Consider the following 138074-nt stretch of genomic DNA (forward strand, 5'->3'; position numbering starts at 1 on the left):
ATTTCTCTTACCACTACAACAAACTATCATATTCATGTTCTTCAAAGTATGTTTTTTCATGCATGAAGCCCGACTCGTTTTCTAAGCACCCGAGAGTTTGCCCCGTTTTGCTTGCAGGGGCCCACCTCGTCTTGTGTGCCTTGGTTCGCTTCGTTATGCATGTGAGGTGTTTGCATCATTTTGCGTGCCAGAAGCCCACCATTTTTTGTGTCCACGGAGTCCTCGTCGTTTTGCTAGCCTTGAATTCTAGGATGTATCCCTCCTCGTTTTTGTGGCGGAGTTCGCCTCGCTTTGCGTGCCATAAGTCCGTCCCATTTTCTATGAGTGGAGCCAGCCTTGTTTTGTGTGTCATGATTCGCCCCATTTTGCACGTGGTGATTCCGCCTCATTTTGCATTCGAGCCCGCCTAACACCACGTTTTTTTTTATAAAAATGCAAATTTTTTATTTTTGCAAAATATTTTTTTCTAAGCATTAAGTTAAACTTTTTAAGGAATTTGGAAGCAAATTTACGGTTTATTGAGCAACAAATATATATTAAGTAGAATATTCAAGCGAAAACTAAAAAAATAAGTGAAAAATATTGTAGTGAGGCCCAAAATAGCGTTCCACCCTGAAAAACAGCAATGAAAAATCTTACATGAATTCTTAAATCCCACAGTGTGGGGTAGGTAAAAGAAAATAAGTGTTATGATGAACTTTGAACAAAATTATTAACCCGACTAGAAAAAGTGAGTGAAAATTTCCCCCAAAAGCTGCCGTCGTGTTTTCTGAGTTTGTGTGATTGGAACTCGGCCTTTTGTTGCTTTCCAAATCAGCATCTCTTTACTTCGTCTTTAGCTCTGGACTCGTATGTTCTATCAAAATATCAGCTAGATTCGAATCATATTACTTGACTTGGAGAGTAAGTAAGAAGTTTCACGTTGGCACGAGTGGAGCCGAATGCTGAGCAATTTGAGAGAGATTGGGCCAATAAAAAGGCTCACTTTCCTTACCAAATTCTTTCCCTACCGACTTGAATATTAATTTAATCTGTAAACATGAATTTGATATTGTTATAATTACGTTTGACCTTAGTAATGTAATAGTTACACCGAAAAACTTTTTTAGATACTCAAGTGAAAAAGTAAAAAGACACAAAAGAATTATGTACCTTATATCTAAGCGGAGGAGAAATGAATATGTAATTTCTATGTGTACACAAGTGTATATATATTATATTAGTAATTGTACACATGCTATGTATGTATTTATTAAAATTTTGAAAAATTCACAAAGATAGGAAATATAAAATGGTCTTAACCATTTGGTGACGACTTTCAAACAACTTTTATTGTTGAATTTCATATCTTTAATGACTGTTTAAGGATAACTAGTTCATACTAAAAAATTATTTTATTAGGGAGAAAGATATGAAAAAGAAAATAAGGCAATTGATATGATTACTTGGTTGTGAGGCTTAAAAAAATATTATTTTGTGTTTACTTACTATATTGCCCATAAATTTTATTTGATCATTTTCTTTAATTTATTGACATAATTATTTTAATCTTTTCATTCTTTTTTAGTTGACAATAAAATTGTATTAATAAATAATCAAATTACTATTAATAATTGTCCCATATCTCTATCTCCCTCCATCCCTCCTTTTATAGTGAAGATTAAAATGGCGCAAGTATATAACTATTATTTTATAGTTGAAGTACTAAAATATGTTTGAGGATGACGACTATTAAATTACTAACAAAAGATGATGTTTTCCTTGGAGACAAGACATCACGTGTTGACTTTCGACTATTGAATGGAATCAACTTCTTGTAATATTCTTTTACAAATCCAATATAATAATATAATTGTCCTAAATATGGCAACGTCCTTGTGATGTTTGTTGCATATTTTTGCTGCTGCAGGCTGCGCCGGTTTTCTAGTATGAACCGAGTAGTATGTATCGAGATGTTTCACTTGATGTATGCTATGTGCCAGTTCATTTCAAAATCTTGGTCGTTGCTATCGAAGAAGGAATCTCGAAAGGCCGACTTTGTGTCCAAGTGTCTGAACATCTTGCTGGACTTGATTTCTGTAATCTCGAAAAGTGAAGTTTCTGTAGATGGAAGATTGTGATCTGCAACTCCCGATTAAAGAATCGTAGGAAGGGCACATGAAGTATGCTACTGAGTAACGTTCCCTCTTCTCGTTTGCCATCACCTTGTGCTCCACACTTTTGTACGCATCATTGCTCCACGCCTATATTATACAGTTGGGGTTTATTAACCACAGCTTAAGTAGTATAAACTAATCAAATTAATGGGAGCTGAGTGATTACGTTTTTGAAGAGCTAATTTCTCACCTGAAAAAGATCTCCGATGTTAACGATAAGTGCATCTTGGTTAGGCTTTACAGCAACCCATTTGGAGTCTTTCAAGAGCTGAAGTCCTCCCACTTCGTCTTGGCTTAGAATTGTGAGGAAATCGCTGTCAGTGTGAGGCACTAAGCCGAACATCTCCGGTGATATCGGACAAGCCGGGTAGCGGTTCAATCGGAGAAAGCAAGTGCTCGAGTCACAAATGTCTTGCAGCGCTTCCTTCCGGTGGCCCAGGTTGTTCACTAGAATCCCGGCTAGCAACTCCGCCAGGTTTGCCATTGCTCCTGCAAATACTTCCATCACTTTCCTGTACAAGATTACCAAAAAAGAAAGCTAGATGAGTTATTATTGACAAAAAGATTACCAAAAAAGAAAGCTTGATGAGTTATTATTGACAAAAAGGTACTGCCAATGCCATACTGCATTGGCCACTGTGATGTGTTCGGCCAGAAGCAACTTGAAAGTTCCAAGTTGCATTTAGAAGGACCACTTTGTCAGATTCCACACATTTTCTTCCAGAACATTACATCGCACAAGTTCTTTTATTCTCGTTTATTTTATTTGATGTAAATTTAAAAAGTAAATAAATACATGTGTGCAAGGTAAAAAATGAGCTCGTGGGAATCACTTTTCTGCGTTAATTAGATTATTGAAGTACCTGAGAGAGCTAAAACCGTCCCCATAACAAGCTTGGTCCGAGATTTTTGTGACAGGAATGTGAAAAGCTTCGGACCAGGAGTACTGAGTTGGACGAGTCGCGCTCGGCGTCCCCCACCTGTACGAATTATTGAGCAGCCCGCAAGTAGCCTTCTGCTCGAAGGGCGCTCCAAACAGGTTGAGCTGCTCCGTCTTCATGTTCTTTAGTAGCTCGGGCCTTATCCCGTGGTTCACCACTTGAAAAAACCCCCACTCCGACGACGCGCTGCAGATGGCTGCTGCGCATTCTAGCCTCTCCCTCTCATCGAGGCTGTTCAGCCCGTTGAGGTCTATCAACGGTAGCTGGCATTCTTCCGTGACCGGTCCTTGTCCGTGGTCGGTGCCGTGGCAGTGAAGGTTGCGCACGAGGGTTTTGTAATGTTGTTGGAGAGGAGGGATTGATTCTATCATATCTGTGTGTGTTTGGTAATGGGGTTTTGAAGTTTTAACTAAGAATTGATGAGAAGGAGGTTATGAAGTGTGGCAAGGTGAAAAATAAGGAGCACCAAATGTATATATATATGGAAATATAAGGTTAGAGAGAGAAAGAGGAGAGAGAAAGAGGAGAGAGAGAGGAGGAGGAGGAGGAGGGCAAAAGCGAACAAGAAGAAAAGTACAAAAGTGGGAAAGGAGAGAAGGGTAAAGAGGGGAGCTCTCAAGGGGTGACAATTGTCACAAGGAGACCATTTCTTCTCTGATATTGTTCTTGAGAGAGGGTGAGTGAGGACCTGAGGGGAGACTAAGTCCATCACTCGACACACACAGAGACACAGATACTGATTATATGTTGAAAATAATTGCAAAAAAAAATGGGGAAATGATGAAGAGGATGAATCCAACCTAACTCATCTTTTTGACTTTGTGGACATTATGAAAAGCTTAACTCAATGGAATAGGACCCATTCCTCTCGATATGGCAATGGCAAGCTAGCTAAGCTTGTCCCCAGTTGCTAATTTGACTTTTCTTTTTGGTCCTTAAGAGATAATTAATTCCTTCAAGATACTACTTGCCTCTTTTTCAAAGGTGTTAATTTTCATTTGACCAAATCACAGTAAAATACATATGTACAAAAAAGTCAAAGTTTTACAATTATATTGTAAGTGAATATTTATTTCTACGAGGATGATCCTTATATCAGTTCTACCCTCTCGGCCTATATGTATATCACTACTCCTCTCAATATGATAATCATCATATATGTTCATCTCCTTTCTTTATTAGACCTTCTGCAGTGGTTGGAAATTTTGAATTTGACTCTTATACTTTGAATTTAAACTCACAGTAGGTCGAAAAACTTGAATCAAACACGAATGAATTCAATTATTGAGTTTAATATATAGGTCTCATGAGCTTGGTTCGTATAGATAGTGGTGGAGTTGTTCATAGAATGGAGGATGCGCCCCCTTCCTTTTCCTCAACTACGTACAATAGAACATAAAAAGTATAGTCATAGGCCGAGAGCAAAATCCTACACTTTTGATAAAATCCTAATTCCACCATTGCATATACAATAAGTCTAGCATCTATTAAGCACTACTACAGAAACAATATTATAGGGATCCTAAGTTTCTTAGCACTTCTTAATTTCCACTGTTAAAGAACTTCCTATAATTTGTCCACCAGTACTCAACTTGTAACCTTCATTTATTAATTATTTGTAAAGAAACTTAGGAACCGACTAACATGAGGAATAATCATGCTTTTAACTACCTAGGTTTAAATATTTTCTCCTTTGAAATTTGAATAGTTATAAATATATTATATATTAATTAGGCAGGCAGGTATAAATTGAGAGTTGAAATTTCACAATTAGAATCAATGATAGGCTCCATATGGGCAAAAGACAAATGCATGTGGTGAGAGTTAGAAGAACTCCAACTACTCTGGTTTCGGTTTTAGATAATTATAATTATAATCCTTTTAATTAAACTTATAATGATCAAGATTATGGATCCATAATCCATGACAATAATTAGATACCTCCTCTCCTTAAATCTAGCCACAGAAAGCAACTAATTAATCAAGATTATAGATCCATAATCCATGAGGGACTTTAACTTTCACTTTCTTCTGGGTCGCAGGAGACTCACGAGATTTATTTACTGCTGCAATATGTTGCATGTGCATGTGCATCAGCCGCCTCCCAACTTTTCAAACTTTGAATAACCACATGTTAGGGTGGGGCCCAAAAACGTAAGCAAATTAAGAAAGTTTGGTCAACGGAGGGCGCGTTGCCGCCCAGATGACTCTATCCCTCCCTGAAAGTTCGACACTATGATGTAACAATGTATCTGTGGTGCTGGTGCTGGTGCTGGTACACCAGCATGTCTTTGTCACAATTCAGTCCACAAATCTCTCGTCACAACAAATACAACCAACTTTGTTCGTTTGACAGGCGGGCATCTCTCAAAGCAATTTAAGTTGTTCGTGAAAGAAACAAGTCAATCTTAATTGGGTTTGATTAAGATACGAATTAAAATTTGGACATTGGTATCCTTGGTTCACAAAGCTCGTGGAAAGAAGCTTCTACTTTTTCACAAGACAACTCAAACTAGGTTTGAAATCAGCTCGAAACAGTTACTTGTTTTGGATTTAGCTCGTGAAAGTAACAAGCCAAAGTCTAATTTGTCTCGATTAAAACAAATCAAACTAAAATATTGATATGTTTGGTTTACAAAACTCATGAGAAGTTTGTATTAGCTCGCTTTGGTTTTAACGGGTGAAAATAACAAACCAAGTCTAATTTAGCTCGATTAAAAGACAAACCAAACTAAAATATTTATATGTTTGATTTACAAAACTTGTGAGAAACTTGTATTTTATCATGCATACTGTCACACAGCTTATTCATAAACTAAATTATAATAACAAAGGGGATCAATTAGGCGGCTAAGTTTCTTGGTACTACTTAATTATCAGATGCACATACAAAGATTTATGGATTTATTAAACAATTAATTAAATAAATCTTTGACTAAAACCCAAAGAACATCGTGGGAAATGAGTAAACTATAACAATGTGCATGCGTGCAGGCTTTGGTCGCATTCATATGTTGTCTACGATAACCTCATAAAACGGCTTCGCCTTGGAAGAACATGTTTTTGACATTTTTCTTCCAAGGGAATTTGGTTGTTACTTGTTAGTGAAGGCAAAAGAGACATAAGAAGCATTCATCCCATATATCATTCATTTTTAATATATATATATATATGTATGTATGTACACCTGAGAAAAATAAGCCATTCAAACTTAAAAGTTGATCTTCTATCTATTAGGACAAAAATAAATAAAAGTTCGTACTTTGTCCAAGAGTTGAGCACTTGATTCCAAAAGCAACAATGCAATTTGAAAGTACAAAAAAATGTATTTGTGGGATTTGATGGATATGCAAATAGCTTTATTTGTCACTTTGATTTGGAAATTAATGATCAGCAAATCTTCATTTTCTTTGTTTGGATGTGTTTTTGCAACCTCCCCGATAATTTTTATTGATCTCTATTTTTTAGTCTAAATATTGAGTAAAATTTTTGAGCTATAACTCATAATTTTTATCACTTTTGTAAAAATCATCACAAAACATATAACTCACAATTTTATCACTTTTGTATAAATCATCATAAAATATTTTTCTCAATATTTTCTTTGATCTTATAATTTATTTTGTTATAGTATAAATTGTGTCTTGCTAGTAATTATTATTTATTTTATGTTTTACATCATAAAAATTAAATCTCAATTTCTCTTATTAAATTTGCCTTACAACGCAAATTATTTAGCAAAAAAAATTTGTATTTAAATTTTTGCAAAAACTTGTGATGACTAACTACAATAGTTACATGTATTTAATACATTCACTATTTGATGATCATAAATAATTTATGTAAATATAAGTACTTGATACAATCATCACTGATCATCGAGATGATCATTGTTTTAAATAGATGTAAGTATTGTTGTCAAATCTGAAACTGTGAGTCATAAAACACATTTAGTGAAAATTTTCAAATGGGCACATTATAATGGAGTGGTTCGGGCCTCAAGTTTAGGCGCCCAATAACAACCGGGCCTATTGGGTTCGCTTAATGCAAAGTTCCAGCTTCTTTTTACCATGTTGCCCCGAATTATAAAAACTCAAGTACATGTGACTGGTTTCAAATACTGTAAATTTAAGGTCTAGCTTTGACAAGGAATTTGAGCTAAGCCACTCTTTGAGTTCTAACTTTAATTTAAGGTCTAATCATTCATTTGTAAGTGAGAAGTTTTGGATTCGATTTTTGCCAAAAACGAATTTGAACTACATTATTGCTAGTCAATCGTAATGCTTATCTCATCCCCTCCTCCATTAATGTAGATAATATTGTTTGTTCAAAAAAAATAAATAAATTTAATTGAAGGTCCAAACCTAATTAGATAATTAAGTCTTTTATTATTTCAAAGAAGAAAGGCAAGAGAAATGCATTCGACCTTACGCTATTTTTTATTCTCTAACAACAATTTGTTCTTGCTAGCCCAAAATTTATCGGATTATGTTGATCATCGAAGGCAAGTTCAAATTTTTAAAGATTGATAAAAGTATCGCTAAATTGTAGTGCTAGCTTGTACAATATTTGAAGATGGTTGCCGACGAATGCCTTCAGATCACATTGGACAACTTCATAACTTTCCTTGGAAAATTTCGAAATTGCTTGATGGAATTGTGTGAGAGCAAGAGAAGTTGACGGTTGCCATTGATTTAATTTTTCAATAAATATTTTTGTCAATTTTTAATTTTAATATTTAATGCGAAACTCTATTTTTAGAAGAAAAAGATATTTACCACAAAACCCACAACCACCAGTCCCCACCCTTTATTTCTTAAAATATATATTTTATATAACATTTTTGCACGACCAAAACAAACTTTTTAGTTTTAATTTCTTGCTCAAAAAGTAGTTTTATTAAATTAATATTATTTATGCGTCTGTCTCTGTTGAAGCAGTACAGACTACAGGAGGCAAACAATATATGAAATATCCTCGTTTTCACGAACACCGTTCAGGTAACTCTCTCCTCTCCTTCTTCTTCCTCTTTTTTTCCCTAATTTAATTTGTTTCTTTTTTATTTTAATTTTCATTTATTATTAATTCTCTGTTGCTTTGAATTTTGTATGTTTAATTCGTTATTTTTCTGGGTTTTGTGCTTCGAATTATGTATGATTTATGATACTCTGGGATGAGGGGTTGATTTATTTCACATATGTATGTTATTATTTTCCAACATTCTTTTTTCCTTTGAAAATTTCGAAATTGCATGATGCAATTCTATGAGAGCTTCCGAGTTCAAACTTATGAATTTCCAGCTGCTGGTTTAGCTCAAAAGTGCTTTCAACAAAACGAATTTGAACCTTTTTTATTCGATTAATAATAATAATTTTAGTATCTGATGATGTTGAATGTAGTTTTACCATTGTAGTAAAAGAATCTCTTTTTTTTTCCCAGAAAGTTTTTGTGCTGTGATCAAAAGTGCTTTTTAAGACAAGTCATCGTTTTGTCACAGTCGCACCGTTTGGTTTGGGGAGTAAAAAATTTTCACACTCTTGTTTCCCCGTCTGCACTCCCGACCGTTATTTATGTATTTTGATTCTCTTTTGATTTATTCAATCTAAAGTTCGGCAAAAAAAAAAAATTGTGGGATCACTTCCCCTTTTGCTTTTCTTAAGCACAAAGGCTTCAACTTTCAATTGAGGCGTATGCTTTTCTTGTGACATGAGGAGAACCTTGCTCTTATTTATTCTACTTGATGCCATAATTTGTATTGTGTAGGGCATGCTAAAATGGTGGACATGCAATTAAAGGGAAGTGCTTGCAGGATTAAGAAGTGTGCTTTCGATTTACTGTCAATCGGGAACGATCTGACGAACGACGATCACTCGTGGGAATTGATGGGAAGGGATCTCCGCCTCAAATCAACGTTCTTGTACTGTGATCTTAATCAGATGATCTCTCGTTCACCAAGGGACCAGAAGAGAGCTCTCACTGAACTTGCCAACAAACTGTTTTGCTCCATTGAAGAGGTAATTAACTTAACCACCCGTACGCAACTGCGTTTAGACCTCCCTAAACACATGCGGGGATGTTATTGTGCGGTATCTCAAACCAATTACGCACTTCTGTACAATTTAGCTTTTTTCACGTGACAGTATGCTAGTTGTTTATGTATTTGTTTTCCAGTTGGATCATGCAGTGAAAATTCGAAGCCTGGCGTTGACCCAAGATCGATACAATGAGGCTGCTGTCATTTTACAGGAGGTGATGGCTCTTGCGCCATAAAAATAATACGGTCGATGGTTACAAACACTGATCTGTATATTATCTGTACACAAAGTTCATGTCATCTCTAAAGAAATAGCTTTATCCTCGAGTCAGGTCTCCTTTTTTTGGTTTCAAACAACGCAACCACGTTGCTATTCAGATATATATTCACAGTAACATTCCGGCATAGAAAATCAGTAGGGTTCCTCACAGAACCGAACTTAAAAAGCATATCATCAAAGGAAAAATGAGCAAACCAACAAATCAAAAGAAGTTTTAACGAAAAGCCCACAGTACTGTTCACTTTAACGAAAAACCACATATTTACACTAAAAAGTCAATCCTGATACTATTCACTTTACCCTTTATTTTGTCCTTATCATTAAAACTCAAAGTTTTCAAGTCTTTTTCATTAGTTTTCCTCAAATCAAACCAGGGTACCAAACAAAAGCGATGTGGTACAATTAGCAATTATAAATTGAAATTTACAAGAGTGAAACAATAAGTACTGGGAGCTCAAACTACATCTATATCGCTTATTTCCTGCACAAATGGAAGTAATGGTACATAATCTGTACTTTTAGACACAACAGATGAAGCCAGCCAGGGATGGAGAACTTAGATCAAATGCCAAATTCAGGCGGGTCTGAGCATGGCTCGTCGGAGATATCCAACACTGCTTCCCAACTCGTTCGCTTTGCGCCTCAGACAACGAGGCAGTCCATCAGGATTCATGAACTTGAATTGTCTGCTTGAATTGGTCATTACAAATAAAAAATCAACTCCGTAGGTAAAAAAGTTTCATATTGGGCTCATTGGCATCAAGCGATGAGCCTAGAGAAAGCGTGCACACAAAATTAAACTCGGAGTAGGCGTTTGGGAGGGGGAAACTTGGCGATTGCTCCTCAGAGTACTTTTATTATTTATATGCAAGTAATCAAATGCTGTTGAAAAATAAATAGAGGACAATTCCAAGTGAAGAAATGCAGATGACAGCTAGTACTTTCATCGAATGCGTATTAGATTACAGGCTGAAATAGTCTAGAATTAACAGTTACGAAAGGCGTAAATAAAGAGTACACATTCATCCAGCTATACAACAATTTCGAGAACACTTTCCAACCCCTCCCGCCTTCACAAGTGCCCGTGTCTTGCACACCAACTTACCAAGAATATATGAGTCATTTCACATGAACTTACCTAAGTCACATTACGCAAGATACTATTAGCAAGATCCTCGTCAATGGGTGGCAGTGGCGGCATTTGGCTCATTATGCCAGGCATAGCTCTCATGCTGCGAAAAATGAAAAAGCATTCGTCAAAGTTCACCAAATCGGCATTATTTGTAATATACATTGAAACTATGCACGTACTCGTTAAGGATGGCAGTTATATTGTTCCTCGTGCGGTAGAAGAGGTCAATGTTTTCCTGTAACTGTTTATGAAAGAAACAAACTTTTAAGCAAGCGATAATAAAACACATGATTCATATGTTAATGATATTATATGGTCATCAGAAATGCAGATAAAATTTCTGCCGGCAAATTAAAACTCAGAAAAGAGAGATGCTAGGGGTAGGCAGTGTCATCGTTTAGCGATAACACGTGTATGTAGCGTATTGGATTATACCATGTCAACAGCAAACAAGGTCAGCTTAACATAACTGAGTAGATCAATGTAGTGAATTATTTCATTCATCAATATATGCTCATCAATTGGAAAAGTAAAATTCCAGAAGAAGACTATCAAGCAGTAATGCTGCCACATAATGCATCAGTTGCATAAAGTAACATAACAAGAAAAGGCATATTCCCTTTCGCTTTTGACATATGACTTCAACCGTAGCGTGTGGAACAATATGGCATGCAAATTAGATGTGCAATAATCAACATGAACTATGATGGCAGGAGGCACTGACCTTGTATGAAGAAAGATTAGATGTAATTTGACTGAAAGCTTGAGCATTTTGCTCCAATAGATGCTTGGCTGTGCCACTTAATCCTGATATTAACCAAAGAACAATTACGTCAACGAAACTATCAAATGAAATATAATAATTAAGTGTATGTGCACAACTTCAAGACGGGAACAAGGAACAATATAGCAAGAAAGAAAACAGAATGAAATGTGTATGATGGATTCTTTAAAGGCAATGGGAGGAAATAACGATATACAGACATATATTGACCGAGAGAGAGATGTGCGCAAATAGGAACTATACGATTAGATGAAAACAATAATGAGAGAAGAAACAAGGTAGTTTCTCGAACCTTCATACTGCAAACGTTCATTCTGGTCCATATGGTGTCCCATAAGAGAATATGCAGCCATGTCCAGTGGTGGAGCTGAATGTATGTTTGTCTTTGAAGACGACTCCACCAGTTTATCCTGAAGAAGCATGATCTTTAGAATACTGGTTCTTCAATCAATATAAGATCCTAAAGACATTCATTGGTTCAATTAACTAAAACAAAAATCCCATTCACTGTGTTACAGCTTAGGACACCAAAAGTCACCAATACATCAAGGGATCTCAAGTTTTCATGTCTAACAATAACTGCAGTTAGAACTGAATGAATCTTCATGATACAAAAATGAAAAGTTCAAGCCAAAACCAATGTCAGACAATTCGTATAAACTTCAGAAATATACCTTCCTAATGTTCCCCTTCTTTCCCATACCATGTTCTTCAGATTTCCTACGCTTTCTCTGCAAAACATTTCAAAAGTAGTTCTAACTCAACTAAAAATTCTAAGGAACAAATCTAAAGTAATGAACAAAACTAAAAATACATCATTAGGTGAAGAGCTTACAGTCATCCACCTACACCTCAAAGCAACATCACGCACAGTTTTATCAGGTAACATTGCCGCGATCTTTATGTACCTCATAATACTTGGTTCATTGGCATATCTACATTTGGGAAATAAATGGCTCAAAAATGTTAAACTCAAAACACAGTAAATGAAACCACCATAGTAGGACAACAACTAGGCAACAGACAGTAAAGTGAAAGAAATTCAATTCACATCATAGCAAGCGGATATGTGAAACAACAAGGCTACTTAGATCATAACCACACCAATTCAAGTTTTGGAGCACGATGGGAGGGAGGCCATAGACATAAAGTAATGGTTTAAGAAGCTGACGATTTAAGTCCAAGGAAATATATGTTATGCCTGCATTAGAATGAAGATTTGCAGTTTGCTACAGTTAGACAGTGCAAACATTACGAGACTCCATCAACAACAAAACTTAATCACATCAGAAGCTTCGTCACAACATCCAATGAATCGTAACTAAAAGTAGTTTAGCAACACGAATATCAAACTAATAGGCAATTATACATAGCTGTGGCACTTAAACACACACATATATGAACGAACGAATTTAACAAGAGATAAGATTCCGAATGACCTACTTGCCAAGGCCCTCCTCCAATTTGTACTGTTCCTCCACAGACCACTCAACAGCCAAACCTGTGTCATGCTTGAGCCCGGGGACCGAATCGAGAAGCAGAGAACCAGATGAACTCCCAGCCTGACTAATTACAGGATTGTTGTTAACGATGCCCGAATGAGACGAAAACATCATGCCCCCGTCCGTACCAAAGTAATTCCCCATCGGAATCATCTCCGAGCTGCTGTTTATGGCCCCGGACTGAAAGGATATCGCGTGTCGGTTCAAACCGTAGCCAAAAGCTTCGTTACGGTGAAACCCTGTGTTCGACTGCATCGCCATTACCTTGCAATTTCTGCTACTAATTCCCAGTCGAGGGAGCACACAAATCAACTACACAATCCAAATCAACGCACGATACTTTTGAAGGAATTGAAATTCCATGTCGCGTAAAGCCAACGCTTTCCTTCTCGTTACCAGAAACCACTGATTTGGGGCTGCTCAATTATCAAAACTCTAGGCTCATCAAGTTCAAAACCTTAGATTCCACGGCTCAACGACGATTGCAGCTACTCCAATTAAGCTGCAACAACCCGCCATAACTGGTGACAAAAGTCTTCAAATTTCAGCAAAAAATAGCAACTTTAATCTCCAACGGCAATACCCAAATCCCCAAAACTCGAACAAAATCCCCAAATAGAAAAATCCCTCAAATTTTCAGACCCTCGAAAGCTCCTGAAGCAACAGAAATTCCCAAAAGATGGGGAAGGAGGAGGAGAAGAAGAAGAAGAAGAAAAAGCCGAGCACTCAATAGTAACAAAAACCCAGAAAAAATGTTGAAAGCATTTGCTTCGTGTAGCTCCGAAATGGCAGATAATGGAAAGCACTGAGAGGAGAGCACCAAGTGGGTACTACGTGTGGTGCTTAGAGAGAGAAAAGCTTGAGAGGGCGTTACCTTTTTGGGGTTCAACTTTCCGACGGACCCCTAATTGGTCCTCTCTTCCTTTCTTTTTTCTTTTTTTTTTTTTTTTTTTTTTTTTCTGGGCAGTAGTAGCAGTGCTGGCTCCCTCCCTCTCTCCTGCTCTCTGCTACTTTCTCTTTTTATTTTGATTTATTTTCCTTTTTTCGAAAAGCTTTTTTGGAATATTTAATTTAATTTTCTGGTTGGTTTGTTTGTTCTCTGCTTTTTGTACAGAGAAAGACAAAGAAGATAGCTCAGAGGCCTGGCGCTCGGCCAATGGGGAACCGAAGAATGGGGGCAACAAAAAGTTGAAGCCTTTAATTTTAATGTTTTTAATTTAATTATTTTTATTTATTCAATTCGTAAAGTTGAATAAATTAATTTACGGTTGTAGATCTCGGAATTCAGCAACAGTGCGAATCCCCATAAGCATTTGATGCCAATTATTGTGGACTCTCCACCTTTCCTTTCGCACCACTTTTTTTCATCAACTTTTTTTCTTTTAATTGGTTTTTAATTCTCTTGTAACAACAGAGTTCCACTCTTGTTTTTCCTTTTTAAGTATACGGTAATAGACATCCAACTCGAAATATGCATACGTGGATGCGGTTATGTTGATATGTGGCGGTGTTAGATATTTTTTCGATACAGTAGATATTTTTGTGAAAATTTAAAAAAATAAATTTCATTTTATATGTAAAAATTCTTAACTTTTGATTAAAATTAATAGACTTCGTTGATATTTTTGATATACTAATTAAATGTCGACAAACTACCACATGACATTACCTAAACTTTCATTTTAAATTTCCACATTTTTAGTAAATTATCATCATTTTCATCGAATGCAACCGATGACAATATGTCCATTCATATTCCACAAATTTCCATATTAATATTCTCACTGATACTGATATTTTAATTTTAAATACTGATTAGCAACTCCATTATACATTTTTTATATCTTCTTCACCATTTTAGATTAGTTTAAACTAAAGCAGCATTTGTATAAACATAGTAAACCATTTTCTTACACCTTCTAACTTTAGATACAAAAAGAAAAATATAATAATGTTGGACTTTTATTTCCACTTAGATGAAAACCTTTTGCACAAAATCTGGGCAACACAAAACTAAATTGATTTTGGAATTGTTTATTTGATTGGTGGAATGTAAACCTCAGAAATCCAACGCGCTTAATCATCACAACTTTATCCACAACCTTAAATTTAATTATTTTGTAGTTGTTAATTCATCAATCTATTTTTTAAATTCCATAATGATTCAAAGTATAGAAAACCAATAATAACTAGAATGTTTTCATTTACCTTTCTAAAATAACTTACATGAAACTAATTCATTGCAACAATAATGTTTATGTAAAATAATATCATGAAACACAACTCATAAACAACAATATCGGAACACCACGTAACATTGAATGGCTAACGTCATTTTCCACAAATCCAACCAAAACACCCACAAAGTCGGTATGGTTGCACAAATATCCACCCGGATAAAGTGCGTCGGAACGGGCCTAGCAACATAGCCGATGGACCGTCAACGAATGGTTTGTGGGAACATGAAGTTAGAATCGAACACAAAAGTTGAGCAAGTCCTCAGCGAAAATTAACATCGATACAAAAATGAACGTCGATTAATAATTATTTGAATTTTAAACACCCTAATTAATTTACATGCATGTTAACCTTGAATACAAAAAACCTCTGGTAAATTCCAAGTAGATTTTATTATGTACAAAACAGGGTTGCTTGGGAAGCAAGAATCAGAACAAGGTACGTAACACAATCAGGTAGCTGCGCTGACACCAACTGAAAGAGTTGGTGAGCCGAAAACGTTGGATCAACAGCAACAATGAGATACATATTTGGTCTCAACTGGCAGAGAGAGAGAAGAGACGAGACGAGAGATCAACCCTTAGACGAAGATTGAGACTGCAGCATGGAGGATCATGATTCATGAATGTAGTTATCCCCAGCACCACAGCTACCAAGAAAGTTAATAGCGGAGATTGACAGGATAGAGAGAAAGAGAGAGAGTGCCTCGATTCGATCATATGCCCGTTCTACGCGACGCTATGCTCCATTCCGTCCACGGTTTGTCAAGCTGTTCTATTAATGGCCAGTGTGAAGTATATGAGGATTAATGTACCCATACTGGACCTGATCAAGAATAAGAAGCAAACACACACAAAAGCATGTATCAACGAATAATAACATTCACACTAGTATATTATATAAACACGAAATAAGATCCTTTTCATATTTACTCGTATTTGTTTCAGAGGAGTATATATGGAATGAACAAGGTAGAGGGCTTACACTGTTGCAAATATGAAAAGGATCTTTCGAGGGTTGATGGCCATAAAGCGATTCGTGCCTGTAAGTACAGTTGAGGTTGACCCAAACGATTTTATGGTGATCAGTGACTTCTTCAACGGTTCCAGCTGAGAGTTCGCTATCAAGGCGAACACATAAATACAGTTCAAACTGCAGTCTATGCCAAGGTGATCGATATTTTAAATGTTGACGCCTATCAATAAGATTGCAAATTGTCTTCTGAGACTTCATAGCAAGCTAGCTAGATGACTGTAAATTATACCTTTCACCAGAAGTTTCTTTGGTGGCTCATCCGTGTCTTCCTCGTCAGTATTCATCAATCGCTCTGCTCGATAAAACCATTTTCTTGAGAGTGCTCCCTACAGAAAATATAGCGTAAAATAAAAGCATGGCCAAGGTTTGCGAGATCGACATGAGGAGTACTTTCAAGATTGATAACATGGAGACAGCTACTTACTGTCATTTTGGGGCTTCCGGAGCTTCTATCAGAGGGTTGTGTAAGGCTCTCAATATCCAACACAACGGTGTGAGTTATATCTGAAGCAGTTGTATCAGTCTATACATTAAAATCAATAAACAACATCAGTACATTGATGGATGCATAAACAATGCGACCATGAGATAGCATCAGCGACCTACTTACAAGTTACAACGCAATCGATCCAATTTTTTTTTCAATAACAATGTTTAACGGCAGACATTCACAATCCTATAATATGGTATCAGAATCACCTACGTGAGAGTGTTTTGGGCCGTTAATTATTTGAGTTTAATAATTTGGAGCTCGGAAACTTATTCTGGATTGATAGAGCGTTTTAAAAGATTTCATCTGTCTAAACTGCCATCAGTAAACAGGATTAAAAACCCAAATCTAATAAAATCCAACAGCTCAGTAAAACATTGTTTATCAATTATTTATCTAGACTGTAATTTCATATTTTCTTTTGTTGTTGACTGACAGTTTGGAAAGATGTAGCATTTGGCCTCCAAGGACTACAAGTACCTGAAAAACAAACCCTAAAGTAGTGGTAGTGGGCTAGCTACTGTCAGAAGAGTGACATTCATTATTTATATTCTTCCCATACCAGATACGCTATAGCCAGTACCAGATAAACCTGCCCTAATTAAGTCAAACAAATTAAACAAGTTGACAGAAAACTAACTGTTAGGACTAAATCCAAAGCCAAATGAAATTAGATGGGTAAAAATTTCCTACTCTTGATTGTTATCTAATTCTTGGACCACTCCCATGTGATGTGACGAAACCGAGGCAAGAAAAACTATACAAAAATTACTCACGCTAATTAAGCTTAGTTATTATTCTTTTGAAATTAATACTATAAATAGGCAATCGTGGAACCACATGCAGCTAAAATATCCCAAGAAGATTGCTACGATGACTCTCTTATAGTGGGCTGCCCCTTCATGTTGTTGGCATGAGAATTAACGTTAAAAGGTGTCAGAGAGTTCACGGCGGTAAAATTACAATGATTTGACGAGTTAAGCACAGTGGTAAAATTAACAACCACTATTGAATCTGTGAGATGAATGAAGGTTTGTCTGTTAGCATGGTGGAAGTGGAGCCTTATGGCTTCAATAATTGCTATCTACCTCTATATAAATATATGTATATTTACAATTTGTTTCTTTATTTGGACTTTGACATCAACCAGGCATTTGTTCTATAGCTGTAGTTACCTGTATGCTGCAGATTCCTTCATTGCTGTAAGCAGGAAGGTGGGGATTGTAAATAAACCTAGTTAATTACAGATTAGATGCTAATAACGAATTTTAATTACAAACATTGAGATACTGTTTGCTAGTTAGCATAGTTTTGTCTTTTAAGTTTTATTCGAAATTCAAATTTTCAAATAACATACAGACATCCAAGAGCTATAGGGAGTATGATGTACAGCAGCAAATGCACAAAGTGACAATATATAATGTGTCACTTCAATATGGATGCTTAAACGGTCAATTTGTTCAGACTCACACGGAGGCTTAAACCATCTCTAAATCAAATTAGTAATTAGTATTTCTAGGAATATCGTTAGATGATATGAAGAGAATGAACAATTTCGAATTTCAATTATGACACGCCACATTAGAAGAAAGGAGGACTTAAATTAACTACAAATTATTATTCTTCATGCAAAATATTGGAGTACAACAACTTAATTATGAAATAAGCAGAGAGAACATGAAAACTAACAAATTATAAAAAAAAAATTAAAACATGGAGATTATCAGTTCATCTTAATTGTATATGTAATTTAAAGAAAACTGGTAATAAATGAAAACAATTTGAAAATTAAAGCAGAGGAAAAATCCAACGATATATATGTAAACTGAGATTTAAGTCCCAGAACAATAAGCTCCACGTACTAACGTAAACACTGAGTCATTACGAATTACCAGTTTTATATGACAAAATTTAAGCAAATGAAAGTGTATAATCTAGAAGAAGAGTACCTGTCCGGTCTGTTCCTCCCTCTCAAAATCTCTCTCCATTGATTTCTCAGAGAAATTAATCATAGCATCCCAGAGAGAAAGTCGTCGTCGTCCTCCTCCTCCTCCTTGATCAATATTCCTCAATGTTTGCCGCCTCTAACTTAGAACAAGTTATCAACAGAGCAGCTTCCCGCTGATCGCCGTCGGAAACCTCTCTCTCTATCTGCCTCTCTTCTGAGGTTGAAATTTGAAGATGTTAGCGTCAGAAGGGAGAGAAGAGAGGAGAAGACTGCCTCCTACAGCTCCTTACTGGCTGACTGCGCATAGCAATTAGCAAGTGTATCGCCAGATCGCTCTTGCTTTCTCTCTCTCCGATGAGTCTCTCTCCAAACATACACATATGTTGGTAAGTTATCAAATACGTCATGTGAGTTGATAATTGAATTATTAGTTAAATATTAATTAATGTGTTTATTTAGTATTGATAACATATCGTTTGATTTGTAAATTTAATTTAGAAATTTGATTCCCATAATATTATCTATACTCTATTGGTCTTTGTTTAATTTTTTTAAAAGTCAAACTTAAAATTTTCCACATAAAAAGGTACTCCAATAAAAAACAAAACCATAAATATTTCGCAATTTAAGAAAATTCTTATTATATCGGAAATACAACTATATATATATATATCAAGTGTCATAATAAAATTGGATAGAAATTTTATTTTTTTTAAGTTTTCACCCAATTGTATTAAGGTAATGCTAGGGAGAACGAACTTCTAAACTAAATTATGTGGATGTTGATTGTTAAATTACTAACGTGTTTATTTTTTTTATTAGTAATACATCATTTGGTTTAAAATTTTATTCTTCTTAACAATATCTATTGTATTATGACTTTATTACAGTTTGTTTACCTAACTGTATTGTTGGCACATTAAAAAATCTCTTGTAACACATAACAAGCATATCAATCCAAGTTCTAATTTAGTGAATTAATCAAGGGGTGTGATATCTACACATCTCATTTTACTTCTCACATATCTTTTGAATTTTCGGCCATCAAATCGGATGAATTAAAGAATATTAACGAACATAAATTATCAAATGGTGTGTGTGAAGTAAAATAGAATGTGAGGATAACACGCCCCTTAATCAAATGTATAATGTTTTCGGTAATTGTGTGTAATTGTGATTTGTGTGTACTTCCCATTCCATCACGTATTCATTATTTTATGTGAAATCGGGTACCCCTTCATCCATATTTCTAGCAAGTGGACTACCACATAACGTAATTTGGTACAAGTACTTTGAATTACATATTTTAGCACACATACAGTGGAACATGAATGTACGCACGCCGTTCCTATTTAAATTTGAATTCTCACCAACTTTTGCTCGCTTTGTTTAATATTATGTAACAAATCATGTACTTGTAGAATTGACATAATTGAAAATGAAGAGATTTTGGACAAGTCATTTAGTATTATGGTGTAGTGATATTCCTTTTTAGCTGTAAGTAAGAGGTCTTAGGTTCGGCTCTCGCCAAAGGTGAATTTGAACCACATTACTGCTAATCTATTGTGAGGATAAACACACCCTCTCCTCTTAGTGTAAATTATATCGTTTGTTAAAAGTAAAAAAATTAAAATAAAATAAAATTGTACAAGACTGTTTGAACGGGTTAGATTAAAACTTTCAATTAATATATGTAAATTAAGTTATTTATAGCAATTATTTTTAGAAAGAAAACTGAATTTTTTTAATTTTTAACAGATTATGATTATTAAATAGTTCAAAAAATAAAATGGCGGAAGATTAAACTTAAAAAAAAACCGTTGAAATTTTTTAAAGAATCGAACTACTTAGATAGCTATAAGTGGCATTTTACCATAGTAATGGAAATATATTAAGCCTTGTATGACGACTTGTATTCAAACCCTTTTAGAAGCTAATCTGACAAAATATATCGTTTGATTAAAAAAAAAAAAAAAAAAAAACTACTTTACTAGCTAAACTACTGAAAACAAATTCCGGGAAGAAAGCATTGGTAAGCACAACGACGGGCTATTGGGTTTAAATGTTTACAGCAGTAAATGAAGTGGCTTTGCCATGCACACGTGGCATACAATGCAAAGGAATTGGATTTCATTTGGATTCACTTTGTAAGGATCTTCACATTTTAGCCATTTATCGTATATCGTGCGATCAAAAATTATTTAACTTTTTTTATTTAAAATTAAACACAAATAATATCTAATAAAAACAAACCGTACGATATATGATAAACAGTTAAAATATAAAGATCTTTGAAATCTTCATAAAATTGATCCGAAGAGGATCCCCTTCCCAATGCAAAACATCCTCTATCTAACTTATATGCTCTTTTTTATTCCTTTTTTGCCCTTTCTACTTTCTTTTGTTGGTCCAATTAATTTGCCTCCTTTTTAATTTTGTGCTACCACATGTGAATCTATGTTTATTTATCCATTAATTAATGTGGGTATCTAAGGGGCCAAGCCCAAGGCCCAATCAAAAGGCCCATTTCAGAAGCCTATCCAATTTAGCCCACCTACTTTATAGACTGTCAATCCTCGTGCAATCCCCACTATTTTTGGATTCTGTTAAGATAGATTAGTAATAATGTGGTTCAAATTGTCTGTAGCGAGAGTCAAACTTAATACTTCTCACTTACAAAGAAAGATGAATACTACTAGACCGTTACTAAGTGGCTGGATTCTATTAAGATTGAATTGGAATTTTAAGTGAAGTTTTATTAAACAATTTAGAATCGAATATGTCATACAAGTTGTTTATTAGATTATCTTAATTAAAATTGGATTACTGAAATTCCCTATAAGCTACTGGTTAAGGGAAAATCTTCATTTTTTTACTAAATAAATGTTTTCTCTGATCACCTGACACTGGTAATAAACGTGTTACATGTAAATGTTTCTTCAATACGTAAAACAAGAAACAAGAATTAAATCACAAAACCTTTACACAAAGTACTGCACTCTACAATGCGTAGTACAAGAATCACGGTTCAATCCCTAAAGAATCAGAATACATGATTAATTTAATCCGCCGCGTTAATTACTTTACTAATCACTCACGATCAAATGCTTTACTAATCACTCACAATCAAATGCTCAAGTGTTCTTCCCTTGGCAGACTCTGAACGGTATCCGACCATCTCCCCGGCGAGTGATCACTGCTGTTGGAAGACACTTGGCCCTCCGCCCTAGCATCCCTTATCATCCTTAGAACATCTCTCATCGCCGGTCGGTTCTCCGGTGAAAGCGAAACACAAGCCATTGCAATGTTAAGAAGTGCCTGCAGCTTCTCCTCTGATGCCTCATTGCCCGAGACAGGGTCATCCCCTGACTCAGTCTCTTCTTCGCGCACTGAGCGGACCCAGCTAGGGATGTCCGAACCATGTTCCTGGACAAGGTCTTGGAAGGGAGTCTTTCCGGTTAGGAGCTCCAAGAGGAGGACGCCGAAGCTATACACATCAGCTGGTTGGGTTGATGGTTTTCTGATGTCGCGACATTCTGGTGCTCTATAAAAGAGAGTGGTTGCGCTAGGTTCTTCGAGTGAATTAGGATCTCCGAATAATGTGAGACCATAATCCGTCAAGCAGGATTCAAAATCGGAACCTAACAAGACGTTTGAGGATTTCAAGTTTCCATGAGTTAAGCCGGGGTTCTGGTGGATATAAACAACTCCACTCGCCAAGTCCTCAGCTATTTTAAGACATGACGTCCAGTGAAGCGGCTTACCGCCTCCTGAAGTTCTTGAACCTGTAAAAATCAATTGGAATATATCACAACTAGAATTCGACTAATGACACTTTCAAGAAAACTGCAACAAGTTTAATCAATCTCAATTTCACTAGTTCAGTAACTTCTGGATGAAAAAAAAACTCCGGTGAGTTCTGGAAAATATTCAATGAAATTATACGCAAATTTGACTTGAAATCAATAATGTTAATGTGCAGGATCCTACCCTTCATAAGAATAAGAGTTTGGTGCTTTATGAAAATCCAGAAACTGGTAAAAAAGTGTTCTGTTCATACAAAATTACTGGCTATTGACGAAAAGACATGAGCTTTGAACAAGCTACCAAAACCAGCTAAAAGCCAAGTATATAATGATATGATTAGAATAGTGAACGCACAACGCACACAGTTATATGACAAGAGAGAGACATAGACAGATGGAATATATCTCTGGCTACACGGTTGATGTCTCCAAAAAATAGTCAAATGTGCAACGTGCAAACACGAAAAACGAAGGATTTGAGCCAGTGAGACATCACTAACAAGCTGAGGTCACACTCAAAATTTGAATTGTTGATTAGCAAGCCAACTCCTTTCCAAAGATTGCGATTAATTACTGTAAAATTACCCTGTAAAAGCCTAAATGCAGGGAACACATTTGATCTAATCTTGTCTTTATTTACCTGAACTTCTTGGAGAATGTACTGATAAAGAGAGATTGACAGTAACTCATGCCACACGAGCCTCATGAACAAAAGAAAAAAAAACTTTTCAGACAATTTGCATGCCAAAGAACAGCACTTTCGGAATATTTTGCTTACCCAATAAAAAACTACCCCTATGCTTACTGATACGTTACTTTCCTTTCAAATCACAATCCCACAAGTCCGTTGAGAATTCTTTTTGGTATATGTGTAAATACCACCATCCCAAGCCAACAAGGTCTCTATTTTATTCTTACTTTGCAGAAAGACCGTTTCCACAACTCGAACCCATAACATTTTGATCACAAAAGAGCAACCTACCTAATGGTTGCGCCAAGGCTCTCTCTTATATGTGTAAAAACCATGAGTAATACCACAATACTCATTTTTTATTCAAGCATTATTCTCATCCAACCTAAATTACAAAGTAAAATATTCAAATTTAAATGCAGGAAAGCACTTGATCTCGAAGTCGACGAGCAAGAACGTGCATTATAAAATATACAGAATGTACATGGAATTCAGTCACTGAATCATTGATCACATGAGTGATGAAATCCTATGAGATCTAAGAGGACATTTCCAAAATTTGAACCCTTTGAATGGAAAGGGTTCAAATTTCCTCCATCAGAGAACAACCCAAGCACCAAATTTATTAGGCTCATGAATATGTCCTGTATAAAGATGGGCAACATGGTTTCCAGCCCAGGAACCTGCATGGGGTGGACCCTACAGGCGCCTACATATGCACGTGACCCCACGACACTGATTAGATCATAGTGTCACCGTCATATTTTCACTACATCAATATGGCAAATCCAACATGACCCCACCATTAAATCAATAATCAATGACCTCTAAGATTAATTAGTTAGAAAGTTTACATCACTAAATATGTCTGGTCAGAAAGCTTCGTACTTGGATTCAAAAGATAAAAGATAGATTAATAAGTGATAATATAATGATATAATAGGCTTCCCCACTAAGTTCTCTCAAGATAAACATGAGAATTCTTGAATCAATGAGATAAGTTTAGGTAGGGTTTTCCAACTTCACATTGGATAGGCCCGTCGTGGTTGGACAATCCTATGATTTTATGAAAAGTGTTTTATAAAAAACATGATCAGACAATTTTACTTAAATTTTTCTTGTAATTTGGTCACACCAGATTCCACGCTAAATACAATCTAAGTAGAAATTTTATGTTGTTAACCAGAAGTTAATTTTAAACTTGTGTACGTACAACTGTACAAGCTAAACACAACCATAGTGATTATTAAACGAAAAAAATAAATAAATAAGCAGATAAATAAGGGGAGTAGATGAGATGAGAGGACCGACAAGTCATACCATGAACAAGTGAAAAGAGGCTGCCGTTGGGGAAATAATCGTATACGAGCAGGCGTTCCTCCTTAGCCTGGAAGTACGCCCTCAGTGGGACCAAGTGTGGGTGCCTCAGCTGCCCTAGCAAGTCCACGTGTCTCCTAAACTCCTCCATCCTCGGGTACCTCGCGTCCTTCAGCCGCTTCACCGTCACGATAAACCCGGATTCCATCACCGCCTTGTACGTACTTCCCAACGTGCCCCTCCCCAGCGTCTCCGCCGACGCCTTCAGCAGATCCTCCAGGCTGTAACTCATCTGCTGATCCCCTGCTCCGCAGAACACCAAACTCCCCAGCCCCTCACCTTCCCACGAAAAACCCCCTTGTTTCCCACCATTATTACCATCACTGCCACTGGGCGGACCTGCGGGCCCCTCCCCTGATCCTCCTCCTCTCTCTGTTGTCGGCTCAGCACCCCCAACAACCCCGCCTTTGCTCCTGCTTACCTCCCCACCACCGCCGCCACTCCTCCGGCAAACCATCCACAGCACAACTAAGCAGATTACGACCACCATGAACCCGCCCACGCTCCCTGCGATTATCTTTATCAGTTTCCCGCGCTTGGACTTTGACTTTGGACCCGGTTGACTGGTGGGACTGATCGACGGTGGAAACCCGATAATGCCCCCGCACGGTTTGTCAATTTGCACCCCGCAGACACCGACGTTCCCTAAAAACGACGACGCATTAAACAGAATCAAGGGTGGGGTTACCGGAATTTCCCCGGATAGCTGGTTATTCGACACGTTGAAGAACCGGAGGGAGGTCTGGTTGAGGGGCGGAATGGGACCGGTGAACCTGTTGTCCTGCAAGTACAGGACGTAGAGGCGGCGGAGCCTGAGCAGCGACATTGGGATTTCGCCGGAGATTTTGTTTCCGGCGAGGACGACGACTTTGAGGCGGTGGAGGTCGGAAATGGAAGAGGGGAAAACGCCGGAGAAGTTGTTGTCGTTTAGGAAGAGGGATTTGAGGTTGAGGAGGCCTGAGAGGTCGGGGATTTGGCCGGAGAGGGAGTTGCCTTTGAAGCTGAGGACTCGGAGCTGGTCCAGCCGGTTCAAGATCTTGGGATCCAGAACTCCGGTGAGGTTCGAATACTCCAGCACAAGCTTCGTAACTCTCCCTCTCAGGCATTCCTTCACGCCTTCCCACTCGCACACGTTGCTTCCCTCTCGCCAAGGCAGCGCGTTTTGAGGGTCGATTGTAGATTTCAGAGTCAACAGAGCATCCGCATCCCCTGCTTTTGCCGAACCCAGAAAAACCCAGAACAGCAATGGCAGCAATAAGAAAAAGATTTCACCTTTTTGAGAAACCATTTTTGAAAATCTGCGGATTGGATCGATTTTTCAGACCCCCAACATCTTGAAAATGCAATATTTGAACTTGGATTTTGCTGACTGAGAAAATACAACTCGGAAATCAGAATCTGATATGTGTGTATGTATATGGAAATTTTTTGAATCTCAAAAGCGATAAGATTTTGAACTATTTGAGTTCACTTTCCTTTCTCAGTCTCTGCCCAATCGCTTTCCAAATCTTCAAGATCTAACACCATATCGTCAAATTTGAGTGAGCTATGTTACTATGTATGTAGCAATAGCATTATTAGCAGAAGCTGCCTCTCTGACTCAATCGATCACTGTGCTGCGGCTGCTGCAACTGCACCATTGATTGATTCGACAGCTTGAACCCAAAGAAATGGTTTTCTACTTTTGCTCTGAGAAAAGCACTTCTAAACTACTCTACTCCGAGCTGCGGAAGAGGAGCATTTAAGGTGCAAAAAGCCCCATTGGCGAGCTCTGCGTACTGATCAATGGGGAGACACCAAAACAGTCGGGCTTGGCAATTCGACATCGTTTCCCGAACATTTTCTCTGTAATTGCTTTTTTTTTTGCAGCGTAAGCTTCACGTGAAGGAAGCTCAGAACTCTTCTCTCCTCTCCATGATTTGTATATTGTTAATCTGCAGGCATTATTGAACCCGATAGAATTAAATAAAATTAAATAAATAACATTGGGCGGCTCAAAGGCTCAAACTTTTTTACCAGAGAGCGGTGAAACCTCAAGGGGAATGGGATCCAAATTTTACTCACCCCCCGAGTCGTCGAATTCATCAACTTTCAACAGGTAGCTACACCCTCTCTGAAATTAACAAGCGTCCGAAAAATGCAGATGAAAAAATATTGAAATTGTGAAGGGCTTTGTTTGTCTTGGGCAGAACGAGTTGATTGAGTCGACCCAGATAAATGCTGAAAATTGAAAAGGAAAATTATACATCAAAATCTGGAAAAAGAATGACACATGTCTTCTGCACAGATCTATCAACAAAAAAGGGTCGACAAAAAGTTTAAAAAATAATTACAAAAATAGGATAAACGAGAAGAAAATTAATTAAGCAGGAAATTAAAAGTACCTGATCGAGTCGGGTAGCAGCAGCAGCTACAAGTAGGGGTAATCGGTTAAGTGAAGGAACAAAGACTGGATGTTAAATAATAATGCAGCATCCATGTCCATGTGTATCCCTCTGTACTCTGCATGCATAGTCTGATGGGATAGTAATGCCAAGGCCCTCCCAAAAGACAGTAAGAGGAGAGAGAGAGAGAGAGAGAGAGAGAGAGAGAGAGAGAGAGAGAGAGAGAGAGTATTGACCAAGGACAACAGATGGTCAGTGTGTTTTAACTCGGGAAATAGGTGAAAGAATTGAAAGCAAAAGATAACGCATTTAATTATTTAACACCAGGGAATAAGTATTTACTTATTATATAGTTTCACAGCCACTCGAGATACTGTTTTAATGCCAATTAATCATATAATAAGTAATTACCAGACGAGAGATTTATTTTTTTAACAGGTAAAAAGTATTTATTAGACCGGTGACGTCATTAAAATTATATTTAAGTTGTCTTCTCATAGTCCATGCTAGGCCACGAGGGGTTGAACTTAGTGAACTACCGGCCACCTTTCTCCATCATTGCGAATTTGCGAAGAACTTACCCATGCTAAAGGTTACATGATATTCCGTATGACATTGGTTATTTGTTCAAGAGAAAAGTCCAGAAGACTTTTAAAAGTGGAACTTTTTATACATTTTATATATTTTTTTATAATATTTTATAATGTTGGTATGAAAAAAGACGTTAAATTATGAGCTCATAAAAAGTTTATAAAGAATCACAGTTTGAGAAAATCTTCTCAGCATTTCAGTTTGTACAATAGGTCATGGTAACATCCCTAGGCAAGTCTGTTTCCTCACTACTCGTACAAAGATTAGTATTGTACACGTGGCAAGAAGCTGGAACAAGTAATTGAGCTCACGTTATTTTCCCGGCCCAGCAAAAAATGAAAAGCGAGGGGTGAGTTGATCACGTTATTTCAATGCTAATTGGTTTTGAGAAATCTCGTCTCCTGATATTTTCCATCAAGATCATAGATTAAGTGATCATGATTTTTGAAATTTTATACAACGATATACCTATTTTGACCTTTTAAAAACTATAATAATTTTCTACTATTGAATAAAATTTCAAAAACCTAAATTACTTGATCCGGTGACCTTGATGGAAAAAATCAGAAAGAATCTTCTCATTGGTTTTGGGCTCCAACAAGTCATGCCAGTTGGCGTGGACTGGATCAATGCGGTGGTTGCCGGTGGTCTTAGTGACGACACACCCGACTATGTTGCCGGAGATCTAGGAGGACCCGAAAGAGATCGAATCTCCTTCAAACAAGCAATCAGTGACTAGCATCCAGCTTTTATTAGGGACAATTATAATAATACCTTGGTTTGAAAAGACTAATAAAAACAAATGGTTAGAAAATCAAAATCAAAAGTCATATCACTAAAAAGATTTATAAAAAATGAGTTTCCCATAATTGTGACGACTTAATTCAATGTCACGCGGCATCCAGTGAATCCGACTTTACCATTACTATTTTCATTTTTGAGGCATAACTAGAAATAATCTCATAACTGCTATAAACTTCATCGTACAAAGAACATGATGCCTATAACCACATCCATAACCAGAAATTAGAGAAAGATAGAACAGAAACGGAAACTCAATCTGCCTGCAATTGGCGGCGGGCTGCGGCTTTCTCAAGTGCCTTCAATCTATTAGCTTCCATTCGCGCTTTCTGTTCATCTGTCATATGATTTTCACTGGATTCCTTTGGTTCATTGTTTTGAACTTGATTAGTTATTTCTTTCTGGAAACTTTCTGATGCAGGTATACCAGCACTAGGAGCAACCATCTCACCATGGAACGTCTGAGACGGTTCCGACAATTAGCAAAACAAAGCACATCAAGCTCTCTACTTATCAACAAATGGAGCTTTAATCTGAACACCAAGAAAACTTCGAGTATACTAAATTGAACAAAATAGCACATACCTGAGTGGCTTTCTCGTAGATTTCGTGAAGCATCTCTTCCTGCGTATCATCCACATCATCGTTCCCTGAAGACGAACCTCCCTGGTGATCACTTGGTCCCTCAGGGTTCAAGGTTTCTGCAGGAAAATAACAAGATCAGAATTCAAAATGGAAACATAGAGAGCAATGGTTGTTCGGAATCAAATATTACCATGATGAATAGAAAGGTACTTCAAATATCAAACAAAATCCAAAAACTTCTCATAAGAATATTTTATAGAGAACATAAGAACTCCCTACTTAATTATTAAAAAAGAGACAAAGTAACATAAAATCAACACAAGTAGATTTCCACTTATCCGTACTATTCTTGCCCATTAGTCTCGGGTAGTCCGGTGCAGTGACGTTCTCCCTCAACAATACTCATATTCCACTCAGCAGCCAATCCATTATCCTAACATCATATTCCTAATCGTGTTATAAACTCAACCTCTAGGCTCAATGGATCCCGTTTCCAAATCTTCCTGACAGGTCTTCTGTTAAATAGTTAGAGCAATTGCACCATTCAATCCTTCCAATTAATACCTCAACCTTTAATGATATTTCACTTCTTGAAACATCTCATTACGTGCTAAATTAGAGCAATTATGCTAAAATGGCAGAGCATAATACCCTCTTGATCATTTGGAACGCCTTCCTCGACCGCTGTTTCACGCAACTTTGTCGGGTCTCCTCCACTTGCAACTCTTTCTCTCAAATCCCTAAGAGTCATCTGCTCAACATTTGGGCAGAAAAAGAATTAGAATTTGAGGCAGACTCCAAAGACATTGAAAATAAAGAGTAACATATCATCAGTACCTTCACTCGTCTGGTGGCGGCAACTTGTTCGACCTTATGAACAAACTGATCAAATGAGTAATATGGTAGCAATCGCGAATGCCATTGTGTGTACAAACCAATTAGATTCCCCAAATCTCTAACCTGCAAAAATTGACAAAAACAATGGCATTTTACGTACAATCCTTCAGTAACCTCACACTTCAGAGAAAAACGCTTCAAAAACAATGGCATTTTACATATAATTTAGAAAAGAAACCCATGCCGACCTTGTAATGGAAGAAGCACACCAACAAAATTTCACAAGAATCAATTAAAGCAACACGTCTGGATAACTGAGGGATTTTCGTCTGAAATTGAGCTAAAACTTGCAATTATAGAGGTTACTTTTTACTAATTTACTAACAAAAAATTAACATAATGTTATGAATTTTCTTGCACACAGAAATGAAACAAGAGCAGAAGTGAGATATCAGACCTCGTGTCCGCGGCCGCGATACTTGAAGGCGCGAGGGAAGTGGCGGAGGACGTAGCCGAGCCCATCGTCTGAGAGAAGCAGCTCCAGCGTCAGCTTCGGCCGAGTCTTCGGAACCGACACCTTCTTCGCCTTCCCTTCGATCCCAGTACCGGTACCGCTTTTGAAAGGATAAGAAGAGGAATTGAGATTTGTGGGGTTAGGGTTAGGGTTGGAATTAGGATCGGGGATAGAATTGGGGGTAGGGGCGGAGGAAGGGCAGTCACGTGACCAGTGGCCTGGTCGGCCGCACTTGTAACAGCCGGTTGCTGCTGGTGCCTTGTCCATTTTCTTCTGATTTTTGCTTTCTGCAACCGACGATCGCTGTTTTCATTTTTTTAATTTAATTTTCTGGATTTATTTTCCATTTTCAAGGTTTATTGGCGGGAAAAATTGGAGGGAATTATGGTAGGCCATTTAAGAAAATCTGATTCTGGGCCCCTTTTAGTCAAGCCCATTTTAAATATCTCAAAATCTAGGCGTTTTTTTATAGAATGACACTAACACGCGCTTAAAATTTGTCACGTGATAGGTTTCAAGGTGTTATTTCATAATCATTCACCGTTGGCATAAGCTTTGCTTGAATTATGTATAAAAACATGAACACCTTTTGAATCGATTTGAAAGAGCTTCAGAACAAATGAATATTTCTATTGGATCTGGTTGAAAAGTATGATTATGAGACAGATGATTAAGATAAAAAGGGTCAATGAAGATCTCGGAAGACTTGAAAAAAAGACTTTAAGAAAATATAGAGTACTTAGAGCTAACAGAAAACTTGACGTATAACCGAGCACAATGACGTTCTTGGATTCATACATTCGAACCCACTTAATAGGATAACGCTTTGTTGTTGTTTTATCTAAAACTAGCTTTTCATTGCATCCAAAAAACTGAACTCATAAGAGAAGAAGTTTACAAGGGAAATCTCGTTACATACTCCCATTCCTTCCCCCCTCTCCTCCCTCTCTCTCTTGCCATTTCTTCACAACCAATTCAAATCAACAAATCCTCTAATTCTCTTTATCAAAAATTGAGGTAAGCAAGTATCTATATCTATATATGTATCACCTGTGATAAGTTTCAGTTCTTAAACAACGGCAGCAAACAGGTTTCGCAGGCTCAAGAGTTCATGGACCAATCGTAGTTCTGGTACACAATACTTATATGCCCTCCGTCACCCAAAAGATGTGTCAAAAGACCTGCTCTGGTTGCATCCAAGTAATTCAGGATCCACTTTAGAATTTCCTTCTCTTGTCCAAAGTCGCCATCGAACCTGCACAAATGAACACACACGCACAATATTTGTTCATCCTCGGCATTGTCTAACCATCACAGTTGCTTTTGGAAATGAACAACGAAAAAGGTAGACTTGATCAATGATAACACACCATTTAATAATTTGGGTGAGGTACACGGTCCTCTTCTCCAAGTTCACTTCCATGCCGCCGCTCTTGAAGAAGTCTCTAGCTGCACATCTCAATTCAGCTTCAACTCCTTGGGGTGAGAAGAATCTTACCGTTGGGCTTGACCTTGTCCCGTTACAAAGTCCGAAGTGAATTAATGGATTCACTCTAGCACAGGCAAGCTGGATTGAAGGATGAAATGAAACTTAGTACTCTCATCAGAGGTTGAGAATTTGCATGCGAACAAAATAAAATGTATGAAGTTAGAATTTAGAGGGGGATAAGACAGAAGAATCGAAGATTGTTGTTCACCTCTGTACGGTTGTCTCCTGCCCCAAAGGGCTTGCCCAAGGAATAAGGAGGTCTACGGTTGTTTCTGAGGATCCCATTCTCGATACTACTGAGTGAATAAGGATGGCCTCCAACTAAATACTGGAAGTCGGAAAAGAATGATCTCCTTTCGATTACACCTTGTGGACGTCCTACCCTGATAACTGCATGGATGACCATTGCATTGTAGAGGTTCAAAAAGAAAGCTAGCCTCTCATCTTTTGAGAGCTCAAAAAGGTTTACTCGGTGAAGTTCTTGAACCAAGTTTATGTACCTGCATTTAAAGAAGGGAGGAAATTGGTGAAGCAAATTTAACATAAACAAGTAGAATATACCCAAATTACTTTAGTTTAACAAAATAAATCCAGGAAAACGATCGACTGATCCTACCTTCGGAACTCCTCACTGTTGCTAATGCCAATGTAATCGAGATGGCGCCTGTCATCTGAGGCATAGGACTCGAGTATGGCAGACATGATCTTGGTGAGGCTTTGGCCAACTTTCGCTGCAGGCTTGGGTTCACTGTCACTTACGGATCCCCGGAAATTAAAGCATTTGGGAATAAAGGGTTCGTGCTCAAGGAAACGATAAAAATGGTTTCCATCCTCGAAATCATTTTCCCTGCACAAATACAAAAGGGTTCTTATCGAGAAAACTAAATCAGTGTCTTTGGTTTTCAGTTGGTTGAACAGATTTTTTCTTACCCAAAGACATGATGAATGAAATGCTTCCTGGCAAGCTGCCTTCCAATCTCAACTGCCTGCAGTTGTCATATGTTGTAAACACAAATCATTAAACTCCACACTCAACGGACAAACTTTTTGCTTTTTAAGATAAAAGAAACATCTGTGTAATGTCTCACATGTAATCTAAAATACAGACTGAAAACACTCAAGGATCGAGCAATATAAAAACTAATAAATTTCAACAAAAGACGATTTAAGAGGGACTAAATAATAATTATACGTCATAATTAAAACAAGAGGTTGAAAACTGGGTCAAGTTCCTATTAATTATGAAACAAGGTTGCCAGATTCAACTTTTGAAATTCCTACATACGCAAAATAGGAAAAAGGACAACATATTGGGGGCCATGTCAAAAACGTTACGTCTACGCTTTCATGAATCATGGCATGAGTCATGGCCTAGGGTGGGAAGGAGCCAAATTATATATGATTGAGTGCGTTATGCATGATATGATATGATATGCAATGGGATCCCGTCAAAGTTCAAACATATATTGATGGATGCACCACCACAACCTTTCTTGTTTCATAAGTGATCATTTCAAGGAGGACTTATATGACACGTGTTCACCGCCGCGATGATATTTTCTAATAATAATACAAAGACATGTCTTAATTTCTCTTTGCATATTCTTATATTATTGACACGAAACGCTACTTTAACTGTATACCCTATCACACAAATTGTTCTCCGTTTCAAGCCGTTGGTTACACAACCAGTCATTCAAAAGGTATATAAAACTTCCATCAAAAACATGGTCCACCAAAAATTTATGACCTAATTTTCCACTACTTTCTCACTAGGAAAAATTCTAAGCTGCAACCTAAATTTACCCTCACATTAGTATGTCTTTCGGTTACCTGAACAATAAAATTCCTTCTTACAGGGGTCGAATTGAATGCCAAGGAGGAGCGCCAGATAATTAACCCAAGAGAGTGGACCTAGTGAAAAGCTCCTTATAATAATAGCACTCACCCAATAATACTGTGGATGGTGGACGCCATCATTGTTTTCGGGAAATCTTACATGTGATGCAAGCTTTTCACACAAATTAGGCTAAAACTTATTGAATTGGAAATTTTAGCTGGTTTAGGTTTGGTAATTTTTTGCACGACTCGTTAATTCGACACAAAACAATACAAAAAAAAAAAAAAAAAAAAAAACGGTTTCTAGCCAATCATTAACAATTCGAATCGTTTAATAACTCGTTAAAGAGTTAAGTAGTTATCCGGTTACTTTTAAAATATCATTTTTCATATTATGACTTTAGACATGATAATTTGTTTCATGACTTATTAACCCGAGATGAAATGATACAACCTGTTAACGAATTGAATCGTTATTGAGTTGTCTAATAATAACCCGCTAACATAACATAATTGACATGATATGTTTACGAAAACTAAGCTAGGTACAACTAAACACTAAAATATATCAACTAGGTTTGGATCGGTAACCCATACTATTCCTAAGCAAATAGAATAACAATTAACTTAAATCAATTATTTTTATTGTAATTTTGTATTTTAATAATCATACACCAACATGGTCGTCATGATTATGTTGGCTATGGTTGAGTGAGAAAGACGCCAAGCGAAGCCCACGGGTTTATCCGAAAGGACAACGGCCAGAACTCGCTGAATCTTTTAACGGTTACTAATTTTTTATTAGCGCGTAATCAGTAAACCGCGGCTAGTCAGCGGTTCGATACGCAGCAGGCCAGCAATTAGATTTTACTGCTGCGCGGCACATTGTAACCAACTGGTCCCGCGGGATTTAATTTAATGACAGGATAAGAACCTGCGAGTCCAGTGGTTACGGTGGTCCGCGACACAGAGAATAACAGTGGAAAAAAAACAGATTTGGAAATTGGTGGGAGGGTCCGTACCTTTCGACGTCCGCAGTCCAAGTGCTGAATGAGGACCTCCACCATCTCGCTCCCGGCGAAGCAGTTCTTTACGATCTTCATCTTCATCAGACGGTCCTGAATCGGCAACTTCAGCCGCAACACCCTAACTATCCCCATCACCTGGTCCGTCAACTCCTCCTCATCCAGATCGTCGAATCCGTAAACCGGCGGCGGAGGCGCATCGTCGGGACATTTCGAGCTGAGCATCTCCTTCAACCGCTGTTCAAATCCGCCGCTGTTCCTCAGCGAGTTGAGTGCCACCAGTCCTCCGAACTGCTTCTCGTTGAAGAAAATCTGAGGTACAGACGAGCTACCCGTCCTCTCCACCAGCTCCTTCTCGCGATTCGGATACACGTCGATGTTGATCTCCACGAATTTCAGCCCCTTCTCTCTCAGAAACCTCCGCACCGCCGTGCTGTCCCTGCAGTTCGACCGGGAGAAGAAGCTGATTCGACCTTTCAGCGCCGCTTGTCCCTGTGGCTGCTGGTGGTCGTCAGACTCGCTCTTGAGCTTGACCGTCACCTTGAGGCCGGAGAGATGAAACTCCGTCACGTCTTTCGATTTCAGATTTTCTTCTCCGTTGCTACTGAGGTGCTGGTCCTTCAGCGACGACAGCCTCCTCACGAACGCCGCCGAGAAATTGCTGCTTCGCTCCCGGATGAGCTTCCCAATCGCCGGCACGTCGACGCCGAATTTCTGGTTATTCGAAGCCTCGTCGGTTGGAGAATCGGGAGGCGATGAGCACAACCCGGGCGGCGCCTCTGGCTTCGGCAGGTGCGCGTGAGGACGGAGGATCCCTTCCCCTGCTGTATCGGGCGTCTCAACGGCTAATTTCACGTGCTTGGCTTTTTCGGGAGAAACCGTTTGAAACTCGTCCGACTTTTCGATCATCGAGGTGGGCGAAACGTTGTCGTCCCGTTCTTTCAGGTAACCATTTCCATTTGCATGTGCAACTTCAATTTCCGAAAAGCCATCTCCCTCTTCCTCCTCGTAATCTTTCTGTTTCGGTATGCCGTTGGGGATAGAATTTGAACGCTTTATTGTTTTCTCGGGCTTTCTCGCCGGCACGCCATTTAACTTTCCGGTGGGTCTACAAAATCTGACCTCTACGACATTGTTCCCGATTCCATTGGTGGAAACATCCATTGATTTCCTTTTTCGCAAGGAAATGCAAGATTTTTCTGTTTTAGGAAAAGGAAAACTGGAAACCCTAAGAGGAGGAGGAGGGGAGAGAGAGAGATAGAAACGAGGAGGAGGGAGAAGGAGAGTGGACGAAAAGGGAAGCGAAGAAAGCAAAGGAAAAATGGGTTAGAGGGAGTTTTGTTTGTTGGAGAGGGAACGATGAAATCGGAGAGGTTTTATGGAGGAAATGCCCTGAGGTTTATCATTTATGGAATCCCCATTTTATTTTATTTATTTGTTTTATAAAAACAAGAAGAGGTCAAACACGTTGAGACAATTGGACTCTTTTAGGCCATATCCAATTGGGTCGCCGGCCCAACCTAAAATATATCACCGACCCCACTTGAACCGTACTATATGGTTTTCAATTGGTTTGCATTTACTATAATAACCCTAGAACCCAGGGATGGCAGAAATCTCCTGGATAATGAGACATTTTTCGGTATGTTCGGAACACATTATATACGTCATATGTAGTTTTACAAATAGAGAGATGCTTGAAGGAGAATTCTCTCTACTTGTATGATAACATATGATGTATTGCTCCACGTTCTGAACACATTAAAGTATATGTCCACTTATAACTTTAGGGATCAGGACGGATGTGGTATTAGGAACTTTCGACGCAAAACGATATCGTATTGTACGGAGGGAGCCATATACACGATGCGGGGCGGCTACGCATTGGCACCCCCAATTCAAAACCAAACAGTTGATATCCCTACTTAAACCATGATCGAGTAGGGGTTTTTGGTAAATAAAAGGATTCGTTAGGAATGCCGTTAGTTTAGGTACGGGCGACTAGTCTAAAAAGAAAGCAATTAGAATTTAGGAAGGTAGTTCCATTGACACGGCAAGAGTCTAAGTGGCAGCATAAGACCCGGCCAAATTTAGTTGATTACCTTAACAATAACGGAGATACTTAACAAGTGCAGTAGTCCTTGGATTTTTGACTTTGATTTTTTTCAAAACGTGGTCTACATAGAAATAGTCTCAAGTAGTAAGTAACAGGATATTCTTTTTTTGTTAGAAGGGTGAATACATTTATTCTGGATGTGCTCTCTACGTATTCATTTTTACTTCTCGTACATTTATTAGAATAATATTTTACACATATTTTATACCTCTTTTACTCATTGTTTAGTCATAATTTTGTATTTAGCTTTACTACGCTTTGTATGGGTTGGGTTGGAATTACGGTTTGAGAACAAAACATGGAATTGAACGCCTAAATACATAAAAACCCGAAGATTGTCAAATTGGACCGTGTTTAATGTTTTGGGCTGGATAAATGAGATACAAATGATGAATACGACCGGTCAAAGCTTCAAATGGTTGGCCCATTGGAATGGACTTATGCATGATAGTCCTCTCGGTGCAAGTTCCGTATTAGCAGAAAGAAGAAAGGAGACCTACAAAATCACACTGCGCGCATACGGAAGCCGAGAGAGAAGAAAGAATTGGAGAATTCTAACTTTGCTGCGGAGTGGAGAATGGAATTTCAGTTGTTTCTTTCTTTGTTTTGAATTTCAACGTTGCGTATTCTAATTCCATCATGAACTAAGTCTTTTTATTAGTTTAGGGTGTATTCTTATTATCAACTAATTCTCGTTATTTTATACCAATCTCGATTATTTTTCATGTTGAGTAATTGTTATTGTACGTTGTTGTTATCAGATAACTGTCCATTATTTGTGTGAACGATTAAATTGTGACTGATAGATTGAGTTTAATAGATTGCTTCTCATAATTGACAATTACCATGAATAATTTGATGTTAATACGAAGAACGTAGTTAGATGGGATTGAGAATGAGGAACCTCATGTCCTTGTGTTTCCATTAATCTTTCTTAATTCATTCACTCTTGCTCTATGTTTGATCAATTGTTATTTTTATTTGCATTTCATCTCTTTGCATATTTAAATTTGTCACTTTAAGTCTTGTTTTATTTCATCTTAGTTTGAAGGTTATCACAATAGTAAATTTAGGTTAATTTGATTTTTGTTAGAACAACACTCTACTTATTACTATATTACTTTGATGATATTGTGCACTTGGAAATTTTCACAGCAACAACCCTTTCTATTTCCAGCCATCAGATCAAATGAATAGAAAAAAAAAAATCAATCGGCGATAACTATGTAGTGTGATCTTTCATGTCCGTTTGAAAATCACTAGGAGAGGACCATCCAAGTCTTCTCCGATTTTCATGGCGCAAGATTTGAACACGGCAAATAAATAGACAATAACTTTTAAGATATCTTTAGTGGTTGTTTGGTAATGATCATGAAAGGAACAAACAAATTCCTTTGGTTTGGTGAGAATCCATAATCTCTCTTTTATAAAATAGTAAAGTCCACAAACTAATTCCAAATGTGAGGTTAGTCAAAAAAGCGCGTTTGACATCAAAGTCAAGCGTTCAGGAACCTCTCCTGATCTTTGTATGGAGATTCTTATGACTAATAAGTGTGGATCGTTGGATGAAAATCTAACGGTTATAAACAAAGGATTCCTTTAAAATTATAATAATTATAGCCGTTGAATTTTCTTCCAAACGGTCCACACTTGTTGATCATGAGGTTCCCATACAAAGATCAGGAGGGGATCCTGATCCTTTTTACTCCCCTATCACTCTCTTTTATTACTATTGTTGTCTTCGTCCTGCTAATTGGTTCTCTCTCTCTCTCTCTCTAGACTCTCGTGGGTTTGTTGAGAACTTGACCGTGTATTGCTGTGATATGGGTGCTCAGGATTTCTGGGTGGTGATTGTTATTGGCTTTTGCTTCCATGCTCAAATCTTGAGCTCCCAGAACTTGACATGCAATCCCAACGATTTGAAAGCATTGGAGGATTTCATGAACGGTATAGATTCTGTGATTGAAGAGTGGGGCAGCAATTTTTCACCTGATTGCTGTAAATGGGCAGGCATCACTTGCAATTCTTCGTCCTCTCTCGGATTGAACCATTCCATTGATACTTATAGAATGGTTAAACTGGAGCTTCCAAAGAGAAGGCTACTGGGAAATCTCTCTGCATCTTTGGGGACCATGGACCAGCTCAGAACCCTCAATCTCTCTCACAATTTCCTCAAGCACTCGCTTCGAGTTTCGCTCTTCCATTTGCCAAATTTAGAGGTCTTAGACATGAGTTTTAATGACTTTTCCAGCCCCATTTCTGTCGATATCGATTTACCTTCAATCCAGTACCTTGACATTTCTCAGAACTTTTTGAATGGGTCCCTTCCTGGCAGCATCTGTGACAACCATTCTACTAAACTTCGGGTACTCAACGTGGCCGCTAACTGCTTCTCTGGCAATCTTCCACCAGGTTTTGGCAATTGTACTTCCTTGGAGGACCTTGACCTGAGCGCTAATGACCTTACAGGCACAGGTGATGGTATATTTCGTCTGCGAAAGCTAACCCAGTTGAACATTCAAGATAACAAGCTGTCAGGGGCCCTCAGCGAAGAATTCGGTAACCTCATTAACCTTGTTCGTTTGGATATCTCAACTAATGGATTTTCAGGAACTATCCCAGATGTTTTCCACAGCCTTGGAAGATTACAGAATTTTGTAGCTCATTCAAATCTTTTTGGTGGTCGGATACCCCCTTCTTTGTCGAGTTCATCGACTATCACTTTGCTTAATTTGAAAAACAATTCGTTGCAAGGCACAATTGATCTTAATTGTTCAGCAATGACTAGTTTGACCTCTCTTGATCTCGGTTCCAATCGGTTTGATGGGCCTATTCCCTCCAATCTTCCCTCCTGTCAACATTTGAATACTGTCAATCTTGCCCGTAACAACTTCACTGGCGAAATCCCAGAAAGCTTCAAGAGTTTCCATAGCCTCTCTTACATCTCGCTGTCAAATTGCAGCCTTTCCAATATCTCTTCTGCCCTTCAAATTTTACAGCAGTGTCAGAACCTGACTACTTTGGTTCTCACCTTGAACTTCTGTGGCGAACAATTTCCTGCTGATCCAACCCTTCAGTTTGAAAAGCTGAAGGTTCTTATTATTGCAAACTGTAGGCTCACAGGTGTAATACCCCAATGGTTGAGTACTAGCAGCAGATTGCAGTTGTTGGATATATCGTGGAACCATTTGGAAGGAACAATTCCAGCCTGGTTTGGCAATTTTAGCAGTCTTTTCTACTTGGACGTGTCTAATAATTCCTTTACGGGGGAAATCCCGAGAAGCTTAACCGGACTCCCGAGCCTCATTAGTGGGAGGATCTCCATTGAGGAACCTTCCTATGATTTCCCTCTTTTCATGAAGTCGAATGTAAGTGCACGTGGGTTGCAGTACAATCAAGTTTGGAGCTTTCGGCCTACATTGGACTTTAGCAACAACAATCTCAGTGGACCAATCTGGCCGGACTTCAGAAAGCTGAGGTTGCTTCATGTTTTGGATTTGAAGTACAACAGATTATCAGGACCAATTCCGAGTAGTTTATCTGAGATGGTGAGCTTGGAAACCCTGGATTTGTCTCATAACGAGCTTTCGGGGATAATCCCGCCTTCGTTGGTTAAGCTTAGCTTCCTGTCCAAGTTTAGTGTTGCTGACAATCAATTGTATGGGGTGATCCCTACAGGAGGTCAATTTTTGACCTTCTCAAGTTCAAGTTTTGAAGGGAACAATCTTTGCCGCTACGATGTTGCGCCTTGTCCATCCGGACAGGATGATCCTTTGGGAACATGGTTCGGCAAATCAAACAAGGATTATACCGGAGTTATTGCTGGAGTGTGTTTCGGATTCGTATTTGGAATAGCATGTTTCATTGGAATAGATAGGTACGTCTGGACATTTTAAGGAGAGTACATCCTTCTGTTTTATGTTTTCTTTTGTATGCTCGTGACCTAATGTATAAAGAGTAGTATTTCAAAAAAAAAAAAAAATAGAAGTATAAAGATTTGTAACTAGTAAGCTTTTGGTTAATTCTAGCATCAGATTATCTGTATGTAGCAACACTCACACACAAATGATGAGTACCACACTTGTACATAAACGGTGAGAGGTGCCGCATACGGGCATTTGTATGCAAGAACTTAAGTAATGGGAAGTGGATTCCTTTGAATGTAACAAAACAAGGTTAATTGTAAGGGATACGGTCCATACGAATTGGAAATTACTTGGGTGGAAGCATGTCCTGTGGAGCTCCTCAATTCCCCCTCTCTTACATATGCTTGACGGGTTAGATGAATTATTTAATAACTTTGAGAAGTTAAAAAAATGAACACATTTCTTTTTTGTGATGTTGTATTATTAATACGTGACATTGTTGACAATGTTTCAATATAACTTAAAAGTATTGATGAGGTTCGACTGTCAAACCAATTGATGGAAACATGCACACACAAAAAAACCACCTAGCTCCACCCCTACATTCAGGCCCCATCCACCCACAATTTTTGCGGCTTGGGCCGCCGTAAGACTAACCACTGAGCCTAATGGAGGCTCTTGTGCTTTCTAAGTTATGATTATTCTCTGGTGCTCATAGGCAACACCAAAAAACCACCTAAAAGCTCCACTTCTGCATTCAGGTCCCACCCACCTAAAATTTGAGTGTCTTGGGCAGGCTTAAGACTACCTCCCCTGAGTCTAATGGAGGTCCTTACTTGTGCCTTCAAAGTTATGATTTCACTTGTGCTCATGCCTATTTACACATTTAACCTTCTTTGCAGACTTTTACATGTGGTGAGAGGTCTTTTTTTAATCACGGATGCTACACATCCTTAAAGATGTCATGTGTTAATTGTTTTTTATTGTAGTTGTTAAGATATATTTTAATATATTGTGCGTGCAAGAAGCATTTTTGTAATCACGGATGTTACGCGCTCTTAAAGATTAATTGCTTTAGTCGTTTAACATTGTTATTTAGTAAGAAATTGTTTTATAAATTATGCATGTGAAAGATTATTTCTTTATCATATACGCGTGTGAAAGTTTTTTTCTTTAGTTGCTAATCATCATTTTATTCGTGCAAAATGTCTATCACATATATCTTTCATACTTTTTGCAGCATTAAACGGGATCCCCACGCATTGAAAGGAGAGACAAAACATAACCATATGAGCTTCTTCGATCAACATTTAATTTACTTGATAAAGACAAATAATTAGACGACATTCAAAGTTGATCCCTTTTATCACTAAAAAAGAAGTAATAAAAGCATGGTTTCTTCTTCTCGAGCATTACAGTTCGACGAAATGAATCAAATTCTTTGTAATCTCAACGGCCAATGAACCTGTAAAGATCATGTGAAAGAAAGCATTAACATGTTGAGTTCATCAATTGGATGCAGACATACAAAGATAAAACATGACCCAAATAAATTGATATGCATTTCTGTTACCACATATCACCAAATGGCTTTCTCTCACTAACTCGAATTGCAAACTGGAAAAGCTGAAGACCCAGAGAATGTCGAAAATGCAATTTAGGGTGGGTGGGGGTTTAATTTTTCGATTAGGTGAGGTATGGAGATGGGAAGATCATCGACATGACAACAGATTCGAAGGCATAGCCCCGGAGACGGCCAAGAAGGCGGAGAACCTCCATGGAAGCGACGACTGAAGAAGCCTTTGAGCCTGCCAAAAGCATAAAGTGGTCCAAACCCAAATCAACAATGGCAGACCTAGAAGCCCATTCTCTTGAACATGGGCTACACAGAAACCTTCAGAACCTAAAACCAAAGATACAAATTTTCCATTTAATATGATTTTTTTTTCAGCATTTTAAAACCAACTTGGGAACTTAGAACCCGGAATTTAATTTTTTCTTAATTTTATTCGATTAATTTTTTATTTTCTAACACCCAGAACCCAGAAAATTGCAGAGAGGGATGGAGATAAGCATTGTCTTTGCACTACTAACATCATGGCTAAACCCTAGTCATTTTCATAAGTGATTTTCCTAAAAACTGTTTGAAAAAAAAAAAAAAACCAAAAATTGGGGCCAAGTCTTCTCTAATTTCTATGGAGCAGGTTTATGCAGTTGATCTTTCGTATCCTTTTGAAAGTCATTAACAGAATCACTCATAGATTGGGTTTAGGATTTTAATTGACTTTTCGAAAAGAACGTGAAAGGAGTTTTTCCACAAATTTGCGTTTGGTGTGCTTCTCCCTGTAAGTGAATCTGATCCTTCCAAACAAAATTCCTTTGGTTTGGTAAAGAATCCGTAAATTTCGGTGATTGGTGATTTTAGTAGTCCATGATTTATAAGATTAAAGTCCACAAGATCTAGTCCACAGACTAATTCAAATTTGAGGTTAGTGAAAGAAAGCGTGTATTTTTTTTGTCAAAAAAAGAGAGCGTGTTTGAACTATCACTCTCTTTTATTAATATTGCTGTTCTTCTTCCTGCTAATTGGTTCTCTCTCTCTCTCTCTCTCTCTCTCTCTCTCTCTCTCTCTCTAGACTCTTGTGGGTGTGTTGAGAACTTGCCTGCGTGTTGCTGCGATATGGATGCTCAGGATTTCTGGGTGGTGATTGTTATTGGCTTTTGCTTCCAAGCTCAAATCTTGAGCTCTCAGAACTTGACATGCAATCCAAATGATGTGAAAGCATTGGAGGATTTCACGTCAAGTTTAAAAACTGTGATCCACGGGTGGGGAAGCAGTTTCTCATCTGATTGCTGTAAATGGGAAGGCATCACTTGCAACTCTTCATCCTCTCTCGGAATTGGATTGAACAATTCAATCGATACCTTTCGAGTGGTTAAGTTGGAGCTTCCAAGTAAAAGACTAGCAGGCAATCTCTCTGCATCTTTAGGCACCTTGGACCAGCTTAGAACCCTCAATCTCTCTCAAAATTACCTCATAGGCACGCTTCCAACTGCCCTTTTCCGTTTGCGAAATTTAGAACTCTTAGACTTGAGCTTTAATGATTTTTCCGGCCCCATTCCTTTTGGTATTGATTTACCTTCAATCAAGTTCCTTGACATTTCTCAAAACCTTTTGAATGGTTCCCTTCCTGGCAGCATTTGTGACAACAATTCTACTCAACTTCGGGTACTCAACGTGGCCGCTAACTACTTCTCTGGCAATCTTCCACCAGGTTTTGGCAATTGTACTTCCTTGGAGGACCTTGACCTGAGTACAAATTATCTTACAGGCACAGATGATGGTATATCCAAAGCTTTATTTCGGCTGCCAAAGCTAACCCAATTGAGCATTCAAGACAACAATCTAGCCGAGCCACTCAGCGAAGAAATCGGGAACCTCGTTAACCTTGTTCGTTTGGATATCTCAAGGAATGGGTTTTCAGGAACAATCCCGGATGTTTTCTACAGCCTTGGAAGATTACAGAATTTTGTAGCTCATTCGAATAGGTTTGGTGGTCAGATACCTCCTTCCTTGTCGAGTTCATCGACTCTTTCTTTGCTTAATTTGAGAAACAATTCATTGCAGGGCTCAATCGCTCTAAATTGTTCAGCAATGATTAGTTTGACCTCTCTTGATCTCGGTTCCAATAAGTTTGATGGGCCTATTCCCTCCAATCTTCCTTCTTGTCGACATTTGAGTGATGTCAATCTTGCCCGTAACAACTTCACTGGCGAAATACCAGAAAGCTTCAAGAATTTCCATAGCCTCTCTTACCTCTCCCTGTCAAATTCTAGCCTTTCCAATATCTCTTATGTACTTCAAATTTTACAGCAGTGTCAGAACCTGACTGCTTTGGTTCTCACCTTGAACTTCCGCGGTGAACAATTTCCTGCTGATCCAACCCTTCATTTTGAAAAGTTGAAGGTTCTTGTTATTGCAAACTGTAGGCTCACAGGTGTAATACCCCAATGGTTGAGTACTAGCAGCAGATTGCAGTTGTTGGATATATCATGGAACCAATTGGAAGGAATAATTCCAGTCTGGTTTGGCAATTTTAGCAATCTCTTCTACTTGGACATATCTAACAATTCTCTCAGCGGCGAAATCCCAAGAAGCATAACAGGGCTTCAGTGCCTCATTGCGGGTAGGATCTCAATTGAAGAACCTTCCCCTGTTTTCCCTCTTTTCATGTGGATGAATGTGAGTGGGCGAGGCTTGCACTTGCAGTACAATAAAGTTTGGAGCCTTCGGCCTACATTGGACTTTAGCAACAACAATCTCAGTGGAGCAATCTGGCCAGACTTCAGGAAGTTGAGGTTGCTTCATGTTTTGGATTTGAACAACAACAGATTATCAGGACCAATTCCGAGTAGTTTATCTAAGATGGTGAACTTGGAGATTCTGGATTTGTCACATAACGAGCTTTCGGGGATAATCCCGCCTTCGTTGGTTGACCTTAGCTTCTTGTCCAAGTTTAGTGTTGCTGACAACGAATTGTATGGGGTGATCCTGATAGGAGCATATTCATGCGACTTAAATGGCTTGTTCTCGTGCATTTACGTTATGTTTCTTTAGTTATTTTAGTACTTTAAGCTATTTTCGTGTGTTTGTAGGTCCAAAGGGCTAAAGGAGCAAAAAGATGCATTTTGGAGACTTTTGGAGCACTTTTGGGCTAAGGACGGATAGCTTATGCTTGAAGCCAAAGTGTTGGACGAAATTGAAGACCTAATTGGAGCCAAAGTGTTGGAACCTTGTTCTCTTTAGTTTTAGGACATTTAAACCTTTCCTAATCCCAATCATGCCATGCATAACACACATCCATTCTAACACATTGTCATTGCACATGCATTTCCTTCATTAGTTAACCCACATGCACTTATCACTTATCATCACCACATATCATATCACATTAATCACTTATCACTTATCATCACCACTTAACCACTTATCATATCATAACCACATATCATATCACTTATCACTTATCACTTAACATATCATCCACCTACTTCACCTACAACATCCACCTACTTCACCTACAACATCCACCTACTTCACCTACAACATCCACTTCACCTACAACATCCACCTACTTCACCTACAACATCCACCTACTTCACCTACAACATCCACCTACTTCACCTACAACATCCACCTACTTCACCTACAAATGACATAGCCATATGTTCCCTCCACTACTCCTATAAATACCCTTGCATTCATTCATTCAGAAACATCTCATTTTCATACAATTCCACACACAACACATCCATTCCATTGTACATACCACAAACACATCCAAACCCCCCCTTGTTGCCGTGAGTTCCCTTGTAATCCAAAAACCATCTTTCCATTTCCATCACTCCTCACTCCATTCCACACTTCCATTCCCCCAAACCAACTATCCTTAGAACCATATGCTACAACAACGAGGAAGAGAAGAGGACCTAAACGTTCATACAATTCAAGTTTGAGTTGTTGGAATGTTTAGGCGATTCTTTGATTTCAATGTTTCATTTTAATTCTCTTTGTTTTGTACGTATAAGGAATGGAAGAGAAGAGTGCCTAAACGTTCATACAATTCAAGTTTGAGTTGTTGGAATGTTTAGGTGTTTCTTTAATTTCAAAGTTATGAGGAAATAAACCCCCCTTTAGCTAGGGGGTGATTCGAAATAAATGTTTATACTTGCATTTTGATTTGATTACCTTTCGTTGGAATTTCATAAGTTTTGAATTCAATTTGTTTAACCGTTTGATTGATAATTTATTTATGAATGTTTATTAAGAATGCGCGCTTAATTTTCATGCATAAATATGACGCTAGAATATAAGTGAATTTCACCTAATCGTTATGAACTTATATTCACAAGTAGTGGAGGTTGCTTATAAACAATCGCGTTAAACGAATTCTTGGCACGAGTTTCATGCTCATCATAGTAACGAATGCCTCGTCAACACTTATAGTTTTCATAATGCTTAATGATCTTTGATCGTATCTTTATTGTGCTGTTCACGTAAAGGACTTTTGGAGAATGTGGTGAATTGCGTTGCGCTAACCCATCCAATTCATTAACTTAAGGAAAACTTGACGGTTAATTTAAGCGGACCTAATTAACCCGGGGCGTTGAGTTTCATAATTTATCGAAAGACCAACTGAGAATCAATCTTGTATGCAAGTGTAACATGTATGGAGATGAACCCCTTAGCTAGCATTCATCCATAAATTTCATATTTACATTCTGTCTAGTTTATTAACTTGTTTCGTTATTTCAATTTTCGTAAAAACCTCAATCCCCCTTTTGCTTTAATGTTCATTTTAGTTAGAATTCAATTTAGTTTGTGTTTTTAAAGCATTTTGAGTTTTTGGTTTGTCTTAGTGTTTTAAACTTTATTTTACGTTTTTGAGTCAGTTTCCAAGAGATTTGCAATCCCTCCTAATCCCCGGTCCAGAACGATCCCTACTTATACTTATACTACAAATCGACAAAAAGAGGGTTTAAACTGAGAATCAATCTTGTATGCAAGTGTAACATGTATGGAGATGAACCCCTTAGCTAGCATTCATCCATAAATTTCATATTTACATTCTGTCTAGTTTATTAACTTGTTTCGTTATTTCAATTTTCGTAAAAACCTCAATCCCCCTTTTGCTTTAATGTTCATTTTAGTTAGAATTCAATTTAGTTTGTGTTTTTAAAGCATTTTGAGTTTTTGGTTTGTCTTAGTGTTTTAAACTTTATTTTACGTTTTTGAGTCAGTTTCCAAGAGATTTGCAATCCCTCCTAATCCCCGGTCCAGAACGATCCCTACTTATACTTATACTACAAATCGACAAAAAGAGGGTTTAATTTGTGTGCGTATAAATCTCGCATCAAATTTTGGCGCCGTTGCCGGGGATTAGAAAATTTGCTAATCCCTTGGATTGTTTGTTTCTGTATTGTCTTTTAGATTTAGTTTTTTTTATTTGTGTTTTGTTTGTTAAGAACAAGATGGCACTTGATAATGCTTCTCTTTTGTCACAACTCATGGAAAGGTCCCAAATGCAAAGAGTTGATATATTTAATCTTCAATCAAGGAATAACGTGTTTTCCAATACTTACAATTCGGATTGGAGTGATCATTCAAACTCTATGTGGTGGGAACCTCAAAATGCTCAACAAGGAGGATATTGGCAGCCACCACAACCTCATATTCAATATGCCCAACCAAATTTATGTTCGTCAATAAATTATAATCAAAAGCTTGATGAATTAATTTGTTTGGTGCAGGGCTTACAAAATCAAGACAATGAGGCTCAACAAGAAGGATATTGGCAGCCGTATGAGGAGCTCTATTCAACGCCTATGCAGCCACCACAACCTGCCCAAAGTAATGTAGGTAATTCAAATGATAATGATACGATTTTTCAAATACTTACTACTCTGGAAAAGCAAATTGGGCAGATAGCGGAGTTCGAAGGACAATTTTGCGACCAAGGCGAACTCCCTAGTTCAACCATTGCAAATCAGAAGGGAGAATTTGAAACTGCCAAGGAAATCATGTTGAGCAGTGACAAGGAGGTTGGAACGGACCCTCAACCATCAAAATCAAATCACAAGGAAGAGGAATACACCCAACCCACGGAAAGGGTGGAAACACCTTTACCGGAGGCTCCTATTGCTCCTATGCCATCTAATACAGGTATGGTTGTTCCAAATTTCATTATTTTTAACCCTATTCCTTGCAGATTCATGACTTCCAAGGAAGAAGAAGGTGAAAAAGACATCTTGGAAGCCCTTCCAAAGGTGACAAGTAGGGAATGTCATGAATCCATCAAAGAGGACGTTCTTGAAACCACAAAATCCAAAAAAGTTAAATTTGATGACATTGGACAAGTAATAACCATCACTTGCAATCTGGCCAAGTCCAATATCCCTGAAACTTTCAAAGGAGTGGTATTTGTCATTGAGTTCTTGTCAGACAAAACAAGTAAGTATTTTTTTCCAAATTCCATTAGATTTTATACTAACTTGCTATTTTTTTTGAATCAGGCACCTACACTAGAATTCAAACCAATGCCGGTTCACTTCAAGTATCACCTTCCATTCAAGGACCAATTCCATGCCGTTTGATTTTATTTATGTTAATAAAAAATAAATAAAAAAAATAAAAAAAATAAAAAAAAAAGAGAAAAAGAAAAAAAGAAAGATACTAAACATGGAGAAAGGTGGAGCTTCACAAAGGTTGTTTGCGTGAAGTCCCACTACGAGGCGCAGAAGCGGAAGGCGCAGAAGCGGGAGGCATAGAAGCGGGAGGCATCGAAGCGGAAGGCATCGGAGCGGGAGGCATCGGAGCTAGAGCATTCCAGGCCTCAATACTTGGCCAAGCGCTGGATGACCCAGGAAAAAGGTGCCTCTGGAGATAAGACGCAAGCCTTTGACGGTCACTGTGAATTCGACCCTCAGATTCTTGCAGCTCATCAAGCTTCCTTTTCATCCCCGACGAATAGTTATTTGCAAGCACATGCAAACTTCTATTCTCGTACTTAAGCTGCTGGATCTCTTGCTTAAGTCTTTCCACCTCTGCCATCAACGATTCCACCTGACGGGAGCGGGCAAGCAGGCGTAGGCCCATGTTGGACACAGAGCTCGCACACTGAACACTAAGTGCGAGGGACTCTTGAACGGCCAACTCATCGGACCGTCCTGACAGCAGCCTACTATCTTTTGGAGTGAGGAGGTTTTTAGCTACTATTGTAGCTGTTGTGGCGTCCTGCATCACAGAGTCTTCACCTGAAAGAGGACCGTTAGAAGATAAAAAAGAAGGGCGCCATACATTACCTTGACGGGGCGCAACCGGATCGCTGCTGAGACTCAAATCTAAGCTAAGGTTCGATGAGTTTGCCATTTTTTTCAAAAGTGTTCAAAGAGAAGGGGTGGATGGAGTTAAAAATTTCACAAAGGGCCGGAGTCGAGTTTCAGGAATGGGAAATCTTCAGAGTGTGTATGTTGGCGGTGATCGATAGCTCTATAAAATGCCAAGGCGACGCGTCCATCAATTCAAAAAGCCGGAATTTCCGGCGTAATTTAGGCGACGCGTTCTCTGCTTTTCAGAAGACGCGTGCAGCTTTGTCAAAAGGAGCCGCATCTGCACTACCACGTGTCGTTCAGAAAGCGAAGGGGCGTCGTTCAGAAATCGAAGGGGCGCCTGCTCAGAAATCGAAGAGGCGCAAAGTTCGGCGACGCTTTCTCTGCTTTTCAGAAAACGCGTGCAGCTTTGTCAAAAGGAGCCGCATCTGCACTACCACGTGTCGTTCAGAAAGCGAAGGGGCGTCGTTCAGAAATCGAAGGGGCGCCTGCTCAGAAATCGAAGAGGCGAATTCAAAGATCGAAGAGGCGCCACTATTTCAAAAAGCCGAATTTGCGGGATCAAAATGTTTGTCGACAAGGGTAAAAAGTACCACCACTTGATATTATCTCTATATATGTCGACCTTCGTCTTTTATGGCAGGGCAAACCTGAAGAAAATGCCCAACTCTCCCTCACCTCTGAGGGCGCACTCCCAGCAAAGCCTTTCGAAAGACTCAATTCTTTCTTCTTCCCCAAAGATGATACCAAATGCCTGGAGTACATATGACCCAGGAGGAAACGGCGGATAGAAGCATGTGCTGATTCATTCACCGCTTCTTCAAAGCAAAGGTATCTCATATCATCAAGGTCAAAAGCAAAAGTATCTCATATCATGCTCTTTCCCTGTCTTTTTCTTTGTCCTTGTTCTTACTCGCATGGCAAAGTAAAAGAAGCAATCAGCCGGCACTTGGAGTCAATCTTCCGATCTGGAGCCAACTGCCTGGAATCTATTCCTGATTGCTTACCTAGCGTTGCTCTCGAGTAGTCATCTTCAACGGTTGATACACTTCCGGAGAAGGGACCACTTCTGCAAAGGAGAGCGAGTAAGGCAAGTGAAAATGATACATTGAAGCATGTGGAGACAAACATAGGCTGAGTTATCCTCCAACCCTTTTCAATACGAATTGGAAAGATTGAACAAAGAAACAGACCAAAAGGGTAAGCTCAGACCTTCGGGGGAGACCAAAAGAACCATCCTGCTGCCCAGTTCAAGAAGTAGCACAAAGGAAAATCAATGATGGGCGGAAACCAGTTCGAGAGTAAGCCTGTGGAATCATCAAGATCAAGCCTCAATGCAATCAACAAAGAGAAGAGGGAATTTACACTCCATAACCAGATTTGCGTCCCTAAACTCTTCTCTTTGTTAATTACATTCTGCCATGTTTAGTATGTTTAGTTGTTGTTTGTGTGTTTACTTATGTTTTGTGTGAATCTATGCTTAAAACATTGAGGACAATGTTTGATTTAAGTGTGGGGGGGGGTAACTAATGTTGTTAATGCAAATTCGTGGGATTTTATCACCCATAACTTCAAATGTTGTTCCTTGCTGTTTTAAGGTGTTTTTAAGTTGTTTTAGAGTGTTTTAGTATGTTTTGTTTTTATAACTCCGAAAAGCACATAAAAATTTGAAAAATTGTTTTGAAAAGCCTAAAAAGAGTGTTTTGAGTCGTTTTTGTGAGTTTGTGTCTTAGGGTACCTTCCAACACAATGATAAGGATTTGGTTTGTAATTGCATGACTGTTAAAAAGAGTTATAAACATAGAGAAAAGTTTGATTTACTCTTGGTTTATGCTTAGTTATGGTTATAATGTATGACTTCACATGCAATCATAAAAGAAAAATTCGTTTTTGTAACATGCTTGAAGGAAGGAACTCAAACAAACGCTACAACCCTGTGAGACTCGAGCCATTACCTTCTTTGGAGAGTTATTTTCTGTGATTCTTTGTTTTCTAAAGTTGTTGAATGATCTCATTATTCCTTGCTTGGTTGCTACTTAGAATGCAATTGTATCATGATAGAACTAAATGCTAGAACTTATATCCGTTTCATTCAAAGCATGATATTGAGTTGCATAACATATATCAAGATGAAGTTGTGTAGTTGCCACCATAGCCAAATAGCCTTACTTCCCATATTTCGTATATATTGTAAGTCTTAACACCGTTGAGCCTCGTTTAACCTATTTTCTTTGCTAACCATATCACCCCTTACCTAGCCTAGATTAGGACCATCCGTACCCTTGTTCTTAAAAGATAGTGAGCATGACTTAAATGAATTCCTTTTGAGTACATTTTGCAAGAAAATGAGTGTGGGGGAGTAAAAGTTTGTTCTTAAGTTTGTATGTTTTGAGAGTCAAAAGAAAAGAAAAAAAAAAAAAAAATTGTGAAAAACATATGAAAAAGAAAAACAGAAAAGAAGAGAAAAGAAAGAAAAAAAAAGAAAAAAAAGAGCTTGTTCCCCCTTGTTGTTCAAAAGTTGAGTTTTCATTCAAAAGTGAATTCTACGTTAATTCAAATGCTTTGCTCGCTATTTCTTTAAGAACCTTTGTTTTCCATATACCTTCTTTGTTAGCCAAATACCTTTAGCCCCGTTACACCCCTTTGACTTCTATCTTGATCGTTATGTGTTCAATAATGTGGAGTTTGAAATTGATATGAGCTTATGGAATCACTGGTTCTCATTCTAAGTAGTAGCATTCCATTCATGAGATCATATTCATGTCATTATCGTAAATCCAGAAAATGCTTTCCTTGTTATAACATATGTGAGTGTTCGTCTACATGTTTACATCAATCTTCTCACATATAACTAGTGTAGGGTGTGTAGTCAGAAAATCTGTGTGAAAAACGAGTGCATATCTTGTAAGGATTTGAGCAATTTCTCTAAGGCATGTTACTACATTCGAAATGTGTTTTAAATGCTTAATTGTGAACTAGTATGTGGTGACTATGATTAAGAATGTACTTAAGTGTAATGATGGCAAAAATCTGTGGGAATGATGATTTTTAACTTGTCATGTGCTTTGGAAATCCCTAAGACGGTTGTTGGAAGGTTTAGGTTGTGTTTTACTTGTTTTGTTTCGTTTGGTTTTGTTTTGTTTTTCTTTCTGTTTTGCTCGAGGACTAGCAAAAGATAAGTGTGGGGGTATTTGATAGGAGCATATTCATGCGACTTAAATGGCTTGTTCTCGTGCATTTACGTTATGTTTCTTTAGTTATTTTAGTACTTTAAGCTATTTTCGTGTGTTTGTAGGTCCAAAGGGCTAAAGGAGCAAAAAGATGCATTTTGGAGACTTTTGGAGCACTTTTGGGCTAAGGACGGATAGCTTATGCTTGAAGCCAAAGTGTTGGACGAAATTGAAGACCTAATTGGAGCCAAAGTGTTGGAACCTTGTTCTCTTTAGTTTTAGGACATTTAAACCTTTCCTAATCCCAATCATGCCATGCATAACACACATCCATTCTAACACATTGTCATTGCACATGCATTTCCTTCATTAGTTAACCCACATGCACTTATCACTTATCATCACCACATATCATATCACATTAATCACTTATCACTTATCATCACCACTTAACCACTTATCATATCATAACCACATATCATATCACTTATCACTTATCACTTAACATATCATCCACCTACTTCACCTACAACATCCACCTACTTCACCTACAACATCCACTTCACCTACAACATCCACCTACTTCACCTACAACATCCACCTACTTCACCTACAACATCCACCTACTTCACCTACAACATCCACCTACTTCACCTACAAATGACATAGCCATATGTTCCCTCCACTACTCCTATAAATACCCTTGCATTCATTCATTCAGAAACATCTCATTTTCATACAATTCCACACACAACACATCCATTCCATTGTACATACCACAAACACATCCAAACCCCCCCTTGTTGCCGTGAGTTCCCTTGTAATCCAAAAACCATCTTTCCATTTCCATCACTCCTCACTCCATTCCACACTTCCATTCCCCCAAACCAACTATCCTTAGAACCATATGCTACAACAACGAGGAAGAGAAGAGGACCTAAACGTTCATACAATTCAAGTTTGAGTTGTTGGAATGTTTAGGCGATTCTTTGATTTCAATGTTTCATTTTAATTCTCTTTGTTTTGTACGTATAAGGAATGGAAGAGAAGAGTGCCTAAACGTTCATACAATTCAAGTTTGAGTTGTTGGAATGTTTAGGTGTTTCTTTAATTTCAAAGTTATGAGGAAATAAACCCCCCTTTAGCTAGGGGGTGATTCGAAATAAATGTTTATACTTGCATTTTGATTTGATTACCTTTCGTTGGAATTTCATAAGTTTTGAATTCAATTTGTTTAACCGTTTGATTGATAATTTATTTATGAATGTTTATTAAGAATGCGCGCTTAATTTTCATGCATAAATATGACGCTAGAATATAAGTGAATTTCACCTAATCGTTATGAACTTATATTCACAAGTAGTGGAGGTTGCTTATAAACAATCGCGTTAAACGAATTCTTGGCACGAGTTTCATGCTCATCATAGTAACGAATGCCTCGTCAACACTTATAGTTTTCATAATGCTTAATGATCTTTGATCGTATCTTTATTGTGCTGTTCACGTAAAGGACTTTTGGAGAATGTGGTGAATTGCGTTGCGCTAACCCATCCAATTCATTAACTTAAGGAAAACTTGACGGTTAATTTAAGCGGACCTAATTAACCCGGGGCGTTGAGTTTCATAATTTATCGAAAGACCAACTGAGAATCAATCTTGTATGCAAGTGTAACATGTATGGAGATGAACCCCTTAGCTAGCATTCATCCATAAATTTCATATTTACATTCTGTCTAGTTTATTAACTTGTTTCGTTATTTCAATTTTCGTAAAAACCTCAATCCCCCTTTTGCTTTAATGTTCATTTTAGTTAGAATTCAATTTAGTTTGTGTTTTTAAAGCATTTTGAGTTTTTGGTTTGTCTTAGTGTTTTAAACTTTATTTTACGTTTTTGAGTCAGTTTCCAAGAGATTTGCAATCCCTCCTAATCCCCGGTCCAGAACGATCCCTACTTATACTTATACTACAAATCGACAAAAAGAGGGTTTAATTTGTGTGCGTATAAATCTCGCATCAGATCCCTACAGCAGGTCAATTTTTGACCTTCTCAAGTTCAAGTTTTGAAGGGAACAATCTTTGCCGCTACGATGTTGCGCCTTGTCCATCCGGACAGGATGATCCTTTGGGAACATGGTACGGCAAATCAAGCAAGGATTATACCGGAGTTATTGCAGGAGTGTGTTTCGGATTCGTATTTGGAATAGCATGTTTTATTGGAATAGATAGGTACATCTGGACTTTTTAAGGAGAGTACATCCTTCTTTTTTATTATTATTTTGCATGTTCGTGACGGAATGAATAAACAGTAGTATTACCCAAAAAAATAAGTATTTTTGTTGTAAAGTGAGGAATTTCAGCACCAGGCACCACACTCACACTTAAATGGTGAGAGGTGGGAGTTTGTGTGCAAGAAGTTATTTTAAATGATGGAGGTGGATGCTTTTGAATGTAACAAAAAAAAAAAAAAAAAAAAGAGTTAATCTTAGTTTACTATCTTGAAATTTCTTGGTTTTCAACATTTGATACATGAAATTTTTTTCATCCTAAAGTGGGACCTAAAGTCGTAATTTTGAGGCATCTTATACATCCATTAAAGTTGCTGTTAAATCAACCGTTAACTAGTGACGTGACGTCCACATGGACAATGACTGGGCGTCACGTGTCAATATGGGCCCACATGAATATTAAAAAACTATAAAAAAATAAAAATTATTTAAAAAAATAACTTGGGTTATTTCCTACCTCCCCCGACCCTCCTTCTCTTCTCCCTCTCTTCTCTCCTCTACACCCTCACTCCCTCACTCCTTTGATCCCTCCCTCCACCTCCACGTTGGAATTTCAGGGTCATCCAGGAGAAAGATCGTCAGAACCCGTGGACGACACTAATGTCAAAGGTTTAAAGTAGCAGGAACTGGAAAAGCAGCCATGGCTGCAGATTTGCGTTTCTAGCGGCGCACGACATCCTCGTGGTTGCCCAACAGCTCATCAATTTCTCTGGCGATCAAGCCCAGCAACCCTTCCGCCTTCCAAGCCTTCAAAGTGATAATTTGGGTGTCGGGTTGGGGTTTTTTCTTTTAGGTTTTTAAATTTTAAATTTTAAGTTGGATTGATCTGAGGAGAGAGAAAGGAGGGGGAGGTGAAGAGGGTGGAGGATAAGGAGAATGTGGGTCGGGGAGGTGGAGGGAGGGATCAGGGGAGCGAGGGATTGACAATGCGGAGGAGAGAAGGGAGGGAGGGTCGGGGAAGGTAGGAGATGACCCAAGGTTTATTTATTATTATTTATTATTATTATTATTATTTATATATAAATAAATTTTATTATTTTATAATTTTTTTAATATTCATGTGGGCCCATATTGACACATGGCGCCCAGTCATTGTCCACGTGGACGCCACGTCACCAGTTAACAACTAATTTAACAGCAACCTTAACGGATGTATGAAAATATGCCAAAATTATGACTTCAAGTACCATTCTGGGATAAAAAAAAAACTTCATGTATCAAATGTTAAAAACTAAGAAACTTCAAAGTAGTAAACTGAGATTAACCAAAAAAAAAAACAATAAAACAATACTGTAAGGGATACGGATTGGCAAAATACTTGTCTGGGAGCATGTCCTAAGGAGCTCCTCAATTTCCCCTCGTTTACATATGCTTCTCTTTGGCAGTACACCGGTGCCATAAGTTCTCCAAATTCTAGCTTATGAGGACCAACTGACCAATACGTATACACACAAAAGAAATAAACATCTAAAAGCTCGGGCCCCTGAATTCAGCCTCCCACCCACCCAAAATTTTAGTGTCTAGGGCCGTATACAAAATGAATGTGGTCTCTCAGTGGTTTCAAGTAATGACTGACATGTATTATTGTCATAAATTTAATATGTGTAAAGCAATGATCGAGGCATAGAGAAACCACACCCATTTTAAGTGCAGAAGATTGAGTCTAGTGGTTATTAAAGCATGTAGTGTAAGCCACTAATTCTTAAAAGTTAAAAACCTAATCATTCTTTTCTATAAATGCGATTAATTTAGCCACTAATTCTTAAAAGTTAAAAACTTAATCATTATTTCTATCTTTTTTAATAAACGATATTATCTACACTAAAGGGGAAGGCATGTGTTTAGACTCACAATAGATTAGCAATAATGTGGTTCAACTTCGTTTTTGACGAGAATCAAACCTAAGATCTCTCACTTATAAGTGAATAGACTACTAGACCACTAACTACTAAGTGACTAATCCTTATTTCTATAAATACAATTAAATAACAGATCATCTAGGAAAACTAAATTTTAAACCAAATCTTAAGACTTAATGAAACATAAGATTAATTTTCTCCTTTATTATTTCTATAGTACGTAATTATGTGGATGATGAGTGACAGACGACATGGATCACATTTTCTACATATAAGCATCGTTTGGTACATTGATTGGCAATCTTGACTCAAAACCGCACTGTTGAGGCCATATTTGATGGAGTGGCTAATGGTCCAAAAGCTAAACAATGGTTTGATTTATCAAAAAATTCATCTTCAACTGAAGATTGGGCCATGACATTATTTGGCCAAAGAGATATCATACTGGCCAAATGTAGCCAGCCTCTTAGCCTATTTTTTGAGAGCCAATTCCTCAGTTGCAATAATTGATTTAAATTCAACAGCTAGATTTGAAACCATCCAAAAGTTGTTTAATTAAATTAACTAATAAAATTTAAAATACAAACTTAAAACTAATAAATTATTGAGGCGATTATGTTTAGCATCTTCGGTTAGAGATGATATATGAATATGGTCTAATACTATTGTTGACCCTAAAAATTACAAAGCCTACATGGCGTGCAGGCTGAATAATTAATAAGCTAACTACGTCCTTCGGTTGAATGCGGGGCGTGCCAACTCGTCGGCCAAGCTCAGCCGAGGAGTAAAATCTGTTGATGTTGCGTTGAGCGCGTTGCTGACTTCTTTATCTTGCGACTGCAGCCGAGGAAGGAACAAATCTCGGCCTTTGGATTCTCGAGCCTAAAGACAAAGCTGCTAATTCTGTGAAGTTCACAAATCGTCGGCGCCCGATTCGGTCACAGTGATTATATTCGTAAGAGTGTAAGCACGTCGAATCGACACCAGACTGTACGGACACAAGTATTCAAAGGTGATGTATGTCTTGATGGTGAATGTGGTTCAGCCGTCGGAATGCCGAACTCTGAAACTCACTTGTGAGTATCCAATCGTAAAATCATTCGGCGTCCAGTACGCCGAATGCCGTAACTCGTAACACTTTACTTCACCGAGAAGGCTAATAAGATGACCTCTGCCAATAAGGATTCGAAAACCTTTCTCGACCGAGACTTAGATAGGTAACCAATCAGCCTCGACGCAGTGCTGTTTATCCAAACTGAAGGTGCTCCTCGGTCGGCTGATTCTATGGCAACAGTGTTGTTTATCCAAACTGAAGGTGTTCGTCGGTTGCCTTCACAGTGCTGTTTATCCAAACTGAAGATGTGTTGGCGAGAAAAAGAAAATAAAAAATCTCAAGATGTTTGAGAGGTTTTGCGCAGGGTAGTTGTGGGTTGAATTGGAGGTCTCGAATTGTTGCATGATGTCTAACTCCTTCTTGAGATCAAATTAAACTCATATCTGGATTGGAAGTTCTTGTTTCGTTCCAACTTTGCTTCGAACAACCCTATTCCCATTAGGACTTTGAACTCACCCCTTTTTGGAGCTTTATTCATTGTTGGTCGAGAATCTTAATTGCACTAGGACTTCCTCGACCCCTTTACTTATCTGAATTACTCTTTCTTGTAATAGGACTCGACCATCCTTGTTGAATGGCCTAAAATCACCAGACAGCCTATAGTATTTTTGACACGACTTTGGGCCGAGCACAAACCAACACTCGGCCCACCAATATTATTTTGGGCCCAAACAACTATTCGTTTAGAAAATAATATTTTGCAAAGCTATAATTATGAACGAGGCTATATTTAGCATTTTTGATTGAAGATGCCCTGACAATCCTTACTTGAACCTTGATCGAGTAGGGGTTTTTGGTAAGTGAAAGGATTCATTAGGAATGCCGTTAGTTTAGATTCCCGTGACTAGTATGGAAAGAAAGCAATTAGTATTTGGAAGGTAGCTCCATTGACACGGCAAGAGTCCAGGTGGCAGTATAAGACCAGGCCAAATTTTGTTTGATTACCTTAACAGTAACAGAGGTGCAGTAATCCTTGGATTTGACTTTTGGCTTTGACTTTTTTTCAAAACATAGATATGGTGTCAAGTAGTAAGTAAAAAGGTGACATAGATAAATTAGGGCAAAGTCTTGTCTAATTTTGTATGTAGTAAGTTTTGTACACGTCGAGGGACAATGACTATATAGTTGATTTTTAGCGTTCGTTTGAAAGTAATTATAAAAAGACCAGCCAAGTCTTCCTTGATTTTCGTTCCAACTTTGCTTCGAACAACCCTACTCCCATTAGGACTTTGAACTCACCCATTTTTGGAGCTTTATTCATTGTTGGTCGAGAATCTTAATTGCACTAGGACTTCCTCGACCCCTTTACTTATTTGAACTACTTCTTCTTGTAATAGGACTCGACCATCCTTGCTGAATGGCCTGGAATCACCAGACAACCCATAGTATTTTTGACAATGCTTTGGGCCGAGCACAAACTAACACTCGGCCCAACAATATTATTTTCGGTCCAAACAACTATTCATTTAGAAAATAATATTTTACAGAGCTATAATTATGAACGAGGCTATATTTAGCATTTTTGATTGAAGATGCCCTTACAATCCTTACTTGAACCTTGATCGAGTAGGGGTTTTTGGTAAGTGAAAGGATTCATTAGGAATGCCGTTAGTTTAGATTCCCGTGACTAGTATGGAAAGAAAGCAATTAGTATTTGGAAGGTAGCTCCATTGACACGGCAAGAGTCCAGGTGGCAGTATAAGACCAGGCCAAATTTTGTTTGATTACCTTAACAGTAACAGAGGTGCAGTAATCCTTGGATTTGACTTTTGGCTTTGACTTTTTTCAAAACATAGATATGGTGTCAAGTAGTAAGTAAAAAGGTGACATAGATAAATTAGGGTAAAGTCTTGTCTAATTTTGTATGTAGTAAGTTTTGTACACGTCGAGGGACAATGACTATATAGTTGATTTTTAGCGTTCGTTTGAAAGTAATTATAAAAAGACCAGCCAAGTCTTCCTTGATTTTTGTTGAGCAAGGTTTGTTGTACACGACAAATAGATAGACAATAACTATAAATGTTGATCTTTAGTTGATGAAGAACCAATAATTTCAATGATTTGTGACTTTCGTAGTCCATGATTTATATAGGATTAAAGTCCCCAAATAATGAACTGTAGTCCACAAACGAATCCCAAGTTTGAAGTTAAAGAAAGAAAGCGTGTTTGACTTCAATGTCAAGTAATTTCATTCGATCTTTCCCTATCACCCTCTTTTATTAATATTGCTGTTCTCCTTCCAGCTAATTGGTTTTGTCTCTCTCACTCTCTCCCACTCTCTCTATACTCTCGTGGGTGTGTTGAGAACTTGACTGTGTGTTGCTGTGATATGGGTGTTCAGGATTTCTTGGTGGTGACTGTTATTGGCTTTTGCTTCCAAGCTCAAATCTTGAGCTCTCTGAACTTGACATGCAATCCAAATGATATGAAAGCATTGGAGGATTTCACGTCAAGTTTAAAAACTGTGGTCGACGGGTGGGGAAGCAGTTTCTCATCTGATTGCTGTAAATGGGAAGGCATCACTTGCAACTCTTCATCCTCTCTGGGAATTGGATTGAACAATTCAATCGATACCTTTCGAGTGGTCAAGTTGGAGCTTCCAAGTAAAAGACTAGCAGGCAACCTCTTTGCATCTTTAGGCACTTTGGACCAGCTCAGAACCCTCAATCTCTCTCACAATTTACTCATGCACTCGCTTCCGACTTCGCTCTTCCATTTGTCGAATTTAGAGCTCTTAGACTTGAGTTCTAATGACTTTTCCGGCCCCATTCCAGTCGATATCGAGTTACCTTCAATCCAGTTCCTTGATATTTCTCAAAACCTTTTGAATGGTTCCCTTCCTGGCAGCATCTGTGACAAAAATTCTACTCAACTTCGGGTACTCAACATGGCCCCTAACTACTTCTCTAGCAATCTTCCACAAGGTTTTGGCAATTGTACTTCCTTGGAGGACCTCGACCTGAGCACAAATTATCTTACAGGCACAAGTGATGGTATATCCAAAGGTATATTTCGTCTACGAAAGCTAACTCGGTTGAACATTCAAGATAACATGCTGTCAGGGGCGCTCAGTGAAGAAATCGGTAACCTCATTAACCTTGTTCGTTTGGATATCTCAACTAATGGGTTTTCAGGAACAATTCCAGATGTTTTCCACAGCCTTGGAAGATTACAGAATTTTATAGCTCATTCAAATCGTTTTGGTGGTCAGATTCCCCCTTCCTTGTCGAGTTCATCGACTATTTCTTTGCTTAATTTAAGAAACAATTCATTGGAGGGCTCAATCGCTCTTAATTGTTCAGCAATGATTAGCTTGACCTCTCTTAATCTCGGTTCCAATCTATTTGATGGGCCTATTCCCTCCAATCTTCCCTCTTGTCGACATTTGAGTGATGTCAATCTCGCCCGCAACAACTTCCCTAGCGAAATACCAAAAAGCTTCGAGAATTTCCATAGCCTCTCTTACCTTTCGTTGTCAAATTCCAGCATATCCAATGTCTCTTCTGCCCTTCAAATTTTACAGCGGTGTCGGAACCTGACTACTTTGGTTCTCACTTTGAACTTTCCTGGCGAACAATTTCCCGCTGATCCAATCCTTCATTTTGAAAAGTTGAAGGTTTTGATCATTGCATATTGTAGGCTCACAGGTTCAATCCCCCAATGGTTGCGTACTAGCAGCAGATTGCAGTTGTTGGATATATCGTGGAACCAATTGGAAGGAGCAATTCCAATCTGGTTTGGCAATTTTAGCAATCTCTTCTACTTGGACATATCTAACAATTCTCTCAATGGGGAAATCCCAAGAAGCTTAACTGGACTACCGAGCCTCATTAATTGGAGGTGCCCAACTGAAGAACCTTCCCCTGATTTCCCTCTTTTTGCGTTGAGGGTGAGTGGACGAGAATTGCAGTACAAACGAGTTTGGAGCTTTCGGCCTACATTGGACTTCAGCAACAACAATCTCAGTGAAGCAATCTGGCCAGATTTCAGGAAGCTGAGGTCGCTTCATGTTTTGGATTTGAAGTACAACAGATTATCGGGACCAATTCCGAGTAGTTTATCTGAGATGGTGAGCTTGGAGACTCTGGATTTGTCTCATAACGAGCTTTCAGGGATAATCCCCCCTTCGTTGGTTAAGCTTAGCTTCTTGTCCAAGTTTAGTGTTGCTGACAATGAATTGTATGGGGTGATCCCTACAGGAGGTCAATTTTTGACCTTCTCAAGTTCAAGCTTTGAAGGGAACAGTCTTTGCGGCCACGATGCTTCCCCTTGTCCTTCAGGAGAGGATGGTCCTCTGGGAAAATGGTACGACAAATCAAACAAGGATTATACCGGAGTCATTGCCGGAGTGTGTGTCGGATTCGTATTTGGAATAGCATGTTTCATTGGGATAGATAGGTATATCTGGAATTTTTAAGGAAAGTACATCCTTATTTTTTTTTCTTTTTTCTTTTTATTTATATTTTGTATGCTCGTAACGTAATGTATAAATAGTAGTATTACCCAAAAAAAGTGTTTGGGTTGTGAAGTGAGAGAAATCACAGCCCAAGGTTACCTGTATGTAACAACACTCACACATAAATGATGAGAGGTGCCTTATACAGGCATTTATATGCAAGAACTTATCTCAAGTAATGGGGGTGGTTGCCTTTGAATGTAACAAAAATAAAAGTATATATTGTAAGTGATACGGTTTGAAAAATACTTGGCTAGGAGCATGTACTGAGGAGCTCCTCAATCCCCACCTCCTGCATTCAGCGCCGACCCACCCCAAACTTTGTGTCTTAGGTCGTATACCTTTGGGCCGACATCAGACTACCTCTACTGATCCTAATAGCGGTCCTCACTTTGCTTTCTAAGTTAGGATTTTTCTCCAGTCGACATGCCTATTTACACATTCATATACACGTGAGTAAAATGGACGAACAAGATGAATCCTTTAATTTACCTTACAACCGGGTGAAAGAAACCCGAATTGCAAACTCGAAAAGCTGAAGACCCGATTAACGTCACTCCCTTGCTCTCTCTGTTTCCTCTCTCTGGCGTCCGTCTCCTCCACTCCACTTATGCAATTTTTCTTTTTCGAGAAGTAATATTTTCATTGTTTATTTTCCCTCCAGCCTTGTCGTATTTCCTTCTTTTTAATCGAACAATGGGTTTGCCGTGGCTGTGTGGAACACTACGAGAATTTCAGGAAATGCAATTTAGGGTGGCGGTTTATTTTGACCTGGTTGTAGCTTCTGGTTGTGTTATAAGGAAAGGAATCATTTCCAAATTCCTTTCATCAAATCCATTAATCCGAATTATTGAAATTTGATTCAACGACTAAAATTATTATAATTTTTAAAATGACTCCTATTTTTAACCGTTAGATCAAATTTCAAAAGTTCGAATTGGTGGATTTGATGAAAGGGATCCGAAGCCGTGTTATAAATCTAGCCGTCCAGATTAATTAATGGCTCAGAAAAAAAATGTGCAAATAAGATGTGTATTTACCTATATACGAGCACTACTAGGCTAAGAGGCCTTGGGCTAATAACAACTTAGTGCTTACACGCTGAGGCCCATTTAATACTTGATCAGGGCAAAAAACCCCAGCCGAAGCCAGTGCTCGAGAAAGTTTGTTAGGGATGTCCCGTTCTAATGGGGTCGCATCCGCAATCTGTAGCGAGTAGTCAGTGGTTGATTACATCGTTAGTCTTGATTCCTAATTAATAGGATGCAAATTTATTCATTTAATACTACAGTTTAACGATATTTCTTTTGACTTATACATGAGATATTTTATGATCAAATCTCGTAGATAGTAAGTTCGATAACAATTTATTTTCTCACCCTCAGTGTAAGTATATTTTTGCATATAAATGTATGAGATTCTAATTGATTATATCTTTCGTGTTGGAAAATCAAATAAGACATTGGGAGGATGTATTTAATTGAGAATTTGAGAGATTTTAATGGACTTATAAATCCATGAATTTTTTTAGATTTTAATTGATTTGTAGAGATTCTATGTAAAATTTTAATTCAATTCCCTCAAAATCTTATACGAAGATATGAGATTTGTAGATACTTAAAATATACAACAAAATATCTTCAATTCTCTCTAATTTCACAACTTTTTCAAATTCTTTAAAATAAATTCACAATTGAATACAATTGGAACATTATAAACTTCTTTAAAATCCTAATTAAATACACCGGATTTCTAAGGATGTTAATAGTCTATCTTAAAATCATAATTGAACATACTTTGAATTTCAGAAAATCACTTAAAATCCAGATTGAATACCCATAAACTCATTAAAAAAATTAAAATCCCTTAAAATCCTAATTGAATACACCCTTTACTTTTGGCACAAGAAAAGTAAGCATATGATTTGCAGGGTCTGTTACTTGAGTACTAGTTATGACGAAAATCCATAGAGTAAATATACCATGCTTGACATTGAAGCATGTAGTGTAAACCACTAATTCCTAAAAGTAAAATATTAAGTCATTATTTCTCTAAATGCGATTAACATTGATCATTCGATCAATCTTAAACTCAGATTTCACGAAACATAAGATTAATTTTCTCTTTTATTATTTCCCTAGTTCATATGTAGATGATGAGTGACGCAGGGCTTGGCTCACATCTTCTGCATATAGGTCTTGTCTGATACGTCAAACTGGACTGACTAATCTTTGCATCAGATGATACACTCTAACCGCCTCAAATGTAAGAGAATCCAATGAATTAGGAATTTAGGATATTTCTGGTGGGCGGCTGGTTGTACGTATTAAATTAGTGGTAGCTCAAACATGAGGATTGAGGACTGAGGAGGAGGAATGGAGGATCATACAGATAAAGGTGCATGAAACTTTTCATATTAATATACAATATCCAGTACAGATAGTTGGGATAGTCTTGACTACTTGTACTTTGGAGGTGGATGTCGCTATTAGGGTCCGTCAAACTTTTCTTAATTGTTAATGGAGGAAGTTTAATTCAAGACAAACACGTACACTTTACTTACCAAAAAAAAATCGTGCACAAGTGGGGATGGATGAATATACACAAATTGTGCGTATGGATGACTTCTTTTTATTTTTTTTTTTATTTTTTTTTTAAGATACAAGCTGTGTTATACACTAAATTTATCTAAATAATGAAAAAATAATTTTGAACGTGGGTACATAAAAAGAGGTGTATCGTTCTAGCTAACTTGATTGAGCTAAAGCTGCGAGAATATGGACGCCTATCAATCTGTCATTTTGCCTATTTTTGAGCAATTTTTCCTATTTTTGAGCAATTTTTTTAACTGAAGTGACCCCAAGTTCTCGGATAGTACATTTTGATGAAGTATTTGATTATGGTTGAAGATTTTGAAGACAGTTAGAAGTTTCATCTTAAAATCAATTGATCATATAGAGAGTAATCCAATCTTTTCTAAGCCCTTGTATGGTTTATCTCTCATTGATGTAGGACTGTCCTCACATTCTCATACGTCCCTCACGTGTAACGAATTTTCAAACTTAACATGTAAACAATACAAATGGGGTGACGTGAAGTATGTGTGGCCATTTAGGTTTCATACGTAGGCTAACCTGCTTTGATATTATCAAAAAAGTTGAGATTTCACCATAAAATCAATTGGCAATACGAAGAATAACCCAATCTCTATAATCCCTTGCATAATTTAGTTCCTCACTGACATAGGACTTTGTTCGCACATTCCCATACGTTTCTTAATATCTCTATGTAAAGGCTGTGTTTGCATGTTTGGTTAAAAGTTTGCCCTAGTACGTACGTACTCTACATACATGCATGCATGTATGCTCTCTCTGCCCGTATATATAGTTTTCGCATCAGTTGATTTATTTTTCTTACTTTTTGTGTGTGGATTGAAAGGTTAAGCTTTAGGTGACCAATAGAAGAAAGGTTAACCCTTTACGACAAAGATCATAAATGAAACACACGTGAACAGTTGTGGACATTAGACATATATCATACATGTGACATCTTCATCCTTCACAAGATCGATCATGTATCCCCCGATGGATAAATAGGTTTTGAATTTTCTTTTTTTAAAGAGATAATTTCCTTGTATTTTACGTGATTACTTATTTGGTTATTTATAATTTTCTTTTATTATGCTAAGAAAATAGCAATAAACTACTAATTTTTATTCGAGCTATATTGATGAGAAAACAGACAATCTCATAACTAAGCACGTCGCGCGCTTGGCTGGGCTGGCGAGCGAAGTTATCTTCCGGCCAATTGTCCACACACCCAAAGCTTATCGCCATCTCTGTCGACGTCGAGACTACCTTTACGTTTGATTTGTGTAAAGATAAATGAGATTAACTAACTGAACTATAAATCCTTTTAAATAAAATGAATTACACCTTACACGGTATACACACACGTACACACACAAATGTCCCACGAGTTCTGTACAAATCGGACCTGCTTACTTACCCAAAACGTTTTAATCCCAAACCTTCTCCTGTATATATGTGGTCCAAACCTGTTGTTTATATTTGACCCTTGAGTTGTGACGTTGTTTGTTTCTTTGATTATAGACATGTGTCTGAGATTTGAGACATGCATATTTGACTATTCTGATTAATACAGTCTACGGACAGTATGTTACTTGTAAGCATTAATATTATTGAATAATAAAGACCACAAATTCATTGAAAAATCAAAACATTTAATCTAAAATATTGGGGAAAGCAGAAGAAGCAAAGTCTTCAACTGCGTTCTGTATACGGCGATTTGATTTCTTTAACCAACGTTGGATCATGCACGCATGGTTGATCCATGGAGTTCAATCTCTGGTATATAGAAATCAAATAACTAAATTATTCACCTAACCTTGAAAATTAAGAAATGACGACTCATTTAGATAAAAAATAAATAATTTTTATTTTGCAATATATATATACTTATTTGAAAATTGAACCCCATACGATCATACCATTCTTTAATTCAAGTCAAAGTTGGTTTCACTTCTCGAATGTCAAACTCTATATAAGGTGATACGTTGTCCTCCATTGTTTAAAATCCCTTTTTAAATTTTGACAGAAAATCATTTTCCGAGTCTCCATCTCTGACTTCGGTTTCGTTTACCATCTTGAAAATGGCATTCTAGTTCTTAGTTAATAAAAAAAAAAAAAAAAAAACACATTTGTTAATATACTTTTTATATAAGCGCGTCTCATATGGAATTGTAACGTCCCACTCTATTTGAAAATGTGGTGGATTTGTATGTCCAAATAAAATCGTCTTAAAGTTTGATTTTTTATTTATTTATTTTTAAAATGGACTAACTGGTGGCAATCGCCACAACAGTCCACCCTTTTGGGGGCCGGACAGAGACATTTTAGTCTCCTCCTGTCACTATCGTGTGCTTTATCAGCATCAGAAATCAAACATTACCATATTATAATTTTATAGATATATATATATATATAGCAAGTTTATATGATATGGATGAGAAAGATTTTGAGTAAATTAGCAAGAGTAGTGCGTCTTTTCTTCTACCTGGTTAGAATCGTCTCACAATAATTAAAGTAAAATTACATAATTAAAAAATAAAAATAAAAAAGACTAAATGCACTTGTCGCGCCACCCATTCGTTGACTCTCTGCCCTCCGGGCCTCACCCATCGCTGTCCGTAACCGAACCTTCATGCAACTGACCGGCTTTTGCCGGTCGCCGCTTACAGTGTCCGCGGTCACCACTTTACTAGTTGTCTTTCATATAAAGATTACAAATTACAGTATGACAAATAGAAGAAGCCTCCCTCGCTAGCAGCCCAAAATTTAACAGAGAAAATCGGCGAGGAGGAGAAGAACTGCAAACTGAAACGAAAAACAAAAGATGAATACTTTCGTCCATTCATTCAATTGATTCATACCAGAAGCCGTGTTCTTTTGAAGTCAAAAATCTCTCTCTATCTGTCAGGTTTGTCTTTTTTTTCTCTCTCTTCTTATTACGTTTCTGCTTTATTTCTTCACATACAACAAAACCCATTTCTCGAATTTTGATTCATTTTTGGTTTTATTTTCTTTCCATTTTTTGCTTCATTTCGCAGACATTATGTTTGATACAAGAAAACCCACCTCAGAAAGTTTGGTTCTTGGCAAGGATTTTGCTGCTGCTGCTTGATTGTACATTCTCTCTCTCTCTCTTCTAGAGGGTTTGTTTCTGTGAAATGGGGGTCCAAGATTTCTGGGTTTTCATTTTTGTTATTGGGTTTTGCTTCCAAGCTCGGATTTTAAGCTCTCAAAACCTGACATGCAATCCCAACGATTTGAAAGCATTGGAGGATTTCAGGAACGGTATAGATTCTGTGATTGATGGGTGGGGCAGCAAATTTTCACCTGATTGCTGTAAATGGGTAGGCATCACTTGCAATTCTTCGTCGTCTCTCGGATTGAACTATTCCATTGATACTTATAGAGTGGTAAAACTGGAGCTTCCAAAGAGAAGGCTACTGGGAAATCTCTCTGCATCTTTGGGGACATTAGACCAGCTCAGAACCCTCAATCTCTCTCACAATTTCCTCAAGTACTCGCTTCCGATTTCGCTCTTCCATTTGCCAAATTTAGAGCTCTTAGACTTGAGTTCTAATTACTTTTCCGGCCCCATTCCTGTCGATATCGATTTGCCTTCAGTCCAGTTCATTGAAATTTCTCAAAACTTTTTGAATGGTTCCCTTCCAGCTAGCATCTGTGACAGTTCTACTCGGCTTCGAACTCTGAAGTTGGCTGTGAACTACTTCTCTGGTAACCTCCCACCAGGTCTTGGCAATTGTATTTCCTTGGAGCACCTCTGTCTAGCCATGAATAATTTCAATGGCAGTGTACCCGAAGGTATATTTCGTCTGCGAAAGCTAACCCAGTTGAACATGCAAGATAACAAGCTGTCAGGGGCCCTCAGCGAAGAATTCGGTAACCTCATTAACCTTGTTCGTTTGGATATCTCAACTAATGAGTTTTCAGGAACTATCCCAGATGTTTTCCACAGCCTTGGAAGATTACAGAATTTTGTAGCTCATTCAAATCGTTTTGGTGGTCGGATACCCCCTTCTTTGTCGAGTTCATCGACTATCACTTTGCTTAATTTGAAAAACAATTCGTTGCAGGGCACAATTGATCTTAATTGTTCAGCAATGACTAGTTTGACCTCTCTTGATCTCGGTTCCAATCGGTTTGATGGGCCTATTCCCTCCAATCTTCCCTCCTGTCAACATTTGAATACTGTCAATCTTGCCCGTAACAACTTCACTGGTGAAATCCCAGAAAGCTTCAAGAGTTTCCATAGCCTCTGTTACATCTCGCTGTCAAATTGCAGCCTTTCCAATATCTCTTCCGCCCTTCAAATTTTACAGCAGTGTCAGAACCTGACTACCTTGGTTCTCACCTTGAACTTCCGTGGCGAACAATTTCCTGCTGATCCAACCCTTCATTTTGAAAAGTTGAAGGTTCTTGTTATTGCAAACTGTAGGCTCACGGGTGTAATACCCCAATGGTTGAGTACTAGCAGCAGGTTGCAGTTGTTGGATATATCGTGGAACCAATTGGAAGGAACAATTCCAGTCTGGTTTGGTAATTTTAGCAGTCTTTTCTACTTGGACATGTCTAATAATTCCTTTACGGGGGAAATGCCGAGAAGCCTAACTGGACTCCCGAGCCTCATTAATGGGAGGATCTCCGTTGAGGAACCTTCCTATGATTTCCCTCTTTTCATGAAGAAGAATGTAAGTGCACGTGGGTTGCAGTACAATCAAGTTTCGAGCTTTCGGCCTACATTGGACTTTAGCAACAACAATCTTAGTGGACCAATCTGGCGAGAGTTTGGGAAACTGAAATCGCTTCATGTTTTGGATCTGAAGTGCAACAATCTATCAGGACCGATTCCGAGTAATTTATCTGGGATGGCCAGCTTAGAGACTCTGGATTTGTCTCATAACAAGCTTTCAGGGAACATACCGCCTTCGTTGGTCAACCTCAACTTCTTGTCCAAGTTTAATGTTGCAGACAATCAGTTATACGGGGTGATCCCTACAGGACCTCAGTTTTGGACCTTCCCAAATTCAAGCTTTGAAGGGAATAATCTTTGTGGCGACCATGCGCCCCCATGTCCATCAAATGTGCATTATCCCCTTGGGAAGCCCAGCAAAACAAGGAAAAATAGAGGAGTTGTTATTGGTATTGCTGTTGGAATTGTATTTGGAACAGCATTTGTTCTTGCTCTCATGTTCATAATTGTGGTGCGGGCACATAGCCGGAGAGAGGTTGATCCTGAAAGAGAGGACCACGATACCAACGAGAAGGATTTGGAAGAACTCGGGTCGAAACTAGTAGTTCTGTTCCAAAACAAGGATGCTAATAAAGAGCTCTCTCTTGATGACCTTCTACAATCTACCAACAATTTTGACCAAGCAAATATCATCGGTTGCGGGGGTTTTGGTCTGGTTTACAAGGCCAGCCTTCCTGATGGTAAGAAGGTTGCTATCAAGCGGCTTTCTGGTGACTGTGGCCAGATGGACAGAGAATTCTACGCTGAAGTTGAAACCTTGTCAAGAGCTCAACATCCAAATCTTGTACATCTTCAGGGTTATTGCACGTATAAAAGTGACAGGCTTTTGATATATTCTTACATGGAGAACGGTAGTCTGGATTACTGGTTACATGAGAAAACCGACGGTCCAACCTCTCTAGATTGGAATGTGAGGCTTAAGATTGCTCAAGGGGCGGCGAGAGGGCTTGCTTATTTGCACCAGTCATGCGAGCCCCACATCCTTCATCGGGATATAAAGTCAAGCAACATCCTTTTGGATGAGAATTTTAAAGCGCACTTGGCGGATTTTGGTCTTGCAAGGCTCATACACCCGTATGCTACTCATGTAACAACTGATCTTGTTGGGACATTAGGCTACATCCCTCCTGAGTACAGCCAAGCTTCTGTCGCTACTTACAAGGGTGATGTGTACAGTTTCGGGGTTGTTCTTTTGGAGCTGCTCACCGGAAAAAGGCCAATGGATATGTGCAAGCCAAGAGAATGTCGGGATTTGATATCATGGGCATTTCAGATGAAGAGGGAAAAGAGGGAAGGCGAGGTGTTTGATCCGTTCATTTGTGACAAGCAGCACGATGAGGAACTGTTGTGTGTTTTTGAGATTGCATGCCTTTGCTTAAGCGGAAGCCCGAAGGTGAGGCCTTCAACTCAGCAGCTAGTTACTTGGCTCGATAACATTAACACCAAGAAAGTCTAGCTTTGTTTTTTAGATAATGAAGCCAGGGAAACCCTGGTTGTACAGCAACGTATCTTACTTGTATAAGAAGTTATATTTCCTGATCTATAAATTTTTATATTTGCATTCTCAACGTTGGTTTTTGTTGTAAATATTTATCCTCGACGGAATTGGTTTCGTACTGTCGCTGTGCGGCATATCAGCAACGACAACGGTTGTAAGAACGTGCTTCTTTTTCGTGTAGAAATCACTTCTACTTATAAGCGCCTTTAACATAAACGCTTTTATATAAACCTGTCAAAAGGTGCTTCTCCAAAAAGGCGATTCCACAACTGCAAATCGCTTTTAAGTTTTTCTACCAAATGTTGCAGAAGCAAATCCCAAACAGGCACTCTGTTATCTTTCTTTGCTTTAGAGTTCAAACATCTTGAAAACAGTAGGCGACCGTTGAAATTTTGGACGTAGCCAATTGACAATTGCAATGTCGTGCAGTCTCCCAAACCCATTCACATCGACATCAATTTATGAAAGAAAAGTCTACAAAACCGAATTTCTTCTCTCTAGACCTTACTGTCCGGAGCTTAAGAACCACTGAATCTGGACCTCGGTTTGTTTGAAACAGAGATCAAAATCCTTGATTTGTGTGAGGTGACCGTTGAAATTTGGACGTAGCAATTGACAATTGCAATGTCGTGCATTCTCCCAAACCCACTCACATCGACACCAATTTCTGAAAGAAAAGGCTACAAAACCGAATTTGGTTTCTCTATGTACCATATTGTCTGGAACCTAAGGACCATGAAATTTGGACCCTTGGTTTATTTGGAAGACAGATCGGAGTTCTTGGTTTGTGTAAGGTGAGCCAGCATAACGAGTTAAATGGTAACCGTCGTATTCAATTTGAGTGGTTCTTAGACTCCGAAAAATGAAATCCCAAAAGATGTATGTCCTACAAAACCAAAAATTTAGTCATATATTTTTATATTTGTTCGTTTGACATTTAATTAATTAACTAAAATTGTGGTGTTGGTAAAAAAGGACGACGTGATGGACCAACTCTTGCGTCTCTCTCAGGATTTCTTTGACGGCTCTCAGGATTTCTTTGACGGCCGGTGGTCTAAAAGAAAAAAGAAACCCGCAAACTATACAGGACAGAAATTTCCACTCGTATTTTTCCACCCACCCTTACTACTTGAGCCGACTCCGACTACTTTGCAAACCAATACCTTACACACACCATTTATCCACTCGTATTTTTCCACCCACCCTTGTACGCTTTGAAATTGACGAGCAAGTGTGATTCGAGAAATTTTTTGATATGAACATTCACAGGGCTGTAGATAAACTCGAAAACAATATCGGGGCACACGATTTGGTGGCCTGCGAATTGCCATTGCCAAACAATAAGATATGACATGACAGTTCTACTACAGTTTTAATGGCAGCTTATATGCAGAGATAGAGAGAGAGAGAGAGAGAGAGAGAGAGAGAGAGGACGGCATAGAATGAGCAGAAGTACTCAACACATCGAAATCTGATTTCGTAAATACATGTTAAAGAACAACAAAAGAAAAGAAGAACAGATTGAATCACTCGTGTTTGTTTAAAAAAAAGAAAGAAATATTTGGCAGTTGAATTGATAATATCTGTTCTGAATAATTTCTAAGCATCCACAAACAACCAGAAATCTTGCAAACAATGGGCACACATATTATGAGATGGTCACTTCTTTGAACAAAAATGTCACATTGTACGAGGAGGAGGAGGAGAACGAGGATATTATTATCTATCGGCGTATCAGGCATTGGATTCCATGTCATCTTCCATCTCATGCACAGCTTGAAGTGGAACACTTCCAGACATAAACCCACTCTCCGATAGATTATTCAAAGGACCGTTTCCAAACAAGCATACCTGGGGCTCGATCTGGTTCAAGCGGTTCCACTCATCATCTGATAGAGACCAACTGAAGATGTCTATGTTTTTTCTTATCCTATCAGGCTTCAGGCTGCAAGGCAGCACACTGGTTCCTCTTTGCAGCCCCCAACGCAAAATCACCTGAAACAGATAACCAAATGTTACTAAAATCACAAGCACTGCCTTTATTTCTGGTACTGATTGAGGACAGAATCATCTGGGAATAAGTTTTGGTCTCCTATGCTTAGTAGCGCATTCATGTTTTAGCACCCAAAAATCCAGTGGCGGTTTTGATATTTAATGGAAACACAACTGGTTCCACCTTAGGTGCTTAGTCTGAGAAGTTCCATTGCATGAAGGGCTGTAAATGTTTTATGGCCAAAACCGATACAGAAAAATCTGATACTAGCATGATCGGGACCCTAAAATATGTAATGAAGCAAAACACCATTGCAATCAGAGCATCCACATATTGAATTCATGCAATTGCTTTTTCAAATTTCTGATGCCTGAATTGCTTTGCGTTAAAAAGCACAAATGAAGAAGATGGTGGTTTCCATCCCTAAGATAACCATGCTTGCAGAATTTAAAGATGAAAAGTAAAATGTTGAAAAACAAAATTCTGGCTCATGTGTAGTACAAATCACTAGCGAAACTATAACCTCCAAACAGGTACCAACCCCATCTCATTTCTAAACATAAATGTGCCACGCCTAGCTTAGATAGCATGGTCACTGGCGGACCAAGCATACCAAGTTACCAACACCAGGTATAACCCCTCTCTTTAAATAAGTATTATTGTGTAGTTTCTGTTTTAAGTATAACATTCCTTGGGACATTACCAATAGCAAAAGTAGCATAGAGTTATTGGTGGGGCAAAGAAGAATGAAGGGAAACTAATGTTGATTCAGCATATAATTGAGGTCCTAAGTCAATGAGGGATCCACTCCAGACCTTTCGGTTTATAATCTAGTTATCTCCAGTCTTGGTTTATATCTTCCCAAAGTCAATCTTGCAGGTTCAACCTATCTATAGCAAAGGGATAATAGCACAAACTTCAGACTTCGGGAAATTTTATAGAAGCCTACTGTGATATGGGTCTTGAAATCAAAAGGATATTCAAATTGTGTAATATGAATGGTACCTCCATTTCCAGTACATAGCTTGAATGACTTGAGTAGTAAGGAGAAAAAGAAAGGACTTGAATCTAAAGTACCTGCTCAGGTGTTTTTCTGTGTCGGTCTGCTATCTCTGAAACTGTTGATATTTTCAGCATAGGCCCATGCACAGACCTTGACCTCCTGAATGATATGCGAGGAGTTCCAGGTTCATCTTCCCCACCTGAACTGCTATCAGATGGTCCAGGAGTAGAAGTTGGGACTCCTAAGGGTGTGTGAGCAGACACATGGATACCTTTCAATTGACAGAACTTTACAAGTTCATCTTGCCTCCAAAATGGGTGCAACTCCACCTAAAAATCATAAATCAAATAAGCAACCTGAATTATGTGATAATATCATAGATTGAGCAACTTCAAGACCAGACCCTAACAATCTAGATTGAAACAATGATGATTGGATACTAATTAAAATCTAGCAAAGATGAACGTAAAAATGCAGCCACTGTACCAGAAAAGAGTTGGGTTTCCAGTGTCAACATTGAATCAGAAAGAAAGTCATGAGAGGTTTTAGTCCTACGAATCAGTCTCTTTTCAATAAAATTAGATTCAAGTTTCAACTAGTTTTGGAGCACAAATGCAGTGACGTTGGCAATATTTATTAAAATATCAAAGAAAGTTCAAAGATCGGTGAAGAGGAAAAATTCAGTCTTTAAGTTCATTTTCCAGCCAGACTGTGCTAGTAGGCCAATTCTTACCAACTCAAATAATGTTTTTCTGCATTTCCATAACATATGTATACCCAATTACCCATTTACCCAAGTAGAACCTAAATAAGCTGCTTCAATAAAGGTTATGTTACGCAATATTGTTATATAAATGCAGGTTCCTTCATGTTGCACTGAATCCCACCGTTCAACACTTACAATTACTAGGACCGTCAACCAAATAATGGAGAAAGTGCAGGACATGCTTTGTTCATGTGAGTAGATTGTAGCAAAATAGTTGCTGAAAAACGTCCTTATCTAACGAGATTTTATCGTCAAATGTTACTAGATTAAGTCACTCGTCTACTCTAACATATTAGACCCATGGACAGACATTGTAATCAAACAAGAAGCAGAAAAGGAAAAATAAAGACATGGAAATACATTGCATCATTCAAACAATAATAAATACTTATAAAAATGCTGAAATGTTAAAAAATAGCAAGAATGATCTACCGAATCCAACCTGATTCACAGCAGGTACAATCTTTGCAAATTTAAGCAATTGTTTGATTTGCGAAACACTGAAATTGCTGACCCCAATAGCTCTCACCAGACCCATCTCAACCAGACCTTCCATAGCTTTCCATGCTTTCTTCAACCGATTCAAGAATTGCCTATACTCACTCCCAGACTTTGAAGGAGGATCAGTAGCATCACCAAACGCCGAGCTGTCAGGCCAATGCATCAAATATAGATCCAAATATGAAACTCCAAGATTCTTAAGAGAAACTCGAACATAGTTCTCGATTTTATTGAGAGAATTCATTGTGCAGTAGAGCTTAGAAGTCAAGAAAACGTCTTCCCTCTTCAGTGAACCCTTAAATGCTTCAGCTAATGCTTCCCCAACTTCAATCTCATTACCATAAAGATGTGCACAATCTATATGGCGGTAACCAACTGATAACGCCGTTTTTACGGCTTGAACACAAAGGTCTCCACCACTCTGCCATGTCCCAAGTCCAATGGCAGGAATTCTATCCCCTGTGTTTAACACAAAGTAACTTCCTGGTGTTCCAAACTTTCCCTTCATCCTCGAGTTTCAGAGCCAAACGGGTAGATTGTAAATAACCAAGCAATCCTAAATCCCCCGAGTACAACAATCAAATCGAAATTCCAATAATTCAGCTATATTAACAGGTGAAATATGAGCTCCAAGCAAACTATTAAGAACCCAAAATCTCAGAAACGGGGACAAAGTATGCAAATCAAGCAAATACCCAAATAATCAAACACCAAAAACTGAGAAACCCAAGTCGCAGAAAATCAAAAGAAGACTTCCAGACCAAAAAAGACTGCAACTTTGACTACAAAATTGCCCGCAATCTGTATGTCAAAATGTCAGAAAGAGAGCTCACCACGACAAGAAGCGAAAGAAAAGGCCAATGCTGAATCAAACAATCAAGCCTTTTTTCTTTGGAAACCAATACAAGCGTATCACATCTGATGAAGTGTGTACGAACATATTCAATCAAGGGGTCCTGGTCAACAACGGCAGCACAGAGAGAGAGAGAGAGAGGAAAGGGAAGCCCCAAAACACAAAACAAAAGGCTTAGCTGTGATATCAATCTCTTTCCATGAGGAAAATGCAATGGACAAACGCTGCTATGCTCTGTGTCTAATTTTATTTATTTATATATATATATATATATATTATTACTAAATTAATTGTCATTTTCTAATAAAATTCAATGTTTAACCCACCTAACTTAGAAGACTCGTCCAAATCCACCCACCACCCACCCCCCCACCCAACCTAAAACGACATTCATTGACGATTTGATGTCTTTCGTCTCCATACAAGAACAAATGTACAAATCAATCAATAAATAAACATGCAATGTCTTTGTTTCGACGTGACGATCTTTTTCTAATCATGTTTGTGAAAGTCGTAGCAAATGAGTAAAAAAGGAAAGCTTTTGCCATAACGTAACGGTAAAAGCAAACTGCTTTTTCTTTCACTTTTGGGTTCGGATTCTTGTACTCCAACTTTGACTCTACGTCGCCGGTCCGTATTATTCATCATTCATTAATGTAATCATATATAGACCAGTGATGAAAGTACACTTTACCAATTTTTCCGGAGCTGACAGATCCAGCAGTTCCGACCATTCAATTTAAGTTATGCGGTCTCCATTGGCTCCATCCCACTGACTCACATGTCACACAAAATCACACCCTCATCTTTCTCTTGAACGCTCTAGATAGCTAGGTTCGTTGGCTCCAAAGTATGAAATTCGGATAGGATATAATCGAAATAAGATGGAGTCGGAGTAGGCTTCACTAACTTGGAACAGAAACAAGATGAAATGACAATAAGCTTAGCCACAAGGCTAACTTAATGATTAAGCACCATAGGGTGAAATTTTCCAACTCGAGGTGACACTCAAAATTTCCGGCCAACATTCAAACTTAAAAGCATATGAAGAACAACCGAGTCTCATAGAATAGACTTATAACTAAATAAGAGCATTAAAGTGATTGGTTGTTCGATTGATCAATCAAGTGGGTGGTGATTCATTATCACCTCATGTTGAGTCAAATAAAACACACACTAAGCTTTCAAGTTAGTAGGGTATCCCACCCATTGAAAGTGGTTAGCAAATCACCTTATGTAGTTGTTGACCATAAAAACTACCAAACCTACGTGGCGTGCAGGCCGAGTAATTAATAAACTAACTACATCCTTCAGTTGCGTTCGGGGCATGCCAACTTGTCGCCCGAAATTGGCCGGGGAGTATAATGTATTGATGTCACATTGGGAGCACTGCTGACTTCTCGATCTTGCAACTGCAGCCGAGGAAAGAACACGTCTCAGCCTTTGGGTTTTAGAGCCTGAAGACAAGACTGCTAGTTCTGCGAAGTTCAAAAATCGTTAGCACCAGGTTCGGTTATAGTGATTGTATTCGTGAGAGTATAAGCACTCGCGAACTGGTACCAAACTATATGGACACAAGTACTCAAATGAGATATACGTCTTGATTGTAAATGTGGTTCGGTCGTCAAAATGCCGAACCCTAAAAGATATTTGTGAATATCCAATCATAAAACAACTCGGCATTCAACGTGCTGAGCCTAGTAACCTGTAACACTTCACTTCACTAGGAAGGCTAATGAGATGACCTCCACCAACAAGGACTCGAAAATCTTTGTCGATCGAGACTTGGATAAATAACCAGTCGGTCTTGAAGCAATGTTGTTTATCCAAACTGAAGGTGCTCCTTGATCGGCTAATTCTATAGCTCCAGTGTTGTTTATCCAAACTGAAGATGTCGTCGGTTGCCTTCACAGTGTTGTTTATCCAAACTTTAGATGTGTTGGTGAGAAGAAAAGGGAAGAGGATAAAATCTCAAAGGTTGTTGAGAAGCTTTGCGCAGGGCAATTTGTGTGTTAAATTGGAGGGGCTTGAATGATGCACTATCTTCTCTATTTATAGCAGCGAATCCCTTCATTGCCGAACTAAAAATGTACTAGGATTAAAACTCATCAACGTATTCCGATCAGGTTTCGGCCAATCCTAATTCCTATAGGACTTTGAACTAAGCTCTTTAACAAACCAGATTCATCCCCTAATTCTCAACGGTCCTTAGCCTTAAGACTCCTAGTTGCACTAGGATTCGACTAACTCACCCCTATCCAAATCAAACCTCTTCTTAATAGGATTCGACCGACCTTAACTGGACGGCCCATAACAAGATTATAGATGAATGCTATTGGGCCGAAAATGACTCTAAGTTGAGCCCAAACAGTAGTTTAAAAAAAAAAAAAAACGTGGGAAGAACACAGCAGGTGTCTGAGAAAACAAAGCGCAATGGAATAACTGCAGAGGTAGCATCCTAATTACACTCCGACATATACCAGTCAGAGTAAAGGTAAAGCAGCTCCCCGAAAGCAAACCAACATAAAAGGGACAACAAAGGGAACAAAGGGAACAAAGAAAAAAGAAAAGGCAATGAAAGTCCTCCTAAATCAGCGCCTTTATTCAACTACCACCCATCTGCTTTATTCACTGATCCAACTTTCGAGCTCTCCCAATTTCACCTTCACCATCTCAGCTTTGCAGGAAAGTACTGCAACACAATAGTCAAATTTTAAGAACACAGAGAACCGATGGGAAAAAAGAACGAAATCAAAATGATCCGATTCACAGAAACGTAAGGAGATGAGAACTCATGATCTTGAATCTCTACCTTCTCAATCAGAGAGAGATAGTAGGGCTTGACTTTCTCAACACCGATGCGAACTTTGCTCTTGCTGTAAAGGTCATACTTGCTGCATACAGAGAAGCAAAGTTAGTTCGTCCTTATTGTTTTATCAAAATTTGTAAACCAGTATGTCGAACATATGTTTGGAAGGATATCGCGTCTATCTTCGGTTACACAGTCTTATATTGAGAAGTGAATATTCTTACTTGAATACTTTGAGCCACTTCAAGTTCTCAATGTCCTCTTCATTCATCAAGTGCTTATATGCTCCTGCCTTGTGTAAAGCTGCAAAGTAAATTTGATCCATAAATACTAAATATTAACTTGAAACCAGAGAGAGAGAGAGAGAGAGACAGTGAGTGTGTGTGTGTGTGTGTGTGTCTGCTACATGTTGTGTCAAGTAGCGCAATTGAAGGAAAGGGGGCCAACAGGGCTCTCTGCTTTGCGAGGGTAAGGAAATGTACCATAAAATGAATGGTATCTGATAATGAAAAGACCAGCCGAAGGGAGAGTGCTTTTGTTCTCCTTGGCCACCTGTACACACAAAACCGAAGTAAGATTACCATTGTAAGACTGAAAACATTATTAAAAAATGGTGACTCCAAGCCAACAAGGCTCTCCGCCTTGCAGTGGTTGGAAGAGCGTTTGCTAAACGTACCAAGTACATGTAGTCATCGTGGCCCCATGACATCAGTACATTGTCAAGTCCGCAGCCCTCAGAATAGATTCCGTACTTAGTATTATAAGCAGGATTGTTGTAGTCAGGATTTTCCTTGAAATGCTGCAAGGCCAACCCGATTCAATATTAGAGACTATCGACAAATGAACATAATGTTAGTGAACTGAATCATTTCATACTTTGACGATGGAACATGGTACAAAATTTGTGAGAGAAAGACCTTGTGATGAACAATTGACTCATCGAAGGCACACCCGACAGGAAATGTGTCACCTGTAATTAACAAACAGTCTCAGTTAGTTTCATAATAACAAAATGAAACAGACGACGGATTCAACGACCAAAGGTTAAACAAGAAGATGGTCCTCACCTACAACAGCCCACTGAGGAAGCTCCCCGAAAGCAGGAAGATTAAGAACCTTGCCAAGATCTAAATGTCATGAAGAACAAAGTTAATTTAAGCAAATGGTCCTCATGATAAGCTAAATTTACAACAGATACGACTCAGATTAGAGAAGCACGTAATTAATTAATAACGATTGTACAAGTATAGTATACCATGGATCAAGGCAGTCAAGTGCAGCCATCCTTCATTAGGATAGTCCTTTCTGATAGCTTCCGCGGTCTGCAAGAGATGCTCGATCTGGGGCTCATCCAAGTCGGGATCACTCTCATCCACAACTTGGTTGAGATGTTCACAGCATTCCCATATGCTCATTTCCACCTTATCCAGTTTTCCATATTCTTCCCTCATCCGCTTCACCTGCAATCAATTGTTAAACATCCAACCAATCAATACATAAAGCAATGACCTAATTAGGAAATCAAAGAAAAACCAAATTAGCAGCTGATTGTTTACAAAGTCGACGCTCTGGTAAATGTGATTGATTCTGTAGAACTCCTCGACCCCATCTCGCCGCTCGCTGCTAACATCATAATCCCTGCATTTGCATGATATAATTTCATATATTCTACGAATGGAAACATTAAAACCAATGACTTGCAACTGTAATTTGCACATTTCTTAGAAATGGCAAGAACAATACCTGAAAGTGTGGCCGAATGCGTTCGTCGGAGGCTCCAAAAACCCACCATCCAACACCAACTCATTTTCCTCGCCAGATTCAGAGACCTTCTCCTCGGCCTCAACCGCTCCTAAAATTCAATTAGTAATAATTCAAGAAAATTATCAGCACCCCTACATGCATGTGTGTGTGTGTACATATATATAAATATATAAGATGGGGGAGAAATATACCAAAGTCGGGCTGCTGAACGAGGATGGTCATCCTGCGGAGTCGACGAGCAATCTAAAAGACCGATTGGGGAGAAACGTCGGAGGCGGTGGCGATTGTAATAGCATGGTGAGGGTGTGGGGGAAAATGTGAAAGTATTTATAGCTAGCCGGAGAGTCCTTCCGTGAGAATTCCCAGTAACCGAGTCCTTCCGTGAGAATTCCCGCTCACCGAGTCCTTCACTGAAAATATTTCCAAGAATCTGTGAATGTGAGAGATAAACAGCAAACAAACAACGGTAACGTACGCAAGCCCACCATTTCACCTGGACATGCAGACATGCTATAATATTAGCTGTCATCCTCTCTCTCCATTTTTTTATTTAGAAAAACTGATGAATTAAAAACTTTGAGTTTCAATGATAAAAATAAAATAAAGAGTAAAGTAAATAGTATCAGGATTGATTTTTTAATATAAAAATATGATTTTTCGTTAAAGTAAACAGTAGGCTTTTCGTTAAAATTCTCTTTTTATTTTTCTAAATACGTTTAAGGATAAATATGTTTTTATGACGTCAGGGAGCTCGTTGTGGATTTTACCTCCATGTGGATGCTGAGTCAGCTACAGCTGTGGTGGACGGTTTAGAAGGAAGGAGGGTGGCATAGTGGGGCCCGCATGACGCGGTCTTGACTAGACGACTAAACCTTACCGCTCTTCACTTGTTGGGCCTGTTTGAAGGCCCTGAGTCCTGAGTCCTTAAACGCTCCGCTAATGGCTCTTTGCTTTTGGGTTTTCTTTGCTTCCAGAAGTACCTTATTTTGGTAATTTTAATTTTTACTAACCATATCATTAGATTTTCAATATAATATTTACATATTTTTTTCCTATTTTATTTTTTGTGATATGGATTATTGAAAAGGGCAATCCTTGGCGTAAGAAAAAGTTGCTCCTTTGTAAACAAAATATCACAAGTTCGAGTTGTGAAAACAAAGCAGTGAAGTTTTTTGCTTGGGGTTGCACTAGGAGTGCCTTGAATAAAAAAAACAAAAAAAGTCAAACTGGCAAACTTTGCGTAAATTTTTATTGACAAGCATATCATTTGAGATAGCACCAATTATAAAACTATTGTGAATAATATGTGGATGACTCACATGAATAATTTGTTACTATATTTTCACTATTCATTTGTGAAAAATTTGTAAAGTGAATAGTGTTCTTTGCTTATAAAATGAATGAAGAAGAGGTTCACGGAAGAGTTTTGTGAAAAAAAAAGAAAGAGGAAGAGAGAAAAGAGAAGAAGAGGAAGAGAGAAAAGAGAGGGGATAATAAAGAGAGTTATTTTGAACTCTTATTATTCTAAATTATAATGAAAATACCAACACTGCCCTGAGGACGTACTCCAGTCACACTGATTGTAGAGGAGCCTCGTAAATTTTATGTATTGTTTTATTTATTCCACTGCACACACCATCGATTTTACAACAAAAACAAAAATATTGATAAAATCAATAATATGGACATGTCGGCACTTCATTTGGATTATTGATTTTGAATGGTCGGACAAGCATAGCGTATAGCCAATGTGATCAAGTCCACGCTTGCCAAGTAATCCGAGTTTTACAAGTTTCAGTAATCTCATTATGTGCCTTTAATCAGACTCTAAATTGGAAACTAAAACCTCTAATTTTCTCCGTTGGACATTAACTACCATTCAAAACCTACTTTAAAAAATGAGAGGGAAAACCTACCATTCAATTCATACACCAGGTCAGTAGGACTAGTAGAGGGCGAAACCAATTCCTTATATCGTATCGTCAACCATCTACCTTCACAATCCTAATCACTCCAATCCACCATCTCAAACGCCTTCGTCTCCATTCGTGTTCAACCAGATGATGAAAGCCAATCTCGTCTGCCACCTTGGAGTTTCCGGTGCAACCCCCGAAGGACATAAACCATTGACGACGACCAAGGAAGCTTGCAGTCCCGGAACAAGGTATGCTTCTTCTGCCGAATCAAATTACTTCCTACATATAAACCTTTCCATGCAATCTCAGCAATAATCATCATATCCAAAGTATATAAAACTAACACAGACTGCACATTTCCGCATCTCATTCAAAAATACAAATGTCCGAAAATACTGATCGATCCCGAGTTCGTGAAATAGAACAAACTAACACACTTTACCTTCCAATCATACATAAAACACTGTTTTTTTCAGCCCCCTTTCCAATCAACAAAGCAACACCAGTCAGTCTGATTCAACACAATCAAAATAAAAGATCACGATTCTTACATATTTGACAATCCTTTAAAGGGCGTTTCTTTTCAACAAAGCTACCATCCCTTGCTAAGAACCAACACTCAGTATCCAATAAAGCTGCTTCTCAAAGCCCATAGTGGTCACCTTTTCCGCCTCTTTCCAATACTTCGTTCTCCCCATTCGGTAGATAAGCATTTCAAAGTTGTGTACTGTAAGTCTGTTCTTCGTTTTCTATCATCGGATGTTTCTCCATCATCTCAGCGAATCGGGTGATATTGTGTGATCCCACGCTTTGGAGGCAACTTCCTCAAAATGAAAAGGACCAAAGAAGAGGGCAATATCTCCACCAACTGCAAAGAACGTGCAAGGCCGCAAGAAATTTTAAAGGCAAAGAATTGAAGATCCAATGAAGTTTATGGGGGCAAAAAAGGATGGTTAGCCAACAAAAATTATAAACCAGATGCTTACCAGGTAATATATAAAGTTTAGAACCGGGTGACTCAAAACATCAAGGTCAGCAGCTTGATCGAATGCGTTGAAGCACATCTGTAGCACAAGAGAAGAATAATGGATGCTTAAGTGAGGAAACAATAAAGCAGATGCAACAATTCAGCTGTGGCTTCAACATCCAATCCAAATTTGGTCGTGTACTTGTGCACACACATGATATGTACCATCTATGTGATTTTGATTGTAAAACTTCGACCTACTTAAAAACATCAAACTTCCTCAAGTTCAAGGATTAGTAGGTGGAATCCAAAAAAATTCAAGCACTTACCATTATGCATCTGACAAGGAAACATGCAAAACATATGGTTGTCACATAGCCAACCTGTCAAAGTCAAAAGACACAAAACAAAACGAAAGTGAGTACATCTGCGATGAGAACTTACGGGTCCTCAAAACAATCTTGTTCAAGTCTTTACCTCCTGCAGCTTCTTCCGTCGTCCTTTTGATTCTACAGGAAATCTCTGCAACATCAAGAAGAGTCTGCCAGCAACAACAGCATTAGAACATTGCCCAAATAATCAGTGGATAGGTAAAATTAACTATAGCCTGCACAAGATACTAATCTTCTGAAAGTAATGACATTCCATCACATTAAGGGGATGGTGCAACACAGACATTTCATCGCTCACCCATCTTACAGGTGCCCAAAAAATATCATTCAAACATCATGAGAGCCATACCTCCCTAAACGACAAAAACCTTGAAGACTAACAAAGTATAGAGGGAGTGAGGGAGAAGTAGAACCGTTTTTTCTAGTATAGAGGGAGTGAGGGACAAAGAATTCAGTGGCAGCTGCACATAAGTAACACAAAAGGCAAAATGACAACTTTCTATGGATCCATCAAGTATGATGCATTTATGAAACTATAATTGTTCAAGAAGCCTCAGTATAGTGCTTATTTGTTTCAATTATTTGCTCTTCTGGGCAAGAAAACATTGGCAGGAACATCATATCTATTGAACTTCAGCCACAGCTTCCATGCATCTTAAATGTCCTGATGTGTGATGTTGGTCATGTAGAGCCAAACACGGTATGAATTTGATTCAAACAAGTAAAGTTATGTGGAGGTAAGTGAATTCCAGTTTTTTCTTTTTGTTACAATTTTGCAAGTTAGATGTTTCATATGTCCAAAAACCAGCAGCAAACAACCAAATGCAGAGCAATTACCTTCCACCATATAGAAGAAACCCAAGGGCTGCGAATAATGACACACCTGCAGAATGTGTCTTAGAATAACAGATTATCAAGATAAACTACATATCTTCAAAACCTATACGTGCTCAGTGAAAAAAATACCTGCAAAGAACATCTTAGATAAGGTGAGCAGAACTGGGATAGGCTTCCACCATAATATCAACCACATAGCAATCTGTAACAAGTAAACCAAAACAAAAATACTATTAGATGATATCAGTAGCATTCCCAACATGTAAACAAGCAACTCCCAGGTACTTCACGCTACAAACCATCAATATACATAGAAGTATAGAACTACGCAGAAACATACTACATAGGTGTACTACAATAAGCATAATCAGTACCATATCAACTATAATGAATATCCAAAAAGTAGTCAATGGTCCTACTTCAGACTGGTACCCCTAACCACTCTGAAACAATCCCCAAATTATTACTATAATTTCTGAAATTTTGAATTCAAGTAGTCAATGTTCCTAATTCAAACAGGTACCCCAAAACGCTCTCTCCACTGTTCAGTGAAACAATCCCCAAACTATTTACTATAAATTCTGAAATTTTGAATTCATCAAGACCAATATTTTGATGTATTTTCAGAGTTTCAACTCAACTTATACATAGGTGGAAATGAGAAGAAACTGTTTTTGACATAATGGGTGGCAAACATGAAAGCTTAACCTAGCAAGACTTTGCAAGAGTGAGAACATGATAGGGTGGAATGACAGTAATTCTCTACATATTGAGGTTTGGATATCAGTGGTTAAGCATAGATTTCATGCAAACGGGTGAGTAGGAGCTTAAAATGATATATGTGTGCGCATGGGTGTGTGTCCACAAAGAGAGTGAGGAAGATGATCATCATTTGCATGATGTCAGAGAGAGAGAGAGAGAGAGAGAGAGAGAGATGATTCCGTGATAGAATATGCAAGTATAGAAAAAGGGAAGGAATGGAAAGTGCTTCAACTTTAATTTTATTTCCCTTTAAGGAAAATAAAAATACAGCATGATTTAGTTCACCTTTCCATCTTCCAAAATAATCTTGAAGTTAGGTGGAATAATATTAGTATAATGCGAAGACACTTAGTTAATGAATTCATTAGCAAGGACCTTGAGCAAAGGTCAATTCCAAATAATATGCACGTACACATAGGAGCAGTTCTCTTGCTTTTATAACATTATATAACATGTCAAAAGAGAAGGAGACGGCAGGGAAAAGGGAACACACCCTATTGATGCTATATCTAAATCATCCCATTCTTTTCCCTCCCATGCAAAAAAAAGCATATAACGGAAAGATATGGATCTGATTGTAAACCTAATTATCCAGCATAAATGAGTTATATATTCCGAGCCAGCATGATATTTAACAAAACCACACCCTTTGGGTGCTTCCAGTCAACTGTAGGTCAAAGCATAAACTGTGCACACATAACAAAACCATTACCCTGCTACCTTTTATTTACTTTTTTGCATTTTACAATATCTAATAAAAAAACTCGATAAACCCCTTGGGTGCTTCCAGTCAACATAAGCTAAACCATAAAGAAATTCTAAAACCCTAACATGCTACTCCTGTTGAATATCGTTTATCCTTCCAAACTTAGTAACTTTATCTAAATTACTTTACCTTCTCTGAGCCCTTAGAACCCATTGAACATATCTATCAGTTTTAATTGCTTGATTGTCATCGGGTTGCACCTATATTTCATCAAAATACACTAACAAAAAGTTCTTAGGAATCATATTCATGAAGGGGATCTTGTGTAAATATAAAGAAGGTTTCTTCAGAAACTCTTCAACAGCACTGTTTACAGGGTCAGGGTCCTACATATAATCAAAAAATTCTACATACACGTGAATAAAAGAAATAAACAAACAAATATGGCAAAAAGAAAGATTAAGATGAACGTAATGCTCTATTCAGAACCCTGACTTGCTTCCATGTTGAAGAATCCAACTCCAAAAGCTCCCCTTTATGGGGACTTAAAGTGAAACAGTTGAGTATAAATTTCACCTGAATCACATAAACCACAGCATTGACAGTCAAGAAGCTTGGCCTCAGTCCATCTGTAGAAACAGTGCGTGCCTGTTCAATTTACACATAAGGGTTGTAATCAAACCACTTTAATCCAAAACCACCCGCACAAAGGAAATCATATACATGGAGCACTTGTAACCTGATAGTAAATTTCAGCCCAGAAAAGAACCAAGAGCGCATAGGTAGTGAAGAAGGCAAGACTCGGCATATCGAGCAAGATATGTCGGACAATCTGCCAAGAAAAAACAAATTAACTTAGCAGCTATTAAGAACAACTAAAATTAAGAAAATGGCACCGACGATAGAATTCAACCTCTGGATGCAGCTTCTGCACTTGCCGGCGGAACACAAACACTGCTGATCGAACTACAAGAATATCAAAAAGAGATAAATAAGTAAACATTTGCACACAACGCATAATCATGAATGCAAATAAAATCCCGAAACTGAACCAGCCACGATAAATAAGATACAAACCTCCATTGACAACAAAATTAAGAAAGTGGAATACTTTCTGCGTGGTCCAACCGTACTCCGGCACTCTCAATTGTATCCGAATCAATTGAACCTGGTATTGAATAAATACACCAAATTAACATATAAATCTTCACCAAATTTCTACATTCATCTTGAAAGTAATAAATTTCTACATTAATCTTGAAATTAATAACAGTACACGATAGAATTAAACATAAACACACACACAACTCCAAAGTGCTCGTATCTTTTCCTTCAAATTCGAAGCAACCAAATGAAAACTACAAATCCTAGCATTAAAGATTCAGAATTCAGCTCGACAAATTAAAATCGTCACTTACAGATAACAGATGTATAAATATATACATACATATATACAAATAAATAAAGATATACATAGAGATTGAGATAAATACCAGGGCAACGATAGCGACGAGACCGTAGAGAATAGCAAGGGCATGAAATATGCGGTCTTGCCAAATAGGGGAGGCATTGATGTCGTGCCACCAACTCGATGCGTCTCTCAGGTTGTACGCTATCACCGCCGACTCCATCACCCCGACTCCGCCGCCGCCGCCGCTACGAGCCATTCGAACCTCCACCAATGCCTACTTTTTTATGTAGTTTGTTTTTACCAATTTATTGCTAATATTAATACGTAAATATACAATTATCACTCACTTTTCTGAATCCTAAAACCGAAGAGGTTGTCGAGAATTGAGAAACGATACTGCAATCGCCCCGCGAGAAAGCGAAGAAGAAAGAGAGAAGGAACCAATCAAAATCCAAACCAATTTAAATTCAATCGCCAACTCTTTTTTCTTCTTTATTTTCCTTTTCTTTTATTTTTTTTACTCTCGTGAAACTGAAAATTACAAAACGGCCGGCAAAAATGGGAGAATCCGAGCCCGAAGCGGAGGTGTGGGTTGTTGGGCTTTTTACATTTATGGGCTTGGTGCTGTTGCTTCTCCAACTTTGATTTATTAGGCCCTTATCTATCTTTTCAATCGTTTTACACGCGTGACGCGTACGCTCGTCCTGCCGAAACGCCAGATTGTAGACGCTTGCGGGATTGCCACCTCCATCCTGAACGGCCATTTAACATCTTATGATACTTATCCAATGCTATTTTACGAAGCATCCTCTTCGAATCTATTTTGTGAGAATTTTCTCCTGATCTAGAATTTTATGGATTTCTACATTTTAACCGTTCATCATACGTTGTGTCACATCCCGTCCTAGGGGATCACTTCCCAGACCCGCTCCACTACCGTAGCACAATATTGTCCGCTTTGGGCCCCGACCACACCCTCACGGTTTTGTTTCTGGGACTCACACGAGAACTTCCCAATGGGTCACCCATCCTAGGAGTGTTCTCGTGCGCTACTTGCTTAACTTCGGAGTTCCCATGGAACTCGAAACCAGTGATCTCCCAAAAAGCTTCTTATCAAATACTATTTTACAGAGCATCCTCTTCGAATCTATTTTGTGAGGATTTTCTCCTGATCTAGAATTTTATGGATTTCTACATTCTAACTGTTCATCATACGTTGTGTCACATCCCGCCCTGGGGGGACCACTTCCCAAGCCCGTTCCACCACGGTAGCATGATATTGTCCGCTTTGGGCCCCGATCACACCCTCACGGTTTTGTTTCTGGGAACTCACACGAGAACTTCCCAATGGGTCACCCATCCTGGAAGTGTTCTCGTGCGCTACTCGCTTAACTTCGAAGTTCCCATGAAACTCGAAACCAGTGAGCTCCCAAAAGGCCTCGTGCTAGGTAGGGATGAGAATATACATATAAGGATCACTCCCCTGGGCGACATAGGATGTCACAATCCACCCCGCTTAGGGGCCCAACGTCCTCGTCGGCACACCACGCCCAGGGTTAGGCTCTAATTCTAAATTGTCACATCCCAGCCCGGGAGGACCACTTTCTGAGCCCGCTTCACCATCGTAGCACGATATTGTCCGCTTTGGGCACCAACCACGCCCTCACGATTTTGTTTCTGGGAATTCACACGAGAACTTCCCAATGGATCACCCATCCTGGGAATGTTCTCATGCGCTACTCGCTTAACTTCGGAGTTCTCATGGAACCCGAAACTAGTGAGTTCCCAAAAGGCCTCGTGCTAGATAGGGATGAGAATATACATATAAGGATCACTCCCTTGGGCGATGTGGGATGTCACACGTTGTGCAGTCATTTTTCGTCATATATTATTTGTGTTTAATTTTAAAGAAAAAAAATCAAATGATTTCCTATCGTATGGTACACGATAAATGACTAAGATATGAAGATTCTCACAAAGTGAATCCGGATGGGATCCAATCCATATTATAGCATCTTTAGATTTCAAAATGTTTATGCTAGCATTAACAGTATAAAAATGTAATAATATTTTAATTGATAAACGAAATTTAACATGAATCGACAGTGTTCACATTTTTGCCAGATTTAAAGCACTTCATAACTTCATCTTTTATAATTAATTATTAAATGTTATATCCTTTTAATTCTATTATTATTTTTGTTTTAAAACATTTATTATAATTGTTTTATGTAATAGTAATTAAACATACGCATTGAATAACAAAACATTAAAAGATGTTAAAATGTCATTGTCTAATTTCAAGTTTATGTTTAAGATTTTACATTTATTTTAAACTACTTTAAAATAACCAAAACGAATACACTGTTTTCTTTCTCATTTCGTTCCTTCTCATCCTCGTACCAAGTAAGTTTAAGTTAAGTGCCCCTACATGGGTACATTTAGGCTACTTCGGTAGAATTGGACGATAGAACCAAATATGTATTAAAGTATGATAGTCGCGTTTAAGCTTTATGTCACGCACATTTTGGAACAAATTGACACTAAAATTAAAGTTTATACCTCAAATAATGATAAAAATGGTCAAACCCAACATTCTAAGTTTGACCGTCCAGGTAGTACCAAATGAGTAAATGAAGTTTTGGGGGGCATGTGGCCAACTGACGGATTTTGAACGGTCAAAAGAGTAGAAGAAGTCCAATTGGTGTTATTGTCACACTAAATTTCAGCTTGTCATCTAAAGTATGTTTGCATATCATCAATTCAATGCATACACAACTCACCAAGTGAAAACCTTTGTGTTGTTTCATGTCTTGAAAACTTGGTTTCGGGCACATTATTGCATATACTATATAACTTTTAAATGGTTTTACTCATTGCAAGGTCATTTGGCTCGACGAATAAGGTGACACACATGTTAGCTAGATTGGGTTTAACTCTCGATACTCCGATAGCTTGGTTCGAGGAATCTCCTAATGTAATAATAGACCTTTTAATTGAAGATAGTAATCATATGTAACCTCTCATGGTGCGGAATACTTTTTTTCCCTTCATCCATGTTAAATCCCCGACAAAGTTTTTATCGATGACCACTGTATACACCTATTTTGTTTTTCGTATTTCAATCTTCTATCAATGAGTATCGTACATTTACTAAAAAAATCTCATTTTTCTTGAAAATGTAATGTTTCTTATTTAAATGCATTCAAAAATTGTAGAAAGGGTTGATTTGACACACAACTAATCAATATTGATACTATCTGGAATCTAATTTAATTCGGTGCGATGTGAACTTTTACATTCTTTAACAAAAAAATCATGAATTGATAAATTGTAAGTCCATTAAAGACCCGTCATCCGCACAATATTTCTCACAAAGTAACGAGGACCGTATGTATTTGGAGACCGATCATCTAACTGTAAACACCAACAGTAGTGCAAAGTAAAACTTGTTCTAATCAATTAACCCTACCGAGCATCTTTTGCTTGCGACGGTGTCTATCAAGCCATAAAAAAAAAACAAGATCTCTTCTGCATTGGGATCCTGGGGGAGACACAAGGCCCATCCCACGCCCAAATTATAATAAATAAAAAATAGAGCATCCAATGTCTCCTGGTCCCTAAATTAGTGAGTTCTTTTTCTATTTTTCGCTACAGTAGTTTTTATGGAATTTTAACGAAAAACTATCGGTACTATTTATTTTAACAAAAAATTATATTTTTATATTAAAGAGTCAATATTGGTACTATTTATTTTATCTTTTATTTTATTCTTATCGTTAAAATTTAAAATTTTCGATTTTTTTTATTACTTTTGCTTAGATTTTATTTCTTGTGTTGTGTCAAAAACCAAATAGAGCAGCAGAGGGTAGAGAAGCTAAAAGTGGACTATTTTCAGCGGGTCCAAAGCCTTTACGTTGTCTGCAAGAATCAATAGTTTCCTGAAAAAGTGAAAGACCGACTGACCGCGACCTGACTTTCCTTCCTTCCTTCCCCCACTCACTGCAGTCTGTGTACTACCCTCAGTCACTCTCTGCAACTCGCAAGGTCCTCAAAACAGGCAAAAGCAAGCTCACCCACCCACGCATTCATTCATTCATTCTAGAGAGAGAGAGAGAGAGAGAGAGAGAGAGAGAGAGAGAGAGAACGATTGAGTGAAATTCTACATCAACACATTGAGTTGCATGATATTATCACCCCCAATTTCCATGGATTACGAAAGGATCCAAAAACCTCAGGTGCCTCTCTCTCTCTCTCTCTCCTTTTTTTTTTTCAGCACAATCAATGTGTTCGTTTTTTTTAACTTTTTACTTCTCACATTCCATCGTTTTCAAATTTATAGTGCAAAATCCAACATTTCATTATCTTATCTCAAAAACCCATCATTTTTCACGAATTTGCTTCAAAGATTTTAGCTTTCTCATTTCTTGGGTACAAAAACAAAGACCCATTTTTGGGTTTATCGGATTGCTTATTGGGGATTTGAAAGTGCAGGTGGGAGGTGGGGGATTTTCACCAGGGAAGCTGAGGAGTATGCTACTGGGAGTGGAGAAGAAGAGGAAGGAAAAGGAGGATTCTGAATCTGCTTTCACTCTGAGATCTCAGCCTCCTGACTGTGATGATCAAACTGGTTAGCTCTTAATTTTTCCCTTTTTTAATTAATCAGTGATTATTTGAATCTTAGATTTCTTAGTCTCTGAATTAAAGCTACTGGGTCAGTGGCGATTCCGGTTTAGTAGAAAGTAGTCAAATTTCGTATTCTATCGGGAAACAAACAGAAAGTAGTCAACGATTGCTTGATGCATTTGTACCAACCTAACTAAACTTAAAACTTTGTCATTTCAGTTGGGTTGCTGCGAAAAAAAAATAAAAAATTGATGTTCTTACCCTTTTGACTGGATTCTTGCAGGGGGTGGTGGTTCTGATGACTGTAAAGATGTAGATGTTGTGAGTGTTCTTCCCAAATGCTCGACTTCGAATGCTGCCGACTCATTAGGCCCGAAGATGGCTAGTGACCGGCGATTGAAGGATAGCACATTAGTCAATTCAAGAATTAGGAACCAAGAAGACCCTTCATTAGATTATGATAGTGGGCATGATGCAATGGGTGTGTCCTCATCCATATTTGAGTTTCAGAAGGCAGAGCGTGCCCCACAAAGGGTGCCTCTTGCGCCGTTCTCCAAACCAGCACCGTCCAAATGGGATGATGCTCAGAAATGGATAGCAAGCCCAACTTCAAACCGGCCAAAGATGGGGCAGGCTCAAATGCAGGTTGGGCAAGGAGTTGGATCGCGAAAGGCTGGTAGCTTTGGTTATGGGAGTAAACAATTGAGCACAAAGGTTGTTGTTGAAGTTCCAGATCAAAAAGTAGATATTTTTGAAGAACCAGATACGAAGCGAATTGACACAAATCAATCTAAGATGGAAAGTGGAGGGCAGAAGTGTGTAAGTTGGGAGCCTGATCCATATCCCATTGCCGATTCATATGGCAAATCAGTGCTCATGGTTGAGAACTCTGTCGGAGAGTCAGCAAGTAAGAATTTGGTTTTCTTGTTTTGTTCAGTTGAGATTCTTGTTTCATGACTGCATCATTATTTATAGAATAAGATTTTCAGCACTATAAATCAAGCTAATCCTAGCGGGAATTTCACTTGGTTCAGTGTTCTAGAATGTTTTTTTACACTTTCGGTCGCACAGATCTTCGATACAACTTTTTGATACATTACCATTTTTTTATTGAAATCCATGCTTACTAGGAACTGAGTCGGTTTCCACCATGTCCTTACTGGAGTCTGGTGTGGGAAATTATTTGAAGAACGATGGGTTTGTTCTTGTGTTATATCATATCGTTAAGTGAGGCCTACCAGAAAGTAACTGCTTTTATAATTGTTTATAACACTCACCGATCTTCCTGCCTTCTCGTAAATTAACTTTACAAAGTGAGCTTTATGCTACAATTTGGAACTAACTAGCTGCACAATTTGCATATGATTTTCGCAGTCAATCTTAGCCAGCATGATTCTTCTACAGCGTTTCATGGAACAACAACATTTATTCCTCCTCCTTCAACCGCAAGATCTGTCTCAATGAGAGATATGGGTACAGAGATGACGCCTATTGCTAGCCAGGAACCCTCCAGGACTGGAACTCCAGTGGGGGCAACAACACCGATTCGCAGTCCTACTAATTCAAGGCCATCAACTCCTAGCAGAGCTGCGCAAGCTTCATCTCCAATCAACCAGAATCCTAACAAGGAGTTGTCTGAAAAGGAGTTACAAATGAAAACTAGGAGAGAGATAATGGTTCTTGGGACACAGTTGGGTAAGATGAACATCGCTGCTTGGGCTAGCAAGGAGGAGGATAAGGGTGCATCCACGTCACAGAAAACTACACCAGAAGAACAACCGGGGAAAAGCATTGTTGAGACACGTGCAGCAGCATGGGAAGAAGCTGAGAAAGCCAAGTATATGGCTAGGTTAATTCACATCCCCTTCTTTTGTGTCTTTTTTGTACAGTATCCATCTCTTACCACTGTAACTGGATTGTTAGATAATGACACTCGATTTTTAGGGACAATTGTTATTTATGCTGCATTTTCAAATTGTGGAATGATCATGTGTCCATGACTGCAATTATCCAGGTTCAAGCGTGAAGAGATGAAAATACAAGCTTGGGAAAATCATCAGAAAGCAAAAACAGAAGCTGAGATGAGGAAAATCGAGGTACTTATAGTAGCTTTCTGTTGGAGATCTTCTTGTTGTGGCAGCCATTCTCTATTGCTAATCTTGTATTATATTTTCTCTTTTCATTATGTTTAAGAAAATATTATCAAGTAATATCCAAACTTCCGTTAGACAACAAGATAATAGCCAAATTAGGTCACCCGTGTTGGATTAATCTCTAAAATTGTAAGATTATAGCTAACCTGGAACATTAAGACTGACCATGCTAAACTGCAAGACATTGGCTCCTGATGAAGAGTTCCACTCTCTACGGCTTCTTCGGTTCTTCCCCTAAATTCCTTGAGTACCTGCTTATTGTGACATAATGCAATGTGGACGTGTTGTGTAAGAACTTTAGGTCTTTCTTTTCATAACTAAAAAATGTGAACAGTAGGCCAGCCTTCTATCTGGTTGAGTTTTTCGGGCCGCCTAGTTATTTATGACATATATCTTGTTAATTGTTTACTTATTTGTTCAAATACGTATAATAAGTGTTGAGTATCGAAAACATAGAAAACCCTCAACTTCAGATACTTATAAGCAAAACTTTGAACTTCTAATCTATGAATTCCCTTGGAACCTATGCAGTTTATTGAAACTAACATTTGTTGCTTCCAGGTAGAGGTTGAAAGGATAAGAGGACGCGCTAATGGCAAGCTTATGAATAAGTTGGCAGCTGCAAGACATAAGGCTCAAGAAAAGCGAGCAGCAGCGGAGGCCAGGAGAAACCGGCAAGCAGCGAAAACAGAACATCAAGCAGAGTACATTCGCAAAACCGGTCGCATCCCGTCCTCGTTTTGGTGTTGGGGTTGGTGCTCTTGATATTGGAACCACATTCTGCAAATGTATGTCCATGTTAATGTAAAAACCTAAAAACTTGATTTGGCTTAACCTATGAAAGTCGGAAAGTAAAGTACTCAAGTGTAATTATCGTCAACATGGCGAAGGGGTAATGCTTGCTTAAAATATTTTGTTTGTTCTTTCCACCTAAGAAGAGTAATATTGGTCTTTCACATTCTGTTTTACGAATGTGGATTCTGATTAAAAAAGGACTTTCCACCAATTCACCGAGTTTGGGATCCTGATCGTTCAAATTTGATCTAACGATTACAAACATGAAGTCTTTTTAAAGTTGTTGGATTAAAATTGCAGAGTCTGCATTTCGAACTTGATGGATTTGGTGAAAAGGAATCCGGTCATTATAAAAATGGTTTTCACAGTGGTTGTGGGACCCAGGAAGGGATAAAAAGGTAAACAGCCAGTTTACGATTTATTACTTGCCTTCCGAAGTGAACCAAACACAAACGAAACAACTTTGCCAAACAAAAACTTAAGTATCTATGTCACAAAATAACAAACACGGATGTCACCTAAGGTACTTACCAAAATAATTACAATGACATGACTGTCTCCTTGGCTTGGCTGGAATTAAAATTATTTCGATTTTTAATTTTTTATGCGTTTGCAAAATATGAGTATTAGGGTTGTTTTGATTTTTGACTTACCTTAGAATATGCGGGATAAAAAAAATATGTAGATTTCACATGAAGTTTAGTGATCCAATAAGTAAAACGATCATAAACTGCATTATTTAACTATCACGGGGTAACCAGTACTTGGGAACGAATTCTATATCCATATTTTGCGTGACACATCCTGATTTAATTCTTGGCGCTGATGAATCACATGATGATGTATAGGAGGAGGCTGAAATGCCTCTATGAGTCCTCCATGCCCCTTCAGGGTGGACTGTTATGGTGATGTTATTAGCTGGTTCATTTTTTGAAGGAAAAAAAATTGCATTGTTTAAGGAGAGTATTTGAATTATGATTACTTGGCATACACATAACACATTTAAATTTACTCCATAATATGAGTATTCGAATTATCTTTTTCATTATTTTGGACTTTCCATTTGCTTACATATGAGTATGACATTCTACACATTTACCTATGGAATAAAAAAAAAAATTGTGGCTATCACGTTAGGGTTTAAAATCGATAACTTATTTGCACTTAGACTAATATTAGAAGACTAATAAATTCGATTCTCATTTTCACTTGACAATTAATAATTTTTTTCTTTCTAAATAAGTAAACACGTTACTCTTTATGTACACAATTTCTATTCATAACTTCAACTATTTCAAATACATAAACATATGCAAACGAAATCGGAAAGTGTCCTCTTAGGTCTATAAAAAATAGTGGGTGTGGTGAGAAATATGTGCAATATAAAGGACCCCAATATAAACACCCTATTGCAAATTTTATCATACTATCAATTTTTTATTTCTTTTAAATAAATAAAAAAAACCAGGGCTTAGCTTACATCCTCATCATCATATCATACCCCCAAACACTTCCTCGTTCGCTCAATCTCTCTCTCTTTCTCAGATCTTTGTGGCGGCTCTTCTTCAAGATTGGATCGGCCTCTCCCTTTCTCTCTCTCTCCCTATCTTGGAATCGATCTGATTCCGTCACGGTCCGCCGGCGTCTCAACCCAATAGTCGCCATGGTAGTCGGCGCACAACCGCAGCCGCAACCACAACAGCAGCAGCAGCAGCTACAACAGAAGCCGCCGCAGCAACCGGAAACTTCGGCTGAAGAGGAGGCCTTGAAGAGGAACACCGATTGCGTCTACTTTCTCGCCTCGCCTCTTACCTGCAAAAAGGTTTGCCCTTTGTCTTGATTTGAGTTTTGTTCTGGGTATCTTCGCTTTCAATTTTAGGGTTTTAGGTTTTCGTTTCTGGTAAGATCTTTTTGGGATGGGCCGAAATTGTGGTGTAATTTCGGCTATAAGTTTCAGATTTACGTTTTTTCATGCATTGGAATTAGGGTTTCTGGATATGTTTGATGCAATGAATTTCTTTAGGTTAAAGTATGTTCCTTTGGGTAATCTTGATTTTCCTATAGTCTTAAAGAAAATGATAAAACGATTGTCTCAAATTCATTTGTATAGCGCAAGGCCTTATATGTTAAATTGCTGCTAGAATATGTATGTGATAAGTTTCAATGTTAGAATCAATCATGGTTTCGAGACCTTGAAATCTCGATGAGCTTGCTTTAAGGGCTGATTTAATTAATCTATGAGAAGCCTGATTTCGAGCGAATTTATGTTAGAACATGGTTCTTGCAGCTCAAAATTAATCCCCTTTTAAATAGTTTGGCGCGTGTTACATTTTTTCATTAGCCTGCTTGATTGCATCGTCTCTGTTACTTTTGATTCTGAGCTGGGAAAAGTTAGTTTGTTACATAATATGGAGTGTACTTCAGTCTCTTTATGTCACAGGGTATGCTGTATTTTTTATTTATTTGTTTTTTTTTTTCACTTTAGTTTTTGGTGGTTATCATTCGTTACGTGGCTTAGTGGATTCCTTTGTTTGTTACTAACATACCATCAGTACTAGTACTGGTTTGATTTCCATCGTGCTAACTTCATTGATGCCCTATTGACAGGGAAGTGAATGTGAATACAGACACAGTGAGTATGCCCGGGTCAACCCCAGGGATTGCTGGTACTGGTTGAATGGCAGTTGCTTGAATTTGAAATGCGCGTTTAGGCATCCAGTAAGTCTCTTCTCTCTCTTATTTTATTTCATGTTTAAACCTGTATAAGAACGTTCCTTCTTGCCTGTTACCCACCGCTACTTTTATCTGACATTGTTTCTGACCATCTATTTTTCCTGTACAGCCGCTTGATGGCTTGTTAGGAAGCCCGGCAGCAAATTCTGCTGGACCTTCTTTGCCTCTATCACATCCTGTGGCTACGCCTACAACGCCTGCAACTCATGCTGCTTATAACCCAAGTAAACAAGCAGTCCCCTGTATTTTCTTCCAAAAGGGGCAATGTTTAAAGGGTGACAGATGTGCCTTCTCTCATGGACCAAATCCTATGGCTAGTAGTAAAGTTCTACAGACACCAGCTGCTGCCCACGGTACTGAGCCTTCAGGTCTTAAGAAGGCTTTCGGTGGCCTTCAAAAGTGCACTCAAGAGTTGAAGGTTCCCAAGGTAAGTGCCACGAAGTCTGTTGGAGTGCCTCCTGAAGCCAAACCTGCTCCAAAAATTCCGACTGCTCCAATTAGAAATGGAGTTAGCATTGAGAGGAATGTACCATCAACTAAAGCATTGGATGATGAGGCTCTCAGATACAAGGCAACAAGTGTTCCGCCTGTTATCAACGGAGGCTCTACAAGTCAGGCCAATCATTTGCTTCAGGCTCATGTTTCAGACTATCATGGTTTTCAAAATGGGAAGGATGCTGATGAGCATTTGAGGGAGTCTTCTCCTGGATTTGATGTTCTTGTAGATGATGAGCACGGAGATTCTGATTACTACCACGGCGAAGAACGGTTTGGCAGAACAAGAGGTCATGAGGGAAGGAACTTGAATTCTGTGAACGAATATGATTTGGACCGTCCCGTTGATTACACATCAATGGCTGATGTCGATCAAGAAAGGTTTTGTGACCCATATGACCCTTATGATCGCATGCAAGGGCAGTACGCATGGGACCAGCATAGGGTTTCATCTGAGAGACAATTAGTGGGTCCTGCTCGTCTTGAGAGGAGGGGTTATCGCAAATCTGAGAGTCCGGAGAACATTGATGAGTTAGATCTGCGACATCGTTTATCCAAGCATAGGAGGGTAAACGGTCTGAGATCCATTGTCAGCCATGATTATGCAGTAGACGGCCATGTTGAGGAGCGGAACAACCGTCCTCGTAGGGATTCACAGCAGTTGCCCCCACACGAGGGCTCCCGTATTAGTCGTCTTCATGGTAGAATAAAGATTCCAGACGGGTCTTCTCCCGTCAATGGTAGTGACTTGCGCCAAGAAAGGGAAGTTGACAGAGCTAGAAGTAGAGGCAGATTGTCACCAGGGAGGCCACAGATATCCTCCCACCAAGGAAGGCTTCGAGACAGAATAAAAGGAAGGGTGGAAGAGGACTACGCTAATGAGAGGAGAAATTTTGGCGCTTCTCGTGTTAGGGGAGATATAATGGATGATCGAGGTGATGACTTTTCTCGTCCAAAGCGTCTTCCAGAGCTGAAAGTTGTGAAAGATGCAGAAAATAAGGAGCAATCTTACCTTGGAAAACGGAAAAGTGTGATGGATAATTATCAACAAGCGGAAGGTGATCTTTCATTTGAAGGGCCAAAGCCTCTCAGTGAAATTCTGAAGAGGAAGAGAGAAGCTGAAGCAGCAGCTTCTGGAAGCAGGAAATCATCTGCCCACAATAAACGAGGCAATAATCAGAGAGAAAGCAGGGAGAGCGATCAAGGCGACTCCCAGACTGCGGTTACAGAGGTGAATAACAGTCTGCCCACTGCGGCGAAGGAAGAGCCCAAGTTTGCAACGGCTGATGCGGTTGGAACTGAAGATGAGAAAATTGACGTGGTTCATGGTCAGTCTTCAGAAGGACATGAGGCTGGAGAGGTCGAGGCTGAAGAGGGTATGATTTATGAGGAGGAAAACGAAATCGAAGGTGAAGATCAGAGGGAAGGAGAGTATGATTACGAGCAGGGGGACGAGGGTGACTATAATTATGAAGGTGAAAATGCAGAGGGCGAAGAGGAATACCTGGAAGAAGATGAAGACGGTGATGACTTTGCTAAGAAGATTGGTGTCGTGTTTTCGTGATTGGGCGAAGGGAAAGATGGAAAAGCAACGGAACGAGCATGACGGCTCTTCCATAAATAGTGTGGAGGACTTTCCAAACCTAATTTAGCAGAATTAGGGATTAGCAGGCCTTTTTGCCCTCTGTTATGACAATCCAAACATTTTCGTTCTACGTACATTCTGATTTAATGGGATTTTTTCCCCTTTTGCTTGAGGCATTTTGCTGTGCTTGTTTGTTGTCTTGCGTGGGTTGACAACTTATTTTTTTGGGTGAACGGGGATTACAACCCAGTGAGAGCTGATCTAATTCAAACGGAAGGTTCATCAAATACAAGAACACCGATATCCATATTATAATTCCAGTCAGCCAACTGATCTGTAAATTTTGAGATTACAAGGGATCGAGCAAATTTTGACCTATTTTAGCAAATATAAACCAGGTGGTGTTATGCAGCACTTTAATTGCTTCTTCAACATTGTTACACACATACTTAAACAGAGCAATTTGACTCGCTCTGAGATCCTGAACCTCATCCATGTAAACAAAATCCATTTGATCACGCACAAAATCCATTTGGTCAGACAACAAGTGATTCACAACACCAGATGACAAGGAGTACAACTTCATGAGCAACAAACTCTCGCTGACCTGTGAATTCTCAACATATCTTGTACCATCAGAAGCGTCACCAGCTAAGTCACTCTCAACGTCAGTGTTGCCTTGATCCTTAAACCCGGGGGGTGGGGGGTTTGTGGGGGCGGGAAGGAACTTCCAAATCACTAATAATAAGTATATGACATGAATCTAATAACTTACTCGAAACTCCACGTTGATGTCCACTGGGTATTGTTTGACTTGGAAAACTACTTCGAAAAGGGCATGTAAGAACCCAGGGTAAGCCTGACTGAAGGCCACGTCAAGTTCAACGTCAGTCAAAGACAATTAAAAAAACAAAAGGAAAAATATTAAACAAAATTTAAAAGTTTAAAGTTCAACAACAAACAACACATGTAAAATCCAAAAGACCATAGAGCTCCAAGTGTAGCAAAATCTTTTCGGATGTCATAATTTGAAGTATCAGTGCAAGTCAATTCAAAAGCTTTGTTGTTGTATATGATGGAATCAACAGAAATATCAATACAATAGTAGTGCTTGAATAGGCCCCTATACAAATAAATAAACAATTCACAATTTACACAAAACTACACAAACAAACCATCAAACACAGAAAAAAAATTACCTAACTATGGATTTAATAGAATGCATTCCATTGTGCCTACGGCTTAATTCGTCCAATGAAAAAAATTGCACTGAAATATTCTATTTTCAATAAATAAACCCACAAAAGAACAAATATAGAAAAGAATACCTCCTGTGGAAAAGAGGTCTCGCTGATGCTGGGAAGTTGGTTCGAACGCGGGTATCTCAGTGGAACGAGTTGGTGGTGAAAACGGTGAGGACCGGTAGAACTTAGGGTTTGGGTTTGGATAAAATTACAAGGACGAAGCTTCAGATGATCGAGAAGACCTCGGCAGGGATTGCTGCGATTGTTAAGCAATCGTACTATCATTGCCATTTTCTTTCCGATTGCTTCGATTTTTTTTTTTTTTCTTCAGATTTTCTATCTTTATGTAATCTTAATAATTTTTTAGATAGGATTTTGAGTAACGCGTGTTGCTAAAGTGAGTAACTCTCCAGATTTTAATCTCAATAACTTTTTAGATAGGATTTTGAGTGACACATGTCGCTAAAGTGAGTAACTCTCTAGATTTCTTATTTTTATTTAATCTTTATAATTTTTCGAATAGGATTTCAAGTGTCACGTATTGAGATGTAATTGATTCTGCAAATTTTAGATAAAATTTTTATCTACATAACACTTCTTATCTTCAGCTTTCAATGTTGTAGGAATAGTGTAGGTATTTATAGGAAAAAAAAAATTAGAATTTTTTTTTAAAATTTGTCTAAAAAAAAAATTCAAATTCCAATGATAACATGACAGAAACATGAAGTTAACTAGCTGTTGCTAGTTGGCATCATGCTGACGCCAGGTAGCCGTTGACATTCAAATGGGCTGAGCTGGAGGATTGCAAAATGTTAAGCTTGACATTCTGGCGTTGAAAGGCTAGTTGGTTGGTTGGAAATGGCCAGCCCACTAGCTTGATTTGGGGTTTGTGCCTAATGGGGCCCACAAATCCTTTGACCTAACTCTTAGTTGAAGACGATTTTCATGTCATTTTGAATTATTTTTAATCCTATAATCCTTTAGCCAGATTGCTTGAGGATGATCTTCTAGCATATAGATGGTGCCGACCTCGAGTAGCTCCATCTATTTGCAATCCTTTGCCTTTTTAACTTTATTATTTAATATTGTAACTCTGGCTGGAAGATGGAAGATGACTTTGGCTGGCCATGGTCAGATTGTTATAAATCATTGCAATCAAGCAGATTACTTGTTTGTTTGGTTCAAAACAGAAAATTACAGTGACGAAATGAAGAAAATATTACATGTCATATCATACTTCCATCCTCTCAACGCCACATTCTGAGCAAAACTTGGAGGTTTGTCTTTAGAACCACACATTCGTCGCATAACTTGACTGGATGGTATAATGGCATGAAAACACACACCACACTACAAAATTGTATAATTGTAAAATACAAAACCGCTTATAAACGAAATAATTTAAAATTAGCATTAGTTAAAAATACAAATTAACTTTGAAAAAAACACTTAAAACGCTTTCGACGCTAAGCAAGTAACTAGTATCAGACACTCATTAGTTCACATAACAGGAACATTTCATTTTGCCACATCAAATGATATACTCGTAATTCCATAACGATTTTCAGAAGGTCAGGCCAAGCCAGCCCGACCCAAAATTCTTGGGCTTGAGCATTCCGGATAATGTTGTTAAAATATTTGTATTGCTACTAAATCGCACGAGTTGGATGTGAGAAACTTATGAATACATTGATATATTTATGAATAGTATGTTCATAGATATATTTATGAATAGTATGTGATGGGTTATATATATATATATGCAAACTAAAATTCAGGTTTCAATCGAAAGAAAGAAATCCTAATGTTGTAACGTAGCAGACTACTTGAAACAGAGCATTTGCTCCCAAACGCTGAAATTAAATTTTGATCTGTACAGTTATACAACAGAAAACTTTGAAGTCGAATCAAGTTCAAGAGGCCGGTAATATTCTACGTAACCTTAAAGCTACCTTGCAGCCATTTGACCTGCATTTCCAGCCCGGAATCTGTCAAAGCTTTCAAGGCTGACCGATATAACCTCCCATCCAACTCTGTCCCTTCCGCTTTCATATCTCTCAAAAGCTTTACTAGCTCATCAATCCGGCCCGTCTTGGAAAAAATTCCAACCATCATTCCAGCCAAAGCCTTGTCCAAAACACCCCCATGAACCCTAAACTCATGGTAATATTTCATACACATTTCATACTCCCCTGCCTTGTTGTAAGCACCTATAATCGTTGTGTAGCTGACCTTATCAGGCGCTATCTTCCTTCGCTTCATTTCCGTCCAAATCCTCGAAACTTGCCTCAAATTCTTGTCCCTTCCATGCATATCCATCAAGGAATTGTATATCCATACGTTTGGCTTACACCCTCTTTCTTTCATTTTCGCCACGAGCCTCATTGCGTCTCTTGGCCTCCCCGTTTTCCCATACATCACAACCATGCTAGAATAAGCCACAACACATTTACCAAACCCCTTTTCCTCCATCTCCTCAAAAACCTTTTCTGCTTTCGAGTGAAGCCCTAGGCGGCAATAGACATTGATGATTGACGCATATGTCACTTGCCCTGGCTGGCAGCCCATCGACACCAACTCTTCGAAAACTTGAACTGCAGTCAGGAGCCGGTTTTTCCTAGAGAAGCCACTGACAACCGCACAACATATATTGTCCGAAACCCTGATATTCGCACCCTTCATCGCCTTAACTACCCCGAGAGTCTTCTCCGTCAACCCTTCTTCCACATACATTGATATCATTCTTAAAAACGGATTCGGATCCTTCAACATTTTCTTGCTCTCTCCTTCTTCAAAAAGCTCTTCAGCCACCTCCACTTCCCGAATGCTCGCAAAGGAACAAATCAGCACAGAGTAAATCTTCGAAGAGTCTAAAGGAACTCCACTCTTCGTCACATTTCGAAAAGTTTCAAGAGCTTCAAAAGGCCGTCCCAATTTGCACAGCGACTCGCATAAAATTCCGTATATTTGAGTTGAAAATGGTGCCAAATCTAATTCCCTACTTTTCAGCTCTTCAAACAATTCAACAACTTTTCTACAATCACCCTTTTTCAAATAAGCTTCCATGATCCGGCAATAACATCCAGAATTCGCAGCAATTCCATCGGATTCCATCCGTTCAAACACGGAAATCGTGCTCCTAAACATATGAAGCTCATTATATCCTCGCATCGCTGAATCAAAAGCCGGGACAGCGACATCATTTCCATGCTCACTAAACACATCAAGCAAAGTCCTAACCATTTTGAACTTCCTAGCTCTAATGCAGCTAGTGACCAATCTAGAGCAAGTATAACCATCAGGCACTACATTATAATTCTTAAAATCCTCACAAACCAAAGTAAACAAACCCCATTTCTTGGAACGGATCAAGTGCCTTATCAGCTGCTCCAATGTTGATTTGTTTGGTCTGAATTCGGCCTTCTTTCGCGCTTTCTCGTACTCTTCGTATGCGTAATCTTCGGTTTGAGGGTTTTGAAACAATCGACAGAGTAAGTTGTTTAAGTCATCGGCATCCGGCGACGGAGCTGGACATTCTTCTTGGGATTTTTGTAATTTTATGTCCAATTCAACGACTGGAAAATTGGTGGAGTTTACATTGAAAACTCTGAGATTACTGTAGCTTCTGGTGGGAAGATTGGAAGAGAATAAATTGGTTTTGAATGATGCAATGAAGTTGAATTTGTGGGGATTTTTGGATGAAATTACGCGAGCAGAAGACCAGTCTGCTGAAGTTGCAGCAGAGCTGGCGAGGGACATTGGAGGAGATAAGGCCGTTGAAGGCTTGAATGAAATGAGTGGGGCGGAGACTGTGCATCTGTAAATAAATAAATAAATATATATATATATATATATATATATATTATCCCAAACTGGATTTTTTGCCATGCGTGTAAATCATATGAGCCACTCGTAATGCGACACTTGGAAAATTCAAGGACGTAGAGATATATCTGTTAAAACAAAGGCCACGTGACGTCCAGTGACACGGGGATAGGATCCTCTTCGGATTTCTTCTAAAACACGTGTCTTTTTTTTATTTCTTTCATACGGATCCTCCGGACCTCTCAATCATGTCCATTCAACTAAAATCCAGTTCATTCAACCGAAAAGCGAACAGTAAAAAAAAAAAAAAAAAACGATCTGCTGACCTTAACGTCATCGGAATGAGAAGAAGCTGCAATGGTATCAGCGGCCTTGGATCCTCCGCCTCGAGATCTGCAGAGATGGTGTTGGCCGTGAGAGGGTTGAGAGGGGCGCGGATGTTGGAGGAGACGACGACGTGATGTTGTCAGAATTGTATTTGGGATTGATGAAGCAAAACCGCAGAGAAAAATTGAAGAAGAAGAAGTAGAACTGCAGAGAAGAAAGAACAAGAAGAATTGAAGAAGAAGAAGAAGCAACCAAACCGCCGAGAAGAAAGAAGAAGAAGATACATGTTGTGGGAGGAACCAAGTGGAAGAGATCCGAAGAGGATCCTATTCCCATAACACGACCATAGAGCACAAAAATTATTTTATTTTCAATCAAAATGAATCCCGTGTCACACATTTTAATGTGGCGTTTTTGTTACTACTAATGGGAGATTCGCAATGAGTGTTCTGGTTTTGGGTGTAAAGGTGAATATTTTTTAAGTTAAAAGTCATTTGTCACACTAATGAATATAAACAAATTATATGAATCAAATGACGAGTTTCAAAGAAAAACATACACATTTATCTTTTATACATCATATCTGTAGTCACATTTGGTCTTCGATCTTTCTGATTCAGAAGGAGAGGCAGCTGAGGATCGACCCCGTAAAAAATCGAAGATATACTTTGGTAGTGATGATGAAGGCGAGAGAGAAGAAAGTAAGAAGAAACTGGCTAGAAGAAAGGCAAGAAGGAAAGGAGGCAAAAAATAGCCATCAAATGTTAATGTATATGTAAGTGCTTAAGCGCTAATTAGCAGCTACTTAATCCGAAGCTAATCACCCGTAAGAACTTGACGCTGCTTTTTATATAAATTCACAAATGATAAAGTAGAATTGCAAAGGTTCAAAATTTATTAATTGGATTGAAATGTAACAACGATGTGTTAACTTGCACAACAAGTTATTTTCTTCTTTCAAAAACGTCTCAAATTCAAAACAACAGATGAACAAAGTGAGCCTTTAAACAGAGTCAGAGCCTCAAAAACTCAATTCTCGTCGCTCCCGAATAGCTTGACCCTCGACAATGGCTTCCTCAAGTAGCCATCCACCTCGAACTTCTTCGGTGAAAGCTGCCGGTACCTCTCAAACTGCTCCGTCGCCTCTGCATTCCGATCAAGCAAACTGTAAATCATCCCACGGCAAAAGTACGGCCGGAAGTCTTTTGGGTCTTCCTTTACCAATTCATTGTAGCTATTCAATGCGCCCTCCACGTTCTTCTGCAAGAACTGAACCTGCGCCATTATCAATTTAACGTCCCGAGCCTCCTTGGCCTTGTTCTCCTCCTCCGCAACCTGCAATGCGTCCTCCAACCGCTTGATCACGGCCTCGCCTTCGCCACAGCGGTCCATCAGCAGGGCGTTCTCGAACAACGCCTCGAAGGACAAGGGGTTCGCGGCGAGTATTTCCTCGAACACTTGGCGGGCGCTTTCGTTTTCGCCCATTTCGCTGAGAACCCTGGCCATCATGAACTTCCACTCGGTATTGGAGGGTTGCGCCTCGACCAAGCGCTGCAGGATCTTGAGCGCCTCGTCGTCCTCGCCGTTTTCGAGCTTCTGCTGCAGAAGCGATTTCAGGGCACCGATGGCTTCCGAATTCGAACCCAGGAAGTCGGACAATGGCGATGAGGATTGGTTGTTCTCGTTATCTGTGACCTGGGTCGGCGCTTCTTCGGTCAATGTCGGCGGAGGTTCGGCTATGGCGAGCAAAGTCGATGACTTGGTGGTGAACACGGCGGCTGTGACTCCGATGAGAATGGCGGTTTTGGCGTAATGTTTAAGAGTTTGAAGAATCGGGCTTGGGTTGTTGTGGGTGTTACCTGGGAGGAGGGGTCGGTGGTAGTGGGCGGCGGAGGAGGCTGTGACTTTGAGGGCAGGGACATTGTGGGAATTGTGGGAATGGGGAGGGTCAAAACGGAGAAGGGAAGGTTGGGTTGGTTTACTGGGAATGAGTTTGTATTGGAAGAGAGATGAGGATGTAGAGAAGGAGGAGGAAGCGAGAGTGGAGGAGGAGTTCATGGTTGAGCCGGCGGGTGAGGAGTGGCGGAGATGACAAGGTTTGGGAGGTTTTGTTTGGGGTTTCTGTGGTAGGTGGGGGAGGAGTCAGAATGCGACTTTTACTCTTAATGACGGTTGGTGTGGTTAATCTTGATGTGTTACTTTTTAATTGTTTTTGAATAACGTGTTGAATTTTTTTTTTTTTATAGTTCAAAATTTAGGTCTCGTTCTTTTTTTGTTTGATTATAAATTACACCGACTTTTAAAAGTAGCCATCGGTTTGTTAATTTCAAATTTCATTTGATACTAATTTATTTGATCATTTACAATTTTTTCACATTGCATTGTGAAATTTTAAAATTATATTAACTTATGTCTGTTGTAATTTTATAAGCCATTTAATGTGTGGATGGCTAACCCACTATAACTCTACATGTTTGTTCATTAATAAACTTGCTGCCTCATCCTTCCATATAAAATCACACACAAAAACACAAAGCCTTACAACTGAAAAGAAAGAAGGAAGAAGAGAGAAGCCACAAGGCTCACGGCAGATAGAAGAAAAAGAGAGGAGAGAATAGAGATAATTATATTTGTAATCTTATTATTTCAGATTATAAATGAAAGTATCATTGCTGCTCCGAGGACGTACTTCAATCACACTGACTGTAGAGAAACCTCGTAAATTTTATGTCTTATTTATTTATTTATTCTACTGCACACACCGTCGATTTTACAACAATTTCTTCTATTTATTTAATTGTATGATTATCCGCCAAATTGATGATGGGGGACTCATTTCGGGGTTGCATGGAAGCCACTTCTAGCACTGACTGAGACTAAAGCATGAGGGCGGTTGTCGGTTTGGCACTATGGCTTTCACATTAATTCAGAAGTAGGTCTTGGGTCAAAAGCAAAGCCTACTTTTGAATAATGCCATGGGGGCAATCCTGAGCTTGAACAAATGTCTAGTATTGTTGGATCGTCTGGGCCGTATATGTTCCTCCGGTCTATGGCACCTTGCAGAACAAAAGGAACAATGTTTTCTTAGGGTGTTCGAGGGAGAGAAGGGTTGGTGGTGGTTAAGGTAATGAAGAAGGAGACCGAGAAGAACATGTCGTTATCATTGTGTTCTTTGAACAATGTAGGCATGAAAGACTAGTAATGATCGATGCTTTAGTTTTGCAACTCCCCTGCGTTAATCTTGTAGATTTTTGCTAGTTTTTTCAATACAAATCGATCATCATTCAGTACTACATTATTGCAATGCATTTTTTCTTTGCTGAATATCTACGATTTAAAGCCCTTTCTCTGACCTAGTCATCTGCAATAAACTGCTCCTTCTCAACTTATTTTTGCTGTGCTCTTGTTGTGCGGTAAAGAAGGCTGTAGCTCCAGTCCTTGTAGATTTGAGTGTGTAAATGGTATTATATCTTGCTATGTTGTCCGTAGGAAGACCTTGTTCATTCCTGTCTATATATTTTGAAATGATTTTTTTTCTCAATTCAAAGTAGGGTAATCAACAAAAGTTGATAAAAAGATAATAATACAGAGGGATATGAGGAAATTAATAGCTATCTCTATAAATATTTTCTGTTTTTCTGATGACCTGAGTGTGGAATCAAGCTGGCTTCCATTCGTTAAAATTAAAAAAATTTACTTGTATCTCCAAATTTTGACTCGTTAAAGTAATAGAATGTGGAATCCCATCCTCTGAATTCACTATACAATCATTGTATCTTGTATTTAGATAATTTATTATTATTTTTGTTTTTTTAGTTAGTTAGTTACAATTTGATTTTCCGTAGTTTGCCAATGAAAATCCATACACCCTTCCAAGTCACTCTTGGACTTAATGGATAGAGCTCGATTTCATGAGCGTGTAGGCAAAAACCGTTCACAAAACAAAATTGTAATGAAGGAGGTATAAGCAAAGCAAAAACCGTTCACAAAATAGTAATTTGGACTCCAAAATTCTCATTATACTTGCAACCTCTTATCCCGCATTGAAAGGAGAACTTGGACGTTTCTCTCAAGTATGGCCCTACACATTCATCGCAAAACTTGGCAAGACTGGAAGGCTGAAATAAAGTTTGGTCAGTAAGGAACATTGATTTCGTACTTGTTTCGTCAATATATGCTTCATCAGACAATGTCTCTCGTATTCTAAACATAGCAAAAACACCCAGAGAAGAAGGTGAATTTGAAACACATGCGAAATAGAACTCACCAACACATGCAAGCGTTCCCCTACCTGGTCTCCAGTGAGGGTTTGCAAGCAAACCATGCATTGCGACATTGTCGGGGAATGGAGAGCATGGCCGGAAACGAAAGAGAAAGACTTCCTCGTGGAGCTTAATTGGAAATCAATACAAGTAAGAAGCCACTAAGTGACATTAACTCCCAAAGCAAGTAGCGAAAATATTTGAACTGATGGACTAAATAAAGAATGATAATGAATTGATGGAGAGTAAGGTTGTGGGTCACATAATGAATTAAACCCCAAAGCAAGTTGCGAAAAAATTAATTCGTCGCGCAAAGAAAATAATTTAATTTAATAATTACAAATTAAAAATTAAATTAAAAATTAAGTCAAAAGGGGTGTAGACGACGAAATATTAATATTCGCCGCTTAAAGTTTTTCAAAAATAATAAAAACTATGAACATATCTAAATTTTAAAATTTATAATATAAAATTAAATCAAAAAAGAAAAAAATTAGTTTAGGAGACGAAATATTTGGATTTCTTAGCACAAAGGTTTAAAAAAATAATTTTTTATTTTATTTATTTTTTCAAAGACTTTGTGCGATGAAGTTTAAAATTTGTAGCGACGATGCGTGTTTCGTCGTTCAAAATTTTGTTGCGCAATGAGGTCTTTTTTTACTAATGCATACTACACCACCACACATGAGATTCATGCATAAATACACCATCACACATAACAACATCACCCATATGAATGACATAATGTAATTATTCAGATTCAAACCAAACGCAAAGGACTCGTAGCTCCCAAATATCGTCTAGTTTCCAGTCTTCTTGTCCTCGCAACCTTACTGTGCTGGTGCAGACGGTACATTACTGTCACTAGGCATGAACATCCACCTTTGGGCGGACTTCTTCTTCTTTAGTGGGACGTTCGCTACATGAGAAAATTCAAACATATGATTTAGCAAATATGCATAACGGTTAATTTGTTAAACCGCTTTATAAAAGACGGCAAAACAGTAAAAGAAAAAACATGCTAAAATTAAAAACAAAACATAAATCAAAGCACACCCCCAATCCAGAAGAGAAGAGATTTACCCGTAGACAGTTTCAAAAGTACGCTTCAATAGTGCAACATTAACACCAACAGCGTAAGATACCCATTTCTTATCTTTAATGAAGACCACCGCTGGCTGCAGAAAAATGGTACACATTTTTTTATAATTATATATACATATACATACATACATACATGCATATATATATATATGTATAATATTATATTACTATGTTCTAAGGACATGCACTTACCACAGCACGGACACAGGACATACGCATTGCATAGTCAGAGTCTTCCTATAGGTAGAATAAACCACGTCAGGACCATTTTCATTTTTGAGGCATAACAGGTAATAATATCATAACTGCTATAAGCAGCTGCATAGCTTTGGTCAATGCAATGCTAACTAAACTGCACAAAACCTAGAGTATTAATCCTAAAGGTCTTACCACAAAATTACTGCACAGAACTCCCTTGATAATCTTCAGATTTCCGAACATGTTCAATGATTTCCATATCCTGCAATTAGGGATTATATTCACCAGGAAAACCAAAAACAAAAACAAAAAAGCTGATTTTCTGAGACATTAGTGACTGATACAAAAGCCTGTGATCTCCCAAACTCTGTAAATCAGACAGTAATCAACCTTGACATCATGAAATTTTTTTCCCATACGGTTTCGTTTCTTCAATAGCGACTACCTCAGCAAATGGTGCTCTGTAAATAGTTTCCATACTAGAATGCACGTGTGCTCTAGTTTCCTCCAACAAAGGGAATAAATAAGACCCGAAATAATGCTGGACCGATTGAAATGATTTCGGAATCTCTTCCACCGAAAACAGTTAAAAGTTCAAAATAATGCAGTGGAAATTAGAAAAACTAAAGAAAATAAGAATATATCTTCTACATTAAAAAACAATCCTCCTCTTGCAGTAGGCTTTAAGATTCAAGGCCAAAGCTATCAACTTTACGAATCGTGTATTAAGGTGTTACAAAGTTTTCAAGTTTTTGTGGGTCTTTGCAAGTAAGCAATAAAAAAAAAACCGGTGAACCAAACAGGAAGCTGGAGAACCAAATAAAAGGGAAAACTATAAGAGAATTAGCATGGGACCATGAAGAAGTTAAAGAAGATAGATTGATAAAAATAAAATAAAAAAAGCACTTAGATAGGTACTGACTACTGAGGGATTGAAGAGAGGGGGCTTACTCAGGACGATGAGGTTCTGCAACCCGTTTGGAAGAGATTGCGGAGAAACAGCAGCATCTCTGAGAAGAAGATAACTTGACTTGGCATCTCGCCAAAAACTTGACTCGTCTGATCAAACTCTTCAGTTAATATTGCTATGAAGCAGAAAATACAGTACGAACTGGTGCAAGAGCTCACACATTCTCAAACATCACTTATGGCTCTCACGCCACACAGTAATAGTAATTGAACTCGATGAAACCTATTATGAGGCTCAATATAAAAATAATACACGATGCAACTATCTGAGGATGGTGGAATTTAGGGTCTAACGTTTAGGATTTCATGTCATCGGACAAAATTGATACACAAAATCTTACGTTCTAGGTAGTGGTATTGAGAGAAGTCCAAACTGAAAAATCCATAATGTGATTTTTGCTGCATGCATGCACGTAATGCATTGACGCCCTACCAAACCCTTAGCCCCTAACCCTATTAATTAGTTTTTACACCAATACAATCTTGAAACAAAAATACAACACGTTCTTGTGTGGTTTGAATTTGAATAATTGCATGAGTTTGAACTTACGTATTTGTGTCCCTTATATTTATGCCATAGCAATCTTTTTGGTTTGTTTAAATTGTACATACCATTCTAGTTAAGGAATGAATGGACTGTGGAGGAAGCCTTTCTGCGGGAATAAAGATTTGCATGAGTGCATGATATCTTGAAGACAGACATGCTAGACTACAAAGTAAATAAAAGAAATAAAGGAACCTTGCGTGCGTACCCAAGCATGACGCATGGCATGCTGCTTTCGTATCTCTCTGTACATTTCTTTGCTAACTTTTGTCGATTACCCTACCTTGAATTTAGAACAAGAATCATTTCAAAATATATAACACCTCAAACGAACACATTGGAATCGAGAGTGATGGGTGGCAGATGACAATAGTATGCAAGTTTCAATTGCTTTACGTATAATTCGGTTCAATACTTGACTATTTTTTGAGAGATTTTACAGATGTTTTAATTGAAATCTTGATAGTTAGCAAATTTCGGTTATAGAATTCTTTACAGTTGCTTGTTAATATAAACAATGTAATTCGAATTCAGATTTCTTATTAGCTTGTGTAGCACTGTGCTTAGTTAATTTTTCCACATTGCTTGCAACATTTCATTAAAAACAAATGATTTCACAAAGTTTACATATTACGTACATTTTCTGAGAGGGTACCATTGGTCATTCATTCGAAAAAGGAAAAAATAACAGAGATTCATTTAATTGAAATGAAACACTATGTAAAACACTGTTTTTTCAATGCTTAATATTATAAGGTTCATTCACTTAATAATATTCTTAATGTGTCAATCCTTACCTTACCTTATACGATAGAATTTTAATATAAGATTAAAAAAAAAAAAACTATTGAAAAAAGAAACAGTAAAACATGAGTATGCCAAAATAATGGCGATATTTTAAAAGAACTGTGGAAACTCAAAAAAATTTGATAGCCTCTTTTTCTCTTTCTAGGGGGAGATTTTGGACATAGTCCGTAACCAGCAACTAAATAAAAGTAATGTAACCATATAATTTTAAAACAATACATCGCACGTATATGATTCATAAATCAATTGAAATCAATATAAAAAGTACGGAAACAATACGTACTAACATCGTTATGGACGATAAAATGTGCCAATAAGAAAAATATTTAAACACGTAGCTTCAAGAAAATGTTTCAATACGTAACCCATAAGAAAAATATATTAATGTGACCTATAAAATTTTTTAGAGGCGTTGCACGGCGAAATATTTTCACAAAGCAAGAGTATATTCGTCAGGCAACGTTTTGGTGCCCGGGAAAAAAATTGGCGCATATCATGTGTGAAGGTTTGCTCGACGAACCATCCATGTTTCGTCGAAAAAAGGTGTAATTTAGGGTTTAGTGTTTAGGATTTCATTTCATCGGACAAAATTGATACACAAAATCTCACGTTCTAGGTAATGGTATTGAGAGAATTCCTAACTCAAAATCAATAATGTGATTTTTGCTGCATGCATGCACGTAATGCATTGATGCCTATAGGCAAAGCTACGTAAGGGCAAGGAGGGGCGCCCACCCCTTCCCAAACCGAAAATCAAACCCAGGACCGGTGGTTCTACCCCTTTGGTCCCATCTAGTTTTCTGGTGTTATGGGTTTCCTACACGCATACCTTTTTTTTTTTTTTTTTTTTTTTAAATACCCAAGCTTTGCATTTTGTAGCTACTGAAAAGTAACGAAGAGGAAGAGAGAGGAAGAAGATAGACTTTCTCTCTCACCTACCCTACCTCACCCCGCCCCACGTGCCGTTTCAAAGTTACGCATTTTGATTTGGTTTTTCAACTATTGTATCCAATGTTTGGGCCAGATAGCTAGCTATTTAATGTGCTGATTATATTGAGATTTGTTTTGTTTTTTAATTATTGTTTGATTAATTTGCCACTTTTTCAATATTTTTTAGCCACTTTTTTGAAACTATTATTTATCTTCAAATTTACTCTAAATTCATACGAACTTTAAAAAATATTTTGTAAAGTATTACAAACTTGTAATCATTTGAATTTTCATCTCTTACTGTCAAATACAACAAAGTAATAAAAAATTTTGTCGATATTTTTATATATTATATGTTTTATAGTCAATTTTCTTAGATATTTAATGTATATAATAAATAGACACTTACTTATACAAATATAATAAATTTTTTCAAATTCGTCTAGTCCACTTAGGTTAGCTCATGTCCAATTCCTACTTCGAATATTTCGGTTAGTGTAAATTCTTCTACAAATATTCTGGGTAGTTCACATATTCTTCATGTAAACCCTAGACTTAGGCCTCGAATGGGTGTCCACATTTTTTGGGGACCTTGAAGTACCGTTTAAATTTCGCCTCTTCTCCTGACAATTATTGACTTCGCCATTTAGACTCATTGGGTAGGTAATCGAAGACAATGATGGAGTTTTGGATGCTATAGAGCGTTGTGGTTCACCTCAAGGAAAAGTGAGCGAAGATATTACAATCACCAATTGCGGGGAAGTTAATGATGGCGATAATGGTGGCTTCGACGTCGGCATGAGGTTTTCTGTGTGTTTTTTTTAATTGCTACTTTCTCTGCTTTCTTTCGGTGCTTGATTTCCTTTGTTTTTTTTTTTTTTTTTTTTTTTTTTCTCTCGGTGTTTTTTTTTTCTTTCCTTCCTATGCCGTTGGAAGGTATGATGTTGTTTGAATTTTATGCAATAAAATGATCAGTTAATAATTTATTTTAATAAATGCATTAACTCTTAATATTAACTCTTCACCGCCTCCCACTTATTTCTCTCATCCCCATCCCCCGGCAGACCTCCCCCACTGCCCTCTCTTTCTAATCTCCATCCCGCCGGTGACTAACTGATGATTTGAAGAAGAAAAATATATATATACTTCATTAAATATCTACAATATTTGGTGAACATTTTACAGCCTAAAGAAAACCGACCTCATCTCAATCTCATTCTCGGTTGGTCCTTTTTTTGATAAAACAAATTATAAGCAAATAATTTATTACTTTTATTAATTAGAAGAAGATTAAGGCAAAAATACGAATGGGAGATTGATGTAAGCCATAACACAGAAGCACATGGACTACCTTGACTCAGATGTTCTGCTTAATTTTTTATCAGTGGTCATTCACCGGTGGAGATATTTGGTCAGCTATCTCCCTTGTTGGAGATATTATGATTCTGCCTACCCCTATCCTGGGGTTCCCATCTCTCCTCTCCCTATACAATTTTCCGACTAGCTGAAATAAAGGGTATTTTCTTGTAACCATTGAAAAATGCCTACAGACTATCACTGATAAAAGAAAGCAACGTTTGTTTTACCAAAAAAAAAAAAAAAAAAAAAAAAAAAAGCCAAGGAAGGAAAGTTTGCACAAATATAGGTATGCATGTATAAATGTCTCGATCTTTTGCGTGCTTAAGTGTGTAAACAGATACATATAAACTCAACCTAAGCATATAACAACTCAGTTTCTAATGGCATATTTGGTTTCAAATTTAACAAATTGAGGCAGAAAAAAGAGATACACCCTTAAGTGTTGGTGGTGAGATTGCATTTTTATTTGATGTAGTGCTTACTGCATTCGATATTTGTAGGAATTCACTGCTGTTCTACTGGCACATTGCCCTAGCCTAACGTATAATCAAGCAATGCTTATTAATTATAAAGGAATTTCGCTATCGTTTTCGAGGTTGGTTTGCCGAAATATTTTCAGGATAATTGCTTTACCTTCTTTAACTTTCCAAGTCACCGTGATTGCGATCCCAATCCGGTGATTGCTCAATGTTTAGTGAGTTGTATTTAATAATCATTCGAAAATAATATATAACAGCTCATGCACATTGCATGTTCAAAGGACGCACATGTCGCGCACACTAAATGCTCAATACAAACACTGATCTGCTAAGTACTAAAATTACGATAAAATTTAACCGAATAAACCGCAAACTGTACAAAACTTAAAACAAACCGAATTGCAACCAATGCAATAGCAACTACTGATAGTTGTAGGAGTAAAAATATGGCCCGAAAGGACTCATGCCGGCACATCCTTGTGCTGGTATCATATTCCATAGGCCTGATTAAACCTGCCTTTCTAACTCCTCCAGTCTTCCGCCACTTCATCCTCGAATTCAAGAGTTCGCTGTAGTGCCTATAGACAGCTGTCAAAGCATTAAAAACGCCAACAAATGAGAAAGATTTGAAGGCCATGAGAATGGATATCAAATGACAACTGCAGTGAAGATTTAAAAGCATCCGTTGGCTGATTGCTCAATGCCCTGTACCTCTCCTAGTCCTTGTAGTACATTGTACATATATACAGTCGCAAGAGAGAGAGAGGTGATTGAGTGATGATTCGATCAAGGGTGAGAGATGGTAGCTGGTACTGGTGCTTCTGCTTTCTTAGAGAGAGAGGAACCTAACACATTCAGTCTTGGACTTATTGACATAGATCAACCCTAGACTAGTATTACTAGTAACTATTATGAGAGGGCTTGCTCCATGTATAGTCATTTCTACACAGAGACCCGTCAACTCAACTCAATTCTTAAACAAAAAATGTATGTACAATTTAAGCCCAATTAAAAAGATAATCATGACACATGGGAAATTTAACAGCTATCCATAGATATTTTCTGTTTGACTAGTGAAGTGGGTTGGGAACCAAGCAAGCTTCCACTGGTTTAACGAGTGAATTCTTGAATTTGAATATAATATTGCATTTCAACTGAATCTAAAATTACATCATCTCAAACACATGTAATTAGTCAGGTTCAAACCACACAATAACGTGAGGTATTTTTTCTTTCAAGATTGTCTTGGTGCTAAAACTAAAAGGGTTCGGTAGGGCATCAATGCAGTTGGGTCATGCATGCAGCAAAATCACGTTATTGATCTTTCAATTCATAAACAAACCCTTCACGTTTCCAAAAAAAACAAAAAATAAAAAAACAACAAGCCCTTCACTTTCTGTGTCACACGAAAGTTGTACAGCATACAAACTCATACAATTCAATTTTTTTCCCATCATCATCTTTCTCTTTGCTACTTTTAAAGTACCTAAAAATTAATATGAAATAACACCATGCATGCTATAGACTCATAAAAAAGGGATCGAAGAAGGAGAAAGGAGAGGATTTTTGGAAGGTAGCGAGTAAAAAGCGCAACAACTCGAAGAAGAGGGCTATCCACCAACCACTCACAACTAATTATTATACTTAAGATGTGCTATCCACTCTTCTCGTTAATTTCTGTCATTTGATATTCTTTACTTTATTTGATTCGACAACTGCAAATTAAGAGACGACCACAAATTGAGAGGAGTGATTGATCAATGTATGGATTTTTAGTATTTAAATATAGGTAATTAACATTTAGGCCGTTCACAGTGCGTCCAAAATTTAAGATAACTAGAAAGCTATGCCTACAGGTTGCTCTGAATTCGCAGGTTACTTCATGTGCATCCACCAGCTCACATTATATGCAATTAGGCATGCACTTGCTCCCAAGTACACATTCCTGTCTGTTCCTTTTTCTCAAATTGTTCAACTTCTTTGTTTCTTTTGATTGAGAGGATCATATTCACACCACGAGATCAAGAGGGCCTGGCAGGTTGAGCATTGCACTCCATGTATGATCTTACCCGCTGTGTATTTTCGATTTCATATGATATCTCACACCTACACCTCTCTTTTTCTTAAGGGCACATTTTATCATCCATAATAAGCCTTTTCCTTATATCCAAATATGTTATATAGCTTCTTCTTTGGTGTTCCAATTGGAGAAAAATTGGGATGCAATTAAGGTGGTATTTCAAAAAAATAGTATTGTTATACTAAAAAGTTAAAATACATGAAAGTGTATATTTGCTTACTATACCATTATTTTAAGAGGCAATGTATATAAGTAAACTTCTTTCCTGCCAATTTGGCAATGGCCATGATAATCTCCTTAGTTAAATAATATGTAGAAATTGTTTAACTGGAATGCTCATTCATTAACCCAACGTATAAGTAGTTTGAAGTGTAAAATGATGTTCAGAATACAAATAATATCACAATTATCCAAAATATATCAACTATTATTAACACGTCAACAAAAGTCTACGATTTCGCCTTAAATGACATTTTCGTAAATTCACACTTAAAATTATAAAAATCGTGAAATTTTGAGACGGGTTGTTACATCAAGAATATAGGAGAAAAGAGCGGTGAGTATGAAATTAACTAACTTCTCAATTAACATGATTTTTTTATCTTTTAGGTATTTTGATGTCTAGCAAATGCAAAGAAGTTAAAAATTAGAATAATTTTGACTGGAAAACGATTTCCACACTCCTTTTATCACCATGCACTTCTTTAATTTGTTTCTATCTCTTAATTCACTACTGATTAATTCAGTTAAAAGAGAGTGCAGAGACAGAACGAGAGTTCAAAAATCATTTTTCGTTTTGAATTCTAAATTTTATTACACAGAAAGTCAAATCAAATGTGCTACATCCACATGCAACCAATGATCACGAAACACACTGTCACGGTGGCTCCTCTTATTAACTCGCACAATAATTATCCGTATTATTGGAAGAAAATGTGCATTAAGATTAAAAGAATAAAATACATTGACAAAACTAAAGGAAATAATTCAAGTTCTTCACCACATTGGCCACGAACGATAGTACAAATCCCCAAATTTTTGTAGCAAAAACCATTTCAATTGGCAAAGCAGAAGAACCAAGAAGAACTGATCCATTCATTCTCTCTCTGGTTGCTTGCTGTTAGTTCCAGTAACGGCGTCCACAGGAGGCAGCGTCTGCACAAAACGCACAGCGAGGTGAGTGAAACATTTCGTCGAACACCTTGCGTGCAAATATTCAGAGTCAAATTAATAACATATATTAAAGGCATATATCATTGGTTTCGTGTGTGAGACAGTGACAGAGAATGAGAAAGTGAAAGAGGACAGAGGAGAGAGGTCGTACTAGATCAGGCTTGTAGAGATTGTGGACGACGGAGGCCCCTGCGAGAAGAGAAGCCACAACGACGACGGAGGACCAAGCCAGAGATGGAGTGCCCGTTGGCGGCCTCCCTCCCCCAAATTTCCGATTCATTCCTAACCTAACACAACACAACACAATCGGCGGCGGCGCCTCAATTGAGATTCCGGCCCCGTTTTTTTTTTCTCTCCTTCTCTTTTTATTTTTTCTGTAATTCCCGCCCGCGGTTTTTTTGTTTCCCTAGCACGAACGCCGTGTTCTCTTAATGGGCTTCGAGCGAACTTCATTTTCCTTGGTGTAATTAGGGCCTTGTAACATTTGTTTGTATGGCCCATGTAACAAAAAGAAGAAATTTTTTTGTTGGTTTACTTTCTTCTCCACTTCCGGATTAGTATCGAACAATAAGTGACCATAATTTTCTTGGATCATAGGGCATCAGAGAAAGAGACTCATATTGGAGAAAATTTAGATTAGTTGGTGACCTAGAAATAGACAATTTTGAACTTTCAATTATCAAGAAACCTTGCAGAATCATTAAAAAAAATTGAGAAAATAGATGGAGAACGTTTAAATGAGAAGGTTGCTCACCTTTTCGAAATTAAAAAGGAATCTGTTTTTTTACTAGCATCCCAATTTAATTTTATGCTTAAGCAACTAGCTTCAAAGGTGCAATGCAACATTTTCGAAATTTCATATAACTTTTCATCTGCATATTCTAATTCATGATTTCTTAAATGTTTACCAATACACAAAATAAAGAAACATGTGAGTTTTACATGACAATTTGTAATTCGATACATGAAAACCCATGATTTAGATTCATTAGGGGCCACTTGATCTCATACACGTTCATTTTTTCTCTTATTTTCAAATTTCCCAATATGTAGACACGCATAACTCATTATATTATCGAACCCACTTAGTTTTGTGTATCTAAAATGAATAAAAACATCTATAAGCACAACAGAAGAATGTCAAGAAACACGAGGAGCAATAAAGACTGAAACCATGTCGGAACAGGGTGATTTAATTAATTAATTAGCATAAGCGAACCCAATTTATAGAGGGTTCAATAAATCTCTCTCATTACACAAGCACAGCCCACAGGCTCATCTCTTCCACACAGATTAAAAAATATTATACAAGAAATTAGCATTGTTTGGTGCATATGCATATACGGCGGAAGCCACGGCATTGTCCTCCACTGGAGCCCTCTAATTTGCAGGTGTCTACGCAGTTGTTTGTGAAGAAGCACACTCCCTTGAACTTGCTACTCGGATGAGAATCGCACGTCTTTTTCTCAGCTGCTCCCTTGCTAGTCATGCCACTCCTTCCCTCAACGGCCATTGGCCCCATCTCTGTCAAATTCCAACTCATTAAAATGACATCAATCTTTAGTTAAGATCATATTAAATAAGAAAAGAGATAAGTTTGAGATTGTTTATGGAAGGTTAAAAGTACCTTCTCACAATAAAATACGCTTCTAATTATGTCTAATAGAAAAATTTATAAAACACTTTTGGGTCGTGAAAGTGGAAGTACTTCATTTTCAATAAAAAAATTGTACGTATTTAAAGTAAAAGGCAAAAGCGTATATAAGCACAATTGATTCTTTCATACCAATAGTGGCTAAAAGTAGGATGAGAATGAAGGTAGCTGAAACAAAACGCATTGAGGGCTCCATCTTTGATTTGTGTGTACGTGTATATGTGAGTGTGTGCTTGATCTGTGCGTGTGTGCTTGTGTATGAAATAAACAGCAGATTTTGCTAATGCAAAGAACTATAACCATGCATGGCTTATATAGGTAAAGAAGATCCATCTCCGAAAACGAAGCTTAGCTCCATAGCCAAAATAAGCAGTCGAAAATTTCCAACTTAAAGAGGCACCACAAACCAACTTCCTATTTTTGTGAACTAACTTTCAGCTTCATAATTTAGGTTACAATAACCTACGTACATTTTTACATTTGGGTGATGTTATTCACACATTTTTACCTCTCACATTTTCCTCTTAATTTTAGTCTTCGGATCGAATGTCATTAAAAAAGATTAATAGACAAAAATTAATAAATATGTAACATAAATAAAAAGTGACGTGTGGATAACACTACCATTTTCATATACATAAGACCTTTTTAACAAAACCATAATATAGTACACTTCCCCTTGATCAATTTCATTATTTCTTTCTTGGTCCCCATTAATGAAAGGTACACCAAAAAAATAAAAACCTATATAAAAAGGTTAATGCGAGTGCTGTATATATGATTTAATTTCCATCTACAAATTCCATTCCACTTTTTTAGTTACATATACATAACACCTTTTTAACAAGCTTATAACAGTTAAGATTTCAAACTTAGGGTTAGAAACTTGCAATGATATTATTAATAAATATAATTTTTTTTAAATGCATACTATAGCAATACCACACAGAAGTGGGAGAAAATATGAAAGTGTTTATAAAAAAATATGTGGAATAGTCTTTTAAAATATGACTAAAAGGTCATGGGTTCGAGTTGTGGAAGCAGTCTTTTTGCAAAGTAATGGTAAGATTATGTACGATAGACTTTCTCGTCCCTCCGACTTTCGCAAATCGGAGAGCCTTATTATTGGCTTAAGGTCGCCCTTTTTCGTCATTTAAATATGAAAGTGTTTTAAAATGTTATCAAGAAAATATTATCTTAAAGAACTATTTCTTCTAAAATAAAATAAAAATATTAAGTCTTTCCTTAAAAGATGCTTAAGCAACTTCGAACCCTTTTCCTAATATTTTCTGGCGCATCAATCTCCCCTTGTCCTACATATTATTACTGGTTGAAGAGTCGAAAGAACTTAATACAACCGAAGCTTTGAACAAAAAGTTCCATCTCACATCGACAATGTGACTTAACAATCATGGTGATACAAACTAATGTGTTGAATTCACACTTACTGGATTTCTTTTTCAACAAATTCCTCGTCAAAACAGAGAAAAATAAGTTTCGCTATGAGCATTCCACAATAATTATCTTACACTTTTTCTTGATCAAAAGTCAATAATCGAAAGAGGTGTTTGTGATTATGTCTGGAATATTAATAACAACCCCGTAGAAAAGGATATGAGATAATAGATAATTAAAAATATGTAAGGTGCTGTGAAAACACTACACAAGATATAAGAATAATGATCCATGCATGATCATTCAATTTATTAGCAAAAATGAATACAGAATCATATCAATCGATCTCATTACTCAAGTATGATCCATATACAGCTTACATTTCTTTTAACAAATCAATTAGCACTTTTTGGTGCACATGCATCTACGGCGGAAGCCCTTGCATTTGCCTCCATCGAACTTCTCTCTTGCGCAGGTGTTTGCACAGTTGTTAGACGAAAAGCACATCCCCTTGAACTTGCCGCTCGCAGCCTCACAGGTCCTTTTCTCAACTTCCTTGCTTGACTTGGACTTTGCCTCAACACCCATTGGCCCCATCTCTATCAAATCCAATTTCATCAAGCATAAAGATCATTTTTTGTTGTTGTTGAATAAGATGCTTTATTCAAAACATCATAAGAAATTAATTAACAAAAAGAGATATAATTACCTGTAGTGGCCAAAAGCAAGATAAGAACGAAGGTGGCAGAAACAAGACGCATTGAAGGCTCCATTTTTATTTGTGTGTATGTGAATGTGTGCTTGATTTATGTGTTTGTGTATGACTTATTATATAGGGATCAAGGGCAGATTAAAAAGGATTCTTCTCCGCAAAGAGAGGTAGCTTCATACTCAAAATAAAAAGTTGAAATTTTCAGCTTAAGAAGCACCATAAGCCAAATTCCTATTTTTGATGACAAAGTTCTCCGCCTTACATTTTTCTGTGCATATTATGGTCTCTTTTTCAAGCACACTTAACTTTTACTTTTAAATGAATATTTGGATTTTAGGCACATTTTGACTTATTATTCACATTTTTATATGTAAATGAAGCGACAAATATCTCACTTAAAAGGACCATTTAACAAAACGATTTTTTTACACAGGTTTTAGTATGTGTATACCAAATTAACATAAATTATAGATCATGATTTGAACATTAGGTGTAGAGGAAGATTAAGTTGCTTTAGCTAATTTAGCTAAGCCTAATAAAATGAATCTTAAAGCAGAACTCTTGAGAAAATGATGATTAATTGCATTTCAAAAGTAGGGCATTAGAAATATTCAAATTCGTTGACAAATATAGAAGTTACATAGTACGACGTTACGAAATAACTCACGACGGTGGTACTTAACAAACAAGAACATTAAGAACCACAACAGGGATACGATGTTAACAACCCAACTGTGAATTGGGCCATTAGCTTATTCTAGCTAGTTCCACACTCGTACCAAAGTACCTACGTCCATGCACCCACGGATAATTAAGTGATAAGTGATCAGCTCATCACTAGCTTAATTAATTAGCTAATTAACAATGTCTAGTGCAAAAGCATCTACGGCGTAAGCCACGGCAATTGCCCCCGGGGAAGCCCTCAGTTTGGCAAACAGAAGCACAGTTACTTTTACTCACGCAGGTTCCTTTGAAACGGTTACTCTGAGACTCGCAGGTCCTACCCTCAGCAACCATCGTCCCTTTAAACAATTATTCCAAACAATAAATAGTTAATATGCATGCTTAAAATCGTAAATATTATATAATAGCGACGAGGTTATTGACAAGATCGAGGGAAAAGAAATATTACCGGTGGCCACCAAAAGCAGCAGGAAGACGAGGGCGGTTGGAAATAGACGCATGGAACGCTCCATCTTATATAATTTATGTGTCCATAGTCGGAACCTAGCAGCCCTTATATAGACTGGTGATTGAGAAGATGGGAAAAGATCATTTCCCGATCTTTTCTACCAAATCTTATAAATTTAGAGATTCGGATTCTTAAAATTTGATCTAATGGTTACAAGTATAAAGATTTTTAAAATTTATAAGAATTATAACCGTTAGATCAAATTTAAAAGATCGAATCTCCAGATCCCTTTGCCCGAGAAGATAAGATATGTGCATCTGCTGAGTAATATTACTGATGTGATTGGGCCATGCCGTTCACAAATAAACGACGATAAAGAAAGAGTGAAATAATAGGAGCCATGCATATTTCTGTGCTCAAATGAATGAGTGAGTCAGTACTTGCAGCAGTGACATGTCTTTCTCTGCCCTTTTTCTTTTCGGATCTTTCTCATTAAAATCCCACAATTAATTAATTTCGATATTTAAAATTTGATATAACAAATAAAATTATTATAATTTTTAAAATAATATTTTATTTGTAGTTGTTAAATTAAATTTTAAAAATCGAACATAATTAATTGTGTGGTTTTAATGGGAGAGATCAGGAGGGACCACTGCCCTTTTTCCCCCACATGACGACAATTAATCCAAGTTTTACAGTGCTGTGAAAAATGCTTCCTTTCTTCGCCGCTCCAATGGTAGTCATCAGACTCATCAATTAACTTGATCATGAACATGTTATAGCTAGTCGGGCTTTATAGTTTAGGGTTTAGCCATCTTCAAAATCATAACCTGTAAGATTGTTGGAGAATCGAAAAGCTTGAATTTAATTCATTATTTAGTACGAGAGAGAAGGAGATCAGTCTAAAAGTATTCCAATAAACATAGAATTGAAGTTTTTTTTTTCTCTTCTTTTTACAAGAATCAGTTAATAGTAATCTCTGAATTGATTACCACAAACACTACCGGTAGTAGCACAAGTGCCAAAAGTTTAGATCCGTCAATCTTGTTGTTGCAGACTGCTAACGTGACACCAATCTTGATGTTACACTCTTATTAAGGCTGGCTAGGTCATTGCAAAAAATTATCTCGAAAATAATTTCTGACCAAAGGTCATAATTAAAATAAGTGTGCAGAATTTAAAAAAAAAAGCGCCAAACTAGCTACTATTGTCATAAAAGTTAAGCAAATCTTAAATTATTGCAAGAAAATCTTAATTAAAAGTTTTTGATAATGTTCGCTTTTAATGAAAATTTATCCCTTATCTAACCTCATCTCTTAAAGACGTGGCAGGCCAATGACCTTTGGCTCATTCTTGTATAATAAGGTCAAACTAATGTTCTCATTCTGCTTTTGCAGGAGAAATTTTTTAATCTGTCAAGAACAAAATTCGGTACATTAAATTTCTTTATACAATTAATTGATTTTTTTTTTTTTTTTTTTTTGAAATTTTCAACCAGATGTATTATTTCACTTGGTGTAATAAACCATGATCCTGGTACAGAGAGATCTCTCCAGATAGAGCACCATATCTCAGTTAAAAAGACCGAGAAACTCATCATTTGTTGCATTGCGAACGGTAGGGTATTTTACAAAGACGTTCTGAAATATGGAAGTTACATAAAATGAACATATCCACAAGAGATTACAAGGTAACTCACGCGGTGATAGTTTTTTACTTAATAAACAAGAACAAAAGAACAATTAATGATAACCCAACTGTGAAAGATTGGGTTATTAATTTATTCTAGTAGCACACAAGCATGCACGGAATGATAATTAAGCGATTATTTAGTCTTAATACCCCCACATGTCACACATATATATCATACATGTATGATAATGGTGATCATCTCATTATTATTTGATAGCTAATTAACAATGTTTAGTGCAGAAGCATCTACGGCGAATGCCATGACAATGGCCTCCCTGAAAGCCCTCAGTCTGGCAAACAGATGCACAGTTGCTTTTACTATGGCAGTGTCCCTTGAACTTGCGGCTGTGAGCCTCACAGGTCCTACCCTCCACAAGCATTGGTCCCATTATCCCTGCCAATTATGGTTATTAAACAGTTAACAAGAGGCAATTTAGCTGGAGAAGAATATGCATATATTTAGGTTACCTGTAGCCCCCAAAAGAAGAACAAAGACAAAGGCAGTCGAAAAACGCTCCATCTTTCTATATATGAAATATACTGTATGAGTTAGATCGATGTGAAGATTAGTGACCTTGCAAGCCCAGTTATATAGACTTGTTGTGGAGCTGCCAGATCGGTGCTGTGCCATTCAGAACTATCGAGAAAATTAAACGTTACTAATTAAAAAAAAAAAAATTATAATAATTTACCCTATTTAAAGAAAATAAAAATAAAAAATAAAAAAACACAAACCAACCCAGAAACTCACCCCATCCCACCCCACTCCCACCTCCCCCGCAACCCTCCCACCCCACCCCCACCTCCCCTGCAACACCCCCCCTCCACCGGAAGCCCCCCACACATCTATGTCTTATCTTCTCCCTCTCTTCCACTCTCTTCACCTCCCCTCCCCTCCCTTATCTCTCTCCCCATATCAACCTGCACCCAACCCAACCCAACTTCAATCCCAAAAAATAAAAATATCAAAAATCAAAAAATGGAGGCCGGCGAAGGTAAGAGTCCAAATTAAAACCATATAAAAAACCCCAATTCAAACAATCCCAAATAAAAAACCCAATTCGGCGGAAACCCAATCAAAAAAATAATAAAAAACTGGATATATAAACCAGATTCAAGAACAATGGGCGCGGACAGCCTGGAGAGGCGGAGCAACAATTGTTTGGCTGTGAGATTAGGATTATCCTCGTTGTGAGCGGGTCGAACAGGACCAGAGAGGTGAAGGTGGAGAGGTGAGGGATGAGTTGAAATGGGTCGGATCGGGGTGGCGGTAGGGGAGTGGGTTGGGAAGGGAGGGGTAAAAGGGGAGAGACGACGAACGAGGATGAATGGGTTGGTGGGTCTCTGGGGAGAGAGCAGGGAGGGGAGGTGAAGAGAGTGGAGGAGAGGGAGAGGGTTCGGGGGGATGGGCTTCTGGGTTGTTATTTATTTATTTTTTAAAATTTTTTATAGGGTTAATATTATAATATTTTTAATGTATAAAAAATTATTTTTTTTCCAGCATAAATTTAGCAGCCACATCAGCTCTTCACGGACTAATATATGAAAAATGTAACGGATGTATTATATTGAAATAAAATAGTACGTGAGGTATGAAAGTAAAATTTTTTAAAGATGTTGTATGAAGTTATAATAAATCTCAAACTTGAGGTGATAGAATACAATTTATCCTATTTTATATGTTGGTACGATAGTTGGGGTTAAATTTTGAGAAAAACTAATAAAAATGTATGAAAATTTTAAGTTTTAATGATAAAAATAAAATAAAGAGTACAATGATTAATTTTTTAGTGTAAAAATGTGATTTTTCATTAAAGTAAACAGTACCGTGAGCTTTTCGTTAAAACTTTCTAAATTTGAAGTGTTAAAATACAAGGAGGATTCTCCTCCTCCTATTCTTATTCCCTTCTATCTTCTTCTCACACATTATTTTTTATCTTATTATTTTTATAAAAAATTAATATAAAATGTTAAAATGACTTAACTATTCAAATACAATAATATAAAAGAGTGAGATTAGGAGAGTAAAAAGTTCTTTTCTTAAAATATCCCAAAAAGATCTCACTTTCAGAGAGGCCCTTGACATATTCTTTTCTGCTCTCTGTTCACATATCATGTCGGCAATCCATGCTCCATTGAGCTGTCAAACGTCTTATTTTCTTCGCCAGTCCAGTGGCAGTGATCACTTTACTTCACTCGTGAATATCCTGCGCCACGTTGTATATCGCCTCGTCCTGTCTGCATGATTTGAACAAAATAGACAAGCTTCTAAGTTCCATGAATATTGAAGAAGAGGATAACATTTCTTTTGAGAGGAGTTTTGACACAACTGAAATTCTCTCTTCTAGATTCCTATCATTTTAAGAAGAATTAGAATACATGAGATTTTTTTTTTTCCTGAGTAATCTATCTTCTATTTCAAAGTTGATGACAATTTTTTCATTTTTTTTATTTTTTCTTTCAACATATTTTAAAGTGAATCATTCATTCCAATTTATGATTTTTTTTTTCATTTATTTGAAATTTAATGCATTAAGAGCAACTCTAGCGTTGGAGCTCTCTCTCCAGGCTATTCACTATTATATCCACCTAGTGAACAGTAACTGCCCTTAATGAGCAATAATCGTCTTTTGCATCTCCACCGTTACACTTCAATAGTCATGGCACTAGGCAATAAAATATTAGTATTTTTTTATTTATAAAATAATACAAAATAATTTTAATTGTAATTTCGGATAAGATATTTAACCGTTATCGTTGCGCCACGTGTCATTATCCGAAGTATTGTTAAATAATACAAAATAATTTTATTTGTAATTTTTGATAAAATTTTTAATCGTTCTCGTTGCGCCACTTGTCATAAAATCCGAAAAGACAATTATTGGGGATGAATTTCCGATAAGATTTTTAATCGTACGTCACGTGTCATTATCCGAAAATACAATTATTGGTGATGGATTTCTGATAAGATTATTAACCAATCACGTCGCGCCATGTGTCATAATATGTTTACAATCTTTGATGATAGATTCCCATCAGATTTTTAACAAATGACGGCATGTCACGTGTCATTATCAGAAAATACAATTATAGAAAAGTAAAAACAATTTTTTTTAAAAAAAATTCAGATTTTTTTTCGAATTTTTTACAATTTTTATTCAACTAATTAATCTCTGCAGTGGATATAAAAAAAATTTGAATTCCAACACTCCAGATTGTGCCACGTGTCACAATGGTAACTTTTCTTAATTTTAAAACTATTTTTTCTTTTATTTATTTATTTATAAAGCATATTAATATCGACCATTGATCTCAGATCGAACGGTGGATATTAAATAAGACTTTTTTTATTTTTTTTACTGTTGAGATCGAACGGATCGTGGGAAGCCACGTGGCTTCCCAACGGTAACTTTTGAATATGAAAAGGGAGCTGATTTTTCTGAAATTGTGTTGGCGACGCGCCCCCACGCGCGAGTGGGGTGCACGCGCCTGACAGAAAAAAAAATAAAAAAAGGCTTGACAAAGGCTGACGTCAGCCCTAGCGTCACATCCACTCGGGCTGGCAATTCTTCACGGGCCCGGAGCTCGGGCCTCCACCTCCACTCGGGCTCCTTCACGCTGGAGCCAGTCCACAGGGCCTCGGGCCCCTTTTCTCTGGCATGTCCCCCGAGCATAGAGTTGCTCTAAGAGATTTCTTCGGATCTCTCATCAAAACCACACAATTAATTAATTCGAATTTTTGAAATTTGATCCAATAGGTAAATTTATTATAACTTTTAATCGTTTGATCAGATTTCAAGAATCTAGATTAATTAATTATGTGACTTTGATGGGAGAGATCAAGAGGGGACACTTCCCCTTTTTCCCCACATGACGACAATTAATCCAAGTTTCACAGTGATGTGAAAAATGCTTATTTTCTTCGCTGATCCAATTGTAGTCATCGGACTCATCGCTTAACTTGATCATGAACGTGTTATAAACTTATAGCTGGTTAGGCTTTATACTCTAGGGTTTAGCCATCTCCAAAATCATAACCAGTAAGATTGTCGGAGAATCGAAAAACTTGAATTTAATTCATTATTTAGTACGAGAGAGAAGGAGATCAGTCTAAAAGTATTCCAATAAACATAGAATTGAAGCTTCTTTTTTTTTTTTCTTTTCTTTTTACAAGAATCAATTAATAGGAATCTCTAAATTGATTAACACAAACACTACCGGTAGTAGCACAAGTGCCAGAAGTTTAGATCCGCCAATCTTCTTGTTAAGACTGCTAACGTGGTGTATAGAATTGAAGCTTCTTTTTTTTTTTTCTTTTCTTTTTACAAGAATCAATTAATAGGAATCTCTAAATTGATTAACACAAACACTACCGGTAGTAGCACAAGTGCCAGAAGTTTAGATCCGCCAATCTTCTTGTTAAGACTGCTAACGTGACACCAATCTTGATGTTACACTCTTATTAAGGTATTGTCTCGAAAGTAATTTCTAACCAAAGGTCATAATTAAAATAGGCGTGTAAAATTAAAAAAAGGAGCCAAACTAGCAACCATTGTCATAAAGTTATGCAAATCCTAAATTATTTCTAAGGAAATCTTAATGAAAGATTCATGATATTGTTCATTGCCCTATTCTTATATAATAAGGTCAAACTAATATCCTCATTTTGCATCTATATAGGAAAAAAATTTCAATGTGTCAAGAACAAGATTCAGTATACTAAACTTCATAATACAATTGATTAATTTTATTTTTTTGAGATATCAAACCAGTTGTATTATCTCACTTAGTGTAATAAACCGTGATCCTCGTACAGAAAGCTCTCTTTACATAGAGCACCATATCTCAGTTAAAAAGACCGAGAAACTCATCATTTATTGCATTGCAAACGGTAGGGTATTACGAAGACGTGGTTCTGAAATATGGAAGTTACATAAAATGAACATATCCATAAGAGATTACAAAGTAACTCACGCGGAGATAGTTTTACTTAATAAACAAGAACAAAAGAACAATTAATGATAACCCAACTGTGAAAGATTGGGTTATTAATTTATTCTAGTAGCACACAAGCATGCACATACGTAGGTATCCATGCACGGAATGATAATTAAGCGATTATTTAATCTTAATACCCCCACATGTCACACATATACACATATACATGTATGATTAATGATGATCATCTCGTCATTAATTAATAGCTAATTAACAATGTTTAGTGCAGAAGCATCTGCGGCGAAAGCCACGACAATGGCCTCCAGGGAAGCCCTCGGTCTGGCAAACAGATGCACAGTTGCTTCTGCTCAGGCAGGCTCCCTTGAACTTGCGGCTCTGAGACTCACAGGTCCTACCCTCCGCAAGCATTGGTCCCATCATCCCTGCCAATTATGGTTATTAAACAATCCGAAATTAATATGTTAACAAGAGGCAATTTAGCTGGAGAAGAATACGCATATATTTAGGTTACCTGTAGCCACCAAAAGAAGAACAAAGACGAAGGCAGTCGAAAACAAACGCATGGAACGCTCCATCTTTCTATATATGAATATATGTTTGTATGCGAGAGGGAGGAGAGAGAGACCTGCAGTTAGATCGATGTGAAGATTAGTGACCTTGCAAGCCCTGTTATATAGAGTTGTTGTGGAGCTACCTGATCGGTGCTGTGCCATTCAGAACTATCGAGAAAATTAAAAGTTACTAATTAAAAAATCTATAAAAGATAATCAAGATAATCTAATTATATCCAAGTCATTCCCAGTCAGGACGCACTAGGGTTGAAAGTTGACATTTGAAACAGTGATATCATATGAGAAAAGATTATCTCTTATCTTATTTTTTGATACAATATTTTATATATTGATACAATAATTAACATTAAATTTTGAAATGTAAAAATATCTATAAAGGTACCCTTACAGTATCTCATGAGTCATTTCTGCTCTCTGTCCACATAATGTGTCGGCAATCCATGCTGCATTGAGCTGTCAAACGTCTTCTTTTTTACGCCACTGCAGTGGCAGTTTTCACTTTACTTCACTCGTTTATATCGCCTCGTTCGGTCTCGATGATTTGAACAAAATAGACAACCGTCCCCTAGTTTGGCACTACTGAATTTTGAAAAAAAAAATTACTTTTATTATGCTGTGAAAATAAATAATTATGAAATAAAACAGTAAATTATTTGATAAATTTTTCTGTAAAAATGCTTTTGAAAAAAAAAAAAAAAACTGTATTATAGTATTTAATAAACTTTTATATAAAACATATATGAGAAAAAGTTGGTTTTTCAAAGTTAGGTTTTGTAGCTTTGTGTTTTTGGCTTTTTTTTCCATCTAAAACTATGAAAAAAAGCTGAAGCTGAATGTTTATCAAACATAAAAAAGCTAAGAGCTTTTTTTTATAGCTATTTTTTTTTAAATTACATCAGTACCAAATTAGGGCTAAGTTCTATGAATATTGAAGTTAGAAGAGAATAACCTTTCTTTTGAGAGGAGTTTTGACACAACTGAAACTCTCTCTTCTAATCTTATTATTTTAAGAAGAATTGGAATACATGAGGTTTTCTTTCTAAGTAATCTATCTTTAATCTCAAAGTTGATTAAAATTTTTTCCATTTTTTCTTTTAACATATTTTAAGTGTTTCAGTCATTCTAATTTATGATTTTTTTATTCATTTCTTCCTTCAACATATTTTGAAAATAGCGTTTCATTCATCTCAATTCATGAACTTTTTCATTTCTTTTTTCAACATACTTTAAAAATAATGTTTCATTCTAGTTCATAAATTTGATATTAAAGTTGGAAAATACAAAAGTAATGTGAAGGGCAGTTTCGACAAGCGACACCGAATCTAGCTTTTGAAAAGAAAAGATATCGTTGCATGCATATAAGATAAAGTAACCCAAAAGGAAATACATACATATATATATATATATATATATATATATATATATATCTGTCTGTCTCACTGAGTCACTCCCATGATAAAAGAAAAAAAAAATATCGGAGCTTTTGTTTTTTCTCGTTGATGTGATGGAACCGTCTACCCTTATTACACGAACAATGTTTTGCAAGTGTCGGTACCGACCTCTCAAACTGTTAGATTACTCGCATCAGTTACCGTTGAAATATACCCTTTTTCCTTTTTAATTGAATTTGTTTCCTTTTTGTTTACACACACACAACCATACTCAGTGGTGAGTGGACGAGTTTTAGTTTAAACCACAAAATTAATGAATTCGTCGTAATTAACTATTAAACTTGCCCATTGTATGAGTCGAGTGTGAGCATTCTCACATGTATGGACTATAATGGTTGTGGTCCTAATTAAGGGCTCATTTTAAAATACTTTTAAAATAAAAACATTTTTGGTAAAAATACTTTTTAAATTAATTTATAATGAAAATGTAGGTGATTCCTGAAAAAAAAAAAAAATTAATACTTTATGTAAGAAGCACATAACTAATACTTTTTATAATAAACGTTTTAAATGCTTTTAAAATTTAAAAATATTTTTCTTTAAGACACTTTTAGTCATTTTAAAAAGTTAAAAGGTCTCCACAGTTCAGTTTCATTTCTTATAAAAAAATTCCATCATGTGTTTCATCTGAATCTGATTCCATCACGACCGAGCCTGTATGCGGTTTGGACCGTTGGGTCGGATGGGGCTGGGATCTTACTTTGGGTTTGGATTAAAATCAAAGGAATGAATGGGGAATTGATCGCAGTCCACGGTCCATTCCGTGAGAAAAGAGCTTATAACGTTTGGTTAAAGTTACCAGTGCTTTTGGGTAGGAACCCGGATCTTCTCCGGATCCCAATAATCTGAACCCAAGAATCAATGATCCGGACCGTTGAAATTTAATCCAACGGTTACTATTATTATAACTTTAAGAAGAATCTCATGTTTATAACTGTTAGATCAAATTTCAACGGTCCGGATCGTTGAATCCCTAAGCTCAGATTACAAGGATCCGGGTTATTTGGGTAGCACTTCAACTGGTAATAAAAAGTGATTCTAATAAATGCGCTTACGAGCACAAGTGTTTTGTAGAGAAGCGCTAAGCACAAACAAGTGTGGAATGTAGATAGATAGCATGCTCTTGCATGAGTATATACATAACAAATAGTACACAAAGAAATCTGTATCCCTAACTCCCCCATCCACGAAACAAGACCTACCTAGTAAGTCCTGAAAACAAAAGTATAAACAAAATAACAACCCTAAAATTCTCCATCAGGCACATCGTTATAGCTGGAGACGCGTAAAGCAGTCTACCGAGCATGAATTCGTCCATTCATTCCCAAGTAACCGAGACCATAGAATTGGCCAGACCCGATTCTTCAAAAGTAGATTGACAATCATAATCCAGATTCTTTGAAGCTCCTGGGATTGCCTGCGTCAAGTGAAATGGCCTTGCCTCAGCTTCCTTTAGTTGGGAATAGCAGAACGACCACAACAGCTGCAAAACAAACAGTTCAAAATTACCGACAACCATAGGAAGGGGAGCTCAAGCATAAGCATGAACTTTCTGCATACAAATATAAAACTTCCCTCTTTACCTGAATTGGATCAACGCGGAGGAAGTTCCGCTGGACCCTGCGACCATCTGGAAGACGGACTCCAACTCTGCAAAGGAGGCTCCTGTCACCCTTGGGTTCTTCGGGCAAAGGAGGGTATGTAGGCATCTTGATTGAGCTAGTTTCTTCCTCCTTCTCGGAGATGATTTCATCTTTGTCTTTGGATGTTGTTCTGCTTGTCTCCTTCATGCCTTCCATGGAAGCTGCCAATGCGCGCTGCACTTCCTCATCTTCTTCATTAGTTTCGTCTGCAACTGAAGCATCTATAGTCATACACACAGTTCGTTTAAGAAAAGGAAAAGGGGAAAGGAAAACATATCCAAAACACAACTTGTTAGAACAGATCCAGAACAAATCACTCTGCTGCTACCAAAGCCAATATGGTATGGCCAGCAATTACCAAACTCACTTCCATTACAGGATTAAAAGCACATTAAACATACGGATCTTGGTTTCTTCTGTATGTATTCCCATTTTGAGTTCGTATCACACTTCACATGAGGATTCTTTTCCCTTTCGTCTCCCACATACCCACACCCACTTTGTTAAGTTGGAACAAGGAAATTGATCAACTCAAAAGGTTCAACCAAGTGATAATACATGAACAATAATTTGCAAAATGAAATGCAACAGACTCAAGAGTAAAAAGGTTCACTGCAATGTAATAGAGCAGAAGTTATTAAGATTCCCGAACATACCTTTAGGTTTTTGTGGCTGAGCAGTTTCTCTCGGGCGTTTATTGGACAAAGTTACATGATGATCCCTGGGGCCACTATCCAAGAAGAGTAGTAGATCCTACAGTGGCAAGGATGATTTCATACCAAAATTTAACTTCAAAGCAAAAGTGTAATCACAGTATGAAACGGTCTCTTAGGCACTCTAACAAGAGAAAACTTAATGCTCAACTGTGAAAATACAGTGTACACCATGACTATACCTCCAGCAAACGATCCGGGTGAACCATTCCATTCCATGAACGCATTTTTTGTCCAGTAATAGGGTCAATAAGGAGCACTACAGGCATAGATTCCAACTTGTAGTATGTGCAAACCTTCTTGCCTTCAGTTGTATCATCATATGTCTATATTGTTGAACCAATATCACACGCGTGAAGCACAAAAATTAAACAATTACTTTTGTCAGAATCATAAGGATGATGCAAAAGTTCATGTCCATATCTGTTATACAATTAGGAGGCAAAACCCTCACAAGACAATTAATAAAACTTCTGACACAATTAACAGTCTCAAATGCATGGCAAGAAAAGACAACCAAACACAAACAAATTTATACAATCTCCGTAATTCTAATTTCCAATAAGAGATCCTAAGACTATTGTTTTAAAGGTCAACCTTTGTCAAACTTTTGGTTCATAGACAACAACATAATATAATCCTAACAAAAAATGAAACCATCATGGCTGTCTTGGGCAAAACTTACTGTTACCACCAAGGGAGCATGTTAATATATATGAAATATCATCCAGTCACATACATGTTGAATTTTTTTCTTGTATAAGCAAAATCACACTAATGTATATCATTATATCTTAATGAGTGAATGTGCATATGTATATCAACAGCCTCCCACTATGACCAAATAATAAAGTATGTAAAAAAAAAAAATTAAGTAAAAAGAATTTCTTAAAAATAAAAACCATCAGTCGTGTACTTGCTAATGTAAATATCATACATAGTACAGCCTGAAAAAAATATTCATTTAATTTTAATACTAAAAATGTACGGTACTGACCTGCCAGAAGATAAAATTAGTAATAATGGTTTGAGAGACAGCTTCGTTGGCCCAGGTGTCTCGATTAAGCTTCACAAAGAAACATATATGCACACCAAAAGTGAACCCACACACCGAGAACAACGAAACCAACAAACCAAAATAAAATAAACCAGAGAGCAAACACTACCATATGCGAGCTGAACTCTTTAGTGGATTGCAAGTTCACCAGTAGCCATTTGTCCTGGACAGAAGCAGCACTTTTTGCCTGATTAGATATAAAAAATAAAAATAAAAATTACATGAAAACATGTTCCCTCAACAAGTATGAAATGCTAAATGATAATAATTCACTCAACATGTCCCTGTATGAACTAGGATTCTTGGTATGCTTATAATTTGGTAGAACAAACCAGAAAGGTTTTCAGTTGATAGTTACAGCTGTAAGGTTATGATCATATCTGATACATGTATTTATTCAACTATGACCAAAGGAAGAGCCTAAAAAAGTAAGGAATACTCCAACAAAGCCCTTCCCAGCTACCTGCAACACCATTAATACTGAATATCCCATTCAAGTTCAACTTCTAAAATAAATACACTACGAAGAAATGAAATTAACATCAGAAGACCATACCTTTTCAAAGGAACCCTGGAACAGTAGCTTAAAGGGAGGACGATATAAGGATGCAAGATTATCTTGAACAGCATTTGCTGAGGATGTAGCACCTTGGTCCGATTCCCACACCCCAGGATGCTTCATTTCCTCCTCAAAGTTACGGAAGGCAATTACAGAACCATGTTGTGAAAATCTAGCCCTTGGTGCTCTATATGAGAATGACAAAAAGTTAGACGTCACCATTTAATAGAAAAATTACAATTAGAGGCCAAGTACACAGTAATAATGAATGGATAGACATAAGTCACATAACAATTCATAATGGCTCGCAACTACTTGATAGGGTGGGTTAAATTGCCAAAGATGCACCAGAACAAAGTAAATATTATGCACATCTGCTATGCTAAAACTATTAACTAACAAAAATAACACCAGATACTCTTCTCTGCGGCAAGCACCTCCCATCTGACTTGAGTACACAGATGAAAAATGAATTAAGAAATGATAAAGAAACTAAAATATATTCCACCATCTACAGTACCTTATAGGTTATCAAGAAAATACAAAGGAGAGACTATTTCCAAAAGTAATAGTAAAGTTCTGAAAATATCAGAACCATGGTAAACAAAGCTCTTCAATTAAAATGAAGTGAATAATTAGTAACATTGCTGGCCACATTTCATCTCCCAATCTCCATTTTCGAACATGGCATGGCAGTCGCTAAAGGAAAGAATGAAGGAAGAACAATGAAATACCATGTAACTTCCCATAAATCATAATGCAATGCCTCAAGTAGAACCATAATACATTAATACAGTGTTGAGTTGATGCAAAACCCAGTTCAAAGATCTTGACTTTACTGAAGAAAGGGCTCTTCCACAATAAAATCAATTATGTCACCTACTTTAGAAGTAGTGCAACAAAAGAATAAAAATGCAACTACAACCAACCACAATTAAGTGAAAAGCTTGATAGTTCACAAGACAAAGAGAGAAATGGAGTGATAAAACATACCCATAGAGCGGCATATCGTCATAAAGAACGTCCCTTATAACAGGCATAGGAGCGCGCACCTCATCATCAGCGAATTGTTC

General features: G+C 37.8%; 21 protein-coding genes and 2 long non-coding RNA genes across 28 annotated transcripts in view; 8 read left to right on the forward strand and 15 right to left on the reverse strand.

The window, feature by feature from the left end:
• Positions 1-1651: 1651 nt before the first annotated feature.
• On the reverse strand, positions 1652-3773 carry LOC137732458 (gibberellin 2-beta-dioxygenase 6-like). The gene is made up of 3 exons (XM_068471769.1): positions 3020-3773; positions 2347-2668; positions 1652-2243 (listed from the first exon to the last, which is right to left on the reverse strand). The coding sequence occupies exons 1-3, from the start codon at positions 3466-3468 to the stop codon at positions 2007-2009; spliced, it is 1008 nt and encodes a 335-aa protein (XP_068327870.1). The 5' UTR covers positions 3469-3773; the 3' UTR covers positions 1652-2006.
• A 4192-nt stretch (positions 3774-7965) lies between these two features.
• LOC137730653 (photosynthetic NDH subunit of lumenal location 3, chloroplastic-like) lies at positions 7966-9458 on the forward strand. The gene is made up of 3 exons (XM_068469626.1): positions 7966-8097; positions 8861-9111; positions 9269-9458. The coding sequence occupies exons 1-3, from the start codon at positions 8064-8066 to the stop codon at positions 9365-9367; spliced, it is 384 nt and encodes a 127-aa protein (XP_068325727.1). The 5' UTR covers positions 7966-8063; the 3' UTR covers positions 9368-9458.
• An 867-nt stretch (positions 9459-10325) lies between these two features.
• On the reverse strand, positions 10326-13864 carry LOC137730866 (uncharacterized). Its single transcript, XM_068469858.1, has 7 exons — positions 12771-13864; positions 12163-12262; positions 12002-12058; positions 11620-11737; positions 11268-11350; positions 10723-10784; positions 10326-10643 (listed from the first exon to the last, which is right to left on the reverse strand). The coding sequence occupies exons 1-7, from the start codon at positions 13088-13090 to the stop codon at positions 10550-10552; spliced, it is 834 nt and encodes a 277-aa protein (XP_068325959.1). The 5' UTR covers positions 13091-13864; the 3' UTR covers positions 10326-10549.
• Positions 13865-15364: 1500 nt separating this feature from the next.
• LOC137732553 (uncharacterized) lies at positions 15365-18925 on the reverse strand. Its single transcript, XM_068471872.1, has 5 exons — positions 18542-18925; positions 16527-16625; positions 16332-16428; positions 16052-16187; positions 15365-15892 (listed from the first exon to the last, which is right to left on the reverse strand). The coding sequence occupies exons 1-5, from the start codon at positions 18602-18604 to the stop codon at positions 15832-15834; spliced, it is 456 nt and encodes a 151-aa protein (XP_068327973.1). The 5' UTR covers positions 18605-18925; the 3' UTR covers positions 15365-15831.
• A 2562-nt stretch (positions 18926-21487) lies between these two features.
• On the reverse strand, positions 21488-26967 carry LOC137731037 (inactive leucine-rich repeat receptor-like serine/threonine-protein kinase At1g60630). The gene is made up of 4 exons (XM_068470091.1): positions 26799-26967; positions 26479-26634; positions 24358-26348; positions 21488-22325 (listed from the first exon to the last, which is right to left on the reverse strand). Exons 3-4 carry the CDS (start codon positions 25700-25702, stop codon positions 21667-21669), a joined length of 2004 nt encoding a protein of 667 aa, XP_068326192.1. The 5' UTR covers positions 25703-26348; positions 26479-26634; positions 26799-26967; the 3' UTR covers positions 21488-21666.
• A 1284-nt stretch (positions 26968-28251) lies between these two features.
• Positions 28252-30426, reverse strand: LOC137731038 (chromosome segregation in meiosis protein 3-like). Its single transcript, XM_068470092.1, has 5 exons — positions 30070-30426; positions 29613-29735; positions 29427-29526; positions 28776-28891; positions 28252-28651 (listed from the first exon to the last, which is right to left on the reverse strand). The coding sequence occupies exons 1-5, from the start codon at positions 30391-30393 to the stop codon at positions 28445-28447; spliced, it is 870 nt and encodes a 289-aa protein (XP_068326193.1). The 5' UTR covers positions 30394-30426; the 3' UTR covers positions 28252-28444.
• A 454-nt stretch (positions 30427-30880) lies between these two features.
• On the reverse strand, positions 30881-35865 carry LOC137731036 (uncharacterized). Its single transcript, XM_068470090.1, has 6 exons — positions 34477-35865; positions 32546-32601; positions 32232-32462; positions 31824-32115; positions 31497-31693; positions 30881-31381 (listed from the first exon to the last, which is right to left on the reverse strand). The coding sequence occupies exons 1-6, from the start codon at positions 35641-35643 to the stop codon at positions 31228-31230; spliced, it is 2097 nt and encodes a 698-aa protein (XP_068326191.1). The 5' UTR covers positions 35644-35865; the 3' UTR covers positions 30881-31227.
• A 2530-nt stretch (positions 35866-38395) lies between these two features.
• Positions 38396-40532, forward strand: LOC137730491 (phytosulfokine receptor 1-like). The gene has a single exon (XM_068469477.1). The coding sequence runs from the start codon at positions 38419-38421 to the stop codon at positions 40489-40491; it is 2073 nt and encodes a 690-aa protein (XP_068325578.1). The 5' UTR covers positions 38396-38418; the 3' UTR covers positions 40492-40532.
• Positions 40533-43141: 2609 nt separating this feature from the next.
• On the forward strand, positions 43142-54765 carry LOC137730624 (phytosulfokine receptor 1-like). The gene is made up of 2 exons (XM_068469603.1): positions 43142-45007; positions 54538-54765. Exons 1-2 carry the CDS (start codon positions 43142-43144, stop codon positions 54763-54765), a joined length of 2094 nt encoding a protein of 697 aa, XP_068325704.1.
• Positions 54766-60069: 5304 nt separating this feature from the next.
• On the forward strand, positions 60070-62409 carry LOC137732975 (phytosulfokine receptor 1-like). The gene has a single exon (XM_068472204.1). The coding sequence runs from the start codon at positions 60108-60110 to the stop codon at positions 62193-62195; it is 2088 nt and encodes a 695-aa protein (XP_068328305.1). The 5' UTR covers positions 60070-60107; the 3' UTR covers positions 62196-62409.
• Positions 62410-67563: 5154 nt separating this feature from the next.
• On the forward strand, positions 67564-71161 carry LOC137731567 (phytosulfokine receptor 1-like). Its single transcript, XM_068470705.1, has 2 exons — positions 67564-67733; positions 67864-71161. The coding sequence occupies exon 2, from the start codon at positions 67984-67986 to the stop codon at positions 71047-71049; it is 3066 nt and encodes a 1021-aa protein (XP_068326806.1). The 5' UTR covers positions 67564-67733; positions 67864-67983; the 3' UTR covers positions 71050-71161.
• A 1373-nt stretch (positions 71162-72534) lies between these two features.
• LOC137730906 (aldo-keto reductase family 4 member C10-like) lies at positions 72535-76445 on the reverse strand. Of its 2 annotated transcripts, XM_068469907.1 has the most exons (4): positions 76188-76445; positions 75296-75910; positions 74162-74416; positions 72535-73086 (listed from the first exon to the last, which is right to left on the reverse strand). In XM_068469907.1, the coding sequence occupies exons 2-4, from the start codon at positions 75860-75862 to the stop codon at positions 72826-72828; spliced, it is 1083 nt and encodes a 360-aa protein (XP_068326008.1). In that variant the 5' UTR covers positions 75863-75910; positions 76188-76445; the 3' UTR covers positions 72535-72825. The 2 variants fall into 2 exon arrangements, with proteins under 2 accessions (XP_068326008.1, XP_068326007.1); XM_068469906.1 differs by having other exon boundaries at positions 75296-76445.
• Positions 76446-78607: 2162 nt separating this feature from the next.
• On the reverse strand, positions 78608-81242 carry LOC137732226 (inositol oxygenase 1-like). The gene is made up of 11 exons (XM_068471527.1): positions 80972-81242; positions 80760-80868; positions 80573-80654; positions 80272-80476; positions 80084-80143; positions 79934-79986; positions 79693-79815; positions 79499-79568; positions 79241-79319; positions 79020-79101; positions 78608-78899 (listed from the first exon to the last, which is right to left on the reverse strand). Exons 1-11 carry the CDS (start codon positions 81000-81002, stop codon positions 78873-78875), a joined length of 921 nt encoding a protein of 306 aa, XP_068327628.1. The 5' UTR covers positions 81003-81242; the 3' UTR covers positions 78608-78872.
• A 1233-nt stretch (positions 81243-82475) lies between these two features.
• Positions 82476-83909, forward strand: LOC137730749 (uncharacterized). The gene is made up of 2 exons (XR_011068212.1): positions 82476-82944; positions 83476-83909. It is a non-coding gene; the product is annotated as an uncharacterized lncRNA (long non-coding RNA).
• On the reverse strand, positions 83029-88281 carry LOC137730748 (protein TOM THREE HOMOLOG 1-like). 2 transcript variants are annotated; one of them, XM_068469709.1, is made up of 12 exons: positions 88119-88276; positions 87854-88045; positions 87438-87528; positions 87274-87326; positions 87100-87192; positions 86937-87008; positions 85022-85094; positions 84893-84938; positions 84141-84204; positions 83993-84046; positions 83683-83760; positions 83029-83564 (listed from the first exon to the last, which is right to left on the reverse strand). In XM_068469709.1, the coding sequence occupies exons 2-12, from the start codon at positions 88025-88027 to the stop codon at positions 83472-83474; spliced, it is 891 nt and encodes a 296-aa protein (XP_068325810.1). In that variant the 5' UTR covers positions 88028-88045; positions 88119-88276; the 3' UTR covers positions 83029-83471. The 2 variants fall into 2 exon arrangements, with proteins under 2 accessions (XP_068325810.1, XP_068325809.1); XM_068469708.1 differs by having other exon boundaries at positions 87854-88281.
• A 3416-nt stretch (positions 88282-91697) lies between these two features.
• Positions 91698-95459, forward strand: LOC137730750 (uncharacterized). 2 transcript variants are annotated; one of them, XM_068469711.1, is made up of 6 exons: positions 91698-92009; positions 92261-92401; positions 92681-93304; positions 93772-94246; positions 94412-94493; positions 95112-95459. In XM_068469711.1, exons 2-6 carry the CDS (start codon positions 92305-92307, stop codon positions 95313-95315), a joined length of 1482 nt encoding a protein of 493 aa, XP_068325812.1. In that variant the 5' UTR covers positions 91698-92009; positions 92261-92304; the 3' UTR covers positions 95316-95459. The 2 variants fall into 2 exon arrangements, with proteins under 2 accessions (XP_068325812.1, XP_068325811.1); XM_068469710.1 differs by having other exon boundaries at positions 92266-92401.
• Positions 95460-96798: 1339 nt separating this feature from the next.
• Positions 96799-100334, forward strand: LOC137730888 (zinc finger CCCH domain-containing protein 17-like). The gene is made up of 3 exons (XM_068469888.1): positions 96799-97167; positions 97953-98063; positions 98188-100334. Exons 1-3 carry the CDS (start codon positions 97009-97011, stop codon positions 100135-100137), a joined length of 2220 nt encoding a protein of 739 aa, XP_068325989.1. The 5' UTR covers positions 96799-97008; the 3' UTR covers positions 100138-100334.
• Positions 100335-103225: 2891 nt separating this feature from the next.
• LOC137731994 (pentatricopeptide repeat-containing protein At5g13770, chloroplastic-like) lies at positions 103226-105225 on the reverse strand. The gene has a single exon (XM_068471268.1). It carries the CDS (start codon positions 105159-105161, stop codon positions 103335-103337), a length of 1827 nt encoding a protein of 608 aa, XP_068327369.1. The 5' UTR covers positions 105162-105225; the 3' UTR covers positions 103226-103334.
• Positions 105226-106410: 1185 nt separating this feature from the next.
• Positions 106411-107718, reverse strand: LOC137732251 (protein SLOW GREEN 1, chloroplastic-like). The gene has a single exon (XM_068471555.1). The coding sequence runs from the start codon at positions 107610-107612 to the stop codon at positions 106584-106586; it is 1029 nt and encodes a 342-aa protein (XP_068327656.1). The 5' UTR covers positions 107613-107718; the 3' UTR covers positions 106411-106583.
• A 16063-nt stretch (positions 107719-123781) lies between these two features.
• Positions 123782-124510, reverse strand: LOC137732258 (defensin Ec-AMP-D2-like). Its single transcript, XM_068471564.1, has 2 exons — positions 124353-124510; positions 123782-124242 (listed from the first exon to the last, which is right to left on the reverse strand). The coding sequence occupies exons 1-2, from the start codon at positions 124414-124416 to the stop codon at positions 124079-124081; spliced, it is 228 nt and encodes a 75-aa protein (XP_068327665.1). The 5' UTR covers positions 124417-124510; the 3' UTR covers positions 123782-124078.
• A 1792-nt stretch (positions 124511-126302) lies between these two features.
• On the reverse strand, positions 126303-127432 carry LOC137732259 (uncharacterized). Its single transcript, XR_011068322.1, has 3 exons — positions 127157-127432; positions 126516-126684; positions 126303-126441 (listed from the first exon to the last, which is right to left on the reverse strand). It is a non-coding gene; the product is annotated as an uncharacterized lncRNA (long non-coding RNA).
• Positions 127433-130903: 3471 nt separating this feature from the next.
• LOC137732260 (defensin Ec-AMP-D2-like) lies at positions 130904-131676 on the reverse strand. The gene is made up of 2 exons (XM_068471566.1): positions 131518-131676; positions 130904-131428 (listed from the first exon to the last, which is right to left on the reverse strand). Exons 1-2 carry the CDS (start codon positions 131579-131581, stop codon positions 131256-131258), a joined length of 237 nt encoding a protein of 78 aa, XP_068327667.1. The 5' UTR covers positions 131582-131676; the 3' UTR covers positions 130904-131255.
• A 2376-nt stretch (positions 131677-134052) lies between these two features.
• LOC137732261 (plant UBX domain-containing protein 7-like) overlaps positions 134053-138074 on the reverse strand; it is a 4820-nt gene continuing 798 nt past the window's right edge. Inside the window, exons 4-11 of one of the 3 annotated variants that reach the window (XM_068471569.1) lie at positions 137995-138074; positions 136999-137188; positions 136552-136629; positions 136383-136451; positions 135568-135711; positions 135329-135425; positions 134613-134878; positions 134053-134512 (exon numbers count right to left, since the gene is read on the reverse strand). The exon at positions 137995-138074 is cut by the window's right edge and continues 43 nt beyond it. In XM_068471569.1, the coding sequence (XP_068327670.1) occupies positions 134348-134512; positions 134613-134878; positions 135329-135425; positions 135568-135711; positions 136383-136451; positions 136552-136629; positions 136999-137188; positions 137995-138074 (1089 nt within the window). In that variant the 3' untranslated portion in view covers positions 134053-134347. Of the gene's footprint in view, positions 134513-134612; positions 134894-135328; positions 135426-135567; positions 135712-136382; positions 136452-136551; positions 136630-136998; positions 137189-137994 lie in introns of all 3 variants that reach the window. The other 2 variants (XM_068471568.1, XM_068471567.1) reach the window with 2 other exon arrangements.

Source organism: Pyrus communis, chromosome 4, assembly GCF_963583255.1.
Source record: "Pyrus communis chromosome 4, drPyrComm1.1, whole genome shotgun sequence".
NCBI classification, from domain to species: domain Eukaryota; kingdom Viridiplantae; phylum Streptophyta; class Magnoliopsida; order Rosales; family Rosaceae; genus Pyrus; species Pyrus communis.

Bases quoted from the DNA above. Each gene is read 5' to 3' on its own strand.
- LOC137732458 (XM_068471769.1), bottom strand. From the start codon at position 3,468: ATGATAGAATCAATCCCTCCTCTCCAACAACATTACAAAACCCTCGTG. The intron at 2,669-3,019 runs GTACTTCAATAA...AATCTTGTACAG, and splicing joins GACGGTTTTAGCTCTCTCAG to GAAAGTGATGGAAGTATTTG. The intron at 2,244-2,346 runs GTGAGAAATTAG...TGTATAATATAG, and splicing joins ACATCGGAGATCTTTTTCAG to GCGTGGAGCAATGATGCGTA.
- LOC137730653 (XM_068469626.1), top strand. From the start codon at position 8,064: ATGAAATATCCTCGTTTTCACGAACACCGTTCAG. The intron at 8,098-8,860 runs GTAACTCTCTCC...TGTATTGTGTAG, and splicing joins TTTTCACGAACACCGTTCAG to GGCATGCTAAAATGGTGGAC. The intron at 9,112-9,268 runs GTAATTAACTTA...TTTGTTTTCCAG, and splicing joins TGTTTTGCTCCATTGAAGAG to TTGGATCATGCAGTGAAAAT.
- LOC137730866 (XM_068469858.1), bottom strand. From the start codon at position 13,090: ATGGCGATGCAGTCGAACACAGGGTTTCACCGTAACGAAGCTTTTGGC. The intron at 12,059-12,162 runs GTAAGCTCTTCA...AATGTTTTGCAG, and splicing joins TGAGGTGTAGGTGGATGACT to AGAAAGCGTAGGAAATCTGA. The intron at 10,644-10,722 runs GTACGTGCATAG...CATTTTTCGCAG, and splicing joins ATAACTGCCATCCTTAACGA to CATGAGAGCTATGCCTGGCA.
- LOC137732553 (XM_068471872.1), bottom strand. From the start codon at position 18,604: ATGATTAATTTCTCTGAGAAATCAATGGAGAGAGATTTTGAGAGGGAG. The intron at 16,626-18,541 runs GTACTCTTCTTC...TTTAATGTATAG, and splicing joins GGGAGGAACAGACCGGACAG to ACTGATACAACTGCTTCAGA. The intron at 16,429-16,526 runs GTAAGTAGCTGT...TATTTTCTGTAG, and splicing joins CCGGAAGCCCCAAAATGACA to GGAGCACTCTCAAGAAAATG.
- LOC137731037 (XM_068470091.1), bottom strand. From the start codon at position 25,702: ATGGTTTCTCAAAAAGGTGAAATCTTTTTCTTATTGCTGCCATTGCTG. The intron at 22,326-24,357 runs GTATGACTTGTC...TGATTTTTACAG, and splicing joins CCTCTTTTCACTTGTTCATG to GTTCAAGAACTTCAGGAGGC.
- LOC137731038 (XM_068470092.1), bottom strand. From the start codon at position 30,393: ATGGACAAGGCACCAGCAGCAACCGGCTGTTACAAGTGCGGCCGACCA. The intron at 29,736-30,069 runs GTCTGATATCTC...CAATTTTTGCAG, and splicing joins ATCGCGGCCGCGGACACGAG to GTTAGAGATTTGGGGAATCT. The intron at 28,652-28,775 runs GTATGTGCTATT...GAACCGTCTCAG, and splicing joins TCTACGAGAAAGCCACTCAG to ACGTTCCATGGTGAGATGGT.
- LOC137731036 (XM_068470090.1), bottom strand. From the start codon at position 35,643: ATGGATGTTTCCACCAATGGAATCGGGAACAATGTCGTAGAGGTCAGA. The intron at 31,694-31,823 runs GTGAACAACAAT...CCTTCAATCCAG, and splicing joins CAGGAGACAACCGTACAGAG to CTTGCCTGTGCTAGAGTGAA. The intron at 31,382-31,496 runs GTGTGTTATCAT...TCATTTGTGCAG, and splicing joins CTCACCCAAATTATTAAATG to GTTCGATGGCGACTTTGGAC.
- LOC137730491 (XM_068469477.1), top strand. From the start codon at position 38,419: ATGGGTGCTCAGGATTTCTGGGTGGTGATTGTTATTGGCTTTTGCTTC.
- LOC137730624 (XM_068469603.1), top strand. From the start codon at position 43,142: ATGGATGCTCAGGATTTCTGGGTGGTGATTGTTATTGGCTTTTGCTTC. The intron at 45,008-54,537 runs GTGATCCTGATA...ATCTCGCATCAG, and splicing joins CTGACAACGAATTGTATGGG to ATCCCTACAGCAGGTCAATT.
- LOC137732975 (XM_068472204.1), top strand. From the start codon at position 60,108: ATGGGTGTTCAGGATTTCTTGGTGGTGACTGTTATTGGCTTTTGCTTC.
- LOC137731567 (XM_068470705.1), top strand. From the start codon at position 67,984: ATGGGGGTCCAAGATTTCTGGGTTTTCATTTTTGTTATTGGGTTTTGC.
- LOC137730906 (XM_068469907.1), bottom strand. From the start codon at position 75,862: ATGAAGGGAAAGTTTGGAACACCAGGAAGTTACTTTGTGTTAAACACA. The intron at 74,417-75,295 runs GTTGGATTCGGT...TATGATTTTTAG, and splicing joins TTGTACCTGCTGTGAATCAG to GTGGAGTTGCACCCATTTTG. The intron at 73,087-74,161 runs GTACTTTAGATT...TATCTGTTTCAG, and splicing joins ACAGAAAAACACCTGAGCAG to GTGATTTTGCGTTGGGGGCT.
- LOC137732226 (XM_068471527.1), bottom strand. From the start codon at position 81,002: ATGACCATCCTCGTTCAGCAGCCCGACTTTG. The intron at 79,569-79,692 runs GTACGTTTAGCA...TTGTGTGTACAG, and splicing joins ACGATGACTACATGTACTTG to GTGGCCAAGGAGAACAAAAG. The intron at 78,900-79,019 runs GTAGAGATTCAA...ATTGTGTTGCAG, and splicing joins ATCTCTCTCTGATTGAGAAG to TACTTTCCTGCAAAGCTGAG.
- LOC137730748 (XM_068469708.1), bottom strand. From the start codon at position 88,027: ATGGCTCGTAGCGGCGGCGGCGGCGGAGTCGGGGTGATGGAGTCGGCG. The intron at 87,327-87,437 runs GTTTGTATCTTA...ATATTCTTGTAG, and splicing joins TAATTTTGTTGTCAATGGAG to TTCGATCAGCAGTGTTTGTG. The intron at 83,761-83,992 runs GTAAGTGCTTGA...CTTGTGCTACAG, and splicing joins TCCTTGTCAGATGCATAATG to ATGTGCTTCAACGCATTCGA.
- LOC137730750 (XM_068469710.1), top strand. From the start codon at position 91,956: ATGATATTATCACCCCCAATTTCCATGGATTACGAAAGGATCCAAAAA. The intron at 92,010-92,265 runs GTGCCTCTCTCT...TTGAAAGTGCAG, and splicing joins AAAGGATCCAAAAACCTCAG to GTGGGAGGTGGGGGATTTTC. The intron at 94,494-95,111 runs GTACTTATAGTA...TGTTGCTTCCAG, and splicing joins CTGAGATGAGGAAAATCGAG to GTAGAGGTTGAAAGGATAAG.
- LOC137730888 (XM_068469888.1), top strand. From the start codon at position 97,009: ATGGTAGTCGGCGCACAACCGCAGCCGCAACCACAACAGCAGCAGCAG. The intron at 97,168-97,952 runs GTTTGCCCTTTG...CCCTATTGACAG, and splicing joins CGCCTCTTACCTGCAAAAAG to GGAAGTGAATGTGAATACAG. The intron at 98,064-98,187 runs GTAAGTCTCTTC...TTTCCTGTACAG, and splicing joins AATGCGCGTTTAGGCATCCA to CCGCTTGATGGCTTGTTAGG.
- LOC137731994 (XM_068471268.1), bottom strand. From the start codon at position 105,161: ATGTCCCTCGCCAGCTCTGCTGCAACTTCAGCAGACTGGTCTTCTGCT.
- LOC137732251 (XM_068471555.1), bottom strand. From the start codon at position 107,612: ATGAACTCCTCCTCCACTCTCGCTTCCTCCTCCTTCTCTACATCCTCA.
- LOC137732258 (XM_068471564.1), bottom strand. From the start codon at position 124,416: ATGGAGCGTTCCATGCGTCTATTTCCAACCGCCCTCGTCTTCCTGCTG. The intron at 124,243-124,352 runs GTAATATTTCTT...AATTGTTTAAAG, and splicing joins GCTGCTTTTGGTGGCCACCG to GGACGATGGTTGCTGAGGGT.
- LOC137732260 (XM_068471566.1), bottom strand. From the start codon at position 131,581: ATGGAGCGTTCCATGCGTTTGTTTTCGACTGCCTTCGTCTTTGTTCTT. The intron at 131,429-131,517 runs GTAACCTAAATA...CATAATTGGCAG, and splicing joins TCTTCTTTTGGTGGCTACAG to GGATGATGGGACCAATGCTT.